The sequence below is a fragment of the Coregonus clupeaformis genome, unplaced genomic scaffold, assembly GCF_020615455.1.
Source record: "Coregonus clupeaformis isolate EN_2021a unplaced genomic scaffold, ASM2061545v1 scaf0228, whole genome shotgun sequence".
Classification (NCBI taxonomy): Eukaryota; Metazoa; Chordata; class Actinopteri; order Salmoniformes; family Salmonidae; genus Coregonus; species Coregonus clupeaformis.
In genome coordinates this window covers 26,199-129,619 of record NW_025533683.1, presented here as the reverse complement: position 1 = coordinate 129,619, position 103,421 = coordinate 26,199, and the positions used below count along the sequence as shown (strand labels likewise).

Here is a 103,421-nt window from a genome sequence, read left to right as displayed (position 1 = left end):
TGTTATTGTTTGTCTATGAGGGGTAAAAGAGAGGAAGTACAGCGGGACTGTTAACTTTCTGTTGTCTAGCTTGGAGAGAGCTGGGAGAGAGCTCCATCCACTCTGAAATCGTATTGGTGAATGTACTACGCATGCGCGTGATTTTATGACTCTAGAGTTACGTAGGGCTAAATATGCCACTCCCATACACTGTGCTGCGGGGAGACGCAGACAAAGAGAGAGAAGATTTAGAGACTAATAGTGTATTCTGGTTGTTAAATCGGCTGTTGTTTAACGATGAAATTATTTGATTGAGACCCATTGAATTGATAAACTAGAGATATGTTGACGGATTAAAAATAATTAAATTAAATAAAATGTTATTGAGCTATTTATACTATTCCTGAGTTAGGTTTGCTTATTTCTTAGAGCGAATGTGACTGGAGGAATATTGAATGGTTGAAATAACTCAGTGTGTGCATAAAATACTAAATTCTTGTCTGTCCTTTGTTATTCTGTCATATGAGACGATAAGAAGGAGGAGAGAGACAGAGAGAGAGAGAGAGGAATTGCTGACGTGTACATCACGCGACAGGGTGTGCTGCGACAGAGTCTGCTGCAACGGATCCAGTCAAACTAAGGCCAGTACTGTTCTATTTACAAAACTTACCTTCCCATACAGGATATTTTGTGTGCCTAGCATATTTGATGTTATGACAATTTGACAGGGACTTGGCAACAGACTGATCAATTGATGTAATTGCATATTGGAGTTTTTGTGCATGAGTGGGTTTGATTAGAGTTGTGTTGGGAATCGAGTACTGACATTATTCTGTAAAATTAAGGTCATTGGGTGCTTATTAAGCAAGGGATTTGTGAGTGCTGTAGTGTTGCTGGATTATAGGTCTTTCTTTTTTGGATTGCTCTGAAGTTGACTACTTTCATTTACTTTCCTGATTGGATGTGGTAAGATTGCCACTAATCAATAATTTGGTAAAATAAAATAAAATGAATAAATAAGTACATTTATGAATACATTAATTAATTAATTTAGGGAGAAAAATAAAAAAAAAGGGAGGGACCCATAAGCTATATAGTCTAAAATAATAAAATAATTCACAATAAAGGAATATAAAATAGTTGTTACAATGGGGAAAAAGGACATCAAAACTATGAAAGGAATTACTCCTGTTGATATAGTACAAAATAGTAATCCTCTAGTTAATGGTATTGCAAGGTTATCTGGAAAAGGGAATAAAAGTTGGCCTGACATTGAACAACCATGGCCAGTGGAAGGGACTCTTAACCCTGACGTCATCAACATAATGAAAGTGCTTCTGTCAATTCATAAAGCAGATCAAAAGAAAGGGAAAAAAAGGGACAACGTAAAGAAAAGAGACAAAGAGAGCTGGGTGTTCTTAAGCTGTTTGAAAATGAAGGACAAAAACTGATGAAAGATACCAACGATAAAAGAAACAAAGATATAGAGAAAATTGTAAAAGCAGTGAAGGTGACAGAAAAACTCATGACAGAAGTCAGTACACCTTTCTCACATACGGATTCAGCAAAAAGACCCCCGTTTAAGGACGTCTATCCTCAGCTTCCAGTGATCATTCAGGAGGGTGATTATTGCATCAGAGATGAAGATGAACGAATAATAGAGAGAGGACAAGCAGAAACGACCATAAAAATGAATCCAAACTCCAAAAGTAAGAAAAAAACGAGATGTCTGGAAACTAAGAGTGGAGTGAGGTTAAGGAGGATGGAACTTGAAGATGATGATGATGATGATGATCAGAGTGATTGAGAAGAGATCATGGGTGGATATGACCCTGTGATCAGACGGAGGTTGGCAAGAGCGGAAAGAAGGGGTGATGGATGTTTGAAGAAGAAGAATACAAGATATTCCAGTTCTGATGAAAGCGAAGATGAAGACAGCGATAAAGATTTGGAGATTAAAGGTGCTTTATGTTCAAGAGGATTTTATCCTACAATACTAGCACAGAAGAAATAGAAAGAGATATAGACCGATGTGTATTATGCCTGGATAAGGGGAATAATTTAGAAGAGACAAAGACAACTAGAAGAACAACTCAAGAAGATACACTGCTGAGAAAAGGATCCCAAGAATTGGAGGAGAAAAAGTATACATTGAGGCCAAGGAAAGAGGGCACCAGTAAGAAGATGATGCAAGGTGATCATTCGAGGACAAAACCTAGAATATAAGCCTTTGAAGAATACCGATATGTCAACAACTAGAAAGAACAGGACCAAGAAACTCTCAGAAAACTCAATCAAATACAACTGGGGGGAGAATAAGAAGGAGAAGAAAAGCTTTGGTTATGAAGAATCAGTGTGCACCAAATCAACAATCACTGCCACAGCTTCAACTGAACAAGGTCAAATGCAATTGTACCAGCCACAACTAGTGGTACAAGTTGTTTCATATCCATAGATAGTTTCTGGACTGAAAGAATTGGAGAGGAAGAGGACGAGAAGGCTTAGAAAGAGGAAGAGGAGGAAGATTTAAGCCATACTTCCAGCAATCTCCAGAAGTGTATTATGATTGTGGACAGGTTGGTGACTTTGCTGTGAGTGCAATGGGCCAGGAGGAAACATCAGGGGGAATTTCAGAGGAAGATACAGGAGCAAGTGAAGATCATCTGGAGGACAGGTGAACCCCTATAGGGGCAAGGAGCAAGGATTCTAGGGGTGCCTAGAAGATCCGAAAGGGGGGTGTCAGCTGGTAGCACCAGTTTAGGGAAAAAGATCCAACAATTGAGGTGAAAATAAACAACGGACCATGGGAAGTGATGATGGATAGCGGAAAGGCTTTTATCTGTGTTCAGCCTGAAGAGGTTACACATCTCACTATGTCAAATCAACTAATTAGGATAGGGATTCGAGGGAGTAAAACAGTTGATTACTCTTAAGGAACCAATTGAGCTCTGCTATAAAAATCAAAAAATTACAATACCCATACTGGTATCAGAACATATACCTATTGCATTGTTGGGAAGAGATGCATTGTGGAAATTGAATTGTACAATAAGATGTACAACAGACGGCTGTCTGGTAGAAGTGCCAAAGGAGAAGGTTTACCAATTGTTGATGATGACAGAGATGGATTTGTCTTTAGTATTCTGGATTGGAAATCTCAGTGAAGATTTTTTAAAGAAGGCTAAGGTTAGGAGACAGATCATAAAAGAGTATGGTTTTTGGGAATCATATTTGCTTGAAAAGGTTGACTATATCATAGGAAGGAGGACAATCTGTCTGAAAAATAATGTTTACAGGGGGTGACTGTTATTCTTGGTTACATTCCTACACCAAGAGGTGAATAAGATGTCAAACTAGGCTAAAAGATGCTCAATCGTTTGCCAAGTCTGTGTGTAGAGAAGTCATTAGCAGGTAGGGATTACCCGATCACATATCCTAAAATTAGTGGGAAAGGAATTTGTGGATAAATCAGTGAAATGGTTTTTGAAAAAGTTAGGAGAAAAGTCAGATAAAAAAGTTACGAAAACTAGGGTTGAAGGAACTCTAGGATAGTCAGCTAAGCTTCAATGTTAGTAGTAAGAGAGAGAGAACAGTGGTGAAGGGAAATTTAGAGTTTAGTGGGAAGATAGATATGGTAGGAGTTTAGATCTGTAAGGAGCAGATGCATTGAGAAAGTATGCGTTGTTGAATGATAAGAGAAGAATGAAGATTGAGGGTGATTGCAGTATCTATATTTACAATTCCCAGCAGGAAGATCAAGGTGATTATAAATGTATTTTTATAATCAACAGTTTGAAAGTGAGGGATTAGAGTTGGGACTGAGAGTTAATGTAGTGACACTAGTGGTGACAGATGGAAATACAAGTAAAGAGTTCAAAGCTTTAGGGAGAATGGATGAATCAACAACAATGACATCAACACTTCAGCTATTATAACAACAGTGAGAAGCAATTCAACTCTTTCAACATTAACAGTTATTAAAGCTATAAATATATCACATTTGATTACAAGGGAGCCAATCGCTCCAGCACCAATTTTAGAGGAAAAGACTGTCATTAGGGTTAGGATGGGTGGTACAGCTCATCTTCCTTGTAGATGTGAGAGAAGGAATGTGTAGAGGTGAGGTTCCTCCCACATGGAGAGATAATTATGGAGAATAAGTGTTGTTATGAAGACTAGAAGTAGAAGCTGTTTCACCTAGTCAAAGGAAGTATATTTTGTACAACGATATGAAGTGGAAGAGGGTTATGAGTGATTGCTCACTTATTTTGCGTAATGTTACATGGAAAGATCAGGGAGAATATATGTGTACTTATCTAGTGCAAGCATTAAAATTTGTTCCGGCTAAGAATTATTGGTTAAAAGGCTATGTAATTCGTAAAGTGACGCTTATGATGGAAGATTTGAGGTCTGTTGAAGCTTCCACAGTCACCAATGGAGTTCAGGAGAAGTATATTAAAGTAGCCACTCCAACAGTAAATAATACACAGAGGATATCTGTAACTTTTCCACTGGAAATAGTTAAGGGTGTTAATAAATCAACTAAAGAAACTATTTTAATAGTAACTTTGAAAGAGGTTAATGGTACGACGGCAATAACAAATGTAGGAAATATGACACAGAAACCAACAACAACTTTTCTGAAATTAAAGGATGTAGCAAGAGTGACTCAAGAGTTTATGATACGGATTGAGAGTGCTGTCAATGGTAGTAAGGATAGTGTTGAGATAGGAGAGCAGATGGTAGTAGAGAATGATGCAGATTCATCTGAAATAGTGCAGAATACTATCATGGAGGTACAGGATGAGTTTTTTTATTTTAATGGAAGACAAGAAGATATATCTGATCAATACAGCTCGTTAGGGAAGAGAGAAACTAAATGGAAGGCATATGGATTTGATTCTTCTGTTTGCAAATTAAAGATGGATGGGCAGGTAGGAATCTTTGGTTCCAGCAGTTAACTAATTCTGTAAGATCAGTGAGGAATCTTGAGGGTCCATGTCTGTTGAGAATTCCAGCACCAGGCACATGGGGGTCTATCTTAGAGACGATAGCGAAACCTCTATCAAGTATGTGTCAATCTAATGCTTTATCATGGCTGTTGTATCAGCAACAATCATTAACAGATACAATAATGTCGTTGTCGAAACATTTGTTTAGGCCTAGGTTTAAGTGTTATTGGTTAAATGAATTAACCTATGTGAATTTGTTAGATGGGAAGGAAAATCAGTTAACAGCGCTTCATGAAGCATTGGAGGTGAAACCAGTGAGGGCTAAAAGCTGTTTTTGTTCTAATAAAACATATGATGGAAAGAGGATGTTTAGGGGAATATCAGATTGTGATGATTATATGATGACTTTGGGGTAAGCAGGAACATAAGGTTAGTAATGAGAAATATAATGTAACTTTTGAGGTTTAATTTAGTAAAGAGAGGAATTTCATAGTCTGGGAAGCCTACCATTGGAGGATAAGTCTAGGAGAGTAGTGGGGACTTTTTCCATGGTATGGTGTAAAATTTTGAGAAGATCATATAGATAATATTACCTATAATTTGAAGGGTTTTGCAAATGAAACGATAAGAGGGTTTAACCTTCTGTCAAGACTCATAGGAGTATTGATAGATAGATATCAATTTTGATTATCCGATCGTTTTTCAAAGGGGTTTAAATATTATGGTGATAGTTAGTATTTTGTTATGAATCAAAGGGGGGAAATAGAATGTGATTCATTTTATATATAATTTTTATATTCTTAGTTGATATTTATGTTTTAATTTGAATGTGTTGTTTTGCAAAATATACTGTTTGGTCTTTTATTTTCTTCCAGAAGCATATGGGGGAATATGTAGAGGGGATTAAAATACTCAAACATGGACAATATGAAGGGACAATATGAAAGGAGAATATGAATGGACTGGAGGAAGTGGAAAAGGAAGGTGTGGAAACGTTCAGATTCCATCATCGAAGTTGCATTGGAAGTCGACACTGCTGAGGAGATGAAGTGTAGTGGACTACATTCCAGTGTCTGCAATGATATATAGACATATTTGCATGTGTAATACATAATTTGTGTCATATTCTTTCGGTATTAATTTTTGTAGAATGATATTTGCTGTTATTGGGTACATGTGGGGATCTCAGATGTTTTTGTTTATTTCGTGGATGCTTAGGGATATTGGGTCTAGGCAGGGATAGAGAGAATCCACAGGAGGGTCCGATGGGTCGACCAGCCTGAATGTGGACATTTTGGATTGTATTTTGTTTGCTGAGGCTTTCATGTGTATTCAAAGTGCATCATAGTTTAAAATGCATTGATAAAGATTTATGAATTGATCTGGAGTACTTAGGTGGTTGCCTGGGGCAGAGGGGCCGTGAGAGAATTTTACTGTCTTGATTGATTGATGGATATTTGGAAAGAAGGCTGCCAGACAGGTTTTTTCGCTCTCACACTCCATAGAGATTTGTTCATATTTCATAGAAATGTATTCACACTCCATAGAGATTTGTTCATATTTCATAGAAATGTATTTACACTCCCTAGAAAAATGTATTTTTGGTTTGTTAAAAAAATACTCAATAAGAGATTGTTATTTGTCATAATCCTATTCTTTTTGTTTTCGAGACTTAATTTGTCTTGAAGGGGGGAATATGTAGTATCTGAGGAATTTATGACTTTGTTAATGTTTGCAAATGGTAGCTTAGAGAATGTTGATTTGGATCAGGGAGATATCTGGAGAGCAGTTCTATAGGAGTACCCTAAAGCAGAGGAAGTCTGTTAGGTGACCTCCTGGGATTGGTCTGTAGGGGAAACACCCATATCAAATTACATAGGATATATACTATGGTTTGGGACAAAGGACGGTGAGAATAGCATATTTAGAATTTGGGTCGGCTGTTCTCCGGGTGTCTGCAGACATCCATAAATTGAAGCTGTAACCCTTTGATATAAATAAACCTTTATGATCAAAGTACAGCGTCAGCGGATTTCCTTGTGCTCACAGCATAATTAGCAACGTTTTCTCGACACAACAAGAGCATTACATATATAGGAAACTAAATATTTGCAATGAGTCACTAAACTTTGCTCAACCATGCCATCGACCTCTGACAACTGCAATTTGTTATGTTATGATAAGCAATGCCAGTGGAAGTCCATTTGTTTCAATAATGGGCTTACATTGAAAGGCACTCTGGAATATGGATGTCCCCAGGTACAAGTCTGAATTCAGATAGTATGTACTGAATACTTCAGAAAGTATTCACTTTTTCTACATTGTGTTACAGCCTGGATTTTAAATGGATTAAATTAGATTGTCGCTGATCTACACACACACACACACACACAATACCCCATGATGTTAGTGGAATTATGTTTTTAGAAAAGTTGACTAATTAATTAAAAATGGAAAGCTGAAATGTATGTATGTGCCTTTTATAAAAACGTAAGAATCGTTGGCTCCAGTCTATTCAGTGATCCAATCCTTTAGACTTATCTTATGATCAGCAATCAATAAATACAGTTCCTGAGCTAGAACATTCTCAGTCTTTTTGCTCACATGACTTCCCTGCATCTAGTCAGACAAGAGAGGAGTTTAGCTGCTTAGCCCTTGTGGCCTTCAGTAATTAAGAGGAGTTTAGCTGCTTTGCTCTTGTGGTCTTCAGTAATTATAATTGATGTTAATATTGATGATGGAAGTGTCTGAGGGAGGATCAACTCCAAGGCCGCATCCCAAATAGCACACTATTCCCGTTGTAGTGCACTATGTAGGGAAAAGGGTGCCATTTTGGATGCATTACATTTTAGTCATTTAGCAGACGCTCTCATCCAGAGCGACTTACAGTTAGTGAGTACATACATTATGCACTCAAGCAGCTAGAGAAAGCAGCAAAGCAGGTTCACTACTTCCAGTGATCCCATCAGTTCATGCCATAACTAACTCATTATCTGGAGAATTTGCATAGTAAAATCACATAAAAGTTTGTTTGATGGGGCAAGTCTGTCTATAGCTATACCCCAGACTGGTGTTGGTGATTGTATGTTATTTTACTATTTACTATCTGGATAGCAGAGTATTACATTGGCATCATATTCCCTTGTCTGTAACCGGAGTTGTAACACAATGCATCGGGAGTACATGTGTGAGTGAGGGCACAGCAGGTCACAGTGATCACAGATATGATCACAGCATGCTTTCATCCAGTCCCTTGGTCACCTAAATTGATCTCTCCATAAGAGAGATTGCTGTACAATTGCCAGAGTACAGGCAGGGACAATGGCTTGAAGTGGATTTATAGTTTTAAAAAGTTTAATTTTAAAGAGTGCCCACTTTGAGATAACTGCCTATCTGACAAGCTCTTCATGGTTTTCCACTATAAAACTGCTGATGCTTATCTTGAATCGACGGATGGTTGATTTGTTCATTTTACATTAAATGTGTTTATGAAAAATATGTCCCAGTGGTTCTGGGAAATATAGTTATCTTAGTTTTAAACACTAAGGGGACGAGGAGAAGTGCATTTTAAAACAGGCAGACAAGTCCTAGTAGTAAAACATGGTGTTTACATTAACTGTCTGCTCATCTTCCTCCATCAGCTCTTCCTATTACCAAGTCAAGTGTATTAAAATGCTGCATCTTTCAGGGTGAATAGTGCCTCTTCCAAACACTTAATCACAACAAAACTGCCTGAGACTCCTACGTACACTAACAGGTCGGCAGGTAGCCTAGTGGTTAAGAGCCTTGGGCCAGTAAACGAAAGGTTGCTGGTTCGAGTCCACGAGCAGACTAGGTGAAAAATCTGTCGATGTGCCCTTGAGCAATTCTTAATTGCTATGGATAAGAGCATCTGCTAAAATGTAACAGCCATTACTTGGGACATGTTCAAAGTTGACCATTTATGTAAAATAGCGACTTCTACCATAAAATACAAGCGATTCAAACAGCCACCCATTAGGCAAAAGGGCATCAAATTATAGTTAGGTTTTGTAAAGAACCACTCCCGATGGACACCCATAATTTCTCATGAATAATTTAGCTATCAATTTCAATGCAAGTCTACTCAAAGGATAGACCAAAAACTTTTCCTTCAGGACTGAAGACCTCTGGGTAAATCTCTCAAGCCCTAATGCAGAAAGGTAATTCTCAAACCAGTGACACCACTCTCACGGATCCTCCTCAATTTGATGAGCCATTAACTGTAATGGGAAACCATCCCCAGACAGGCAGAAGATTGGCATCAGTAGTGCCCTTTCATTGAAGCCTGATGTTCCACATCAGAACAACAAGGATTAAGGAAGTCATTAACACATAAGGATAAGCCCATATACAGCTGGCTCCATATGGAATGAGGCATTGAAGCAAACACCTTTTGTCTCCAGTAGTTTGGATTTGAAATCAAATTATAAGAATGAGTCAAAAGTACAAAATTAACATTGTGTTTTGACAGACAGAGAACAGACAAAAAAAAAGCCCAACTTCTTATGAAGATTTGTCCGAATTACTCTCAACTCAACGTTCTTGAAAATAGTGGCCACAAAAATCCAACCATAGCTTTTCAACTAGTGAAGGGTGAGAAAACATGTAATGATAACGATTTTCTCGGCGGAGCGTTTTCCAGGGGATTTTCAGAGATTTTACAGTAGATTGGTGCTGACAACGTCCCTATCAGGCAAGTCAGGAGACAGTCAGCAACAGAGTACAGAACTAGTGTTACAAAGTACATAGCAGCAAAAACTCAAACTAACTTCTTACAACTGAAAGCCTTGTGCTGGTGGTTGTTCCCTTTTGAGTTCTAAACGAGATCAGGTCCATACAGATTTTATTTACTGTAAAAAGTGATAACTGCAAGACAGACAGGGTACTCCAACATCACCTGATTACTGAATAGAACATTTCAAAAGGAAAAGAATACACAGCTAAACAGAATTAAACTGTGCTTTTACATTGACAGAACAACAGAACAAATAAAACATTGTAGTATTGAAGTAGTCTGGGTACCAGTCTGTTTAGCCATTGTTCCACTCCGGCATGCTAAACATCTTTGGCATATGTCACGGAGTGGAATGTTAGCTAAAACAGACATTACCCAGGCTAGTATTAAAGTAAAACTGTCAACCAAACTATCCCAGTATGTAGGTTACTCTACTAGCTCCTGGTTGCCTGGTTACTGGTCAGACAGGAAGTAGTCATCAGCCAGGGTCTCAGCAGCAGTCAGTCTTCCAACACACACCAGCAGCTTAGACAGCAGGGCCTGGAGTTTGGCCTCCTGGCAAAGAGGACAACATCATTTTAGCACTGTGTGATTGTCTTTCAATGGAAAGCGTGTTACAAATGACATGTATTATTCTCAATTACACATGGTAGACCTGCAGTTTGGGAGCAAAAATAAAATGCATTCTAAATGTATTAAAGCATGAAAAGGCTATCAGGGCTACTGACCAGTTTCACCCCGCTGATATCCAGGGCCAGTCTTCTTCCACTATCCAGATCACCGTTGAACCCTTGGGCATGCAACTGCAAACAGAGAGTTATTGATGCCACAAAATAATGGTATGGACCCAACTGCTTACTGAGTGCTTATTTTTAATAAGTCTATTGTTCACATCTTCTAGAGTTTCTCCCGATCAATATTCAACGTTATCAATTAACTTTTGAAAATGCTTTCTCCTGTATGACATGTCAAAAGCTTCTCCCGAAACCCCTTAAAAACACATACAACTGTATCCACTCTGTCCCAAAGCTGCTTGACGATGGGCTGTAGAACCCTCCATCTTATTTTACACAGAGACCTGGGCTGATCTACGGAGAGGGCAACATGAAGGTGTTCTACCCAGAACAGCAGGCAGCCGTAGGAGTACAAGTCACAGGCTGGAGTAGGAGGTGTGCCTTGGGCCTGGCGGAGCTCTGGGGCCACCAGGCTGATAGAGCCGGTCACCATCCCACTGTCCATTGCCCTCTGCACCTGGAATCAACATCAAACCATGAAACAACCATACATGGCAATCATTCAGACAGGTGTAAAATAAACCATGGTGCATGAGATACAGTGTATTTAAAATGGAGGGGGGAATAACTTTTTTTTGTTTGACGAGAGAGGTGTGTGGTATGTTAGGGTTGAGGACAGGGTACTCACAGGAGTCTTTGTGAAGTCGTAGTCTCCCACCATGCCTTGGTGTCGGTGGAGGACGAACACGTTGTTGGGGTTGAGGGAGGCATGGGTGATGCCTGCAGCATGGAGGGCCTGGAGCCCCCTGGCCACTCCTCTCATCACCTTCACACTCTCCTGATGGGAGAGACGGGACAGTAGGTCAATGTGCTATACTATCACAAAACAAGGGCACGTGAATAGGGTTCCAAAATTGCCAGATTTTCAAGAAAACTCGGTTAGAAGATTCCCGGAATCAGAAGGAAAGTCCAGGAATCCTCAAACCGGGATTTCTGGAAACCTGGGAAATTTTGGGAAAGTTAACAGAATTTTGTAACCCTAACCATAAAATATGGAGAAGGTAGCAGAGAAAACTCACTGTGGCAGTTAGGGGTTTGGCAGCCTGAACAGCCCAGAGACTTCCATTGGGGAAGTATGGCACCATCACATAGGCAAGAGGGTCTGACTGAAAGAGAAGGGTTCGTACTAAAACATACATCATGACAAATGGAGAACACAGACCTCTTTAAAAGGCTCTGCATGGTCAATCCGACATCTGAAGTGGCCATACAGCATTTACTGTGATGCAGCCTCCACAAGACATCAGGGCTTTCATGATTCTTGCGCTTAGCAGAGCTATTGTGAAGGAAGTTATCAAGGAAGTGAGTTTGTGTTTATACAGGACGTACCGCCCCCACCTACCGTCAACCAATCATGTCAATGCGGAGCTATAGTTCCACCCCCCCCCCCACCCTCAATCTATACAAAATACCCCATAATGACAAAGCAAAAACAGGTTTAGACATTTTTGCAAATGTATTAAAAATAAAGAACTGAAATATAACATTTACATAAGTATTTAGACCCTTTACTCAGTACTTTGTTGAATAACCTTTGGCAGTGATTACAGCCTTGAGTCTTCTAGGGTATGACGCTACAAGCTTGGCACACCTGTATTTGGGGAGTTTCTCCCATTCTTCTCTCAAGATCCTCTCAAGCTCTGTCAGGTTGGATGGGGAGCGTCGCTGCACAGCTATTTACAGGTCTCTCCAGAGATGTTCAATCGGGTTCAAGTCCGGGCTCTGGCTGGGCCACTCAAGGACATTCACAGACTTGTCCCGAAGCCATTCCTGCATTGTCTTGGCTGTGTGCTTAGGGTCGTTGTCCTGTTGGAAGGTGAACCTTCGCCCCAGTCTGACGTCCTTAGTGCTCTGGAGCAGGTTTTCATCAAGGATCTCTCTGTACTTTGCTCCGTTAATCTTTCCCGCGATCCTGACTAGTCTCCCAGTCCCTGCCGCTGAAAAACATCCCCACAGCATGCTGATGCCACCACCATGCTTCACCGTAGGGATGGTGCCAGGTTTCGTCCAGACGTGACGCTTGGCATTCAGGCCAAAAAGTTTAATCTTTGTTTCGTCACACACATACATATAGACACTCACTCTACACACATACATGGATGTTGTATTGTAAATATGTGATAGTGGAGTAGTGGCCTGAGGGAACACACTAAATGTATTGGGTAAAGTGTTATGAAATATAATGTCATGTAATATTTTAAATTGTATATAACTGCCTTAATGTTGCAGGACCCCAGGAAGAATGGGGATCCTTAATAAATACAAATACAAATCAGACCAGAGAATCTTGTTTCTCATGGTCTGAGAGTCCTTTAGGTGCCTTTTGGCAAACTCCAAGCGGGCTGTCACATGCCTTTTACTGAGGAGTGGCTTCCGTCTGGCCACTCTACCATAAAAGCCTGATTGGTGGAGTGCTGCAGAGATGGGTGTCCTTCTGGAAGGTTCTCCCATCTCCACAGAGGAACTCTAGAGCTCTGTCAGAAGACCATCGGGTTCTTGGTCACCTCCCTGACCAAGGCCCTTCTCCCCCGATTGCTCAGTTTGCACGGGCGGCCAGCTCTAGGAAGAGTCTTTGTTGTTCCAAACTTCTTCCATTTAAGAATGATGGAGGCCACTGAGTTCTTGGGGACCTTCACTGCTGCAGAAATTTGTTGGTACCCTTCCCCAGATCTGTGCCTCGACACAATCCTGTCTCGGAGCGCTACGGACAATTCCTTCGACCTCATGGCTTGGTTTTTGCTCTGACATGTCCTGTCAACAGGTGTGTGCCTTTCCAAATCATGTCCAATCAATTGAATTTACCACAGGTGGACTCCAATCAAGTTGTAGAAATGTCAAGGATGATCAATGGAAACAGGCTGAACCATAGCAAAGGTCTGAATGCTTATGTAACAACGTTTTCTTTTCTTTTTTTGCTTTGTCATTATGGGGAATTGTGTGTAAATTGCTGAGGATTTTTATTTATTTAATCAATTTTAGAATACGGCTGTAATGTAACAAAATGTGGAAAATGTAAAGGGGTCTGAATACTTTCCGAATGCACTGTATATGAAGCTTAGGTTACTGGGTCGAGACAGAGATGCTGAGTGAGCAGTACCTTGCCAAAGAACAGTGCCAGAAGAGGGAGTATTCCAGTGTCAGGCTGACTCTCCCTCTGCGTTCTGGTTCGGTGAAACTGGGTGGTTCTCTCCAGCACTCTGGCCTCTGCCTCCTCATTTACAGTGTAACCCTGAAAGGGAAACCAGACAAACCACCAATAAGGATAACAACTAAACCTCAGTCAAAAGAGCAGGGTCTCTTTCAGTTGGAACTAAATGTGATCAAACGTCTTTAAAAACAGGAGCAGTAATACAGGAACATGTTCAAAAAGAACATTCATTTGGTTTCAAAATGTTGGCTCACATTTGGGCCTGACAGAGAGTTTCACATATACACTATGTTTTTTTAACCTGTAAGGTTTCCTCCCAAATGGCACCATATTTCCTATATAGTGCACAACTTTTGACCAGAGCTCTATGGGCCTCTGGTCAAAAGTAGTGCACTATATAGACAATAGGGTGCTATTTGGGACGCAACCCTAAAAAGGTGTGTGAGAAAGGGGTTACCTTGAGTATGACCCTCTGTCCCTGGAACTCAGTACAGACCAGAGGCCTGCGTCCACTCAGCTCCCTCATGGGCTCAGCATCAAACATGTCCCTGTCCAGACTCTTAAACACCAGTCCTCCAGAGCTCTGCACACACACCCCTTTACTGTCACACACTAGTATAAATGGTTGTTGTCATCATACGCACGTCTGTGAAAGATGTAGGTGCCGGGCTAATAATAATACATGTGTGAAAATAACATAGTAATTAGGAACACACTGAAATAATAATACTGGACACCTTCACAGATTTACACTAGGGGATACTACTGCAGCACAATGGGACCATATGGTCTTCTACAGAGGTATAGTTGGAGCAGTCAGGACACCGGCTGTAGCTCACCATGTAGCTGTGGATGTCTGCCTCAGGGAAGAGCTGGGGGAGCTCAGGAAAGCAGCCTTCAGCCAGAGCACTGAGCTTCATCTACAAGACAAACATGACACAGCTATTAGGGAGGGGTTGAACTGATTTAATGAGAAGTGTGGAAGTGTTCCCAGACTTAGTTGGAACACATACAGTTGAAGTCGGAAGTTTACATACACTTAGGTTGTAGTCATTAAAACTTGTTTTTCAACCACTCCACACATTTCTTGTTAACAAACTATAGTTTTGGTAAGTCGGTTAGTACATGACAAGTAATTTTTCCAACAATTGTTTACACACAGATTATTTCACTTATAATTCACTGTATCACAATTCCAGTGGGTCAGAAGTTTACATACACTAAGTTGACTGTGCCTTTAAAAAGCTTGGAAAATTCCAGAAAATGACATCATTTTAGTCAGTTGGAGGTGTACCTGTGGATGTATTTCAAGGCCTACCTTCAAACTCAGTGCCTCTTTGCTTGACATCATGGGAAAATCAAAAGAAATCAGCCAAGACCTCAGAAAAGAAATTGTAGACCTCCACAAGTCTGGATCATCCTTGGGAGCAATTTCCAAACGCCTGAAGGTACCACATTCATCTGTACAAACAATAGTACGCAAGTATAAACACCATGGGACCACGCAGCCGTCATACCGCTCAGGAAGGAGACGCGTTCTGTCTCCTAGAGATGAATGTACTTTGGTGCGAAAAGTGCAAATAAATCCCAGAACAACAGCAAAGGACCTTGTGAAGATGCTGGAGGAAACAGGTATCTACAGTAAAACTAGTCCTATATTGACATAACCTGAAAGGCCGCTCAGCAAGGAAGAAGCCACTGCTCCAAAACCGCCATAAAAAAGCCAGACTAGTTTGCAACTGCACAAGGGGACAAACATCGTACTTTTTGGAGAAATGTCCTCTGGTCTGATGAAACAAAAATAGAACTGTTTGGCCATAATGATCATCGTTATGTTTGGAGGAAAAAGGAGGTTGCTTGCAAGCCGAAGAACACCATCCCAACCGTGAAGCACAGGGGTGGCAGCATCATGCTCTGGGGGTGCTTTGCTGCAGGAGGGACTGGTGCACTTCACACAATAGATGGCATCATGAGGAAGAAAAATTATGTGGATTTATTGAAGCAACATCTCAAGACATCAGTCAGGAATTTAAAGCTTAGTCGCAAATGGGTCTTCCAAATGGACAATGACCGCAAGCATACTTCCAAAGTTGTGGCAAAATGGCTTAAGGACAACAAAGTCAAGGTATTGGAGTGGCCATTACAAAGCCCTGACCTCAATCCTATAGAAAATCTGTGGGCAGAACTGAAAAAGCGTGTGCGAGCAAGGAGGACCACAACCCTGACTCAGTTACACCAGCTCTGTCAGGAGGAATGGGCCAAAATTCACCCAACTTATTGTGGGAAGCTTGTGGAAGGCTACCTGAATCGTTTGACCCAAGTTAAACAATTTAAAGGCAATGCTACCAAATACTAATTGACTATATGTAAACTTCTGACCCACTGGGAATGTGACGAAATAAATAAAAGATTCTCTCTACTATTATTCTGACATTTCACATTCTTAAAATAAAGTGGTGATCCTAACTGACCCAAGACAGGGAATATTTACTTGGATTAAATGTCAGAAATTGTGAAAAACTGAGTTTAAATGTATTTGGCTAAGGTGTACAGTGGGGAAAAAAAGTATTTAGTCAGCCACCAATTGTGCAAGTTCTCCCACTTAAAAAGATGAGAGAGGCCTGTAATTTTCATCATAGGTACACGTCAACTATGACAGACAAAATGAGAAAAGAAAATCAAGAAAATCACATTGTAGGATTTTTTATGAATTTATTTGCAAATTATGGTGGAAAATAAGTATTTGGTCAATAACAAAAGTTTCTCAATACTTTGTTATATACCCTTTGTTGGCAATGACACAGGTCAAACGATTTCTGTAAGTCTTCACAAGGTTTTCACACACTGTTGCTGGTATTTTGTCCCATTCCTCCATGCAGATCTCCTCTAGAGCAGTGATGTTTTGGGGCTGTCGCTGGGCAACACGGACTTTCAACTCCCTCCAAAGATTTTCTATGGGGTTGAGATCTGGAGACTGGCTAGGCCACTCCAGGACCTTGAAATGCTTCTTACGAAGCCACTCCTTCGTTGCCCGGGCGGTGTGTTTGGGATCATTGTCATGCTGAAAGACCCAGCCACGTTTCATCTTCAATGCCCTTGCTGGTGGAAGGAGGTTTTCACTCAAAATCTCACGATACATGGCCCCATTCATTCTTTCCTTTACACGGATCAGTCGTCCTAGTCCCTTTGCAGAAAAACAGCCCCAAAGCATGATGTTTCCACCCCCATGCTTCACAGTAGGTATGGTGTTCTTTGGATGCAACTCATCATTCTTTGTCCTCCAAACACGACAAGTTTAGTTTTTACCAAAAAGTTATATTTTGGTTTCATCTGACCATATGACATTCTCCCAATCCTCTTCTGGATCATCCAAATGCACTCTAGCAAACTTCAGACGGGCCTGGACATGTACTGGCTTAAGCAAGGGGACACGTCTGGCACTGCAGGATTTGAGTCCCTGGCGGCGTAGTGTGTTACTGATGGTAGGCTTTGTTACTTTGGTCCCAGCTCTCTGCAGGTCATTCACTAGTTCTTCCCCGTGAGGTTCTGGGATTTTTGCTCACCGTTCTTGTGATCATTTTGACCCCACGGGGTGAGATCTTGCGTGGAGCCCCAGATCGAGGGAGATTATCAGTGGTCTTGTATGTCTTCCATTTCCTAATAATTGCTCCCACAGTTGATTTCTTCAAACCAAGCTGCTTACCTATTGCAGATTCAGTCTTCCCAGCCTGGTGCAGGTCTACAATTTTGTTTCTGGTGTCCTTTGACAGCTCTTTGGTCTTGGCCATAGTGGAGTTTGGAGTGTGACTGTTTGAGGTTGTGGACAGGTGTCTTTTATACTGATAACAAGTTCAAACAGGTGCCATTAATACAGGTAACGAGTGGAGGACAGAGGAGGCTCTTAAAGAAGAAGTTACAGGTCTGTGAGAGCCAGAAATCTTGCTTGTTTGTAGGTGACCAAATACTTATTTTCCACCATAATTTGCAAATAAATTCATAAAAAATCCTACAATGTGATTTTCTGGATTTTTTTTCTTCTCATTTTGTCTGTCATAGTTAACGTGTACCTATGATGAAAATTACAGGCCTCTCTCATCTTTTTAAGTGGGAGAACTTGCACAGTTGGTGGCTGACTAAATACTTTTTTCCCCCACTGTATGTAAACTTCCTACTTCAACTGTAATTAAAATGACAGAACATATCAATGATAGAATTAGAATGATAGAACAATGTTGGAACATGTAACGTACATATTCTTTTCTTTCTTGACTGATTTCCTGGAAAAGAGTGTTTCTGGTCTCAGCGATCTCTTCCTTCTTCTTCAGAATCTCTGTTAGGTCAATATCTTCAGCCTGAGAGAGGAGAAACCATTAATAACCTCCATTTCCTATAATCCTTCTACTCTATTCACAGGAAATCATTCGGCCATTATAACTATACAAATTGAGCACATGAGCTGGGTATCCTCCGCAGACAAACCAGCGGTTCTGTGACTGTGTTCCAAATAGCATCCTATAGGCTTGGCTGGTATACCGTATACTGGGGTATTTGGAAATAGCCACGGAATGGTTTTTCAATACCGTTGAAACTATTTTTGGGGGAAGTTGAGTCCAGCTGTGTATTGACAGGGGTCGCGTTATATATATTGAGAGTCAGTGTTTTTTCGCTTCAATAGAGTGATCAGGGGCGTGCAACTATAGTTTTCCTTCACAGAAAATACATTAGTGCAACACATTCGGCAGAAAATGGCTTAATTTACAACAGAAGTGCAACACTATTTTGCTGGCAGCCACACAAGTAAATGAGCTTACAATTAAAAAGCAAAGCCTTTTTTGTTGTTGCAAAAAATGATGCATGGCCATCATATTTCTAATCTTTATCATAGAAAGAATGTAGCCAGATAAACGTCCTAATGTTTTGCTTGAAGTTAATCTTGCATTTTACTGGAGAAACGTGGTCTGGCTACACTGAGAAAAGTACCTGAGAAACGTAGCTAGACATCAGTCAGAGTGCTGTCTGCTGATACAATGCCCGTTGGTGAATTCTCATCCCAGTGGAGAAGTGCAACTGAAGAACGAAATTAGTTTGATGCTGAGCAGAAATTACATTAAAAAGGATTTTAGATCTGCGTTTACAAGATGCAGTAAGATATTTCTTGTTGTTTTTTTCCTGTGTGAAAAGCATAGAATTCTGCATTAGGGTGACCCCTTAGTTTTACTTGCTAGTTATCTAAGTAAATGGCTGAATTAATAAGGCAATGGGGCATCATATTGTGTTAGCTTTTTGCCGTGTTTGAGAAGTCAAAGCCCTTGCAGCTTGATTTCCTTGCGTTTTTTTCTCCTCCCCTATCTTCTCCAAGCAGAGCAGGCAGGCCTGTTGCCCTAGCAACCAAACTCCACACAGACAGTGTGTACACAGTACTGTTCTTCCTTCAGACAAGCATGCGTCAAAACTTTGTTCATTTGCACAATGTCTCTTGCTCACATTCACTTGGAAATGTACAAACTCACCAAAAATGACATTCGATAGCTTCTACCTATAAATGTATAACTTTATGAGCTGGATTGCCTGTCTTTGCAATTCGTTTATTTTCGTTTGCGCTCGTTAGCATATATAGCTAGCAGCCTCCATGGAAATTCGCTATTACTTGTGCTAATTTTGTTAGCATTCTGGTAATAGACGTCCAATTGGCTTTTTCTGCGTTTTTGGCACCCCCTTGTGTCCTAAATACCGTAAATCCCGGTGTTAGAGAAGGACGTTATGAAAATCTGGATACCTCCCAATCCTAGCACACTATTCCCAATCTAGTGCACTTAATTTTGACCAGAGCCACATTTTTTGTCATTTAGCAGACGCTCTTATCCAGAGCAACTTACAGTTAGTGAGTGCATACATTTTCATACTGGCCCCCCGTGGGAATCGAACCCACAACCCTGGCGTTGCAAACGCCATGCTCTACCAACTGAGCTACACGGGACCATCTCTGCCTCTCACCTCCTCCAGACTGGCCTCCTCCACCTGTCTCCACCTCAGCTGAGACCTCAGGCTGCGGATACGTTTCTTCACAGAGAACAGAGAGTCTGGAGTCGGGCTAGCATTCAGCCACTGTAGCATCTCACCCTTAAACTGAATACAACACAAACTGAATACAACATCCTTGATAAATGAGAAAACATGAGTTCGAACGTGATAAGAGCACAACTCCAGACTGCTAGTGTTCTGATACAGCAGCAAGAGTAGATATATGGTTAGGACAAAACAGCAAGATCCACTCAGATTAGGGTTGGGCAAAATTAAGGGAAACTTTCCCCAAATTCCTAGTTTTCCAGAAATCCTGGTTGGATGATTCTGGATTTCCTGCTTATTCCCTCTCAATTCTGAGAATCATCCAATATTGATTTCTGGAAAATCTGGGATTTAAACACTTTAAACACCTAAAACAATTCCCTCACCTTTGTGTTCAGCAGATACTTCTCCATAATGTCACTCAGCAGACTTTGCTCACTCTGGATGTGCTGCATGACTTTGTGGAAAGCATTGGTCTCATGGTTCTGCTCCTGTTGAGTAAACAACAGAGTAAACGACAACACGATGATGAGCTAGTAGTTTTGAACAGTCATCCAACTCGGAATTCCAAGTTGGAAACTAACAGCTTTCTAAAAGCTCCAACTTTCCAACCTGAAGATCACCGACGTCATGTTTTGACCTCGTCCAGTTGTCTTTGAAGCACCATAAGACTCACTGACATGTAGGGGTGGACAGATGAAATATGGTCACTTATCAAATGTAGTGCACTATAAAAAGGGAAAAGGGTGCCATTTGGGACGCGGCCAAACTCACCCCGACTGACAGGGAAGAGTCCATCTCCTTGGCCACGTTGATCTCTGCCTGCTTCAGCAGCTCATTCACTCCGTCCACTATGTCATTCACACTCACCACGGTCTTAGCAGACAGGCAGAAAAACTGAAGGGACATTGGAGGATTAGGATTTCCTGGACAAGCCCAATCCTTAACTATAAAGCACTTCAATGGAGAAACTCAATTGAACATGTTTCTTAGTCCACGACTAGGCTTAATCTGTGTAAAGTTGCATACCCAGGAAGAACAGGAAGACCGCTTGAGAAGTATTACATGTCAAATAATTTTCTGTGGGCATATCTTCAATCACTTTTGTAAAAATAAACAGTTTCCCATACCCACCCTTAAAAATACACACAAAAGCTTGGGAGAAATAAACCCAAACTCTGTTTTTTTAAGGTTCTTCATCCTGTTCACCCAAACCAAAGCGGTACCGGGTCATTCTGTACCTTGCCAACGTTCTCCGACCAGGTGCACAGGGCCTTGAGGGCCTTGTCCGTCCCATCTCTGACAGAGCTGGTGAGACGACTCCTCTGAGTCCTCCACTGGTAGTACTGCTCAAAGGCCTGCTCTCCAACATCCTCCTCCATAGAGACTGGACCAAACACTGCAGTCAGGGAAGAGCTCACCTCCTGTAACACAGACACGTGGGTAACAACAGCTTGATTATAGCATGAGTCCCAAATAATACCCTATATAGTGCACTACTTTTGACCAGAGCATGGTCAAAAATTGTGCACTGTAGGGAATAGGGTGCCATTTGGGGCACATTCTTAGATGTTAATGCAGCAGAGCATGTTCAGCTGATAGCCTTGATATAACCCCAATCCAAATATTTTGAATGTTGAATGAAAAAGTATTCAGATGACAGCATCAGAGTTTTCATCTTCAGTACCTCCAGTTTGTCCATGCGTTGTCTGACTGGCAAACACTTAGCCTCCTGAAGGAAGGACTCCACCGCGGCAGCCAGAACACCTCGCACCTTATTCCGGTTGTCTATCAGATCCCCAAGCTGCTCCTGCAAAATGGACGCCAAAACATGGTCATTTCACTGATGAGAAACTGTATTCTGATCTGAAGAGATGTGTCATTGGTTGTGTCCCAAATGGCACCCTATTCCAGATTTAGTGCACTACTTCCGACCAGACCACTATGGGCCCTGGTCAAAAGTAGTGCACTAAATAGGGAATAGGGTGCCATTTGGGACGGATCCTTTAACAGCAGGATGCAGACTGACCGTCTGACAGGCCTTGAGTTTCTCCTGAGCCAGGCTGTAGTCTCTCCATGCCGACTCGAGCTTCTCCATGGCAACCGGAGCAGAGATGCTGTTGTTTATGACAATGTTGATAGACTCCGTAAGGCTGTCACTATCCGTGTTACCTGGGTTTCTCTCTCTGTCCAGTAGAAATGAAACCACAATAATGAAATCAAAAGAAAGTAAGGGTAGCTCAATGTGAAAAGTTGAATTATAAAAAAAGAAAGTTAAATAAAACATTTAATTACTTCATTTTCGTTATTGTATCATCAAAACATTCCTATTCGAGAGGTGTGGCAAAAAGTCAGAAAATGGCATTGAATCATCCGGTTGCATCCCAAATGGCACCTCATTCCCATATAGTGCACTACTTTTGACCAGAGTGCACTATATAGGGCGCCATTTGCAACCATCGCAGTACCTTAATCCTCTCAGAGAATCGACTCTCTCAGCCAGTCGACAGAACTGTTCCGCCACCACTGAGTCCAGGAGCTTATCCACTTGATTCTCCTTCTTCTTTAACTCTCCCCTTATAGCCTAAAATACAGGGAGAAGCATACAAAACACCACAGTAGAACAAAGACACACACAGTAGCACAAATCAAATAGTATTTGTCCCATGCTTTGGAAACAACAGGTGTAGACTGACAGTGAAATGCTTACTTACGGATCCTTTTCCAACAATACAGAGTTAAAGAAACATTAATTTTAATTTTAAATAAAACATTGAAATGGTGACACGAGGAATAAATCCACAAGACACTGGATACATTGTTTATGCCGCTAATGAGGACACATTATCTACCTTCACATTCCTTCAGTCTTTCATAACATTCATGCTAGGGCCCGGCTTCCCCATAGCGATGGAACTTAGCCTTACAAGTGTTTACAAGTGTTTTAACGATGCATCTTTCCTGCAACGGCCGCAGACGTTACATGCGTTTCCCAAAACACCACGCAGAACGAGTGCGTTGGAGCATGTGTTGATACTGATAGGATCGAAAGAAAGGCTGCTCTCTGCCCAATGGTTGAATCAACATTGTTTCTACATCATTTCAACCCAAAGAAAAATCTATGTGAAGAAGTTGAATAAACATGGAAATTAGATTAGATTTCCAAAAAGTCATCAATGTAAGTCATCAATGTCTTTTTTTCAAACATTTAACCTAAATCCAATGACATGGTGACATTTGTTGTGGATTTCATGTTGAATTCACGGTTAGTTGACAACTCAACCAAATGTAAATCAAAACTAGACTTTGAACTGACGTCTCTGCCCAGTGGGTGATCAGCTATTCTCCATTCAAATCTTACCTTAACAGAATTATTCTACAATCCTGATGATAGATCAGCTCTTAGAGATATTATCACCTAATGGCTGCAAATATTGAGGTGGCTTATTCCATAACTCAATCGCAGATTCATTTGGCGCATCATTGCGCACGTTGTTACACATTAAATATATTGAGGCAAAAATGAAAGACCATGTAGCCTACAAACAGAACTCAATTGACTGAACATTACGTTTATTTCAATATATGATTGAAATTTATCAGCTTACTGCATTTATTTTAATGCAGTCATCTCGGTTTTCATTTTAAGCATATTTTTATCTTTCGCTTGTTCAATTGCAAAGACATTGGCAACTTTGTATTTGTAGTCAACTTCGTTCCCAAGTTATCAGCGGTCACAGAGAGACAGATAAACTGCTTGATTATGTGTTTAGTGGAGATCTTCTGTATATAAAGTGACGGGGAAGGGCAAAGAATAATCTAACCACGCAATTAGCTGGTCTGAGGCAGTCGAAAATAAAGTGAGTTTTCAAGTGCAACTTTACTAACAATGGTTTTGGGAAACAGCTCAGAGATTTAACAATGTTCCTAAGAAGGTTCTAACGATCAACTTAGCATTAAGATGCTTTTGGGAAACCGGGCCCATGTCTATCCCCTTAAAACCTCATTCCTGCATTACCATGTCCCTTCCACACTTACGACCCTGCCAACAACAAAAAACATAGTTGAGCACAAAGTCAAACATTTGCATTATATACTGAACAAAAATATAAACGCAACATGTAAAGTGTTGGTCCCATGTTTCATGAGTTGAAATAAAAAGATCCCAGAAATTTTCCATACACACAAAAAGCTTATTTCTCTCAGATTCTGTGCACAAATTTGTTTACGTCGCTGTTAGTGAGCATTTCTCGTTTGCCAAGATAATCCATCCACCTGACAGGTGTGGCATATCAAGAAGCGGATTAAACAGCATGATCATTATACAGGTGCACCTTGTGCTGGGGACAATAAAAGGCCACTCTAAAATGTGCAGTTTTGTCACACAACACAATGCCACAGATGTCTCAAGTATTGGGGGAGTGTGCAATTGGCATGCTGACTGCATGAAAGTCCACCAGAGCTGTTGCCAGAGAATGTAATGTTCATTTCTCTACCATAAGCCGCCTCCAACGTCGTTTTAGAGAATTTGGCAGTACGTCCAACCGGCCTCACAACCACAGACCTCGTGTAACCATGCCAGCCCAGGACCTCCACATCCGGCTTCCTCACCTGATGAAACTGTGGGTTTGCACAACCGAAGAATTTCTGCACTAACTGTCAGAAACAGTCTCAGGGAAGCTCATATGCGTGCTCGTCATCCTCACAAGGGTCTCGACCTGACCAGTTCGGTGTCGTAACCGACTTCAGTGGGCAAATGCTCACCTTCGATGGCCACTGGCATGCTGGAGAAGTGTGCTCTTCACGGATTAATCCAGGTTTCAACTGTACCGGGCACATGGTGTCGTGTGAGTGAGCGGTTTGCTGATATCAACATTGTGAACAGAGTGCCCATTGTGGCAGGCATAAGCTACGGACAACGAACACAATTGCATTTTATCTATGGCAATTTGAAGACACAGAGATACCGTGACGAGATCCTGAGGCCCATTGTCGTGCCATTCATCTGCCGCCATCACCTCATGTTTCAGCATGATAATGCACGGCCCCATGTTGCAAGGATCTGTACACAATTCCTGGAAGCTAAAAATGTCCCAGTTCTTCCATGGCCTCATACTTACCAGACATGTCACCCATTGAGCATGTGTGGGATGATCTGGATCAACGTGTACGACAGCGTGTTCTAGTTCCCGCCAATATCCAGCAACTTCGCACAGCCATTGAAGAGGAGTGGGACAACATTCCACAGGCCACAATCAACAGCCTGATCAACTCTATGCGAAGGAGCTGTGTCGTGCTGCATGAGGCAAATGGTGGTCACACCAGATACTGACTGGTTTTCTGATCCACCACACCCCTACCTTTTTTTAAAGGTATCTGTTACCAACAAATGCATATCTGTATTTCCAGTCATGTGAAATCCATAGATTAGGTGTGCTGAGGGTTGAACGTTGACTCGTTAATGTGCTGTGGTGAGGGTTGAACGTTGACTCAATGTACTGTGGTGAGGGTTGAACGTTGACTCGTTAATGTGCTGTGGTGAGGGTTGAACGTTGACTCGTTAATGTGCTGTGGTGAGGTTTGAATGTGAGCAGGTGCTCAGGGCCCATTGACTAGTAGACATCTGCTCCCTACGACACCAGTCTCACCTGCACTTCCTGTTTGGCATCTTGCAGGTGTTTCTCCAGCTGCTCTGATTGGTTCTGGAGTGTGTTCCTCTCTGCCTTCCATCTCTCTGCCTCTTTGGCATAATTCACGGTCTCCTCTTTCAACTTCTGAAATTACGACAACACAAGACGATACTCATACATAACCAATGTCCTGGAAAGCTTGCCGTGTGTATGTGTGTGTGAGTGTATGTCTCTCCAACCTGGAGCTCTGAGAGGCTGTCTCTCAGCTGGTCCTCCCTGCGCTGGTTGTTCTGTTGCTGGGCATCTCGTTCTGCCGTCAGCCTCTGGTTGTCCTCCACCAGCTCCTGGTCCTTCTTCTTCACTAGGTTGGCAGCATGCTGGGCTGTGGCCTTGCTCTTCTCCCTGAGCAGGAGGTAAAACACAAGGCTGCTCCACCCTGTTCCCTATATAAAGGACTACTTTTGCCCACATGGGCCCTGGTCAAAGGTAGTGCTCTATTTAGGGAATAGGATATAGGAAATGGGGTGCCATTTTGGACCCCATGTCCTATACTGTATATGGGTAATATGGCTCTGGTCAAAGGTAATGCAGTATATAGGTAATAGGATACCATTTGGGATGCAGACAGTCAGAGGATGAAAACCCCAGTTAGTGATCACTAATACAAACAACCCCAATAACTTGTTGCAACCCCTACATCTATAAATAGTCTTTATATAAACTTGCTGCAAAAGTAACAAGGTGGCTATGTAACTGTATTCATGTTTCTCCTCACACATTCTATTGTATCAGCTGGCTCACACAAACACACCATGTTGATTATATTGTATTGGCTACATTCTCAGTTTAAACTATCAACAGCCTAAACAGAAGAGTCAATCCCCACTCCAGCAGCTTATCATGTTAAACCCCCAAAGCTACTTCCCGCCACCAATACCATTCACACCACAGGATTACTCATTTAAAGTGAAAAGTCTGGAAGCACGGGCCCCTGCTAGCACACCTGATTCAACTACTCACGAAGCCCTTGGCCTTCATTAGTTGAATCAGCAGTGCTAGTGCTGGGATGGAACAAAACATTTCCAGTCCTGGGGATCCCAGAGGAACAGCTCGAAAACACAGTCCTAGACAGACCGGTGTCTTACATCATTATCCCAGGAGGAACAGACAGACAGGTGTCTTACATCATTATCCCAAGAAAAACAGACAGACAGGTGTCTTACATCATTATCCCAGGAGGAACAGACAGACAGGTGTCTTACATCATTATCCCAGGAGGAACAGACAGACAGGTGTCTTACTTCATTGACAGGGGCCTCTGGTCGGGGAAAGCAGGCCGTAGTCTGGGCATGCAGACTGGAGAGCCAGGCATGTCCCCGTCCCCCTGGGGGCCAGCCCAGTCCAACACCCGCTGAGGCCACAGGCAAGGGGACTCCTGCAGGGCCCGCACAGACATGGGGCTCTCACGGTTACTCCCCGGGAGGGTGAACTTGGCAAACTTCATCTTCAAAACCTAAAAGAGCATTTTATTGTCCGTTTTCAAAATGTGCCTTGAGTCATAAAAACTCCTTACAGGACATAAAAACAGACATCTAGAGGGTTGAGGACCTCTTCGCCGATGTCCAGGTTCCCCTGAAAAGCCTGGACCAGGATGGTCCCGTCGAAGCAGACAGACTTCTTCTGGATGCGCACCTTCTTCCCATAGATCAGATTCTGAAGGAAGGCCTTTCCCTAAAGAGCACAACACGACAATACACATTTTGTGAGCAGAAGGACTGTATTCAAAATACATCAGAATGTGTCAGCCCATTCACACATACGTGACACCAAATACTGAACACTAACCCTTGAGATAAGAAACCTACTTTGCGAGGGGGACCTGGCATATTTCCACATAGACATTAATGACAGTGCATGGAGAGGAACAGAGTAGGCCAAGTCTTACCTGCTGGAAATCTGCTGAGTCTTGGTCACTGGACACATAGAAGCCCCAGAACTTGTACTTCTTGGCCAGACAAGGTGCCTGTAGATCCTCTGGCAGCTCCACCAGAGCTGACCGACTGACAAACTCTGTGTTCCCATAGTCAATGTAGGACACGTGAAACTGGACACAAGACGGAGATCGGAATGTCATAGGTGGCGTCCCAAATGACATCCTATTCCATATATAGTCTACTACCTTGGACCAGGGCCCATAGGGATTTGGTCAAAAGTAGTGCCCTATAGGGAATAGGGTACCATTCGGAAACATGTTTCTTTTAAAGTTGCATACACAATCACACCAGTCAGCACCACAGCCTCCTCAAGTCAGTCAGCACCACAGCCTCCTCACGTCAGTCAGCACCACAGCCTCCTCACGTCAGTCAGCACCACAGCCTCCTCACGTCAGTCAGCACCACAGCCTCCTCACGTCAGTCAGCACCACAGCCTCCTCACGTCAGTCAGCACAACTGTCTCCTCACGTCAGTCAGCACCACAGCCTCCTCATGTCAGTCCGCACCACAGTCTTCTCACATCGGTCAGCACAACAGTCTCCTGACATCAGTCAGCACAACAGCCTGCAGTGCTAAGGCCTGGGGGGTTACACGCCAGCTGCAATTCCAAATCAGTCTAAATCTACTACCTGTCCAACCACTTAACTTCCAAACCAGGATCTCATCAGCACAGCCTCAGGTGGATACAGACAGATCATGTTTGATGTGTCAGAATGAAGGTATGAACCACAATGATACATTCTGATAAGCCCCCTCACATCATGTACTGTAGGCTTTTCCAGACAGCGAGAGGATCAGCACGTCCCAAATGACCCATAGGGCTCTGGTCAAAAGTAGTGTACTATATAGGGAATAAGGTGCCATGTGGGAAGCATCCAGACACTCATTGACTCACATCCTCAGTCTGCTGCAGGACCTTGCACCTGTACCAACAGCTATCCTCAGAGAAGACTGTCCCATAAATCTAGATGGAATCACAAGATAGATGCAATGTATAAATCCAATGCTAATGGTCTCACTCTTCTCCATCTCTCCATGTTTAGCGTCTACCTTCCTTTACCTTCTGAGGATTGGGACTTCCAAGTAACCTTTGGGCTGTTGGGCATTTGTCTGCCAAGGCATTGTTCATTTTTTCAATGGCTTGATATTCATTGACATTCTACAACACAAAACAAAGAGCTATGTGGGTATACTGTATATACATTTCTTGGCTGTTCGTGTAAATCAAATCAATCAATCAACAGGTGAAATGTTCAACCAAAGTTCTAATTACTTCAACAGTGAGATGTGCCACGTGTAGCTTAACTACCTGTGCCCAAAACGTGATGGCATCCAAAACGTGGGTAACACCAACAAGCTCCACTACAATTAAATGAAATCAGTATTAATACGGGATGGATATGTTTCATAATTAAGTGGATAGTTATAGAAATATGTAGAGGACAAAAATACTCACTATTCTCACGGTCCATCGTGCATTGCTCCATGTTTATAGGTTGATTGGCTGTGACGTACAAAACATAACATGATCATGCGCTAGCATGCATGGCTACGCTAGGCCAAACTGAAATCTATCGATTTATAAATTCATGTTTCTGGATAATTTTTTTCTTCTAAAAAACAGATGTTGTCCATGAAGTTACCGTGGAAACAGACAAAAATATAATTTAATTTACAGTAGGCCTACCGAATCATCTCACCTGTTTGGATCTTGATATTTGTCTTCAGAAAATGAAAAACGTACGCACGTTGAGGAAATTCATGTTGAGGTCAAGCGGTTTATGCAAAAACGGGCGCGCGCGTGAAGGGAAACTTTTTCTGTAATACTCTACAGTGGGTCTCTTAGCAGGTGTAAATAATGTGTACTACACATTTAAACAATAATGCACGAGGTGGTGTGGTATATGGCCAATATAACATGGCTATGGGCTGTTCTTAAACCCGACGCAACGCGGAGTGCCTGGCTACAGCCCTTAGCCGTGGTATATTAACCATTTTCCACAAATCCCAGAGGTGCCTTATTACTATTATAAACTTTATAATAGTTGAATATGGTACGGTACATAATGTATAAATAAAGGTATGTTTGTTGTTCAACATTAAAGTTTGTTGTAAAAAAAATAATAATAATACAAGGAGCTGCATGAGACAATATTTTGTTTAGCTTTATACACTGACTTTAGCTAACAACAATTGTTCTGTTGTTTATATATCAAGCTCTGCATCCGTTTACGTCACTGTTGCCATCTACTGAATGTAATAATGTGTGGCCAGCCAGGAGTCATCATGAACAATACAATGACTTATATTATTTAATACAATTCAGTCTTCGGATGAAATGCTCAAACAACCATTGCCACTGCATCCCCTCCCCCATTGCATCAATACATCTCAACACACACAAAAAAAACACCCTAAACCCCTAAAACCCATAGATACATTCCAGTGCCAACATTAACAACCATGATTGTAAGATACTTCTTTTGTGTCATCTAGTCTCCATAGCAGACTGGTTTATAATGGTAACAAAGATCAAATCTTGGAGGACAACTTCAACTTACAGGCTGAATTCAACCAGTAACAACAGCAGTTTTCAACATTTAGCATATGTCCCAAATGGTACATTGCTATTCCCTACATAGTGCACTACTTTTGACCAGGGCCCATAGGACTCTGTTCAAAAGTAGTGCACTATAAAAGGAAAATGGTGCCATTTAGGAAGCACCCTCAGTGTCGCTTCTTCTGAATAAATAACACTCCAGTCTCAACAGTTGTTTAATTGTTGAGTCACATGGTGACATTGACATTGGCTCCAAATATGTAGTCCTCTGGGAGCGTCTCAACAGGGATGGAGCTCAGCTGTTCATCAAGAGAACGTAGTGTCCACAGCTTCTCCAGTTCATACACCTCTCTGGTCTCTGGTAGCATGAAGTGGACCACCATGCTTCCTACTCAGAGGGAAGGAGAGACAGAGCGAGAGAGAGAGACACAGAGAGAGAAAGAGAGAGAGAGAGAGAGAGAGAGAGAGAGAGGAGTAGCAAGTAACAAATTGACATTTTCACATAAATGTAATAACCTTACCTTATTAACCACATATCCAGAGAAAATATATCAGTGTAATATTTGTAGAGACCATCAGTGTGATATTTCAGTAAATTATTCTAATCTACATGCACTATAATCCAGCACCAGGAGCAGATCATCCTACTGCACTATAATACACAGCCAGGAGCAGATCATCCTACAGCACTATAATCCAGCGCCAGGAGCAGATCATCCTACTGCACTATAATACACAGCCAGGAGCAGATCATCCTACAGCACTATAATACACAGCCAGGAGCAGATCATCCTACTGCACTATAATACACAGCCAGGAGCAGATCATCCTACAGCACTATAATCCACAGCCAGGAGCAGATCATTCTACTGCACTATAATCCACAGCCAGGAGCAGATCATCCTACTGCACTATAATCCACAGCCAGGAGCAGATCATCCTACTGCACTATAATCCACAGCCAGGAGCAGATCATTCTACTGCACTATAATACACAGCCAGGAGCAGATCATCCTACTGCACTATAATACACAGCCAGGAGCAGATCATCCTACTGCACTATAATACACAGCCAGGAGCAGATCATCCTACTGCACTATAATACACAGCCAGGAGCAGATCATACTACTGTACTATAATCCACAGCCAGGAGCAGATCATTCTACTGTACTATAATCCACAGCCAGGAGCAGATCATAAAACATACCGAAGTCAACGCACATCCAGTCGTCTGCATCCTTTCCCTCAATCTTCGCATGTGGGTCCCCATCTTTCTTCATATATTTGTACTGCCAAAATATGAAACATGTAGTATTACAACAACACAGTGGTGTCAATGTACATTACATTTGCTGCACAGCTTTGACCAGCAGCACCATTACCCAAATGGTCCAAATGGAGTTGCAAAATTCCAGGTTTCCTACTTATTCCCTTCTGATTCTGCTAATCTTCCTACCAGGATATCCGGAAAACCTGGGAATTTAGGGAAAGTTACCGGAATTTTGCAACCTTACAATTGATCCAATAAATGAATTACCACTTTAATGGCATAGAGCGCCATGGCACGGAGGTGCCTTGGGGAGGACCCGCTGACAACGATGAAGTAGTCTGTGTACTTGATGTCCTCAGGCACCTTGATGACACAGATGTCTGCTGCATTCTCCTGGCGGAGAAGGGACACCAACACGTCGATGTTAAAGTCCTCCTGAGGGTTTCCTGCAGCAAGGAGAGAGGGAGGATCATCACATTAAACAGTCATTCAGTGTGTTCATACGTCATACACTAGCCTGGGTGCCAGTCTGGTTGTGACATCATTCCAGCTCCCTGTCACTCAATGTCATACCAAGCATGTTCGAGTGACAAGGAGTTGGCATGATGGCACCAACAGACTGGCACCCAGGTTAGGCATACCCTATACTTAGCTGTAGTTTAAATCCCTGTAATATGGATATCTTCCATATGGGTGTATATATTGTGGAGGTGAGTAAACTCAGCCAGCTAACCCCTATATGAAGCTTTAGAATTGGTCTACAGAAAAGTGCCATGCACAGCCCTGCCCTTCCGAAAAGAAAAAATACATAATGAACTTTAACATGAAGAGGCAGGTACGGTGCTTAGCTAGATCAGATAGTATGCCTTTGTAATTGCATTAGGTGCCTTATATCTATGTAACGTTACTCACACTACTAGCTAACTAACTTAGTTGTCTGATTTATTCAATTTTAGCTCTACTTACTTTGACTTGAGTCACTCTCCATCTCATATGCATCTTGTTGTGCCAGAAGCCTGCCAGGGCTGTTCAACTTTGAAACATTCTCTTCACTATGTAAATCGGCGTAATATCTTTTAATACCGTTGTGAAATTCAGAGAGATGTGGATGCAATTGCTGAGAGGCAAGACAAGTGTAACGTGGATACAAAAACCCTGTGCTGCGCCGCGCTTTTGAAATTAAACACGTACCTCTAACGACACCGGTATACCCTCGAAGAACATTATGTGAAAGTATCTGAGAGAGAAATTGCCTAGAACAATTTAGTACACACATGATTTAGCGATCGTGTCATTGCATTCAACACGCATGTGTTTTTGGTTTGTTTTTCCAAGGACTGTCTAGAAACAGGAAATGTTTCTGATTCCAGGACTCTGATTGGTTCAGGTGGTTTCTTCGCTGTTTACGCCTCATTCCGTACAGTACCCCTCCTGGATGCGCTTTATCACCGCTTAGTGTACAGGAGTGAGACTTTGTGAAGTAGCAAATCAAAGACAGCCAAAGACTATTGCTCGTTTTAGCTATGAAAATGACATTTTTATATTTAATCGCTCTAAACCCATACAGTCAACTGCTTATAAGGGTTTCAGAATGTATCCATATTTATGAAATTATGTGTTACTGTTCTTGGTTTCATCATAGTATCACCACCCAGCAAATATTCTTCAAATATTTTAACCACCATTCTAGGCAGTAAGAGACAAACAGTTTGTGCATTTCAGTGAGATAATTTATTTTCCACTGTCATTATCATGAAATCAGAGTGAAAAAATATAAAATATTACTTTCAGTACCAACAATTTACCAAAAGTAAGATTGTGACTGTATAAAAATGAGTTATCAATGCCCCTGACCTGAAAAGGCCCACATGGATATATAACTCAGTGAGTCATGTTATTACTCAGCTTAGATTTGGTCTCTGTACACAGCATCAGCAAATCAATATTGGTTTTAATCCAGCAGCTACCAGACAATGGTACTGTCCAAAATTGTACCCTATTTCCCATTGGGCTCTGGTCAAAAGTAGTGCACTATATAGGGAATAGGGTGCCATTTGGGAAGCACATCCAATCTCTCTGACTGAGGATGCAGGCCAGCTCACCCCCACCATAACCCCTAGGCATTTTCATTGTAATTGTTGCTGTGAAAATGAACGGTCCAAAGTAAAGTTATTGTTGTACCCGTGTGGTGTGTGTGGTGCATAGTGGATGACTGCATCCCAAATGGCACCCATAGGGCTCTGGTCAAAAGTAGTGCACTATATAGGGAATAGGGTGCCATTTGGGATGAAGCACATGTCTTTCCCTTCTCCCCAAAGGATTTCAGGCTTGGGTTGTCACTCTTCGGACTGGGCATTGTCTGAGTCAAGGATCACGTTGAGCCTCAGGCCCACTGGAATGTGGTCGGTGAGGCCAGCAAGCTGGGTCACAAAGGTGAACTCCTCGATTTCCTACAGGGCAAAGAAAGACAGGAGAAAAGGTTGCAATCAAAACAGAATGAATAGGCACACATTTTGTTGTGATGACTGCAGCCAGACACATTTCCTAGAACACATCCTCGTGGTGTTCCAAGCTATCATTTCAATAATACAGGTGGAAGTCAAGAGTGGGGAGAGGAGAACATGAAGGAAGTGGACTCTTCTATACAGCTAAATGAGAATGCAGGTATCTGATAGCTAGCTCATGTTAGCTAACCTAGCTAGCTAACCAGAGAGGGGGAAATGTATGGAAACACGTACAGTTTGGCAGTGCTTGGAGATGGAGCTCTCTCTGTAGAGGATGTAGTCAATGCGGCGCCCCACCCAGGGCTGACCCAACTCAGGGTAGACCAGGGGACAGCCGTCCAGGGCCACAGGAGAGGAGATGTACTGCTTCCTCACCTCCTCTCTCTCCAGGGTCCTACAGAGACAGAGATGGGATCAGAGGAACTTAGCACATGTCCCAAATGACACCTTATTCACTATGTGGTGTAGTGCACTACCTTGTTTTGACCAGGGCCCATTGACTACATTCAGTAAATGCAGTCTGAGGGATAGCATACCTTTGAAGATTCTCTGGGGTCCTTACATCCTCATGATACAGAGTAGGCTGTTCCAGCAAAGTGCCTGAACAATATAACATAACAAAACATGTTATTGTCTGTTTCCACAGAAATGTGCCTTGGTTAAAAAAAAACTAAACTCCTTACAAGACATAAAACAACAGACAATATACTTCAACGTGGGCTGGGGATTGTACAGGGGACTGACTATACAAGTGGTTAAAAACATTATATTCATGTCACATAAATGAGCACATCAAGAAATAGTGCAACAGTCCAACTCACCAATGACCCAGGGCTTCTCCTGGCCAGGCCCGACCCGGCAGGGGTCTCTGTACTCCTCAAACAGACTGTGCTTCTGTTCTAGACTGTCATCTGGACAGTCCAAGGACAAAACACACAAAAACATGGAACAATGTTGAAACCTGTTTCATGACATCAAGCCCACACAGATACCCATCTATACAATTTTGACCAGGCACTTGTAAACATTGTTTCTCAAAACAAACTGCATGCAGAGCCAATGTACTCTACATGTAAACAGAAATGTGTCCAAAAACGACACCCTATTCCCTATATAGCGTACTACTTTTAACCAAGGCCCATAGGGCTCTCACTAAAGTTAGTGCACTGTGGAGAATAGGGTGTCATTTGGGATGCAGACGTACCAGGTGAGCAGTTGTCGAAGTTGAAATCCCCAGAAAGCATGTCAAACACGACCACCTCATCAGGCTTGCTATTGGTGGCCTGGAACTCCTGGATCCACTTGGTGATCATGTTGAGCTGCTCACAGCGGATCTCCCCTTCACCTGCTCAGCAAAATCATAGCACAGGACACACAGGGAACAGTTATCTCAACGTGTGATAAAACACTATTGACCCCATTACAATACAAGAAAAGAGAGACTGGTGCTGAACAGACAATGTCTGCCTCCCAAATCAAAATCAAATCAAATCAAAGTTTATTGGTCACGTACACAGTTTAGCAGATGTTATAGATGGTGCAGCGACATGCTTGTGTTACTAGCTCCTAACAGGGCAGTAAAATGTCAAACAAGTACTCAAATAATGGAAAACTAGAAACAAATCAACAATTTTAGAAGAAATCCAATTAACAACTGTCGGATTCTGTCTTGAAATATAATTATTCCTGTCATCATATTATACCTTATTGAGTAATTTACATGTACAGTGGGGAAAAAAAGTATTTAGTCAGCCACCAATTGTGCAAGTTCTGCCACTTAAAAAGATGAGAGAGGCCTGTAATTTTCATCATAGGTACACGTCAACTATGACAGACAAAATGAGAAAAAAATTCCAGAAATTCACATTGTAGGATTTTTAATGAATTTATTTGCAAATTATGGTGGAAAATAAGTATTTGGTCAATAACAAAAGTTTCTCAATACTTTGTTATATACCCTTTGTTGGCAATGACACAGGTCAAACGTTTTCTGTAAGTCTTCACAAGGTTTTCACACACTGTTGCTGGTATTTTGGCCCATTCCTCCATGCAGATCTCCTCTAGAGCAGTGATGTTTTGGGGCTGTCGCTGGGAAACACGGACTTTCAACTCCCTCCAAAGATTTTCTATGGGGTTGAGATCTGGAGACTGGCTAGGCCACTCCAGGACCTTGAAATGCTTCTTACGAAGCCACTCCTTTGTTGCCCGGGCGGTGTGTTTGAGATCATTGTCATGCTGAAAGACCCAGTCACGTTTCATCTTCAATGCCCTTGCTGATGGAAGGAGGTTTTCACTCAAAATCTCACGATACATGGCCCCATTCATTCTTTCCTTTACACGGATCAGTCGTCCTGGTCCCTTTGCAGAAAGACAGCCCCAAAGCATGATGTTTCCACCCCCATGCTTCACAGTAGGTATGGTGTTCTTTGGATGCAACTCAGCATTCTTTGTCCTCCAAACACGACGAGTTGAGTTTTTACCAAAAAGTTCTATTTTGGTTTAATCTGACCATATGACATTCTCCCAATCCTCTTCTGGATCATCCAAATGCACTCTAGCAAACTTCAGATGGGCCTGCACTGTACTGGCTTAAGCAGGGGGACACGTCTTGCACTGCAGGATTTGAGTCCCTGGCGGCGTAGTGTGTTACTGATGGTAGGCTTTGTTACTTTGGTCCCAGCTCTCTGCAGGTCATTCACTAGGTCCCCCCGTGTGGTTCTGGGATTTTTGCTCACCGTTCTTGTGATCATTTTGACCCCACGGGGTGAGATCTTGCGTGGAGCCCCAGATCAAGGGAGATTATCAGTGGTCTTGTATGTCTTCCATTTCCTAATAATTGCTCCCACAGTTGATTTCTTCAAACCAAGCTGCTTACCTATTGCAGATTCAGTCTTCCCAGCTTGGTGCAGGTCTACAATTTTGTTTCTGGTGCCCTTTGACAGCTCTTTGGTCTTGGCCACAGTGGAGTTTGGAGTGTGACTGTTTGAGGTTGTGGACAGGTGTCTTTTATACTGATAACAAGTTCAAACAGGTGCCATTTATACAGGTAACGAGTGGAGGACAGAGGAGCCTCTTAAAGAAGAAGTTACAGGTCTGTGAGAGCCAGAAATCTTGCTTGTTTGTAGGTGACCAAATACTTATTTTCCACCATAATTTGCAAATAAATTCATTAAAAGTCCTACAATGTGATTTTCTGGAAAAAAAAATCTCAATTTGTCTGTCATAGTTGACGTGTACCTATGATGAAAATTACAGGCCTCTCTCATCTTTTTAAGTGGGAGAACTTGCACAATTGGTGGCTGACTAAATACTTTTTTTCCCCACTGTATAAGAACTGTATATGTTAGGGGTCAATGAAGGGTGAATAGGAACTTTGTTAGTGGAAAGTTAAAGAATGAGACGATGGGAAGTGCAGAAAGCTTCTGTCTATTCAAACATGTTATTGCTGAATATTAATATTTCTAAGGAAGGAGGTACAGAGCAACAGTCTAGTCCCAGTTCCTGATAAGGTAGGCCAGTTGCTGTGGAACTAGGACCAGGAGGGATGTGGAACTCAACTCAATAAGGTCAACAGTTGAAGAGAGAAGAAACCTCTGGGAGGGGGGCCAGAGGGGCCCACCCCGAAGACTACCTAACTACAGTCCTATCTCACACACACTTCCACGCTCCAATGAAGGTTCTAGACTCATGCAGGGCCATGACAACACCAGTAAGAGGAACATACTTAGTTCCTGCCTAGCAACAGAGAAGGATTGTTTATCTTAGTTATACAAGGAGTTGCCTCCTAGTCAGAAGGTATAGATATGTGCTTGTATGTTGTGCTTGCAGCTGAGGCACCCAGTGGATTGAACAAACGTGGCTTGAGCTTTTTCTAGTCGTCCGTTTGAATTTTTACTCAGTTTTTACGTTCTCACAACCAAATAATTCTGAATCATGAAAACAAATGCAATCTGTGCGTATATACAGCAAAAATATATACTAAGAATGATATGCACATCAGTAGATATTATAGTTAGCTATGTCAAGAATCAAGTATATACAGTGCATTCGGAAAGTATTCAGACCCCTTGACTTTTTCCACGTTTTGTTAAGTTTCAGCCTTATTCTAAAATTGATTAAATTATTTATTTTACACACAATACCCCATAATCACAAAGCAAAAACAGGTTTAGACATTTTTGCAAATTCATTAAAAATAAAAAACAGAAATACCTTATTTACATAAGTATTCAGACCCTTTGCTATGAGACTCGAAATTGAGCTCAGGTGCATCCTGTTTCCATTGATCATCCTTGAGCTGTTTCTACAACTTGATTGGAGTCCACCTGTGGTAAATTAAATTGATTGGACATGATTTGGAAAGGCACACACCTGTCTATATAAAGGTCCCAGAGTTGACAGTGCATGTCAGAGCAAAAACCAAGCCATGAGGTCGAAGGAATTGTCCGTAGAGCTCGGAGACAGGATTGTGTCAAGGCACAGATCTGGGGAAGGGTACAAAAACATTTCTGCAGCATTGAAGGTCCCCAAGAACACAGTGGCCTCCATCATTCTTAAATGGAAGAAGTTTGGAACCGCCAAGACTCTTCCTAGGGCTGGCCGCCCGACCAAACTGAGCAATCGGGGGAGAAGGGCCTTGGTCAGGTAGGTGACCAAGAACCCGATGGTCACTCTGACAGAGCTACATAGTTCCTCTGTGGAGATGGGAGAACCTTCCAGAAGGACAACCATCTCTGCAGCACTCCACCAATCAGGCCTTTATGGTAGAGTGGCCAGACGGAAGCCACTCCTCAGTAAAAGGCACATGACAGCCCGCTTGGAGTTTGCCAAAAAGGCACCTAAAGGACTCTCAGACCATGTGAAACAAGGTTCTCTGGTCTGATGAAACCAAGACTTGTACTCTTTGGGCACAATGCCAAGTGTCATGTTTGGAGGAATCCTGGCACCATCCCTACGGTGAAGCATGGTGGTAGAGCATGCTGTAGGAATGTTTTTCAGCTGCAGGGAGACTAGTCAGGATCGAGGGAAAGATGAACGGAGCAAAGTGCTGAGAGATCCTTGATGAAAACCTGCTCCAGAGCGCTCAGGACCTCAGACTGGGGTGAAAGTTCACCTTCCAACAGGACAACGACCCTATGCACACAGCCAAGACAACGCAGGAGTGGCTTCGGGACAAGTCTCTGAATGTCCTTGAGTGGCCCAGCCAGAGCCCCGACTTGAACCCGATTGAACATCTTTGGAGAGACCTGAACATAGCTGTGAAGCAACGCTCCCCATCCAACCTGACAGAGCATGAGAGGATCTGCAGAGAAGAATGGGAGAAACTCCCCAAATACATTTATATTACATTTTAGTCATTTAGCAGACGCTCTTATCCAGAGCAATTTACAGTTAGTGAGTGCATACATTTTCATACTGGCCCGCGTGAGAAACGAACCCAGAACCCTGGCGTTGCAAGCACCATGCGCTACCAACTGAGCTACAGGGGACTACATTTTGCCAAGCTTGTAGCGTCATACCCAAGAAGACTCGAGGCTGTAATCGCTGTCAAAGGTGCTTCAACAAAGTACTTAGTAAAGGGTCTGAATAATTATGTAAATGTGATCTGTTTTTTTATTTGTAATACATTTGCAACTTTTTCTAAAAACCTGTTTTTGCTTTGTCATTATGGGGTATTGTGTGTAGATTGATGAGGGGAAAAAACAATTTAATCCATTTTTAGAATAAGGCTGTAACGTAACAAAATGTGGAAAAAGTCAAGGGGTCTGAATAATTTCTGAAAGCACTGAACTACAGCAGTAGATACCAATATATAAAGAATCCAGTATATAAATGTGGTGTGCATAAACAGTGTAACTACAATGTAGTAGCTACATTATAATGAGCTGTGAAAAGTAGTGCTGTAAATAGAGAATAAGGTGCCATTTTGAATGAAGTAAAAAATGAATGAAGATGACTTGCCTTCAGGTGCATGGAGGTGTGTGCAGTTAAAATATCCAACCAGCTTCTTCTCTTTCTGATTCTGGCCAACTAGCACCTGGGAACACCCACAAACCATTACTTCACCTACGACTAAAAGGGAGTGGCTATTATCAATACAATAACTGACAACAGTAACACAATACAGTAGGAGCGTTAATGGCAACAAGATATTACATTACATTTACATTTTAGTCATTTAACAGACGCTCTCCAGTCAGTGCATTCAACTAAGGTTAGCAGGAAAAAAACTAACACATATCACAGTTATTATAAGCAGAAAAAAAACACAAAGTGCAGGTGAGAAAGACAAGAGCTATAATGACAGTGAGTGGCATAGAATTACAAATTAGAACTGGATTTCTCCTTAATTTAATCAAAATGGCTGCCATTATCAGCCCATTCTAGAATTCTGAGGGTCTTTGACCTCATCCCCTCTAGTAATGTAATAGGATCTCTGTGATGAGTGGTACCTTGGCAGAGAGCAGGCCTTTAGCAGCCAGGGCATCCTCCCCCCGGCCATTAGGGAAACAGTGGTACTGGGCCTCCAGCACTGGGTAACGGCTGGCCAGGAACAGGCCGCTGTTGAAGAACTTGAAGGAGGAGCAGCTGCCGGGAGGCTGCCAGGCGTACACCCCTACATCATACAGTATGTGGTTGAACAGGGGCCCCAGGGTGTTGGTCAGCTTCAGAGCTGCCCTCTTATCAAACACCTCCTCCAGACACAGGATGTCCACGTTGGCCGGGAAGAGAGAGGACACCTCCCAGGGCACGTCGTCTTGCCCAGCCTGGCCGCGCTGGGCGACCCCCTGAGTGTGTAGAGCCCGCGGAGGGTTCCTGTGGCCCTTCCGGCCCTGCTGGTTGGAGTTCTGGTTGGTGTTGATGACAGGGGCAGGAGAAGGGGAAGGGTCCTCGGTGTCGTCACAGGGCACGTACACCACACAGTTTGAGTCACTGGGCTTGGGGGGCGTCGTTGTTGTTGGGACTGCTCCGTCAGCTTGGTCCTCGTCTGAATGGGCCTTCACAGTAGGAGGAGCCTGGGGTGGTGGCTGGAAGGCTGGGTCTGTAGCACCGTATGAGACAGGGCTGGTGGTGGAGGGGCCAGGGAGCAGGCTACTGGAGGGGCTGAGGGTGCCACAGCTGCTGGGGGAGTCCACGAAGATGCGGATGTGTGGCCGGTTCACACCCTGCACGATGCTCCGGCCGATGGCGGTGGCACGGCGCTGCGTGTGCCCCAGGTTGTTGAAGCGTGCAATGCCGTCTGGCAACAGACACAGGTTGGCAGTGGCAAAGCCAAAAGTGGCCTTGTTGGCCCCTGCCTCAAAGCCCAGGTTCCTCTCCCCCTCATCGGCTGGTGCTGGCCTTGACGGGGGCTCCTGGTGGTAGGAGAAGGGCCTGCGGGCGGCTTGGAGGGGAGCCCAGAGCAGGAACCCCAGGAAGGCCAGGGGAGCCGTGACCAGGAAGAGGGCGAGGAAGAGGATGAAGCCGAAGAAGACCTTGAGAGGGTGGAGATAACACTCCTGCTCGTGTCGCTGGGTGCGTTCCAGGCTGGTGGACATGCAGACGGCAATGAGGCGGTCCAGGAACCAGAAGCAGGGCAGGATGAGGCCCCAGCCCACTGCATGGAGGCCCTCCACAAAGCAGTTGGGGAATGGGGACTCCCGCAGAACCATGCCTCCCTCCTTCAGTCACCTCTGGACACAAATAGGGAGAGCAGGCATCAGGGCTCCCAGCTGCTCACCTCACTCTGGTTATTCACCATCTGACTGACACTCTGGAATCTACTGGAAGTAAACGCAGAACACAACACACAGACAGGACATGTAGAGGGTGTTTTCTGACCTTTCCTGGCTCGACTAGTGAGGTAAATCAATAGTGCTTGCCAGTGAGTGGTTTTCAGGGAAATGACTCCCGTTCAGGAAACCAGGATCAACCCAAGTGGGCTGGGCGACAGCTGGTGCGTCATGGTGCACGCGATCAATTGGAGTAGAAAGGCAGATTACATTGGTTTACTGAGCTGCGCGCACATGAAGGGCTGGGTTGGTGGATAGACAGACATACATTGTTGCAAAGGAGGGAAAGAGGAGAAGAATATACGGGTATTTTACCCAAACTACTGTTAATCCAGACGTCACCATTTGCACGAATTCACTAATCGCTATAGCGACAGATGTGTACTATTGATACTACTAGGGTCGGTCCAACGTTCAAAATTGTCCACAGGCTCCAGAAATCCCCACACCTTCCTACAATGACGCCACCCGTCCTGAGTGGACTCATTTCTGCTGACACTGTCATGCCAATCAACATTAGTCATTAATGATAATGTGATATCGATAGCTTCTCAAGTTTTTGTAGTGTGTGCTTGTTACTTTAAAATGATCGACTCGCTCCAAATGCTGTTCTCACAACTGACGCGACTTGGTTAGCTAGCTAGCCGGCTAACATGGAGTACTACCTGGCTAATTCAACCAGTTTGAAAGTGTTCACTAATTTGGGCTAGGTAGCAGGTGCTCACATGCACAATGTATCATTCACGAACAAGCCAATTTCGTATTACTCATTTATATAGCCACACGTTCGTGGACGAATGTTAGCTACTAGCTAGCTAAGATAGGTGATCTAGTTAGGCAGCTGTAGCTATCTGGTTAGCTAGCTAGCTAGGTTAGCTAACATGAGCTAGGCACCTGCATTCTTACCTGTCTGCATAGAAGAGTCCACTTCCTTCATAAAATGTGAATTTATCCGTCTAAATACATGTAACAGTAGCTACAGCTAAGTTGGCCTTGTCATGCCGTGGATATTTTTCATTCAATATTCTTGTATAAAATAGAATACAAGGATTTCCAGCGACCGGTGTACGACTTGTCCCGCGCGGGGAGTAGCCAACTCTAGTCTAGACAGTTTGCGTAATTGTTCCCTTGCTGGGCATGCACGCTGCTTATTTCCCACCGTTTGAGTTCTCGTCTGAAGTGACAAGTGAGGTGAACGTATTGAAAGGCAACTATACTGAACAAAAATATAACTGCAACAATTTCAAAGATTTTACTGAGTTACAGTTCATATAAGGAAATCAGTCAACTGAAATAAATTCATTAGACCCTCCCTAATCTACGGATTTCACAAGACTGGGCAGGGGCGCAGCTATGGATGGGCCTTGGACGGCATAGGCCCACCCAATTGGCAGCCAGGCCCACCCAATTGGCAGCCAGGCCCACCCACTGGGGAGCCAGGCCCAGCCAATCAGAATGAGTTTTTCCCCACAAAAGGGCTTTATTACAGACAGAAATACTCCTCAGCACCCCATCCCCACCCCCATGTCCACAATCCTGCAGGTGAAGAAACTGAATGTGGAGGTCCTGGGCTGGCGTGGTTACACATGGTCTGAGGTCGTGAGGCCGGTTGGATGTGCTGGCAAATTCTCTAAAATGACGTTGGTGGTAGTTTATGGTAGAGAAATTAACATTCAATTCTCTGGCAACAGCTCTGGTGGACATTCCTGCAGTCAGCATGCCAACTGCACGCTCCCTCAAAACTGGAGACATCTGTGGCATTGTTGTGTGACAAAACTGCTCATTTTAAAGTGGCCTTTTATTGTCCCCAGCACAAGGTGCACATGTGTAGGGCCTCCTGTAGCTCAGTTGGTAGAGCATGGTGCTTGCAACACCAGGGTTGTGGGTTTGATTCCCACGGGGGGCCAGTATGAAAAATGTATGCACTCACTAACTGTAAGTCGCTCTGGATAAGAGCATCTGCTAAATGACTAAAATGTAAAATGTAAATGTAATGTAATGATCATGCTGTTTAATCAGCTTCTTGAAATGCCACACCTGTCAGGTGGATGCATTATCTAGGCAAAGGATAAATGCTCACTAACAGGGATGTAAACAATTTTGTGCACAAAAGTTGAGAGAAATAAGCTTTTTGTGTGTATGGAAAATTTCGGGGATTTTTTATTTCAGCTCATGAGACCAACACTTTACATGTTGTGTTAACATTTTGTTCGGTGTATATGAAAATGAGCATACTTAAACATAGGCTGCTTTTTCTTTGTTGAAATGCTTCTTTTTTTTTGGCCCAATGAGCCCTGGAAGTATTTATTCTGTCCATGTTTCCCATGTCTGTCATTTCAATATGGAAATATAATGTCAGGTAACTCACAAAACCACCCTCAGTGCAACCAACCAACAAACCAAGTGAACGGAAAATATTAATTTAAAAAAATACTCCCCCTTTGTAGGCTAAACAAGGAAATGGTCCAATGCAGGAGATGCAGACCTGTCCTGTCTGAATGAGTCCCTGTGGAGGGTGTGTGAAGTTTGTATGAGAGAGCACTTGTCTCCAAAGCAATACAAGCGTAGACACTTTAAGAGTTGAGTTCGAGTCATTTGTTTATAGTGTAAAAGCTTGACTCTCCACAGACGACTGCTCTGCTGTGGAGGGAGGTGGTCTGTGTGGCGGTCCCAGTCTAGCTTTGGTCCTAAACGTTTATAAAAGGCTCAGCGTCAGCAAGCTGCACGTAACGCCCTGGACAAGAGCTAGTCCCAGCCCGTCTACCAGAGGAAGAGGGGCTTGCCGTCCTGCCTGGCCATGAAAGAGAGGCAGCTGAACAGCAGCAGGAGATCCTTCAGCAGCTTGGAGGGGGCTGCGTTGATCACTACTCTCCTCAGGAAGTCCGGGCTGTTTAGATTAGATTGTTGTTTATTGTCCTACAAGAGGAAAATCCTACCACAGCTCACACATTACATACATAAACCACACATTACATACATAAACCACACATTACATATATAAACCACACATTACATACATAAACCACACATTACATATATAAACCACACATTACATTCATAAACCACACATTACATACATAAACCACATTGTAACATGGCAGGAAACAAACAACAGTAAATAGTCCCATAAAGTCCTAGTACTTCACCCCGCCACACCTGCACATATAGGAGGAAGCTTCATAGAATTGTTAATGAATCATCATGGTGATATCCCCCCGCAGGGATGAAACTCCTCCCGAAGCATGCAGTACGGCATTTACAGTAATTGTCCGATACCTCCGACCTGATGGCAGGAAAGGTGTGCTGTGACACCACAGCCGAGCTTGTACCCTGAAGCTTCATCATCACCTGTTGTATCCCAGCTCCTGAGTGCTGTAGGAGTCAGGCCTCTGCCTCAGGATGCCATAGGTGTTGATGATGAACTCTGTGAAGGGGGGGTGGAGAGTCATACTATAGCCTAGATGGTTCAGCCTGGCCATCAGCTCAGAGTGACGCTGGGACAGCTGCAGCCGATAGCCCTCGTCCACCTTCCCTGTCAGAGGGTGTGTGGACACCTGAGGAAATGAGGGGGGAGGGGGTCAAGGCTTTGGTTTGAGTGAAACACAGAATGTGAGTCCCAAATGGCACCCTATTTCCTATATAGTGCACTACTTTTGACCAGGGCCCATATAGGGCTCATTTGGAATAGGGTGCCATTTGGGATGCAACCGCAGTCAAAAGTAGTGCACTATATAGGTTAGAGGATGCCATAAGGGACGCAGTCACAGTCTCATGGGAGTGGGATTAGCCTGTAGAGTTTCTAATTCAGTTATACTGTACATGCCATTATCCAACTCTCTTACACATTTGTTAAGAACAGATTTGCAATTAACTTCTTAGGAAATGGAAAACCATTTTGACGTGGGAAGAAACCAGTTTGGAGGCTTTGAATTCCATCTATGTGTGAATCACTGAAATGAATACATGGCACCCCACCACACCCTGTTGTTAAACTAGCCTATTATCCCTTAGCAGCCAGAAGGAAGGAATATGGTGTTAAACTAGCCTATTATCCCTTAGCAGACAGAAGGAAGGAATATGGTGTTAAACTAGCCTATTATCCCTTAGCAGCCAGAAGGAAGGAATATGGTGTTAAACTAGCCTATTATCCCTTAGCAGCCAGAAGGAAGGAATATGGTGTTAAACTAGCCTATTATCCCTTAGCAGACAGAAGGAAGGAATATGGTGTTAAACTAGCCTATTATCCCTTAGCAGACAGAAGGAAGGAATATGGTGTTAAACTAGCCTATTATCCCTTAGCAGTGTCATGGATTCTGCCGAGGCTGCCCCTCCTCCTTGCTTGGGCAGGCTTCGGCGTTCGTCGTCACCGGAATACTAGCTACTGCTGATCTATGTTCTATGTTTCTATGTTCTACCTGTTGTTGTCTGATTGTCACACACCTGTTTCCCATCGCGTAATTACTCCTTCCCTATTTAACCCGGTGGCTCCCATTGTGTTTTGTGCGTGTTTGTTATTTCGTTTCGTGTGTCGTTTGGTGAGCGGGTTTGCTCCTCCCTGTGTGGAGGTACTTTGTATTTGTTTCTTTACTTGTTAGTAAAGTACGTTTTCTTTGAGTTCTGAGTCCTGTGCCTGACTTCGACCCACCGCATTACACTGACACTCGTGACAAGCAGACAGAAGGAAGGAATATGGTGTTAAACGTTCTTATTATTCAAAAACTGGAATATCAGCCTTTTGTGTAAAGGACCACAGATGCAGATCCACACACACCGTTCCCACCTGAATGATCTTGTCTCGTATATTGAGCACAGTAAACCCATAGAGTCTGGTCTGGCCCTGGAACACATAGGACAGGATCCTTCGATCCAGCTGGAAGGCTATCTCCCCCACCAACCGTTCTGGATCTGAACAATAACATAAACACCATTACAACACCAACCTCTGAATCTGCATGGATTAGTTCCAATAGATCACATTACACCAACATAAACATGAATCCACAGGTAGTTTAACAAAATGTTCCTATTCTAAACAAAATATAACATCCCAAATGGCACCCTGTTTCCTATATAGTGCACTCCTTTTGACCAGAGCCCTATGGGCCCTAGTCAAAAGTTATGCACTATATAGGCTGCAATTTGGGACACAGCCAATAGGTTTGAATAAATATTTTTATATTCTGCTATTACAATATTGTCATAATCAGCTCAGTTGATACAAAATGGGGATTCCATTTCTGACTAACATATCTCTAAGGATCATGCCCAAAGTTGTGATAAGCAAACGACCATTTCACACACCTTTCACCTTCTGAGACATGACGTAAGAATAGCTTGCAGTCTCTTCATGTTCTCGTGGGTCTGTGCACATGCAGCGCTTGGTGTAAGACTCCAGGTTAATCGGGGAAGATGTTCTGTGAGGATGTTTGGACGATTGATGCAGCTCATGTTTGAATCTGTCCTCATCCACGGTGTCTTGCCACTGAATAGTTGTGTTCCTGCCTGGGGGTAGGAAATTCTAATCAGAATCAATTATAAATGCAAAAAGGGTGACAAATTGAGACAAAACGAGACCTGGCAAAAATAATAAGCAAATATATGTAGATGTTCTCCCCCTTTGACCACATCCTCCCTCCGCTCACCTCACTCAAGCCATGGGTTGCTTAGACGTCGCATGCATCAACCAATGGTTGCCTGCCACGTCATCGACTGCCAGATTGTTATAACATATGGTTAGCCGATAGGTAAAATACATATACAGGCGTTTTAAGATCTGGCAACGTCTAAGCAATTGAACGGGACCATTAACATTCTCAACCTTCAGTCTCTTGACAGTAGATCAACTAATGCACTTAACGTTGTTTTTAAATTGCTTGTTTTTTGTTGTTGCTTTACATCACTTTGAGATTTCTTTATGTAATGAATAGAGCTATATAATAAATTGAATAAATTATTTACATTTTAGTCATTTAGCAGACTTACAGGAGTAATTAGGGTTAAGTGCCTTGCTCAGGGGCACAGACAGATTTTTCACCTAGTCGGCTTAGGGATTCAAACCAGCATCCTTTCGGTTACTGGCCCTAAGCGCTTAACCACCAGGCTACCTGCCACCCCTATTATTATTATTATATGTCCAAGATCTTAGCTGGTGCTGTTGCTAGGACCTGCATGGCAGTACTGACTTGCAGAGTTGGGATTCATTCCATTTCAATTCACGATGTATACTGAAATTCCAAATCCAATTCTCCAATTCCAATTTTCTTCAATGCCTTTCTAACCCTGCCGATGAACGCGAACTGTACTGACGTGTCACGTGTCTTGGATGCCCTCTAGTGGCAAAGAGCGACACACTCACCACCATCACCCACACAGGAGATGGAGATTGCAATGCGTAAACGATACTTGAACAGTTACCTGTCGATTCCCTGACAGTGTCGCTGGTTAGAGTGGAGGTTTGAAGCTTAGACTTCAGATCAAAGTTTTCCTTCATCAGGCCAAGCATTATTTTCAGGTCGTCATTCTCGTGCCGCAGTTTCTCATTCTCCAAGCGCAATGACGCACCGCCCCCCTCGGTATTCATATCCATCCAGACACTTCTCCGTCTCCAAGCGCCTACTTCAGGCGTTCAGACAGTTGAGGCACAACCCGACAGTTTGCAGACCCTTTCCGTCTGTGCTATAAATCAAATCTTCAAATGAAATAGGTTGTTATCAATAGCATCACAATAGGGTGTCAGAACGTTCGATTTAACTTGACACCGTTATGTCATGTGTCATAATTACATGTAGAACATAGAATTATAGGATCTCCTTTATGATGTCATACAAAAATACAGATATAAAAAAATCATATGACAGAGTGCATAATCATGATTCATAAACTATTTGAAACAATTTAGCAGCATCCAGTAATCCCCAGCACTGATACAAAAAAAACAACGAGTTTACAATTCAGTTTTTAATTGAATAACTATCAACAAATACAGCTGCAAAGACTCACAAACATCAGAAATATCACAAAACAAATTGAATCAAAATATTAATTATTCACACTACACAATTTAAACCAGTCTGGATTGTGGTAAAACTGAGCACAATTAACATGAGGGGGTATTATCAATAAGAGTTACTTGCTATGACTGTGATATGTGGTTGTTTATTACCTAAATTGAAAGAACTGAATAAGTCAAATCAAATGTTATTTGTCACATGCGCCGAATACACAGGTGTAGACTTTACAGTGAAATGCTTACTTACAAGTCCTTTCCCAACAATGCAGAGTTAAAAAATAAGAAAATTAGCAAAGAAAAATAGAAACACAATAGAAAAATAGGTAGCATCTGCTAAATCAGGGTTTCTCAATCTCAGTCCTGCCATCCCCCGGACATTTCTGATAAGTTATAAATAGCTCTTTAAGGTCTGCAATAACTAACAAGACAAGAGGAACTGATGATGCACTACCCAATATCGAAATTGCACCTTGTGCATTCTACTAGTACAACTTTCAAGAGTACGTTTAAAGTCGGACAGTTCCCTAGGGGATGCGCCCCACAGTTTGGGAACCACTGCTCTAAAGCGCACAGGGAACCACATTTAGAACGACAGGCGACAGCAGAGTTCAAATTAGACATTGGCGCATAAAACAATGTGTAGCAGGTGTTGTCCTAGATATGGGAACAGATAAGTAACTCCTGTAAAAGACTCCTTCATCCTTCAATGGTTCCTTTAGAGGAAGCGCTCAGTTCCGTGATCTTCCAACAATAGACAGGATGTAGAGGAAGATGTTGATGATGTCAGTATACAGGGTGAGAGCAGCAAAAACATAGTCCTCTGGACTCAGGGCCTTCTCCTTGTTGCCAAGCAGCAGCTGAGTGTCCACAGCCAAGAACTGGAATCAATCACATTCAAAAGAATGATCATTCTATTATCACAATTAGAATTAGCATTCCACTCATTCTATTTAGCAAGATATGGTAGCAAGATATGTCTAGTAAGATATGGTCTTGATTTGGTCTGACAGATCAACACATTCAAAAGAATGACTAAGATTGTGTCCCAAATGGCATCCTGTTCACTATATAGTGCACTACTTTGACCAGGGCCCATCCATCAAAACACTTGCATGAATACTTAAATAGTTGTACTACTATCACCACCAGTATAGTTTCTACAGGAAAAGAGACACCACCTATGATAATCAAGATCATTGCCAAAGAGATTTTAGTATGCGTCCCTAATGGCACCATTCCCTAAATAGTGCACTACTATGGTCAAAAGTAGTGCACTATAAAGGAAATAGGTTGTCATTTGTGGCAAGGACTTACGCATGTGAAGAGTAGAGCGCCCAACGAGGCGTAGACCAATTCCAGGATCTTGTTGCGGATGAAGATGCAGAGGAAGCCGAAGAGAACTAGGACAATCAGAGAGACCAACAGCACACCGTGACAGGAAGTGAAGTCATACTTGGTCTGTATGGGGTCAGAGGTCGGGTCAGGATGAAGGCCAAAGGGACATATTAGTTATTAGCCAATGAGGCGACTCATTTCCTACCAATCAATAATAATATCACTAGCCTCACCTAGCAGAGTAGGGTCAGTACCATCACTGAACAGGGTAGGGTCAGTACCATCACTGAACAGAGTAGGGTCAGTACCATCACTGAACAGGGTAGGTCAGTACCATCACTGAACAGGGTAGGGTCAGTACCATCACTGAACAGGGTATGGTCTGTATCATCACTGAACAGAGTAGGGTCAGTACCATCACTGAACAGGGTAGGGTCAGTACCATCACTGAACAGGGTAGGGTCAGTATCATCACTAGCATCACTGAACAGAGTAGGGTCAGTATCATCACTGAACAGAGTAGGGTCAGTACCATCACTGAACAGGGTAGGGTCAGTACCATCACTGAACAGGGTAGGGTCAGTATCATCACTAGCATCACTGAACAGAGTAGGGTCAGTATCATCACTGAACAGAGTAGGGTCAGTACCATCACTGAACAGGGTAGGTCAGTACCATCACTGAACAGGGTAGGGTCAGTACCATGACTGAACAGAGTAGGGTCAGTACCATCACTGAACAGAGTAGGGTCAGTACCATCACTGAACAGGGTATGGTCTGTATCATCACTGAACAGAGTAGGGTCAGTACCATCACTGAACAGGGTAGGGTCAGTACCATCACTGAACAGGGTAGGGTCAGTATCATCACTAGCATCACTGAACAGAGTAGGGTCAGTATCATCACTGAACAGAGTAGGGTCAGTACCATCACTGAACAGGGTAGGGTCAGTACCATCACTGAACAGGGTAGGGTCAGTATCATCACTAGCATCACTGAACAGAGTAGGGTCAGTATCATCACTGAACAGGGTAGGGTCAGTACCATCACTGAACAGGGTAGGGTCAGTATCATCACTAGCATCACTGAACAGAGTAGGGTCAGTATCATCACTGAACAGAGTAGGGTCAGTACCATCACTGAACAGGGTAGGTCAGTACCATCACTGAACAGGGTAGGGTCAGTACCATCACTGAACAGAGTAGGGTCAGTACCATCACTGAACAGGGTAGGGTCAGTACCATCACTGAACAGGGTAGGGTCAGTATCATCACTAGCATCACTGAACAGAGTAGGGTCAGTATCATCACTGAACAGAGTAGGGTCAGTACCATCACTGAACAGGGTAGGGTCAGTACCATCACTGAACAGAGTAGGGTCAGTATCATCACGAAACAGGGTAGGGTCAGTATCTTCACTGATCAGGGTAGGGTCAGTACCATCACTGAACAGGGTAGGGTCAGTACCATCACTAGCCTCACTGAACAGGGTAGGGTCAGTACCATCACTGAACAGGGCAGGGTCAGTATCATCACTAGCCTCACTGAACAGGGTAGGGTCAGTACCATCACTGAACAGGGCAGGGTCAGTATCATCACTAGCCTCACTGAACAGGGTAGGGTCAGTATCATCACTGAACAGAGTAGGGTCAGTATCATCACGAAACAGGGTAGGGTCAGTATCTTCACTGATCAGGGTAGGGTCAGTACCATCACTGAACAGGGTAGGGTCAGTACCATCACTGAACAGGGTAGGGTCAGTATCATCACTAGCATCACTGAACAGAGTAGGGTCAGTATCATCACTGAACAGGGTAGTGTCAGTATCATCACTAGCATCACTGAACAGAGTAGGGTCAGTATCATCACTGAACAGGGTAGAGTCAGTATCATCACTGAACAGGGTAGGGTCAGTATCATCACTAGCATCACTGAACAGAGTACGGTCAGTATCATCACTAGCATCACTGAACAGAGTAGAGCCAGTATCATCACTAGCATCACTGAACAGGGTAGGGTCAGTATCATCACTGAACAGAGTAGGGTCAGTATCATCACTGAACAGGGTAGGGTCAGTATCATCACTAGCCTCACTGAACAGGGTAGAGCCATTATCATCACTAGCCTCACTGAACAGGGTAGAGCCATTATCATCACTAGCCTCACTGAACAGGGTAGAGCCAGTATCTATGATGGCAGGGTCAATTCCAGTTCAATTTGATTCCATAGCAATGCTGTTTAAAGGTAGACTCAGCGATATGATGTGAACCCATGCCAATGCACAGATACGGTGTGTGACTGTGTGGGAGCAAAGTCTTGCATCTCACTTGTGGCAACATCATTTCGCTGAGTCTACCTTTAATTGCAGCATTGACTGGAATATGATATGGAATACACCCCAACCCTGAAACCCTATGACATGTTGAACTGTGAGAAGAGAGAGAGAGACAGACAGACAGACAGACAGCGAGAGAGACAGAGCGAGAGAGACAGAGCGAGAGAGACAGAGCGACAGAGACAAGAGCGAGAGAGACAGAGACAGAGAGACAGAGAGAGAGAGACAGAGCGAGAGAGACAGAGCGAGACAGAGACAGAGCGAGACAGAAGGAGGGAGGGATGTCCAGATGGATACAGACCTGGAGAGAGAAGATGACCATGGTGAAGCAGACAACAGCAGTGATGCCCACGGCCATGATGACTGAGTCAGTGTCGTAGAAACTAGCTATCATCCCCACCATGTAGGACATAGCCAGGGTCAGGATGGACTGGAAACACGAGAGGCAAGGAGAGTGATACAACCGCTTTTAGAACTTCAACAATACTTATACAACTTTTTAGGTGGAAGTGCACATATCAACACAGGCTTATAGTGAATAAGACATGATTTTATTTTTCTTCAATTTGATAAATATACAGAACCGGCCCATAAAGTATAGCTACGGATACTATTGATCATTGAGCGTGCTTTTTAGTCCAGGTATAGGCTTAATCCGAGTTTGGAAAACGGGCCCATCAAGTATATCATTATATAATAGGAATAACGCCAATTTAAATGAGACAGGTCTTATTAACTTACTAGTGCAATCAGGTTCCATGGATGTTTGCGGCGAAACTCTCCGCAGCAGCTGATGGTGATGAGAGAGACGAAGAAGATGCCATAGGACACCCAGTACGTCCATGGGTTGGCCCCGACGAACACTTTGATTCCCTCCACAAAGGTGAAGAGAGCCACAAAGGAGAATGTTACCATCAGCTGGACGGTCAACACCATGAATACCTGTAGGTGGACAACGAGACAGACTATTAGATATAGGATCCATACAGTACTATAATAGACTTTGGGGATTGTTCTTTAAAAATGGTTTTAGGCCATTTTGTTTGATTATTATGATGACTATACAGATGCATGTACAACCATTTTATCTTAAGTTTATATTTTATCTTTAGTTCAAGTTTGCTTGAGGTCCTGATTTGGAGCCTCTTGGCATCCCTGTGGTCCCTTACTTTCCGGATAAAGGCTTGCCTTATGGTCTTGTCGTCCAGCCCAGAGCCAAGAGAGAAGGCACTGTTGTCACAAAAGGCAAGGGGTTGATCATCGCTGTAGTAATCAGTGTTTGGGTCTGGGAGAAAAGACAGATAGACTCAATGCAATGCACATCAGACCACACATACTTCAAATGCCCCTTTCTATCTATTAATGAATGATAAATCACATCGTTTTTGCTCCGTACTGAAAGTGCTCCACCTTGAAAATGTCACTGCTGTCACGCATAATTTTGTGGACAAATGAGCAAAATACTAAAAGATAGTTTGAGTGAACTATCCCTTTAAAAACTTGAAACTTGATTCCCATCACCACATTACTTCTGAATGATATTGAAGTACTCACCATGATTTGGGTTGTCAAAGCCCTGACCGTAGGCCCCAGGCATGGGAGCGTAAGGTGCAGTGCCATATCCTGGGTTCCCCTGACCCTGGAAGTACATGGGCTGATCAAATGCCCCAGGCGAGGGGAAGGGCATCCCCCCTGGAACAGGCCCTGCCCCCCAAATGGGTTAGGCATCCCCTGTGTGTTGGGTAAGGTCATCTCATATCCTGGGGGGCTTGGCTGCCCAATGACTACATTTGTGGGCTGGACGCCCCCCTCCAATGGAGAATAGATATTCCTGTCAGGTTGGGACATCACTAGGTCTGTTTATCTCACTAGGAGAGGGGTTCAAGAAGTGTTGATCTTGTCTGGACTTCAGAAACAGGGCACTAGAGACAGAGACACATGATGACGAATGACAAATGTTACATTTGACACTTTAGTCATTTAGCAGAAGCTCTCATCCAGAGCGATTTACAGGAGCAATTAGGGTTAAGTGCCTTGCTCAAGGGCACATGGACAGATGTTTCACCTAGTTGGCTAGGTAGTTAGGATCCTAGTAGGTATTCTACTAGGTTAGGATGGTAAAGGTCTTAGGAGTACATAATATAATCTAAAAATGGGTTTTAAAGGAGGTCAAAGTCCATCCTGGTATCCCTAGGGGATACCTACCCCAGTATCTGTGCATTAGAGATGTCGACAATGAGTATGATGGGTCTCCTCTCAACGCCCAGGAAGCTCAGATTCAAACTCCCATTAGACAGCTCTGCAAGCATTATGTCAAATACGTTCGTTACTCACCAAATATGGAGTGTCGCTGAGCAACTACCTTAATTTACTCCCCTTACGGCCGGTATGTACTTCCAAAAAAGGTCTAAATAAAAATGTACAAGCAAACAAAAAAAATGCATATTCGGCACTCATACTGCCACGCACATAAAGTCTACAACAGCTCAATACATTGGAGGTGCTCAAAAATATTTGTTTCGCTTGCTTGTATTTTTATTTAGACCTTTTTTGGAAGTACATACAGGCCGTAACGGGAGTAAATGAAGATAGCTGCTGAGCGAAGCTCCCTATTTGGTAAACTCCTTTGCAGAGCTGTCTAATGGGAGTTTGAATCTGAGTTCAGAGGCATCTCTAACGTACAGATACTGGGGCAGGGGATACCCTTACCACCCTGTGATAACTGTGCGTCACGAGGGAAGGAGAGAGCCATGATTCAGCAAACTATCTAGATTAGAACAATGATTATAAGCAAACAGCATTGTGTTATTCATTGCAATGGAAGAGCTCAAAATTATATAACCGAAAATAAAGTTACTGTTGATCAGTAACTAAAAATGAAGTATGGTTACGGGAAGCGAGCGGGGCAGTGGTACTACCTTTAAGTATCCCTCCCCGTCCCGCTCTTATCTAGACTGTTCCCAAGAATTCTCTAATAGTGTGTAATTGGGGCCCGCAATTCGGGGCGTTCCTGCATATAGGAATTTCTGCATCTGCAGGAACGCCTTCCATGCGAGCATTCCATTGGTTCCTGCATTAACGGCCCCCCTCGAGCACGCCATCTTCATGCTTGTGTGACACCTGATATTCTGGATTTCCCCCGATTGTCTATGCGATTAAAATGTGGGTCAAAAGGGAAATAAAAGTATTATCAGAATTTTTCGGGGGCGAAGGACACTATCTGCCAGTATCAAATATTGTGATAAGTAACCCAAGATAGACCAGAGCCTGTCGTTTCCAATGTGGGGAAATTAATCATAGTGGGCAGAGCCAAGAGCCCTGCCGGCCACTGGGCTTCCTCTCATCACCATATTTGGTAGTGAATGGAAACGCCAACCGGATGCTTCATATTTATACATCCGGTAAAATATCTGGCTTATTGTTCCATCCAGTGTTGCCATGTCCGAAATTTTCCTGCAAAATTGGGCTACATTGAAAACGATGTCGCAGGTGAAAATGTATTGGTTGCGCGTTTTTGAGATACTTCTAAATTGCTTCGCGACCGCCATGGCATTTCTCTTAAAAAATATATATATTTCACTGTGACCTGCTGCCGCAGACTATCAGGCAGTGAGCAGGCTGTTACTGTGTGAGTGAGTGGTGGAGAGGGAGGGGTTTGTGTGCGTTGAGAGCGCTGCAGCAGACGCACCGCGAGAGAGCAGCATGCGCGCACGTCCTGACAACTTTCTACAACAGTTGTAGGTAGGACATTTAGATTGGTCATTATGGAGGCACCCTTTTTCCATAAAACATTAACGTGCTATAACTGATAACGTCGACAAAGCATTGGAAAACGACTTTAGGCGCACTAGATAAATTCGCTCAGAGCTGGTTTAAAGTAAACTGCATTCTAATGTAGACTTTTCTTATGGATAACCATATCAAGCAAAGGGTTTTACTCATGCTCAGTTCTTGAAATAACAAGTAAATCTCGCAAATTTGCCATTTATAACGGTTTGTAGTCTTAACATCTGGCACCTAGTAACTGCACAATTGCCAGAAAATTGCCCAACATTCATTTTTTGAAGTTCGTCCAAGTGTTTCATGCACAGAGATTGAGATCCTCTGTCCAATATTCATCACTCAAACTCTTCTGTCGGATTTATCTATAATTAAACACCTGCACAAACGGGATTGATTTACAATCATAATAAACTGGGTGGTTTGAGCCCTGAATGCTGATTGGTTGAAAGCCATGGTATATCAGCCTTGTACCAGGGGAATTACAAAAACATACTTTTTACTGTTCTTACGTTGGTAACCAGTTTATAATAGCAATAAGGCACGTTTGGGGTATATGGCCAATATACCACGACTAAGGGCTATGTCCTAAGAACAGCCCTTAGCTGTGGTATATTGGCCATATACCACACCTCCTCGTGCCTTATTGCTTAATCATAGCAGTCAACACAAGTTAAATTGACATCCATTGATGGAAAATGATCTAGAGTTCAATAAGGGCAATTTATCTTTTCTCTCGCGACATATTCTTAAACTCGCAATAATTATTATTTTGAAGGAAAACCTAATTTTGCTTCTTAGCCTATGTCATTAAAAATGATGTCGATATTCCTTCTTAATTTGCTTAATAACTTTATGGGAAAAGGGTTTATTGGATAAATGTGGCAACTCCTCTCTTGCTGCAATTTTTTGGGGAGGGCTAGTTTTTAAGCCTTGTGGCCGGGTTTTCAGAAGTCATTGGGCTATACATTTGAACTAGACCTGGCAACCCTGGTTCCATCTGTGCGGGTATCCTAGCTAGCTAGCTACCAGTAGTGATGGGACATCGAGGCTTTCTGAAGACTTCGCCACTTTCACCAAATTGTGCAGGAAAATGGTTCATTACTGGGAGCTTCATTATCTGTTCACAATGCATATTTGTAACATCTGCTGTTAAGCAATAAATAGCGGTATGATTATCAGATACGTTTTTTTCTCCACTGTTTTCATCAAATTTCCGTGGCGCAGCACTAAATCGTTGGTTTAGTAGCCTATAATCCGTTGGAATACCAGGTTCACATCATGCTTCCCTTTTTGCCTTCAAAATTACTATTTTTCAAAAACGGAATCTATGGCATTATTTAGGATGCTTTAGACAGAAGCTTATATTATACTAAATAAAACAAATTATTTGAACTGTGCAGAAAGTGTGTTTTCACATATATATTTTTCTAAATAGTGTTCCTTCAACGGGTTTCGACCTCAGACCCTCACGTCCCTGAATGTTCCATACTCTACCTGCTGAACTACCAGTCAGGTGAACCTTTCTGTACAAAATCCTAACTATATTTGTAAGTACGGTGTCCAGTAGAGAGGTCGGTGTTTGAACGCAGTTTGGAATAGAAGAAAGCGCCGCAACAACGACGAATCAGTGGGATCTCGCTGTTTAGCGATTTCGACGCATGGCTCGGAGCTCCGGGATGATAAAGTATCATCACTAGCTACCGGTGTCGCCCCCGCCTGCTGTGTACCAGAGTCATAGCTATCGTTAGCTAGCTACCTACCTATCTCCGCCTGACGTGTACCAGAGTCATAGCTATCGTTAGCTAGCTAGCTACCTATCTCCGCCTGACGTGTACCGGAGTCATAGCTATCTAGCTAACTATCTCCGCCTGACGTGTACCAGAGTCATAGCTATCGTTAGCTACCTATCTCCGCCTGACGTGTACCGGAGTCATAGCTATCTAGCTACCTAGCTAGTGTTGGTGAAACCATACAGGAGAGGAAGTACAGAACCAACGACGCTAGACGGAGAGGAATATGTTTAAGCAAAAGGCAGTTTATTAAACACAGAGATAGCTGGTATCTGCTCAAGCTACATGCATGGACCCATTTCAGTTGCCTCTTATGGAGACAGTTGAAAAGGGATCAAAAACAGAGTTTTCAGCATTACTTTATACAATGCAACACAAAGGAAGGGGTCCTTCTTCTAGTCCCTTGATTGGTTCCCGAAGCGTAGGAGGCGGGTCTGCTCTGTCCAGAGTAGAAGCCCCATTTTGTGCACGGCAGAGTCCTCTGCCCTAGGCACCGACCAGTAGAAAGATGTGCAGTTTGTGTGTGTGCGTAACTCGTGAGGCATGAGGATGAGTGTGCGTATGCATGGAGATGTGTGTGTGAATGTGTGTATGTTCTCAAAGGAAAGTCTCGTGGGGAGCAACCAGATTGTGGCCTGTGGCGTGGGAGTTGTCCTTGAGAAGATATTGGCTCTGTCCATTGTTCTTGCATAGGAACAGCATTGACTGAAAACAAGCTCCTAACATTAAAATGGGTCATGCACAAGATTTTAGTCAGACCAAGCTATAACATTTTAATATTTACTACGACAAATCCCCCTCTTCACGTCTCCCCAGAGACGTGACCAAGTAACAGTAAAGAAGGAAAACTTGAGACGTGACACAAGCTAACAGTGTAATTGGCAAAATAGGGAAAACTTTATCAGAAGATAAAGTTTTACATTCCCCCCTCTTCACGTCTCACAAGAGACGTGACATAAAGCTTAAATGCTGCAATTGGCAAAATAGGGAAAACTTTATCAGAAGATAAAGTTTTACATTCCCCCTCTTCACGTCTCACAAGAGACGTGACAAAAAGCTTAGATGCTATTCATCATCCAGATATCCTTGGTCAGCATCGTCAATAGCAAGCAAAGGAAACATCTGACCGTTATCTGCAGGATTTGGATCAATAGCGGTGGTTATAATCCTGGTTGTCAGCGTCCGTATGCATGGAATGCAACAGCATCCACAAAGCACTAGAATTGCAGCAAAAACAGAGATGGATACAAGTATAGAAGAAACAAGCGTTTTATATTTACCAAACGCATCCATCCAAGAGTCCCACATTGAAGTATCCACCCCTGAGTGGCTCTTCATTTTACCATTAAGAGTCCTCAAACCTTCTAGAGCAATTGTCAAGCTTCCATCTGCAGCAGTATTATTAGGAATAAAAGTACAACATTGTTCCCCGAACATAGCACACACACCCCCTCTTTCAGCAAGTAACATATCAACAGCAATTCTATTCTGAAAAGCCATTAATGAAGTTGCAGCTAGTTGTCCATGAACAGCCTCAAAACCTTGTTGAGTCCAGTTTTCTAATTTCTGGACATTAATGTATGTAGTTAATTCTATCGACGTTTTTATTAATAGTACAACAGTCAGCACCCAAAAGACACCCCAAAAACTGTACTCCATGTACCCATGTTCAAGGACAGTTTCACAGACAACAAAGAGAGAGTGTTCTTATCAGCCTGTTATGTGAAACAATCCATATCAGTACAGTGCTCCTCATTAATGCATTCCTTCCAAGCTATTCATCACATACAGATCCAAAAAATAAAACCCAACAATTTTATGGTGTCACTCTAAACAGAGTATAATCACCCTTAAGAATAACAGGATATGGAAATTAAATCACAACATTTAATGTTAATAAAAAATAAAAATAATAATTTTAACCCTCTATTCCTCCCCCTACACCTAACATGTACTGAGTTGGCTACCAGCCACCCAGGAATCCTTTACCTTCACATCAGGAAGAATAAACAATCACAGTGGTTAGTAAAAACATAAGGTAATAAATGAGCAAGAACTGAAAATAAATGCGTGTATGTATTTTACTAGGCAAAACATGGATCATCCAGCTTGGTCTCAGAGTCAGTAGCAGAGTCACCTGCATCATCCTGGGCCGGTAACAACAGCATCATACCCGACGCCTGCACCACTCCTACCACTGACCTCCTGAGACAGGGGACGATGCAAGCAGCACAACACATTAACAGCAAAAACACAATCACTAGGGTCAGAAATCCAGTAACCACCATAGAAGAGTACTCACCAAACCAGTCACTCAGCCAGGAAATAAGGCAACATCCACAAAGAACAAGTATACCCATAACTTCACCCAGAATAGTCACAACAATAGTTTTCCATTTACCAAATATGTTATCAAACCAACCGTTTATGGAGCTATCAATACCAGAGTTCTCAACCAGTTCGTTCTCCAGCGTGGTGATGGTCACTCAAGCGCTTTGGTCACGGGCCCGTCCGGTGCTATATTGTTGGAGATGAAAGTACAACACATATATCCAAACAGAACACAAACCCCGTCCCGCTCAGCCAAAAGCATATCTAAAGCTATTCTATTCTGCCATGTCATTAAGCTAGTTGCCGCTGTCTGCTCAGCTAATCCCTTTATTGCATCACGAGTGTGGTTAATAAATCTTTTGCTGGTTATATTAAATATAATTTATCCAATTTACATTTTTATTAATTGTTTGACCACCAGAAAATACTTGATTCAAACCCAGCTGCGATCTGATTGTGGATCCCATCAATATATATCCTTTCATCAAAGGATCCCGGGAGGAGGTCCTACTTTCTATGTGACAACTCACCAGTCTCTGACACGTTTGATTGTTTGCTTATGTAGGTGAGTTCACAATCAGTTATCACCACACATCCATCAGATGTCAGCACGGGTCTGGTTTTTTGGCTCCTATAATCCTCTGGCTGCAACAAAGAGGAGAGATTAATCATGGTCTCTTTTAGTTGTGATATTCTCTGTGTGGGAGCAGGAGCTAAGATGCCCTACCCTGTATCCTATCCTTACTAGTCCTAGAAAAACAATTTAGAATCCCCTGTGACTTCAAACTGAGGCAACCCAGGTCGGGATGATTTTGTTATCGGGGGAAAACAGATAGTGCAAGTTACCATAAGACTCTTTCCCAGGTGGCTTGCATGGAGGAAAAACCTGACAGAGAGTTAAAGCCTGTCAAGGGGAACGGAGTAGTTGTTATCCCTGGTTTGGCTGTCCTACAGGCAAAACAGTCCTCTTTAGACATAGTTTTTTTTCCGTATACTGAATCCATTCCAACCACAGGTTAAGATTTCTATACCCCGTTTCCACCTGTACTACTTCCTCCAGGTCCATAGTTTTGCACTATCTTTATCACAGCCCCGGTCTCACTACCTCCCTCAGAGAGGTTTACTCTAGAATTTCCCCTTTCCCTACGTCTAGCTGTCTCCTATGCCTTTTCAACTTGTGTTAGGTTAACTACCACTTCTGGCTGAAACAGGAGGGTCCGTGTGTGTTAGGAATATGGCCCCCACAATCAGACAGCTACCTACCGTCGGGAGACCTGTGAATCCCCACCCTTGCCCTGAGAACATGTCAGATGCCAGAGGCCAACCCATTGCTTTACCTTCTACTCGAACTCACACAGGGATGATCAGACAGGGTAAGGGAATCTTCGTTAAGGAGGCAACCCCCGAACCATAGTGGTGATCGGATCTTTCTCCTAACTCTGTGTTTGTTCGTCAGGTGTAGCTGGTTTTGTACAGTGTGTGACATGCACCCAGATGGATCTCTCAGCTATTCTGCTGGCAAAGGCAGTACTTGGTAGGGCCCTTCCCGCCAGGCCTGATTCAGTCTCCTGGTTAGATAGAGTGGGTCACCTTCTCCTTTAGTTCACCTGTGGGGCACAAAACCTCTGACATACAGGTGTGGTTAATAAACTATCATACATGTTTGTTTTTTTAAAAGTATTTTGTCCTCTCCTTCGTATATATTTAATATTTAATCCAACCATCCCCCTCTTTGACACATGATTTGGCCATGTGTCAATATTACCACCTACCTAAACAATCACTTTAGTTAATATTGGTATTTCATTATCCAATTGCCATTCCTCCACTCTCTCTTCTGTTATTTATGGTTCAAATCAAATATATTATTACCAAATTATAATATTCTTCACAATTTTCACAGTACTATAAATTACCCTCAACTTAGTAAAATAAACTATCTTAAAGTCTTCCTCTCATGCCTTTAGAATGTACTAGTGTGGATGATTAATTAACACCAGAATGTTAAAACAGAGTTCAGAGGCCATTGAAATCATTTAACGAACTGTTTAATCCCATAGTATACTAAACAATTACCATTATTCTAAATATTTCATAAATGTTAGTTATCCCAAGTGTTCATTAAGTCCTCATGACATTCATTCTCATAAGAAATCATATATACCCCAAACTCAGCCAAAACCTAAAAAATCCATAAAATTCACTGTGTGCACCTTTAAGACCTATAACCCTTGACCTGCTGAAAACCCTCCAAAATTGAAACAACAAGGCTTTATAAACATCATACTAGGTGTGTTGTTTTCTATTTGAAAACCCCAATTAAAAAACAACAACCAAACAGCCAGGTCATGAGGACTCCTGATTTCTCTCTTCCCCCTTCTGCCTACAGTTTCTTAACTGGTGCCCTTTCCTTGCAGTAACTACACGGTTCCTCACATTCTCTAGCAAAATGTCCCGTTTTGTCACAATTGTAACACTTCCACTCACTCCTGTCTCCACTATTACTATTTCCTTCTTGTCTGTCTTTGCTACCGTAACCTCTCTTCTCTCCTAGGTATTGACTAATAGTCTCACTGTCTCTAATTCAACACAAAACCCCATCATCCAATTAATTTTCATACCCATTACTGTCAATGCCAAATTAGGTTTCTCTGTTCCTGTTGAAGTGCTAAGTCAATAGTAGCCAATTCAAACACCTCACAATTTGGATCAAAGGGTTCCTTAGTCTTCCCCCCACTAGAGTCTACTATTTCTCCCTCAAGGACTAGTCACGCCTTATCTTCCTCTTTCTCACACTCAAAGCTGGGGGATGGACTTCTCTCTCCTCTCTCCTGTCTGATGGATTGCATGTCTCTCTGAGGCTATTACACAATTCAGTTATTTTCCCAACATACTCTCCGTAATCGGCCCATGGCAAAAGTGTCCTATGGGCATCCCCTGAAACCCACTGCCCTCTAACGGCAGCCCAAACCTTACTATTCCTGTCATGGGGTGGGTCATTCTTTCTACCGCTCTGGCCACGTCCTCTGTGTTCATGGCCTGTCTGCTAAATGGCATATTATTATTATTACTGTATACATCTAAGGTTGCTGGGGCCCCTATCATTCCCCGCCAATAGATTAGGTAAGGCTATCAGTGGGTACTGGCCCCCTCCTACTCTCTCTCTCTCTCTCACTGCTTATTTCTCCTTTACACACCTTATGTATCTGTTTAAGCATGGATTCGAGTTTATCTGCGTCCAGACGTCCCTCAAAACCATACCTCTCCCTCCACCTCGTTATATAATGGAGATTTCTTCTATCTCTGGATTCCATTTTAATTACATCAAGCATTTCTCGTCCCCAGTAAATTCTGGGACCTCTTGTGAGGATTTCCCCCCCCATGGTTGGTACTGTTAAAAATCCCTTAGCCACCTCTTCTATATTACAAGTAAATTTAAAGTAATTCAAAATAGCTTCACACAACAACCCCTCATAAGGAGTGCCCAGCAGGAGTCCAATTCCTATCAGAAAACATACATACAAACATTCAGACACTCCCAATCTCTCCCAGGGGGAAAAAAGTTATTCTTCACCCTGAGTGAGATTGTTGTTCCCATTAGGGTTTCTTCATTGTGTTGTCAGGATTGGTTCTCGCTGCTCAAATCAGCTCTTACTTCAGACAATGGTCTGGAAGGAGTGGGGGCTGGAGTACAGTGTGTTAGATGGTGCCAGGGTGCGCCTGATTTACCTCTGACCTGGACTGAGTGTGAAGTAACCTCCTTCACTTCGTACGGTCCAGTCCACCTGGGTTCCAGCCACTTTCTCTTGTGGACTTTAACCCTTACCCAGTCTCCCACGTTTACCTTCAGCGGCAGCGTACTTCCCGACAGCTCCCCCTCTTGGGCCTTCTGCACCTGAGAAGAGAGTGCTGCAGAAAATTCCGTCAATTTCTACACATAATCAGTCATTTCTATCTGTTGTACATCAAGGGCGGGCATATGACCTCCCTCCCTTGGTGGACCTGGCATTACTCTCCCTGTCATTCGTTGTTCTAAGTATTCATTGAATTTGGGTATGGTTATGTTTGGTCCTGCCATCTTGCTTTCTCTATCTTGGATGTATTATCGGTATCAAATACAGACTTATCTCATGTACGACACCCTCGTATATAAAGAGGCTGATTGTTTTTATATTATGTGTAGTGCAATCATTATCATAAAAGTCAGAATTCCAGTCACATATACCAATGCAGTAATTTCTACACACAGCACACACCACACTTTAGTTATCTCACGCTTGTTCTAGAATCATTGCACAACTTCAATATCAGTCTCCCCAGTCCCTGGTTCCTGAAACCCTAGGTCAAATTCACTCAATTCCACAGATTGGTGTTCGGTCTCATAAGTCTCACTATAACTTCCCATCATCCATTACACGTTTAAGATATAACACAGACACGTTAAAATATAAAACACAGCAAATTCCACATAGATCTATACTATGATTCCACTATGCCTTCACATAGATTTAACTTCCACATAGATCTATACTATGATTCCACTATGCCTTCACATAGATTTAACTTCCACATAGATCTATACTATGATTCCACTATGCCTTCACATAGATTTAACTTCCACATAGATCTATACTATGATTCCACTATGCCTTCACATAGATTAATTAATATAAATCACAGTACGAGATATCTCATGTATGCCTTAATTCATTTAGGATGGAAATTATTTAACAAGTATTCATACTCACGCTCAGTACTTCTGATCAAAATTTGGTATTGGTCTATAATACAATATGCAAGATTTCGTTTTAACAGGCTCTGCATACCTTTTTAGAAGAGCGCGCTCTGATCAGGTTTCCTGAGCCAAGACGAATAGTTGATTTCTCCAGGATTTTCAGGTCACTCTTCCGTCTGTTTTTAGATCGATGATTTGCCTTTTCCTCTCGCACCAACTTTTAGATCGAATTAAAAACCATCCTCTGCTACCATTTTTGTTGGTGAAACCATACAGGAGAGGAAGTACAGAACCAACGACGCTAGACGGAGAGGAATATGTTTAAGCAAAAGGCAGTTTATTAAACACAGAGATAGCTGGTATCTGCTCAAGCTACATGCATGGACCCATTTCAGTTGCCTCTTATGGAGACAGTTGAAAAGGGATCAAAAACAGAGTTTTCAGCATTACTTTATACAATGCAACACAAAGGAAGGGGTCCTTCTTCTAGTCCCTTGATTGGTTCCCGAAGCGTAGGAGGCGGGTCTGCTCTGTCCAGAGTAGAAGCCCCATTTTGTGCACGGCAGAGTCCTCTGCCCTAGGCACCGACCAGTAGAAAGATGTGCAGTTTGTGTGTGTGCGTAACTCGTGAGGCATGAGGATGAGTGTGCGTATGCATGGAGATGTGTGTGTGAATGTGTGTATGTTCTCAAAGGAAAGTCTCGTGGGGAGCAACCAGATTGTGGCCTGTGGCGTGGGAGTTGTCCTTGAGAAGATATTGGCTCTGTCCATTGTTCTTGCATAGGAACAGCATTGACTGAAAACAAGCTCCTAACATTAAAATGGGTCATGCACAAGATTTTAGTCAGACCAAGCTATAACATTTTAATATTTACTACGACACTAGCACCCAGTGACATTCGGCTTCGCTAACGCGATGGAGATTAAATTAATGGATTCTGCTATTTCAGCCACCTGTTACTGACAGGTGTATAAAATCGAGCACACAGCAATGCAAAGGGGTGTCCACATACTCTTGTATATATAGCGTATAAAGAGAGAGTCCTGCAAATGCAAAATAAAAAATAAACTACTCAATATGTGGAAATCCCACTGCAACAGTTAGAACAAACAACTCAGACTCACATACCGGAATTGTCCGCGGGTGAAGTTAGCAAGTTTTCCGTAAGCGTTTACCAAGTCGCTCCCAGTTTGAAAGATAGTCACCTGAATAGCTTTAAAGGAAAGAAGAACATTTCGGCAGGCTATATTTGTTCCGCTAAGTCCTGTGTTACATATTTAATTTCCAAAAAGTCATGCGCCCCCCTTGAGGCATGTCATTTCTCGGATGAACTGTTGGCCCTGCTGTCGCCAGATGGCGCTATTACTCCTTCCGTGCCAATTACAAAACAGCGTCATCTGGTGGCAGCAGGGCTCACTGTTGAGTAAATAATATATCTTGATATCGAACGTTAAAGGTCCAATGCAGCCGTTTTTCAATATGAAATCATTTATGGGTAACAATTAAGCACCTTACTGTGATTGTTTTCAACTAAAATGGTCAAAAAGAAACGCAAATAGCTTCTTAGCAAAGAACAATTTCTCAAGCAAGAATTTTGCTAGGACTGTCTGGGAGTGGTCTGAGTGGGGAGGGGAAAATGAAATGAAAACTAGCTGTTTTTGGCAGAGAGGTTTGGAACTCTGTTTCTTATTGTTCTATTAACACATTTACCACCTGGTGATGTCACCAGGCAGGCCAAAATTCCATCCCAACACAACAGGCTGAAATTTCAGGCAGTCTTTTCAATCAGCTCTTACACTAAAAGAGTATTATCATTATTTTCACAATTTCACAGTATTATTCCAACACAGGTAAATCACGTTTTTGACTGCACTGGGCCTTTAACAACAAGTACTTTCGATAATACATTTTTTGTTTATTTATGAGGATTAATAAATTAGAGTGCCTTGTTAAGTATTATTATTATTTTTTAAGTAAAAGTGAGCCAAAAGTCCACTAGCAGGTCACATCTGAACATTTTTTTATTTTTATTTTTTATTTTTAGTCATTTAGCAGACGCTCTTATCCAGAGCGACTTACACACACAGACCTCAGCTCTCTCGCCTACAACTCTGTGTTCTTCAATCAATCCCAGTCTTGGCGTCAGGGTGCAGGCTTGATTGTTCTAGCCCAGTATTAACACACCTGATTCAATGAACTGACCACCAGCTTAGCATTTAGTCTAATTGAAGGACACTGACCTAGTCTAACTCTTTCTCACATTGATCAGAAGGGAGAAATGGAGACACTTTCAAGGGTCTTGTTTACGAAACACAAGAGGGCTTTTGTTGTTCCTCCTTCCCATAGAGAATGATAGAGGCCTTTAGTGGACAGAAGGCAGCGTTAGAATGGGCAGCACCATTGAGGGCTTCCACCATGCTTCCACCATTTTAAAGTAGTTAACTGGGTGGGGATTCCTATGGGTTGTAGCCTCAATGGTGCTGCCCATGCTGTCACAGACGCTATTATGGCACAGATATAAAGAGGAGTCCTCTGTCTATACTATGCTCCTTCCACTGAGGACGACCTGTAGGCCACCACCTGTCCCCACTGTGCCTGCACACACTCAGACACTGAGGCCTGTCAGGTGACATTCTGCAGCTGTCTGTCTGCCTAATAGGGTTCAGCTGTTGTAAAATGGGGACAAGCGTGACCAACTCTTGGCCTCACAAAATGTATTTCCATGAAAATGAACAATAATGTATGTATCGTATTGTAACTCTTAAATGCAGATAGAACACTACATACCATGTCCTTTATTCCACTGAAACTGTCAGATGAATGGTAAAGCTTACGTGGCCATAAGTGGTCTTAGCTAAGCTCTAACAACTGTATTCCCATATTGAAGTTCCTGTTTGCCTGGAATTCAAAAGGATTCCAAACAGGTGGAAACTGGGGAAAGAGAGTTCCCAGGATCCTCTCTGTCTGTCTGACTGGTCACATCGCAGGTTTTGCAGCCTCATCTGTTCCTGTGTGGTTGCTATCCACACAGACGTACACGTACACGTACACGTACACACACACACACACACACACACACACACACACACACACACACACACACACACACACACACACACACACACCACTAACCTTTGGCTGCTCTTCCTGACTGACCACAGCAGGGTATGTCATGTAGGAACTCCGCACAACCAATCAACTATCTCATAGGATTCAATACCATGAATGAAATCAAAGCCCCATTAAAAAGTGTTTCTGTATACAGTATAGTGTACTTCATTATGTAGATTTGTGTTAATAGAATTGAAGCTTGGATGTTTATCATCAGGATATGGTAATGATGATATGGTATGTATTTTACATTGGTGAACTGTAATGTTTTGATGAAATACTCAGTTGAGAGTTGTGGCTGTCAGAGAGACTTGTGGCTGCAAGTTGGCAGACCAAGGACTCTTCTAGGAAGGGTTGAGAAATCAGGCTTGCGTCCCAAATGGCACCCTTTTCCCTTTTCCATTTTAACCAGGGACCTATATAGGGAATACTGTAGGGTGCCACACACAGCAGGGGAGAGAGTTCACGTACTTAATATTCTAGGAACTTAGCAGGTTCATGTTTCAGAGGTGATCTACATTATTAACAAGAGAGGGGGATCATGTAATCAACCAGACTCAGAATCTCTCAAGTTTGAGAGCTAATGTTTAGACTAAATGACACCAACCAAGTTTTTTTCTTCTTCAGATTTTCCAGTGAAGTAATACTACAAGATGTCTAGTTCAGCTTCCTCTTCCTTGTTTTAGTTTGTTTTGATTGTCTGGCCAATCATATCTCACCTAAGCAGCAGTGTCATGAACAGCATGGTACTATAGCACCATGGACAGCAACCAAACTGGCAAACTAATACATTCGAATTCCACATAGAAATGAACTAGACACTGACTCACTTGAATTAATTTCAGTTACATTTAGAATTGAGTCTTAGAATAATCTTTGAAGAGAAACATTTTGGAAGAGACTACAGTTCACCATTGTTCAGACCTGACACACGTAGCCAGAGATGGTCTGATGGTTAAGAGCAGATTAGTATCTCCTACAGTTGGTACGTTCTTTGGAAGTGAAAGCATTTTCCCACCTGTCCCCATCTTCAGCTGTGTCCAAACTCTATAACATTGGGTGCTTCCCAAATGGCACCCTATATCCTATATAGTGCACTACTTTGGACCAGGGCCTGGTCGAAAGTAGTGCACTATATAGGGAATAGGGTGCCATTTGGGACGCATAATCTGACTGGATCAGTGCATAGCTGTTTCCCTCTAAAGAGTCTCTCACCCGACTGTGTCATTCACATGTCATTGGACTTCATCTATGTACATTGTATGGCCTACCTACCCTGCAACCCCAATATGTTACCCATGATAAGGCAAGGCAAGGTTTCTTCTAAATAAGAGATCATACTGATGAGGTGTTGATTGTGTTTGACAGAAAGATGTGCCCCAGCAGGTGAGACTTGGTTGATTTACAGTGAACTGCTTTCTGTCAGTTGTGTAATTATGTAAAAACTACAATACGAATATAAGTAGCTAAAAGGTTGTTTATTTAATCTAATTAAATGAATGATTGTATTTGCAGAACAACACATTTCAAAAGGCAAGATTAACAGAATATTGTACTGGAATCTCTGAGAGACTTGATAGTTTATGTCCAGTAAGTACTCTTATTAAAAATATATAGCGTGTGTTAACATATTCCTTTGTATGAAACAGTTCAAGTATAAAAAGTTCCCAACATTGTAAAAGAGTAAATTTCACAAAGTTAACAACCAAATCACAGCTATGAAGAAAAAAGAACTGCGTTATTTAGGATATCAAGTATTATAATGTATTGCTAATAGTTTATGCTGTAACATTTCTCTTTCATTGTCCAAACACATTAGAAAGAGAAAGATATCTACAAAATAACAAGAAAATAGTTATAGAAAAGGTATACTTCATGCCATTATATTTTGTTTTTATACAAATCCAAATGATCATTGTAGCTACAGTAAATACCTCACAATTACAATTTGAATAGCTCAGGTGAACATGAAACTAATATAACATGAACACACATTATTTATTCAATACAGTCCTACTCCCTGATACTAACTAAAGGGTGCAAAACTGTCTTTTATAATTAAAAGCTACCTAAATAAATATTTTCCAAATACCAATATTTTAAGGCACGTTGAGAAAAGCTGTCCCCCAACTTCAGCTTCAGGCCAGTAGCTGTTCTCTTCTCTCCTGCCCCCACTGGATCTGATCTGACCCCATAGTAACACAGGACAGACAGCTAACATCACTCCTCTAGGTCACTGTTTTGCATAGGTACAAACATTATTATAGTAACATTATATATATATATTTGTAGAAGACCTATTTGACTAAATATCTTTTAAAAGTTTAAATTGCATAGTTCAAAATACAGGTCCAAAAGTATTAAAGGTGAAAAGTGATCATTCCATACTATGTTTTTGGTTTGACCATCTGCGTTGTTAAGAAATTTGAGGGGAAAATACCTGATTAGACTTGAGTGCACTTGTGAAGGTTGTACAAAATCACACATTTAATTTACTACACATTAAATATGCTTAAAATGATTAACTTAAACTTAAAGGTTGGTTATGAGGTCATATCTTAAATAATAATTCTAGATATTTGTCCTGATTAATAAATATTAAATATTTCTGATATAATGATAACAAAAAAACAGTACTTTAGTGATGACAACACTAATGATATTTGAATAATAAAGTAACTATTATCTTCAGTTATGAGATGATTTTCTTCAGGCTCTTTTGGTAGCAGCGCTGCATGTTCTAAAGCCAAGGATTGACAACCACTCCCCCCCCCACCTCTCCCCTTATAGTGTCCTGGGGGTGAGTACGACCTCCCCCCTCCTCTCTATAGCCTCCCCCTCTTCTGTTAACCAGGCTCAGTAATAGTAGTTGTTGTGGTTGGTTACTGCATGCGGTCTGCCTGAAGCTGCTGGGGCTGGTACTGGGCGAAGGCTGCAGCTGCAGCGGCTGCTCCTGGGGTGGCTGCGGCTGCTAGGGGCTGCTGGACCGCATACCCATACCCTGCTGCAGCCATGTAGCCTGCAGGGGCCGGGGAGGCTGCGTACGGGTACTGCTCATAGGCAGCGGCGGCCGCGGCGCTGGCAGCTGCGGCTGAATACTGGGCGTAGGCTGCTCCGGTGTAGTCGAGGTACGGGGAGGAGGCGGCGGAGGCCGTGGCGGCGGGCGACTGCATGCTATGAGGGATGACCATGGTGCTTGGCTGCATAAAGGCCTGGGGGTAGACGTAGTGGGCTGGGATCCTGCAGGACACAGATGTCAGAGGTCAGATGACAGACAGACAGACAGAGCCACTCGGCAATCTGCTCTACGCAAACTTCGTCCCAAATGGCAACCTATTCCCTATTCAGTGCACTACTTTTGACCAGAGCCCTATGGACCCTGGTTAAAAGTAGTGCACTACATAGGGAATAGGGTGCCATTTGGGACACATTCTGAAACTGAGCTCAGGAACACAGGAAAGCAGGCATCACAAAAACAAAACAACGTCAACCCAGTCCTCATTTCATTAACACAGCAACACCACCCAATGGAACTCTGGGTAAGAAAGAGAAGGCTTCAAACCAAAAGGAAACCAGAGCAGCTCTGCCTGAAGCTCAGGAATCATCATCACTTAATTAGGCATTAGAGAAGACAGACCGGCCAGCCCTGAGCCAGCCCTCTGTGTCTGAACCAGGGTTCTCACAATGCCAGCTGATCGCACAGCACCACAACCAGAAAGCATCAAGAAATAACTGCAACTCAACTTATCCCACTCAACATACAATCAGTCCAACACCACACACCACATGCCCACATACGTTAAGTCCTCAAACGCAGATTAAAAAAAGTGAACTAAAATGAAAGAGAAGCCTCACAGAAGAAAATGAATATGTGGCAGCATGTGGCAGAGAGACAGACAGATTCTTTTTTGAAGGTTCACGCTTCAACATTTTCTATTTGTAAATTACATACTTTAGTTTTGTAATACAGTTTTTCTCGATTGCTAAGACACATTTCTTGAAAGCTGCTCTCCTTTTCTCTTAACTGTGAACACAAAACCCAATTTTCAAGCTACATTCACAAAACCTCAGACTCTTCTTGCAAAACCAAACTTTCACCTCAAAACAGTTCAATCTGTGCTCAAAACTGAACTATGTTGTCAAATCGTGCCCCGAGTCAATCAAAATAAAAAACACTACTGAACAGTCACTAAACACTACGTAGAAAAATAGAAAACACAATGCTCAGGACATGAAGCTGGGGAAATATATGTTTATTGTTCACTGTAGGCTAAATGCATGTTGCAAAACAAAAACAAACTGTGCATTTAGCACTTGTACAAAAAGACAAAACAGAAATATTGTGCATTTACATGTAGCACTTGTAAAAACAAACAGAAATCTTATGCGTTTGCCACTTGTGTACAGTAAGCCCATGTAAAAATAAAGTACAAAAATATACAAATAAGTGCATTACTCAGCCACAGCATCATGTCTCCGTACTGGGTCAGGCCACAGGACTTCATCCACATCACAGGCCACATTTTGTCTGGCCAGGCAAGGGGGAAAAAACCCCTGGCATGCCGTATCCAGGCTTGGCATGCCTCCACACCTATGTCACCACAGGCAAGTCCCATGGCTTGCAGGAGATTTACCCTGGTGTAAGGTTGGCGTTCATATACCTTCCACCGCCATGAGGAGAAGAATACCTCAATGGGGTTTAGGAAAGGGGAGTACGGTGGAAGGCAAAGATTGATAAAACCTTGGTTCATATTGTACCACTCTCTAACCTGGAGGGCTCTGTGAAAACTCACATTGTCCCAAACAACAACATAGATGAGATGCTCATCCTGCTGCCCTAACAAAGCATCTCGCATGTGATTGAGGAAAATGAGGAGCTGGTGAGTGTTGTAGGGCCCCCAGGTTGGCATGATGGTGGACAACCCCCATGATTGCTGATGGCAGCACATAATGTGACATTGCCACCACGCTGCCCAGGAACACCAACAATGGCCCGATGGCCAATCACATTACGGCCTCTCCTTCTCCTTTTGGTGAGATTAAACCCAGCTTCATCCATGTAGATGTATTGATGGGGTCTTTCCATTGCATCCAGTTGAAAAACCCTCTGTAGAAATAGATATAGTTTTGTAAGTGATACGGAAAAAGTGATTTAGGCCACTACAGTAAATCACTACTTAGAGTAATCAACATTGAATGTGTCTGGATATATGCCAACCTGTACATACTGGAATCTTTGCTCTTTGACTCTGTCTGAGTTGCGATCAAAGGGCACTCTGTATAGCTGTTTCATGCGCAGTCTGTTGCGCTTGAGGACACGATCAACAGTAGAGAGGCTGACACTGTTGATACCCTCAAAATGTAAATGGTCCTCAATGATCTTCTGCTGAATTTCGCTCAGTTTAATGGCATTTTTCTTACGGACCATATCAACAATTAGGGTCTCTTGGTGTGGGAGAACATACCTGTCCTCCCACCCCCCATGTGGCAGTCTTTCAATTCTACAAAAAGAGAACATGGAGTTACAAAAAAATATACATGGAATACTAGGCCTACAAACAGTTAGACCAACCCCTCCATTACAATACTACAGTACATTGGTACAGTGATGTACTGAAACATATATTCACTTACAGTATACTGTGGTACAGTATATAGTATGTCATACAGTAATTGCTGTCAACATTTACATACTGTACTATAATGTCAAAAAAAGGTAATTACCTGTTCTCTTCTCTAAATCTTCGGATTATGGTGGACACAGTGAATCTACTGATGTTTGGTTGTACCCTTTGTCCAGCCTCCCTCATGCTCATACCATGGACAAGAACATGGTCAATCACAGTAGCTCTGATTTCATCAGATATTACTGTTCTTTGTCTTCGCTGACCACCTCGACCACCTCGACCTCCTCTCACACGAACTCTTCCTCTCAGATTTCTATCCATTGTAGGGCCTCACAAACCAGTGCTCTCTGAACTGGCTTACTGTATATGTTCCCTCACATCATTAGCCACAAGTGTGATCAATTTTGAGTTGTTGTGTTCAAGTGGTGATACCTGTGCTCTAATTGTGTTTGACTTTTGTCACATGTGCTCACCATTATGCAGCACGGGTGCATCACAATGAAAATGTGTTGGCAAGTTGTGTCTAAACAGGTGAAAAGTGCTTATGGTTTTGCCAAAAGAGTGATTGATTCAATCAGTGGGTTCAGGCAACTGAGCATTTGGTTCAGACAATAGGGTTTAGTGTTTTAGCAATTGAGAAAAACTGTATTATGTTTATAAATATTTTTCAGAAATGGGTCATTACGTTATGTCCTGCTATGAGGACTACGGAATAGAGCTTCGATACATACTATTGTGTGAGTCCTGCGACCAGTAACGTTTTTGCCAATCCAACCAATATGAGTGAATACTGGTGTACATTCATTTATAATGAATCCAAGTGTTTTGTTTTACTCTAGACCCTCTGGTTGAGGGGAGAGAGAGAGAGAGAGAGAGAGAGAGAGAGAGAGAGAGAGAGAGAGAGAGAGAGAGAGAGAGAGAGAGAGAGAGAGAGAGAGAGAGAGAGAGAGAGAGAGAGAGAGAGAGAGAGAGAGAGAGAGAGAGAGAGAGAGAGAGAGAGAGAAGAGAGAGAGAGAGAGAGAGAGAGAGAGAGAGAGAGAGAGAGAGAGAGAGAGAGAGAGAGAGAGTTTATAAATGGGGCTATCCAAGCCTGTGTATCCGGGCAGATTTGGCCCTATATCCACCCTGAGCGTCAGTCACCTCCAGCAAACAGAGACCAGGTGTTAGTGTTAAAACTGTCCAAAGATGTGTCATGTCATGCACACACAGTCTTGACCAGCTAACCTTGTGGGGACACACAATTCAGTCCCATTCAAAATCCTATTTTCCCTAAACCTAACCCGTACTCCTACCCTAACCCTTAACCCAAAAACCTAACCCTAACCGTAAACCTAACCCTAACCCTTAACGTAATTCTAACCCTAACACTAATTCTAACCTTAACCCTAAACCCCCTAGAAATAGCATTTGACCTCGTGGGGACTAACAAAATGTCTTCTGGAATAGTTAAACATACACATGCACGCGCACACACACACGCGCACACACACGCGCGCACACACACACACACACACACACACACACACACACACACACACACACACACACACACACACACACACACACACACACACACACACACACACACACACACACACACACACACACACGTACGTCCAGGAGAGTGACAGGAGAGGCTGGAGGCTATTCTTATCCTCTTGTCATCCCTAAAGGACAAGCTGAGCTTCTCTCTCTTCCTTCTTTTCTCTCTCTCCTACAGCAGCACATGGCATGACCCCTGTCAACTCTGGAGGCTAACTATTCCATTCCTCTATCTCAGTGACCTCCATGACTTTCTATTCTCTTCTCTCTCTTCTCTCCCTTCTCTGTCTTCTCCATTATAGGCTACATGTCAGTTGCTAAATCAGCTGTTGAGTAGTGTGGAAAATGTCAGAGGTAGCCCAACACATCTCCCAATTTTAAATCCTCTTCATAAACTGTAGGGAGTTAATTACTTTCTAAAAGATGCACTGACATTTTGTAAACCTCACTAGAGGAGTAAATGTCAATCTATGACTGTAACAGAGTCAACCTGTCTGTCTCTCTATGACTGTAACAGAGTCAACCTGTCTGTCTCTCTATGACTGTAACAGAGTCAACCTGTCTGTCTCTCTATGACTGTAACAGAGTCCACCTGTCTGTCTCTCTATGACTGTAACAGAGTCAACCTGTCTGTCTCTCTATGACTGTAACAGAGTCCACCTGTCTGTCAAACAGAGTTGTAGAAGACACAGAGGACAGACAGAGCTCCTACTCCTATTACTGCTCTGCTGCTGCTGCTGAAACTGGTCCGGTCGACATGAACCTTTCCTCTGGTTGGAGGCCGGCAGGGCAGGCGGACATTTTGTGTTGCGCTGAAAGTTCAGGGCTAAATAAAGGTACTTTGTAAATCACTGAGACACATGGGTAATCCCCTAGAACAGAGGCACATGTCTCAGGCAGCCCACCTGTTGTCCGCCGGCGTGCGAGTGATCGAGCCAGCGAAGGCCCTGTCTACGCATCCATTATTTAGGGCACCGCCGAGTGACTCTCATTTTCCAGCTGAATTTGAGAAGCCGTGTAGAACACTGTGAACAGCTGCTGCCTGTCCAGTAGTCTACCACTCTGCAAACGACTTATCTGAGCTCAGTTTACACTCAATGTTTACTGGCTGTATGTATGCCTTTCAAATATGCTGTATGTTTTACATGGTAAAGGTTATAACTTTTGTAGCCTACTTGGATGTCTTGGTTAGTATTCATCTATGTTCCACGCTACAATCTACTTATAGGGTATTTCCTGTCAGTTAGAGCAGGGAGAACTAGTATCAGACCTCTGGTATTAAAACAAATGTGATATTGGGTCACCAATGAGCTACAACAGAGTGGATCAGGGTGTCCTTTTGAATGAGTGAGTTCCTTAACACAACCCCTTTTGGAACTCTGTGTCATCTCAATTCCCTGTATTGTTCGAGTAGAGTGGCCTCGCTCAATTACAAATCCATCCACACTATCATTTTACATATTTAGCAGATGCTCTTATCCAGATCGACTTACATGAGCAATTAGGGTTAAGTGCCTTGCTCAAGGGCACATCGACAGATTTTTCACCTAGTCGGCTCGGGGATTAGAACCAGCGACCTTTCGGTTACTGGCACAACGCTCTTAACCACTAAGCTACCTGCCGCCCTACTATATACATAGTGTCTGGCGTATACCACAGTTGTGACACCATTCTCCGATTCCATCCTCCCTCCATTTCTCTCTCTCACTAGTTCTCTTCTCTGTATGGACACAATTCTAGAGTGTTTTATGGGTTCAAAGTTCTAGCTAGGGTTGCAAAGCTACCGGTAATTTACCAAAGTTACTGGAATCTTCAGTAATTTTGGTAATGAACAGAAAATCTATGGCAATCTATCGTAACTTTAGTAATTTATACTTGAATAACTTTGAAAAAATTTATTAATATATGGTATTCATTTTTTGTCCATATTGTCCATGAGTTTCTAGTAGATAGACCATATGGTTAAAGAGAAAATAGCCTAATTAATGAAAAAAGCATCTAATCAACAATGGCATTATTTTCAATTACCTCTGCAACTCTTCCAACTACTGACTTTTATCACAACTGCCATCAGTTTGGGAGCAAAACATTTACAACAAATATATGTTGACATAGTAAAATAAATACAAGTGTGTAAAAAATCTAAAGGATATTTCATGCTGAAACCCTCATATTAAACACCAATGGTATTCACTAAGTTGATGGTTTATATTTAGGATAATGTTTTACAGCTTTGTCATTATATTTTCTGTTTTAAAATCATCTTATTAAAACACAGAGGGCCAGAGATAATTACAGACACCTGTGATAATCTGAAGTACCCAAAAGGGCCACTAGATATCATGTGACAGATTACATAAAATCCTTGAAAGATACCAAACTTCTGGAAGTTTACTGATAAACTTAGAAAGTTTACAGTAATACATACCCTACCTTTGCAACCCTAGTTCTAGCCATCAAATATCTTTCAATGAGCAGGAGAGAAATAGATAGAAGAAGATGGACTAATATCTAATGATGTGAGCTACAGAAGGAAGCAATGGGTTAATTTGAAAAAGAAAACAGAAACCACAACATCATGAGTATAGAAATCAAAAGGTAGGAAAGGATCTCCAACATGCAAGCCAAGAGTTGTTTTGTTGCGTGGGGGGTTCGGAAGGTCCAAGACAAGTCACACAGCAACACTGGTGATCAACCCCATCAACAACAAAACATATGAAAACGTTGTTAACTAAAAACGGGAAAATAAAAAAACACAGGCTACAGCACAATCAATCGTTGAAAATAAAAATACAAAAACAGATCAGAATCAACACCCTGTGACAAAGTTACATCTCCATATCCAAACTCCCACAGTCTGCAAAAATCTCCCTCCTCAACCCCTCATCAACCACTACTCAACTCCCCTCCCCACTGCTAGTAAAGAAAAGCACGCAGTTAGGCTCAAAACCACTTCATACTGAAACAAAGGCACACACACCAATCTATGGACTATGGAAAACCCGGAACAGAAAAATTAAAAGAAAAACAACTTCCATGCATCTAATCACCATTTCAGCTTGTTTGTATGTGTATACTGGTAAGACGTTAGTGATCTGCTCAATGCAGACTCAGCTATTCATCCTCAAACCATCATGTCCCTTCATCAGATACTGTATCTTAAACGTAAGCCAGCCTGTCAGATCAGAGAGAGATAGACAACATTGACAACTGGTGACATCACGTTTAGAATCAGAATCAGATTCACGCTTTAGAATCTAAGAATGGCACGCAGAGATGAACACCTCTACACTCAACAGAGAATGAATGGGCGGGGCTTACAGTTACACAACTCTGGAGAAGGAAAACGTTACATTTTACAATCCAAGCTATTTTTTAAAGATGAAAATCACTAGATACTGTGGGTAAGAATAGAAACGGGCACATAGATCATTCAAAATTAGCAGCTGTGAAGAAAACAGGTGCAGTGTTACAGTATGATATTCTAACACTAGTTTAGGGTTGCAACATTCTGGTAACTTTCCCAATTTCCCAATCTTCTAACCGGGATTTCTGGAAAATCTTGGGAAAGTTACCGTAATGTTGCAACCCTACACTAGTTGAACATTCTCTACCCTGTAAAAGATGTTAATATTTTATTTTTTAAATACATTTTATTGCCATATACGCTGGATAGGTGCAGTGAAATGTGTTGTTTTAATATGACACACTTCCAACAAGACAAGAAGTATCCCTATGCCATGACATACCCATAAGGCCTCTGGATGAATGCTGGATGGATTTGAGGAACACCAAATGAGAAACCTGGAATAAGAACAAGTTATTTTTTTAAACTCAACCGTTATTTGCTCAATCTAAGGCTTGAACCATACACATATTATAAATGCATTATAACTCCATTATAACAAATGTGATCAGTGCTTCCAATTTAACTGCTCAAGTACTTATAGAGAATGTAAATGGTAGGAATAAAAACAAATTCTAAACATTTGGTGTTTTTAAAAATGGTGGCACACTTTAATCATAACCAATCATCATTCACACTAGCTTCACTGTCTGTTCTGCTAGTTCCCCCACTACAGTCCACTCCGTCTAAATCTGATGTTACAGCTCTACCTTGCCACATACAATGTGCTAACATACTGTAAACAGTTGGTTAGTTTGCTAGTTTTAGCAGCTAGTCATTGTTTGTACGCCACCTTGGTCATCCAAGCTGTGAAATAAACGTGTGGCGTAGCCCTCCGCCAGCGCGTCCATCCCCTCACCTGGCTGCATGACCCTGGGCTTGGCCCCCAGGTAGGCCAGGTTTACATTGGCTTTCCTGCCGTCGATGATGGGGTTAGGGTCCTTACAGGCTCGGTCCGCAGACGCCCGGTCTGCCATCGTCACCTGAGGGATGGAGAGGGCAGAATTTTTAAAAAATGTTTAGGCTGTCTGAATTGATCTGATGTTCACTCAGTGGGGAGTCTGGCTAATTTTGTTCATTGAACTACAATTAATTTATAAGTATTGATCATGTCACAATAAGTGTGGGTATTAAAATCAGAATAAGGAAAAGTGTAGAGAAAAATGCCCCTGCATTAGTTGAAGGTAAGACATGGTGTATGAAGCACAAGTCAGCAATTCTAGGATGATTACATCACATCACTGTGGGCCCCTTGAGCCCAAGACACCACACCTGAGCTTTAGCTGAATACTTAGCAGAATAGAATGGTTATCCCATTTATTAACTGTTAATACAAGTTCATAAATGGGCTACAAAATGGTGTGAAATAATTAGTAACATCAGATGCATTATGGATAGGCTACTGATAGCCTTCTTCATCTAAGAATTGGTGCTGGAAACATTTTAGATGCTACCCATAATACCTGTATTTAACAATATGACATAAATTAATTACGCAATCGATCGATCAATCAATCACAATGTTATTCAAATTTACATCCATAATACTTACGAATCCATAACCTCTGGATTTGCCCGTCTGTCTGTCTGTTATAACAACAGCCTCGTCGATATCACCGAACACTTCGAAGTATTTCCTGAGACTGGAGTCCGTGGTGTGATATGGAAGACCCCCTACAAATATCTTTGTGTAGGTGGTGTCCTTCTGAGACGAGTGCATCATCATTTTTGCGGTAAGCGGCAGGCAACAATGTTTCTATAGAATGTTTTTGCAATCTCACAGAGATCAGTCAGCTCTGTGAAAGCACAGGTTATTTAGAACGATTAATTTAAGTTAGGTTTCGTTGGAACTGAACAGACACTTGTTTGATAGACGCGACTTTCCAATCGTTCCCAACTTCAGTTCAGTTTGACACTGCTTAACTTTGGAGATGGATACCGCTGTCTATGTTAGCTTCCCAGTTGTCACTTCAAGGGGGCTGGGCTGTGGACACGCTCTCTCCTGGGCCCTCCCACTGTCGCATATGGGGTCACACGCACCGACCAAAGATGAACAGACCTCTACCATAGGAGCGCGAAACATTAGCTCATTTCAATACAGAACCCAAAATAACAATACATGTCCGTCTGACATTGCTTTTGAATATTCCTATGTGTAAAACATTACTGTACTGTATTTAAAAAAACGTTACTTTCATTTATTGATATCACACTTGCCATTTACTGTAAATCTATGAAATAATCTCCTAAAATCTAAAACTCTATGAAAGTCATTTGAACTCTCTGTCCTCTGTTAGTGCAGTGTCAGATATCTGCATGTTGTTGATGTTGATCCACACACTGTAGATCTGCATGATGGTGAAGTAACAGATACCACTTGGCTTGACCCTGACACACAAAACACACCTGTTGCGTCACACCACGTTATGGGGTCAACAAGGACAGCTGACTGACTCCCACAAGGCACTGGTCTTTCACCAGCTCCACATCAACCCTACTCTCTACTCCCAACGCTCTACTCCCTAGCCCCTACGACCTAGTCTCCTGAGTGGCGCAGTGGTCTAAGGCACTGCATCGCAGTGCTAACTGTGCCACTAGAGATCCTGGTTCGAATCCAGGCTCTGTCGCAGCCGGCCGACGGCCGAGACTCATGGGCGCGCGCACAATTGGCCCAGCGTGCGTCAGGGTAGGGGAGGGGAATGGCTCGGCAGGGATGTAGCTCAGTTGATAGAGCATGGTGTTTGCAACGCCAGGGTTGTGGGTTTGATTCCCACAGGGGGCCAGTATAAAAAAAAAAAATGCACTCACTAACTGTAAGTCGCTCTGGATAAGAGCGTCTGCTAAATGACTAAAATGTAAATGTAAATGTAGTCCCTAGGCACTAGTCTCACACCAGCTCCAAATCAACCCTACTCTCTACTCCCTACGCCCTAGCCCCTAGCCCCTACTCCCTAGCCTCTACTCCATACTCTCTACTCCCTAGCCCCTACTCCCTAGCCCCTACGCCCTACTCCCTAGCCCCTACTCCCTAGCCCCTACTCTCTACTCCCTAGCCCCTACTCCCTAGCTCCTACTCCTTACTCCCTAGCCCCTATTCCCTAGCCCCTACTCTCTACTCCATACTCTCTACTCCCTAGTGCCTAGCCCCTACTCCCTAGCTCCTACTCCTTACTCCCTAGCCCCTATTCACTAGCCCCTACTCTCTACTCCCTAGCCCTTACTCTCTACTCCCTAGCCCCTACTCCCTAGTCCCTACTCCGTAGCCCCTACTCTCTACTCCCTAGCCCCTACTCTCTACTCCCTAGCCCCTACTCTCTACTCCCTAGCTCATACTCTCTACTCCCTAGCCTCTACTCCCTAGCCCCTACTCCCTAGCTCCTAATCCCTACTCCCTAGCCCCTAGCCCCTACTCCCTAGACCCTACTCCCTAGCCCCTACTCCCTACTCTCTACTCCCTACTCTCTACTCCCTAGCCTCTACTCCCTAGCCCCTACTCTCTACTCCCTAGCCCCTACTCTCTACTCCCTTGCCCCTACTCTCTACTCGCTAGCCCCATACTCTCTACTCCCTAGCCCCTACTCTCCACGCCCTAGCTCCTACTCCCTAGCCCATACTCTCTACTCCCTAGCCCCTACTCTCTACTCGCTAGCCCCTACTCCCTAGCTCCCCTACTCCCTAGCTCCTACTCCTTACTCCCTAGCCCCGACTCTCTACTCCCTAGCCCTTACTCTCTACTCCCTAGCCCCTACTATCTACTCCTATCCCTACTCTCTCCCTAGCCCCTACTCTCTACTCCTAGCCCCTACTCTCTACTCCCTACTCTCTACTCCCTGCTCTACTCCCTACTCCCCTAGCCCCCTACTCTCTACTCCCTAGCCCCTACTCTACTCTACTCCCTAGCCCCTACTCTCTCCTACTCCCTAGCCCCTACTCTCTACTCCCTAGCCCCTACTCTCTACTCCCTACTCACTACTCTCTACTCCCTAGCTCCTACTCCTTACTCCCCTAGCTGACTCCTCTACTCCCTAGCCTTTACTCTCTCTCCCTAGCCCCTACTATCTACTCCCTATCCTACTCTCTACTCCTAGCCCCTACTCTCTACTCCTAGCCCCTACTCTCTACTCCCTAGCCCCTACTCTCTACTCCCTACCCACTACCTACTCCCTATTCTCTCTCTCTACTCCCTAGCCCCTACTCTCTACTCCCTAGCCCCTACTCTCTACTCCCTAGCCCCCTACTCTCTACTCCCTAGCCACTACTCTCTACTCCCTAGCCCCTACTCTCTACTCCCTACTCCCTAGGCCCTACTCCCTAGCCCCCTACTCTCTAGCCCATACTCTCTACTCCCTAGCCCCTACTCTCTACTCCCTATTCCCTAGCCCCTACTCTCTACTCCCTAGCCCCCTACTCTCTACTCCCTAGCCTCAACTCTCTACTCCTAGCCCCTACTCTCTACTCCCTAGCCCCTACTCTCTACTCCCTACTCCCTAGCCCCCTACTCTCCTACTCCCTAGTCCCCCTCACTCTCTACTCCCTAACCTCAACTCTCTCTACTCCTTAGCCCCTACTATCTACTCCTAGCCTCTACTCCCTAGCCCCTACTCTCTCTCCCTAGTCCCTACTCTCTTCTCCCTAGCCCCTACGACCTAGTCTCCTGAGTGGCGCAGTGGTCTAAGGCACTGCATCGCAGTGCTAACTGTGCCACTAGAGATCCTGGTTCGAATCCAGGCTCTGTCGCAGCCGGCCGCGACCGGAGACTCTGGGCGGGCGCACAATTGTGCGTCGTCCCAGGGTAGGGGAGGGAATGGCCGGCAGGGATGTAGCTCGTTGATAGAGCATGGTGTTTGCAACGCCAGGGTTGTGGGTTTGATTCCCACAGGGGCCAGTATAAAAAAAATGCACTCACTAACTGTAAGTCGCTCTGGATAAGAGCGTCTGCTAAAACTAAAAAATGTAAATGTAAATGTAGTCCCTAGGCACTAGTCTCACACCGGCTCCAAATCAACCCTACTCTCTACTCCCTACGCCTAGCCCCTAGCCCCTACTCCCTGAGCCTCTACTCCATACTCTCTACTCCCTAGCTCCCCTACTCCCTAGCTCCTACTCCCTACTCCTAGCCCCTCGCCCTACTCCCTAGCCCTTCTCTCTAGCCCCTACTCTCTACTCCCTACCCCTACTCCCTAGCTCCTACTCCTTTACTCCTAGCCCCTATTCCCTATCCCCTACTCTCTACTCCATACTCTCTGCTCCTGTGCCTGGCCCTACTCCCTAGGCTCCTACTCCTAGCCCCCTACTCCTAGCTCCTACTCATACTCTAGCCCCTATTCACTGCTCTACTCTCTACTCCCTAGCCCTTACTCTCTACTCCTGCTGCTCCCTGGCCCCTCTCAGCCCTACTCTCTCTCTACTCCCTAGCCCCTGCTCTCCTGCTCCGCCCTACTCTCTACTCCTAGCTCATACTCTCTATCTCCCTAGCCTCTACTCCCTAGCCCCTACTCCCTAGCTCCTGATCCCTACTCCCTAGCCCCTAGCCCCTACTCCCTAGACCCTACTCCCTAGCCCCTACTCCCTACTCTCTACTCCCTACTCTCTACTCCCTAGCCTCTACTCCCTAGCCCCTACTCTCTACTCTCCTAGCCTCTCTCTACTCCCTTGCCCTTACTCTCTCCCTAGTCCAGTACTCTCTCACTCCCTGGCCCCTACTCCTCACGCCTAGCTCCTACTCCCTAGCCCATACTCTCTACTCCCTAGCCCCTACTCTCTACTCGCTAGCCCCTACTCTCTACTCCCTAGCCCCTACTCCCTAGCCCCTACTCCCTAGTCCCTACTCTCTACTCCTTAGCCCCTACTCTCTACTCCCTAGCCCCTACTCTCTACTCCCTAGCCCTCACTCTCTACTCCCCTGCCCTACTCTACTGCTCCCTACTCCTATCTTCTCTCTCTACTCCCTACCTCTCTCTACTCTCTGGCCCTCTCCTTGTCCCCTACTCTCTACTCCCTAGCCTCAACTCTCTTTGCTCCTAGTCTTTACTCTCTACTCCCTAGCCCCTACTCCTAGCCCCCTACTCTCTCTACTCCCTATCTCCTACTCTCTACTCCCTAGCCCCTACTCTCTCTGCTCCTACTCCTAGCCCCTACTCCCTACTCTCTCCTTATTCCCTACCTTCCCACTCTACTCTCTAGCCCTTACTCTCTACTCCCTAGCCCCTACTCTCTACTGCCTAGCCCCTACTCTCTACTCCATAGCCCCTACTCCCTAGCTCCTACTCCCTACTCCCTAGGCCCTACTCCGTAGCCCCTACTCCCTACTCTCTACTCCCTACTTCTACTCCCTAGCCCCTACTCTCAACTCCCTAGCCCCTACTCTCTACTCCCTAGCCCCCACTCTCTACTCTCTACTCCCTACTTCTACTCCCTAGCCCCTACTCCCTAGTCCATACTCTCTACTCCCTAGCCCCTACTCTCTGCTCCCTAGCCCTGACTCCCTCTACTCCCTAGCCCTCCTATCTCCTCCTAGCCCCTACTCTCTACTCCCTAGCTACCTACTCCTAGCCCTACTCTCTACTCCCTAGCTCCTACTCTGCTCTACCCCTCCTAGCCCCTACTCCCTGGCTCCAACTCCTAGCCCCCTACTCCATAGCTCCTACTCCCTAGCCCTACTTCTCCTCCCTGGCCCTATCCTTCCCTACTCCTAGCTCCTCTCATCTCCTAGCCCCTGCTCCCTACTTCTCTCTACTACCTAGCCCCTACTCCCTAGCCCCTACTCTCTACTCCCTAGCCCCTACTCTCTACTCCCTAGCCCCTACTCTCTACTCCCTAGCCTCTACTCTCTACTCCCTAGCCCCTACTCTCTACTCCCTAGCCCCTACTCCCTAGCTCCTAATCCCTACTCCTTAGCCCCTACTCCCTAGCCCCTACTCCCTAGCCCCTACTCTCTACTCCCTTGCCCCTACTCTCTACTCCCTAGCCCCCTACTCTCTACTCCCTAACCTCAACTCTCTACTCCTTAGCCCCTACTCTCTACTCCCTAGCCCCTACTCCCTAGCCCCTACTCTCTACTCCCTAGCCCCTACTCTCTCCCCTTTTCTTTTCTCCCCTACTCCTAGCCCCTACTCCTAGCTCCTGCTCCTTACTCCCTAGCCCGGACTCTCTACTCCTAGCCCTTACTCTCTACTCCCTGGCCCTACTATCTACTCCTATCCCCTACTCTCTCTCTATTTCCTCTGCTCCCTCTCTACTCTCCCCTCTCTCTACTCTCCCCTAGCCCCTACTCTCTACTCCCTGGCTCCCTACTACTCTACTCCAGCCTCCTCTCTACTCTGCCCCTACTCTCTACTCCCTAGCCCCTACTCTCTCTCTACTTTCTCTCTACTCCCTAGCCTCTCTACTCTATCTCCTCTACTCCCTACCTACTCCCATTCCTCTCTATACCTACTCTCTACTCCTAGCCCCTACTCTACTCTATTCCTAGCCCTACTCTCTACTCTATTTCTCTCTACTCCCTAGCCTCAACTCTCTACTCCTAGCCCCTACTCTCTACTCCTAGCCCCTACTCTCTCTCCCTCCTCTAGCCCCTACTCTACTCCCTAGCCCCTACTCTCTACTCCTAACCTCAACTCTCTACTCCTTAGCCCCTACTATCTACTCCCTAGCCTCCTACTCCCCTGGCCCCTACTCTCTACTCCCCTAGTCCCTACTCTCTTCTCCTAGCCCCTACTTTTCTCCCTGCTCCTCATGCCCCTACTCCTAGCTCCTCTCCTTCTCCCTAGCCCGACTCTCTACTCCCTAGCCCTTTCTCCTCTGCTCTAGCCCTACTATCTACTCCTAGCCTGCCTATCTCTACTCCCTAGCCCTGCTCTCTACTCCCAGCCCCTACTCCCTGGCTCAGCTCCTGGCCCCTACTCCATTGCTCCCTACTCCTAGTTTCTACTATCTACTCCCTAGTCCCCTTAATCCCTTCTCCCTGGCTCTCCTACTCCTAGCCCACTTGCTCCTGGCCCTCACTCCCTAGTCTATTTCTCTACTTTCTAGCTCTACCTCCCTAGCTCCTACTCTCTACTCTGCCCCTACTCTCTGCTCCTTTCTCTCTCTACTCTTTCTAGCCTCTACTCTTTACTCTCTAGCCTCTACTTTCTCTTCCCTAGCCCCTACTCCCTAGCTCCTAATCCCTCCTTATGCTCTCCTACCCCTGCTCCCTACCTCCTAGCTCTCTCACTCCTATTTACATACTCTCTACTCCTAGCCCCCTACCTTACTCCTACTCTAGCCCCTACTCTCTACTCCCTAGCCCCTCACTCTGCTCTCTCTTACTCTCTCCTCCTACTTCTCTCTCTCTAGCACTACTCTCTACTCCCTAGCCCCTACTCTCTACTCCCTACTGCGCCCTAACCCTAGCTCTATTCACTCTCTACTCTCTAGCCCATACTCTCTGCTCTTAGCCTCTGCTCTCTACTCCCTACTTCCTAGCCCCTACTCTCTACTCCCTAGCCCCTACTCTCTACTCCCTACCTCAACTCTCTACTCTAGCCCCTATTCTCTACTCCATAGTCCTACTCTCTACTCCCTAGCCCCTACTCTCTACTCCCTAGCCCCTTCTACTCTCTACTCTAGCCCCCTCTCTCTACTCCCCTAACCTCAACTCTCTACTCCTTCCCCTACTCTCTACTCCTGGCCCCTACTCCCTAGCTCTCTACTCCTCTACTCTAGCCCTACTCTCTTCTCCCTTAGCCCCTACTTTTTCTCCTACTCCTGCCCCTACTCCTAGGCTCCTACTCCTTCCCTCTACTGCCTCTCTACTCCTAGCCCTTACTCTCTACTCCCTAGCCTCTACTATCTACTCCCTAGCCCCCCTACTCTCTACTCCCTAGCCCCTACTCTCTACTCCTGCTCCCCCTACTCTCTACTCCTTTCTACTACTCCTAGCCCCTACTCCCTACTCCCTAGCCCCTACTCTCTACTCCTAGCTCTACTCTCTACTCCTATGCCCCCTTACTCTCTGCTTCCTGTCCCATACTCTCTACTCCCTAGCCCCTACTCCTAGCCCCCCTACTCTCTACTCCTAGCCCCTACTCCCTAGCCCCTACTCTCTACTCCTAGCCCCTCTCTCCTACTCCCCTAGTCTCTCTTCTACTCCCTAGCCCCACTCTCTACTCCCTAGTCTCTCGCTCTCTCTTGCTCCCTAGCCCTCACTCTCTACTCCCTAGTCCCTACTCTCTGCTCCTATTTCTCCCCATACTCTCTACTCCTAGCCTCTCTCTACTCCTTGCCCCCTACTCTGTCCCTACTCTCTACTCCTTAGCCCATACTCTCTACTCCCTAGCCCCTCACTCTCTACTCCCCTAGCCCCTACTCTCTTACTTCCCTACTCCTAGCCCCTTCTCTCTACTCCTAGCCCCTACTCTCTACTCCCTAGTTCCTACTCTCTACTCCCTAGCCCTACCCTCTCTACTCCCCTAGCCCCTACTCCTACTCCTCTAGCCCCTACTCCTCTCCTCCCTAGCCCCTACTCTACTCTCCTTGCTCTCTCTACTCCCTAGCCCCTAGTCTCTACTTCCCTACTCCTAGCCCCCTTCTCTCCTCCCTAGCTTATCTCCCTAGCCCTACTCTCTACTCCCCTAGCCCCTACTCTCTACTCCCTCTCCTAGCCCCTACTCCACTCCCCTGCTCCCCTACTCTCTACTCCCTAGTTCCTCTACTCTACTCCTAGCCCCTACTCTCTACTCCCCAGCCCCCTACTCCTAGCCCTACTCTCTACTCCCTAGCCCCTACTCTCTACTCCCTAGCCCCTACTCTCTACTCCCTACTCCCTAGCCCCTACTCTCTACTCCCTAGGCCCTTCTTCTCTCTACTCCTAGCCCCTACTCTCACTCCCTACTCACCTACCCCTACTCTACTCTCCTGCCCCTACTCTCTACTCCTAGTTCCCTACTCTCTACTCCCTAGCCCCATACTCTCTGCTCCCCCCTTTCTCTCTACTCCCTAGCCCCCTACTCTCTACTCCCTAACCTCAAACTCTCTACTCCTTAGCCCCTACTCTCTCACTCCTAGCCCCTACTCCCCTAGCCCCTACTCTCTACTCCCTAGCCCCTACTCTCTTCTCCCCTAGCCCCTACTTTTTCTCCCTACTCCCTAGCCCCTACTCCCTAGCTCCTCTCACTTACTCCTAGCCTCCAACTCCTCTACTCCCCTGGCCCTACTCTCTACTCCTAGCCCTACTATGCTCTTCCTATCTCTCCCTCCCCTACTTCTCTCCCTAGCCCTACTCTCTCTCTCTACCCTCTACTCTCTGCTCCTAGCCCCCTACTCTCTACTCTAGCCCTCTCTCTACTCCCTAGCCCCTACTCTCTACTCCCTAGCTACTCTCTACTCCTATTTCTCTCCTGCTCCTATTTCTCTCTCTACTCCCTGCCCTACTCTCTACTCCTAGCCCCTACTCCTAGCCCCCTACTCTCTACTCCCTAGCCTCAACTCTCTACTCCTAGTCCCTCTCTCTACTAGCCCTATTTCTCCCCCTTTCTCTCTACTCCCTAGCCTCTACTCTCCTCCCTGGCCCCTGCTCTCTGCTCCCCTACTCTAGCCCCTACTCCTAGCTCCTACTCCTTATTCCCTAGCTCGATCTCTACTCTCTGCTTACTCTCTACTCCTAGCCCCTACTCTCTCTGCCTAGCCTACTCTCTCTACTCCATAGCCCCCTCCTCCCTAGCTCCTACTCCCTACTCCCTAGGCCCTACTCCGTAGCCCCTACTCCCTACTCTCTACTCCCTACTTCTACTCCCTAGCCCCTACTCTCAACTCCCTAGCCCCTACTCTCTACTCCTATATGCCCCACTCTCTACTCTCTACTCCCTACTTCTACTCCTAGCCCCTACTCCCCCTAGTCCATAGCTCTCTACTCTCTAGCCCCTAGCTCTCTGCTCCCTAGCCCCTATCTCCTAGCCCCTACTCTAGCTCCTACTCCTAGCCCCTACTCTAGCCCTATCTCTCTACTACCTAGCACCCTACTCCTAGCCCCTCCTCTCTACTCCTGGCCCCTACTCTCTCTCTCTTTCACTCCTCCTCTCTCTCCTCCTTTATTGCTCCCTGCTCCCTGCCCTATATCTCTCCTGGCCCCTAATCCCTGCCCCTGCTCTTGGCTCCCTGCTCCTGTCTCCCTCTCCTGCCCTTCCTCCCTATCCCTCTCTACTGCATACCTGCCCCTATCTCCCTAGCCCTACTCTCTCCTCCTAGCCCCCTCTCTCTACTCCTACCCTATCTCTTCCCTAGCCTCTCTCTCTCTGCTCATCCCTTCTTCTCTCTGCTCCCTAGCCCCTACTCCCTGCTCTAATCCTCTCCTTACCCTACTCCTAGTCCTCCTAATTCCTTCTTCTACTCTCTGCTCCCTATTTCTCTCTCTCCTCCTAACTCAGCTCTCTACTCCTTTCCCCTTCTCTCTCTCCTCCTCTCCCCCTACTCTCTCTCCTTCCTCTCTCTTCTCCTCCCTCTTTTTTCCTCCCTGCTCCCTACCCCTCTCCTACTCCTCTCACTTACTCCTATCTCCACTCTCTGCTCCCTACCCCTTCTCTCTCCTCCTAGCCCTACTCTCTCTCCCTCCCTACTCTCTCTCCTACCCCCTACTCCTACTCCTTTCCTACTCTCCTCTCCTGGCCTACTCTCTGCTCCTTTTCCCTACTCTCCCATTTCTCTCACTCTCTATTTCCTCTCCCTCCCCTTCTCTCTACTCCCCTCTCCCTCCTACTCTAACTCTTGCCTCCTCTCTCCTAGCCTACTCTCTCTATTCTCCTCTCTCTCCTTTTCTCTCCTCCTCCTCAGCTCTCTACTCCTACCCCTCTCTCTCCTCCCCTATCTCTCTACTCCCCTACTCCCTACCTATCTCTCTCCCTATTTTCTCTCTGCTCCCCTAACCTCAACTCTCTACTCCTTGCCCCTTATCTACTCCTAGCCTCCTGCTCCCTATTTCTCTCTATCCTTCCTACTCTCTTCTCCCTAGCCCCTATCTCTCTCCTACTCCTATTTCTCCTGGCTCTACTCCCTTGCTCCTATTCAGCTCTGCTCCTGCCCTACTCTCTTCCTAGTTCTATCTACCTCCCTATCCCCTTCTCTCTGCTCCCTGGCCCCTGCTGCCTCTCTGCTCCCTGGCCCCTGCTCCCTGGCTCCAGCTCCCTAGCCCCTCTCCATTGCTCCCTGCTCCCTGGCCCCTGCTATCTCTCTGTCCTAATCCCTCTCCTCTCCCTGCTCCCTGCTCCCTATCCCCCTACTCCTGCCCTTGCTCCTGCCCCTCTCTCTACTACCTCCCCTGCTCCTAGCCCCTGCTCTCTCTCTCCCGCTCCTCTCTACTCCTGACCCCTACTCTCTACTCCCTGGCCTCTCTCTTTGCTCTCTTTCTCTCTCTCTCCTCCCCTGCTCCCTGCTCCTGATCCCTGCTCCTTGGCCCCTGCTCCCTCTCCCTCCCTTTCTCTCTGTCTATGCTCTCTGCTCCATTCCCTCTCCTGCTCCCTAGCCCCCTGCTCTCTGCTCCCTATCTTCTCTCTGCTCCTACTCCCCTACTCTCTCTTCTCTCTACTCCTACCTCTCTCTCCCTGTTCCCTACTCTCTGCTCCCTACTCCTATTTCTTCTCCTGTCTCTCCTCTCTCTCGCTCCATCCTTTCTCCTGCTCCCTGCTCCTGTTTCTCTCTACTCCTACCCCCTACTCTCTATCCCTACCTCAACTCTCTACTCCTAGCCCCTATTCTCTCACTCCCACTGTCCCTACTCTCTCTCCCTACCTCTCTCTACTCCCTGGCCCCTACTCTCTTCCTGCCCCCTTCTCTCTACTCCTACCTCAGCTCTCTGCTCCTTCCTCTCTCTACTCCTCCCTGCTCCCTCCTTCTCTCTACTCCCCCTACTACTCTTCTTCTCCCTATCCCCTCTTTTTACTCCCCTCCTACTCCCTAGCTACTCCCTAGCTCCTCTCCTACTCCTTTCCCCTTCCCTCCCTTACTTCTACTCCCTAGCCCCTACCTATCTTCCTACCCCTTCTCTCTACTCTCTCTAGCCCCTACTCTCTGCTCCCTACCCCTACTCTCTACTCCTACTCCCTGCTCCCTAGCCCCTACTCCCTACTCCCTAGCCCCTACTCTCTGCTCCTATCCCTACTCTCCTCCTGCCCCTACTCTCTCTGCTTCCCTAGCCCATACTCTCTACTCCCTGGCCCCTCTCCTCCCCTGCTCTCTACTCCTACCCCTTCTCCTAGTCCCTCTCTCTACTCCCCTAGCCCCTACTCTCTACTCCTACCCCTTCTCTCTCTACTCCCTATCCCCCTCTCTCCTCCTAGTCTCCTCTCTCTGCTCCCTGGCCCCCACTCTCTGCTCCTAGCTCCTGCTCTCTGCTCCTATCTTCTCCTTAGCCCTGCTCTCTGCTCCCTAGCCCCTACTCTCTCTCCTACTACCCCTATCCTACTCTCTCTCCTTCGCATGCTCTCTCTCCTAGCCCCTGCTCTCTACTCCCTAGCCCCCTACTCTCTCTCCTACTCCCTGGCCCCTACTCTCTGCTCCCTAGCCCCTACTCTCTACTCCTAGTTCCTACTCTCTACTCCTCTACTCTCTACTCCTACCCCTCCTCTCCCTCCTGCTACTCCTCCTACCCACTACTCTCACTCCTACCCTCCTCTCTGCTCCCTGCCCTAGTCTCTTTCCTACTCCTATTTCTCTCTCTGCCCCCTAGCCCCTACTCCCTACTCTCTGCTCCCTTTTGCCTTCTCTCTGCTCCCTAGTCCTACTCTCTGCTCCCCTCCCCTACTCCTACTCCCCTCCCTACTCTCTACTCTATGCCCCTACTCTCTACTCCTAGTTCCTACCTCTCTTTCTCCCTATTCCCTACTCTCTCTCCTAGCCCCTACTCCCTAGCCCCTACTCTCCTACTCCCTACCCCTACTCTCTACTCTCCCCTAGCCCCTACTCTCTACTCCCTACTCCCTAGCCTTCTCTCTGCTCTACCCTACTCCTCTACTCCTAGCCCCTACTCTCTGCTCCCTACTCCCTAGCCCTTCTCTCTGCTCCCTACCCCTACTCTCTATCCCTAGTTCCTACTCTCTACTCCCTACCCCTACTCTCTACTCCCTTCTCCTCTCTCACTCCCTTCCCCCTACTCTCTACTCCTAACCTCAACTCTCTACTCCTTAGCCCCTACTCTCTCTACTCCTAGCCCCTACTCCTATCCCCTACTCTCTCTCCTACCCTACTCTCTTCTCCCTATCCTACTTTTCTCCCTCTCCCTACCCCTCTCCCTGCTCCTCTCTTACTCCTATCCCCACTCTCTACTCCCTAGCCCTTACTCTCTGCTCCCTACCCCTACTATCTACTCTATCCCTACTCTCTGCTCCCTAGCCCCTACTCTCTCTCCCTAACCCCTACTCTCTACTCCTAACCCCTACTCTCTACTCCTTCCTACTCCTCTCCTGCCCCCTACTCTCTGCTCCCTAGCCCCTCACTCTCTCCTCCTCCCCTACTCTCTCTGCTCCTATCCCCTTCTCTCTACTCCTAGCCACTCTCTCTGCTCCTTGCCCCTACTCTCACTCCCTACTCCCTAGCCTATCAACCCCTGCTCTCTAACCCATACTCTCTCTGCTCCTTCCCTTCTTCTCCTCCTATTCCCCTGCCCCTACTCTCTACTCCCTATTTCTCTCTACTCCCTATGCCTCAGCTCTACTCTACTACTCTCTACTCTACTCTCTCCCTTCTCCTAGCCCCTACTCTCTCTCCGCTCCTAGCCCCTCTCTCTTCCTTCTCTACTCTCTTTACTCCCTAACCTCAGCTCTCTGCTCCTTGGCCCCTACTATCTCTCTAGCCTCCTGCTCCTATTTCTCTCTCTGCTCCCTAGTCCCTACTCTCTTCTCCTACCCTACTTTTCTCCCTACTCCTTCCCCTTCTCCCCTAGCTCCTCTCCTACTCCTAGCCCACTCTCTATCCTCCTTACTCTCTACTCCCTACCCTCTATCTTCCATTGCCCTACTCCTTTTTCTCTCCTCCCTAGCCCCAACTCCTAGCCCCTACTCCTAGCTCCAGCTCCCTACCCCTACTCCATTGCTCCTACTCCCTAGCCCTTACTATCTGCTCCTGCCCTCAATCCCTGGCTCCCTGCTCCTGGCTCCTGCTCCTAGCCCCTACTCCTATTCTCCTCCCTTCTCTCTACTGCCTACCCTCTCTATCTCTCTCTCTCCCTAGCCTATCTCTCTCCTCTCTCTACTCCAATTCCCCTTCTCTCTCCCTCCTACTCTCCCTCTGCTCCTGCCCTACTCCTCTCCTAATCCCTGCTCCTGGCCCCTACTCCCTAGCCCCCTTCCCTGTCCCCCACTCTCTCCTGCCACCTGCTCTCTACTCCCTACCTTCCTTCTATTTTCTCTTCCTTTTTACTCTTTCACCCCTATCCACCTACTCTCTACTCCCTATTCCCCTCTCCTACCCTACTCTCCCTTCTCTCTGCTCTCTACCATACTCTCTTCCCCCTACTCTCTCTCCTACTCCCTAGCCTACTCTCTACTCCTAGCTTCCCCTACTCTCTGCTCCCTCCTCAACTCTCTGCTCTACCCCTATTCTCTCCTCAATATCTCTTCTACTCCTATACTCTCTACTCCCTACCCTACTCTCTCCTACCCTACTATCTGCTCCCTAGTCCTAATCTCTCCTCTCCCTGCTCCTTCCTACCCTCTGCTCCCCTAGCCCTTGCTCCTCCCCTATCACCTAGGCCCTACTCCCTAGCCCCTACTCTCTACTCCCTATCCCCTACTCTCTACTCCCTAGTTCCTACTCTCTCCTCCCTAGCCTCTACTCTTTGCTCCCCTGGCCCCTACTCTCTACTCCCTAGCCCTACTCTAAGCTCCTAATCCCTGCTCCTTGGCCCCTACTCTCTAGCCCTTCTCCTGCCCCTACTCTCTACTCCCTAGCCCCTACTCTCTACTCCCTAGCCTCTCTACTGCCTTCCTAGCCCCCTACTCTCTACTTCCTAGCCCCTACTCTCTACTCCCTAGCCCCTACTCTCTTAGCCCCTACTCTCTACTCCTAGCCCTACTCTCTACTCCCTAGCCCCTACTCTCTACTCCCTACTCCTAAGCCCTACTCACCTGATTTCTCTCTACTCTGTGCCCTACTCTCTACTCCCTAGCCCTACTCTCTACTCTACTCCCTAGCTCCTTTCTCTCTGCTCTATTTCCTCTCTGCTCCTATTTCTCTCTCTGCTTCCATGGCCCATCTCTCTTCCCTTTTACTATTTCTCTCTGCTCTCTGGCCCCTACTCCTCTAGCCCTACTCTCTCTCCTTTTCTCTCTACTCTATCCCTCTCTCTGCTCCCTGCCCCCACTCTCTGCTCCCTTCCCCCTACTCTCTACTCCCTAAGCCCCCACTCTCTCACTCCCTAGCCCCTACTCTCTACTCCCTCCCCTACTCCTGCCCATACTCTCTACTCCTAGCCCCTACTCTCACTCTAGCCCCTACTCCTAGTCCCTACTCTCTCTCCTTAGCCCATACTCTCTACTCCTAGCCCCTACTCTCTACTCTAGCCCCTACTCTCTCTCTACTCCCTAGCCCCCTGCTCTCCTACTCCCTAGCCCCTACTCTCTACTCCTAGTTCCTCTCTCTACTCCCTAGCCCTACTCTCTACTCCTGCTCCCTACTCCCTACCCTACTCTCTCCTCCCTAGCCCCTACTCTCTACTCCCCTAGCCCCTACTCTCTACTCCCCTAGCCCCTAGTCTCTACTTCTCTCCCTCTTCTCTCTACTCCCCTAGCCCTCTCCTAGCCTCTACTCTCTACTCCCCTAGCCTACTCTCTCTCCCTGCCCCTACTCTCTACTCCCTAGCCCCTACTCTCTGCTCCCTACTCTAGCCCCTACTCCTCTACTCCTAGCCCCTACTCTCTACTCCCTGTTCCTACTCTCTACTCCCTAGCCCCTACTCTCTACTCCTAGCCCCCTACTCCTAGCCCTACTCTCTACTCCCTAGCCCCCTCTCTCTACTCCCTAGCCCCTACTCTCTACTCCCTACTCCTAGCCCCTACTCTCTACTCCTAGCCCCTACTCTCTACTCCCTAGCCCCTACTCTCTACTCCCCTACTCCCTACCCCCTACTCTCTAGCTCCTACTCTCTACTCCCTACTCTCTCTCTCCCTAGCCCCTACTCTCTACTCCTTTCCTCTACTCTCTACTCCCTAGCCCCTACTCTCTACCTCCCTAACCTCAACTCTCTACTCCTTAGCCCCTCTCTCTACTCCTAGCCCACTCCCTAGCCCCTACTCTCTGCTCCTACCCTTTTACTCTCTTCTCCCTAGCTCCTACTTTTATCCCCTCTCTCCCTACTCTAGCTCCTCTCTTCCCCTAGCCCCGACTCTCTACTCCCTAGCCCTTACTCTCTACTCCTAGCCCCTACTATCTACTCCTATCCCTACTCTCTACTCCCTAGCCCCTACTCTCTACTCCCTAACCCCTACTCTCTACTCCTAGCCCCTACTCTCTACTCCCTAGTCCTACTACCTACTCCTAGCCCCCTACTCTCTACTCCCTAGCCCCTTTCTCTACTCCCTAGCCCTCTCTCTACTCCCTGCCCCTACTCTCTACTCCTAGCTCACTACTCTCTACTCCCTAGCCCCTACTCTCTACTCCTACTCCCTAGGCCCTACTTCCTAGCCCCCTACTCTCTAGCCCATACTCTCTGCTCCTAGCCCCTACTCTCTACTCCCTATTCCTAGCCCCTACTCTCTACTCCCTGCCCTCTACTCTCTACTCCCTAGCCTCAACTCTACTCTCTAGCCCCTACTCTCTACTCCCTAGCCCTACTCTCTACTCCCTACTCCCCTCTCTACTCCCTAGCCCCTACTCTCTACTCCCTAACCTCAACTCTCTACTCCTTAGGCCCCACTATCTACTCCCTAGCCTCTACTCCCTAGCCCCCTACTCTCTACTCCCTAGTCCTACTCTCTTCTCCCTAGCCCTACTTTTTTACTCCCTACTCCTACCCTACTCCCTAGCTCCTACTCCTTACTCCTAGCCGACTCTCTACTCCTAGCCCTTACTCTCTACTCCCTAGCCCCTACTATCTACTCCTAGCTCTCTCTACTCCCTAGCCTTCTCTCTACTCCCTAGCCCCAACTCCTAGCCCCCTCTCCTAGCTCCAGTCCCTGGCCCTGCTCATTTCTCCTACTCCTAGCTCCCTACTATCTACTCCTGGCCCTAATCCCTAGCTCTCTCTCCTAGCTCCTACTCCTAGCCTACTCCTAGCCCTTACTCCCTAGCCCCTACTCTCTACTACCTAGCCCTACTCTAGCTCCTCTCTCTCTCCCTGGCCCCTACTCTCTACTCCTGGCCCCTACTCTCTGTCCCTAGCCTCCTACTCTCTACTCTAGCCCTACTCTCTACTCCTAGCCCCTTCTCCCTAGCTCCTAATCCTACTCCTTGGCCCCCTGCTCCTGTCCCTTCTCCCTAGCCCCTTCACTCTACTCCTAGCCATCTCTCTGCTCCTAGCCCCTACTACCTCTCCCTAGCCCCTTACTCTCTGCTCCTATTCTACTCTCTGCTCTCTCCTACTCTCTGCTCTCTACCCCCTTCTCTCTCCACTCCTAGCCACTACTCTCTACTCCCTAGCTCCTGCTCTCTACTCCCTACTCCTAAGCCCTACTCCTATCCCCTCTCTACTCTCTAGCCCATACTCTCTACTCCCTAGCCCCTACTCTCTTCCCTACTCCCTAGCTCCCTACTCTCTACTCCTAGCCCCTACTCTCTGCTCCCTAGCCTCAACTCTCTCTCTCCTAGCCCTATTCTCTACTCCATAGTCCCTACTCTCTGCTCCTAGCCCCTACTCTCTACTCCCTAGCCCTCTCTCTACTCCTAGCCCCTACTATCTACTCCTAGTCCTAATCCTGCTCTACTCTGGCTCTACTCTATTCCTCTCCCTAGCCCTTGCTCTACGCCCCTTTCTCTCTACTACCTAGCCCTACTCCCCTAGCCCCTACTCTCTACTCCCCTAGCCCCTACTCTCTCTCCCTAGCCCCTACTCTCTACTCCCTAGCCTCTACTCTTTACTCCCTAGCCCTACTCTCTACTCCTAGCCCCTACTCCTTACTCCTAATCCCTACTCCTTGTCCCCTACTCCCTAGCCCTACTCCTAGCCCCTACTCTCTCCCTAGCCATACTCTCTCTACTCCCTATTACTACCTCTCCCTAGCCCCCTACTCTCTACCTCTAGCCCCTACTCTCTACTCCCTAGCCCCTACTCTCTACCCCCTACTCTCCTACTCTAGCCACTACTCTCTACTCCCTAGCCCCTACTCTCTACTCCCTACTCCTAAGCCCTACTCCCTAGTCCCCCTACTCTCTACTCTCTAGCCCATACTCTCTACTCCCTAGCCCCTACTCTCTACTCCTACTCCCTAGCCCCCTACTCTCTACTCCCTAGCCCCCTACTCTCTACTCCCTAGCCTCAACTCTCTACTCCTAGCCCCTATTCTCTACTCCATAGTCCCTACTCTCTACTCCCTAGCCCCTACTCTCTACTCCCTAGCCCCTACTCTCTACTCCCTAGCCCCCTACTCTCTACTCCCTAACCTCAACTCTCTACTCCTTAGAACCCTACTCTCTAGCTCCCTACCCTACTCTAGCCCCTACTCTCTACTCCTAGCCCCTACTCTCTTCTCCCTAGCCCCTACTTTTACTCCTACTCCCTAGCCCTACTCCCTAGCTCCTACTCCTACTCCCTAGCTCCGGACTCTCTACTCCCTAGCCCTTACTCTCTACTCCCCTAGCCCTACTATCTGCTCCTAGCCCCTACTCTACTGCCCCTAGCCCCTACTCTCTACTCCTACTCCCTACTCCCTCCCTAGCTCCCTACTCCCTACTCCCTAGCCCTCTACTCTCTACTCCCTAGCCCCTATCTCTACTCCCTAGCTCCCCTTACTCTCTACTTCCTAGCCTCATACTCTACTCCTAGTCCCTACTCCCTAGCCCCCCTACTCTCTACTCCCTAGCCCCTACTCCCTGGCCCCTACTCTCTACTCCTAGCTCCTACTCTCTACTCCCTAGCCCCCTACTCTCTACTCCTAGCCCCCACTCTCTCCTACTCCGCTCCCTAGCCCCACTCTACTCCTACTTCTCTCACTCCCTAGCCCCTACTCCCCTAGCCCATACTTCTACTGCTCCTAGCCCTACTCTCTACTCCTAGCCCCTACTCCTAGTCCCTACTCTCTCTCTACTCCTTAGCCCATACTCTCTACTCCCTAGCTCCCTACTCTCTACTCCTAGCCCCTACTCTCTACTCCCTACTCCCTAGCCCCTACTCTCTACTCCCTAGCCCCTACTCTCTACTCCCTAGTTCCTACTCTCTACTCCCTAGCCCCTACTCTCTACTCCCTAGCCCCTTACTCCCTACTCCCTAGCCCCTACTCTCTCCTCCCTAGCCCCTACTCTCTACTCCCTAGCCCCTACTCTCTACTCCCTAGCCCCTAGTCTCTACTTCCTACTCCCTAGCCCTCTACTCTCTACCCCCCTAGCCCCTACTCCCTAGCCCCTACTCTCTCACTCCCCTAGCCCCTACTCTCTACTCCCTAGCCCCTACTCTCTACTCCCTAGCCCCTACTCTCTACTCCCTTTACTCCTAGTTCCCTACTCTCTACTCCCTAGCCCCTACTCTCTACTCCCTAGTTCCTACTCTCTACTCCCTAGCCCCTACTCTCTACTCCCTAGCCCCTACTCCCTAGCCCCTACTCTCTACTCCCTAGCCCCTACTCTCTACTCCCTAGCCCCTACTCTCTACTCCCTACTCCCTAGCCCCTACTCTCTACTCCCTAGCCCCTACTCTCTACTCCCTAGCCCCTACTCTCTACTCCCTACTCCCTAGCCCCTACTCTCTACTCCCTAGCCCCTACTCTCTACTCCCTAGTTCCTACTCTCTACTCCCTAGCCCCTACTCTCTACTCCCTTGCCCCTACTCTCTACTCCCTAGCCCCCTACTCTCTACTCCCTAACCTCAACTCTCTACTCCTTAGCCCCTACTCTCTACTCCCTAGCCCCTACTCCCTAGCCCCTACTCTCTACTCCCTAGCCCCTACTCTCTTCTCCCTAGCCCCTACTTTTTACTCCCTACTCCCTAGCCCCTACTCCCTAGCTCCTACTCCTTACTCCCTAGCCCCGACTCTCTACTCCCTAGCCCTTACTCTCTACTCCCTAGCCCCTACTATCTACTCCCTATCCCCTACTCTCTACTCCCTAGCCCCTACTCTCTACTCCCTAACCCCTACTCTCTACTCCCTAGCCCCTACTCTCTACTCCCTAGTCCCCTACTACCTACTCCCTAGCCCCCTACTCTCTACTCCCTAGCCCCTACTCTCTACTCCCTAGCCCCTACTTCTACTCCCTAGCTTTCTCTCTACTTCCTAGCCACTACTCTCTACTCCTAGCTCCCTACTCTCTACTCCTTACTCCTAGGCTCCTACTTCTAGCCTCCCTCTCTCTAGCCCTATACTCTCTACTCCCTAGCCCCTACTCTCTACTCCCTATTCCCTAGCTCTACTCTCTCTACTCCCTAGCCCCCTACTCTCTACTCCCTAGCCTCAACTCTCTACTCCTAGCCCCTACTCTCTACTCCCTAGCCCCTACTCTCTACTCCCTACTCCCTAGCCCCTACTCTCTACTCCCTAGCCCCCTACTCTCTACTCCCTAACCTCAACTCTCTACTCCTTAGCCCCTACTATCTACTCCCTAGCCTCTACTCCCTAGCCCCCTACTCTCTACTCCCTAGTCCCTACTCTCTTCTCCCTAGCCCCTACTTTTACTCCCTACTCCCTAGCCCCTACTCCCTAGCTCCTACTCCTTACTCCCTAGCCCGACTCTCTACTCCCTAGCCCTTACTCTCTACTCCCTAGCCCCTACTATCTACTCCCTAGCCCCTACTCTCTACTCCCTAGCCCCTACTCTCTACTCCCTAGCCCCAACTCCCTAGCCCCTACTCCCTAGCTCCAACTCCCTAGCCCCTACTCCATTGCTCCTACTCCCTAGCCCCTACTATCTACTCCCTAGCCCCTAATCCCTAGCTCCTACTCCCTAGCTCCTACTCCCTAGCCCCTACTCCCTAGCCCTTACTCCCTAGCCCCTACTCTCTACTACCTAGCCCCTACTCCCTAGCCCCTACTCTCTACTCCCTAGCCCCTACTCTCTACTCCCTAGCCCCTACTCTCTACTCCCTAGCCTCTACTCTCTACTCCCTAGCCCCTACTCTCTACTCCCTAGCCCCTACTCCCTAGCTCCTAATCCCTACTCCTTAGCCCCTACTCCCTAGCCCCTACTCCCTAGCCCCTACTCTCTACTCCCTAGCCCATACTCTCTACTCCCTAGCCCCCTACTACCTACTCCCTAGCCCCCTACTCTCTACTCCCTAGCCCCTACTCTCTACTCCCTAGCCCCTACTCTCTACTCTCTAGCCCCCTACTCTCTACTCCCTAGCCACTACTCTCTACTCCCTAGCCCCTACTCTCTACTCCCTACTCCCTAAGCCCTACTCCCTAGCCCCCTACTCTCTACTCTCTAGCCCATACTCTCTACTCCCTAGCCCCTACTCTCTACTCCCTACTCCCTAGCCCCTACTCTCTACTCCCTAGCCCCCTACTCTCTACTCCCTAGCCTCAACTCTCTACTCCTAGCCCCTATTCTCTACTCCATAGTCCCTACTCTCTACTCCCTAGCCCCTACTCTCTACTCCCTAGCCCCTACTCTCTACTCCCTAGCCCCCTACTCTCTACTCCCTAACCTCAACTCTCTACTCCTTAGCCCCTACTATCTACTCCCTAGCCTCTACTCCCTAGCCCCCTACTCTCTACTCCCTAGTCCCTACTCTCTTCTCCCTAGCCCCTACTTTTTACTCCCTACTCCCTAGCCCCTACTCCCTAGCTCCTACTCCTTACTCCCTAGCCCGACTCTCTACTCCCTAGCCCTTACTCTCTACTCCCTAGCCCCTACTATCTACTCCCTAGCCCCTACTCTCTACTCCCTAGCCCCTACTCTCTACTCCCTAGCCCCAACTCCCTAGCCCCTACTCCCTAGCTCCAACTCCCTAGCCCCTACTCCATTGCTCCTACTCCCTAGCCCCTACTATCTACTCCCTAGCCCCTAATCCCTAGCTCCTACTCCCTAGCTCCTACTCCTAGTCCCCTACTCCCTAGCCCTTACTCCTAGTTCCTACTCTCTACTACCCTAGCCCCTACTCCCTAGCCCTACTCCCTACTCCCTAGCCCCCTACTCTCTACTCCCTAGCCCCTACTCTCTACTCCCTAGCCCCTACTCCCTAGCCCCCTACTCTCTACTCCCTAGCCTCAACTCTCTACTCCCTAGCCCCTATTCTCTACTCCATAGTCCCTACTCTCTACTCCCTAGCCCCTACTCTCTACTCCCTAGCCCCTACTCTCTACTCCCTAGCCCCCTACTCTCTACTCCCTAACCTCAACTCTCTACTCCTTAGCCCCTACTCTCTACTCCCTAGCCCCTACTCCCTAGCCCCTACTCTCACTCCTCTAGCCCTACTCTCTTCTCCCTAGCCCCTACTTTTTACTCCCTACTCCCTAGCCCCTACTCCCTAGCTCCTACTCCTTACTCCCTAGCCCCGACTCTCTACTCCCTAGCCCTTACTCTCTACTCCCTAGCCCCTACTATCTACTCCCTAGCCCCTACTCTCTACTCCCTAGCCCCTACTCTCTACTCCCTAGCCCCTACTCTCTACTCCCTACTCCCTACTCCCTAGCCCCTACTCTCTACTCCCTAGCCCCTACTCTCTACTCCCTAGCCCCTACTCTCTACTTCCTAGCCCATACTCTCTACTCCCTAGCCCCTACTCCCTAGCCCCCCTACTCTCTACTCCCTAGCCCCTACTCTCTACTCCCTAGCCCCTACTCTCTACTCCCTAGCCCCTACTCTCTACTCCCTAGCCCCCACTCTCTACTCCCTAGCCCCCTACTCTCTACTCCCTAGCCCCACTCTCTACTCCCCTAGCCCCTACTCCCTTAGCCCATACTCTCTACTCCCTAGCCCATACTCTCTACTCCCTAGCCCCTACTCCCTACTCTCTACTCCTTAGCCCCATACTCTCTTCTCCCTAGCTCCCTACTCTCTACTCCCTAGCTCCTACTCTCTACTCCCTAGCCCCTACTCTCTACTCCCTAGCCCCTACTCTCTCTACTTCTTCTGCCTCTACTTCTCTCTACTCCCTAGCCCCTACTCCCTAGCCCCCTACTCTCTACTCCCTAGCCCCTACTCTCTACTCCCTAGCCCCTACTCTCTACTCCCTAGCCCCTACTCTCTACTCCCTAGTTCCTACTCTCTACTCCCTAGCCCCTACTCTCTACTCCCTAGCCCCTACTCCCTACTCCCTAGCCCCTACTCTCTCCTCCCTAGCCCCTACTCTCTACTCCCTAGCCCCTACTCTCTACTCCCTAGCCCCTAGTCTCTACTTCCTACTCCCTAGCCCCTACTCTCTACCCCCTAGCCCCTACTCCCTAGCCCCTACTCTCTACTCCCTAGCCCCTACTCTCTACTCCCTAGCCCCTACTCTCTACTCCCTAGTTCCTACTCTCTACTCCCTAGCCCTACTCTCTACCTCCCTACTCCCTAGCCCCTACGCTCTACTCCCTAGCCCCTACTCCTACTCCCTAGCCCCTACTCTCTACTCCCTAGCCCCCTACTCTCTACTCCCTAGCCTCTACTCTCTACTCCCTAGCCCCTACTCCCTAGCCCTCCTCTCTACTCCCTAGTCCCTACTCCCTAGCCCCTACTCTCTACTCCCTAGCCCCTACTCTCTACTCCCTAGCCCCTACTCTCTACTCCCTAGCCCCCACTCTCTACTCCCTAGCCCCTACTCTCTACTCCCTAGCCCCTACTCCCTAGCCCATACTCTCTACTCCCTAGCCCCTACTCTCTACTCCCTAGCCCCTACTCCCTAGTCCCTACTCTCTACTCCTTAGCCCATACTCTCTACTCCCTAGCCCCTACTCTCT

General features: G+C 45.4%; 5 protein-coding genes and 1 pseudogene across 9 annotated transcripts; all 6 read right to left on the bottom strand.

Moving 5' to 3' along the window:
* Positions 1-9,778: 9,778 nt before the first annotated feature.
* Positions 9,779-29,129, bottom strand: LOC121558175 (serine/threonine-protein kinase 31). Its single transcript, XM_041871667.2, has 26 exons — positions 29,020-29,129; positions 28,776-28,823; positions 28,629-28,681; positions 28,380-28,478; positions 28,215-28,283; positions 27,271-27,429; positions 26,934-27,056; positions 26,627-26,838; positions 25,565-25,727; positions 25,344-25,469; positions 22,164-22,279; positions 21,725-21,881; positions 21,383-21,505; positions 20,937-21,119; positions 20,470-20,592; positions 20,082-20,186; positions 19,624-19,755; positions 17,880-17,981; positions 14,469-14,549; positions 14,087-14,212; positions 13,579-13,710; positions 11,501-11,587; positions 11,110-11,259; positions 10,807-10,938; positions 10,416-10,490; positions 9,779-10,242 (listed from the first exon to the last, which is right to left on the bottom strand). Exons 2-26 carry the CDS (start codon positions 28,804-28,806, stop codon positions 10,141-10,143), a joined length of 2,961 nt encoding a protein of 986 aa, XP_041727601.1. The 5' UTR covers positions 28,807-28,823; positions 29,020-29,129; the 3' UTR covers positions 9,779-10,140.
* Positions 29,130-29,459: 330 nt separating this feature from the next.
* On the bottom strand, positions 29,460-32,510 carry LOC121558169 (mitochondrial assembly of ribosomal large subunit protein 1). The gene is made up of 4 exons (XM_041871651.2): positions 32,116-32,510; positions 31,417-31,595; positions 31,087-31,168; positions 29,460-30,267 (listed from the first exon to the last, which is right to left on the bottom strand). The coding sequence occupies exons 1-4, from the start codon at positions 32,423-32,425 to the stop codon at positions 30,107-30,109; spliced, it is 732 nt and encodes a 243-aa protein (XP_041727585.1). The 5' UTR covers positions 32,426-32,510; the 3' UTR covers positions 29,460-30,106.
* A 195-nt stretch (positions 32,511-32,705) lies between these two features.
* On the bottom strand, positions 32,706-42,671 carry LOC121558168 (sphingomyelin phosphodiesterase 5). Of its 4 annotated transcripts, none has more exons than XM_041871647.2 (8): positions 42,332-42,671; positions 40,106-41,416; positions 39,615-39,690; positions 34,858-34,998; positions 34,475-34,564; positions 34,190-34,253; positions 33,888-34,047; positions 32,706-33,599 (listed from the first exon to the last, which is right to left on the bottom strand). In XM_041871647.2, exons 2-8 carry the CDS (start codon positions 41,303-41,305, stop codon positions 33,486-33,488), a joined length of 1,845 nt encoding a protein of 614 aa, XP_041727581.1. In that variant the 5' UTR covers positions 41,306-41,416; positions 42,332-42,671; the 3' UTR covers positions 32,706-33,485. The 4 variants fall into 4 exon arrangements, with proteins under 4 accessions (XP_041727581.1, XP_041727580.1, XP_041727583.1 ...); XM_041871646.2 differs by having other exon boundaries at positions 40,106-41,413; XM_041871649.2 differs by having other exon boundaries at positions 40,106-41,326.
* Positions 42,672-44,005: 1,334 nt separating this feature from the next.
* On the bottom strand, positions 44,006-48,081 carry LOC121558179 (speriolin-like protein). Its single transcript, XM_041871669.1, has 5 exons — positions 47,840-48,081; positions 46,727-46,927; positions 46,206-46,330; positions 44,774-44,979; positions 44,006-44,312 (listed from the first exon to the last, which is right to left on the bottom strand). Exons 1-5 carry the CDS (start codon positions 48,009-48,011, stop codon positions 44,186-44,188), a joined length of 831 nt encoding a protein of 276 aa, XP_041727603.1. The 5' UTR covers positions 48,012-48,081; the 3' UTR covers positions 44,006-44,185.
* A 622-nt stretch (positions 48,082-48,703) lies between these two features.
* LOC121558180 lies at positions 48,704-66,055 on the bottom strand (annotated as a pseudogene).
* A 3,262-nt stretch (positions 66,056-69,317) lies between these two features.
* Positions 69,318-80,403, bottom strand: LOC121558172 (RNA-binding protein 24). Of its 2 annotated transcripts, none has more exons than XM_041871662.2 (4): positions 79,982-80,403; positions 79,223-79,412; positions 78,773-78,827; positions 69,318-71,094 (listed from the first exon to the last, which is right to left on the bottom strand). In XM_041871662.2, the coding sequence occupies exons 1-4, from the start codon at positions 80,153-80,155 to the stop codon at positions 70,737-70,739; spliced, it is 777 nt and encodes a 258-aa protein (XP_041727596.1). In that variant the 5' UTR covers positions 80,156-80,403; the 3' UTR covers positions 69,318-70,736. The 2 variants fall into 2 exon arrangements, with proteins under 2 accessions (XP_041727596.1, XP_041727598.1); XM_041871664.2 differs by having other exon boundaries at positions 79,289-79,412; positions 79,982-80,402.
* Between the last annotated feature and the right edge of the window lie 23,018 nt (positions 80,404-103,421).

Coding starts and splice junctions, on each gene's coding strand:
- LOC121558175 (XM_041871667.2), bottom strand. CDS start 28,806: ATGGAGCAATGCACGATGGACCGTGAGAATA. Junction 22,280..25,343: donor ATGCCAAACAGGAAGTGCAG/GTGAGACTGGTG, acceptor CCTGTATTTTAG/GCTATAAGGGGAGAGTTAAA. Junction 14,550..17,879: donor GTCAAGAAAGAAAAGAATAT/GTACGTTACATG, acceptor TTTGTCTTGTAG/ATGAAGCTCAGTGCTCTGGC.
- LOC121558169 (XM_041871651.2), bottom strand. CDS start 32,425: ATGTGTGTACTAAATTGTTCTAGGCAATTTCTCTCTCAGATACTTTCA. Junction 31,596..32,115: donor GGAGAGTGACTCAAGTCAAA/GTAAGTAGAGCT, acceptor TCCTTGCTGCAG/GAAACCCTCAGGAGGACTTT. Junction 30,268..31,086: donor CTGGATGTGCGTTGACTTCG/GTATGTTTTATG, acceptor CCCTCTGAGTAG/GAAGCATGGTGGTCCACTTC.
- LOC121558168 (XM_041871647.2), bottom strand. CDS start 41,305: ATGGTTCTGCGGGAGTCCCCATTCCCCAACTGCTTTGTGGAGGGCCTC. Junction 39,691..40,105: donor AAGGCCTGCTCTCTGCCAAG/GTACCACTCATC, acceptor GGGTGTTCCCAG/GTGCTAGTTGGCCAGAATCA. Junction 34,565..34,857: donor CTTCGACAACTGCTCACCTG/GTACGTCTGCAT, acceptor TGGACTGTCCAG/ATGACAGTCTAGAACAGAAG.
- LOC121558179 (XM_041871669.1), bottom strand. CDS start 48,011: ATGGATATGAATACCGAGGGGGGCGGTGCGTCATTGCGCTTGGAGAAT. Junction 46,928..47,839: donor CACTGTCAGGGAATCGACAG/GTAACTGTTCAA, acceptor TCCTACCCCCAG/GCAGGAACACAACTATTCAG. Junction 44,980..46,205: donor TACGAGACAAGATCATTCAG/GTGGGAACGGTG, acceptor TCATTTCCTCAG/GTGTCCACACACCCTCTGAC.
- LOC121558172 (XM_041871662.2), bottom strand. CDS start 80,155: ATGATGATGCACTCGTCTCAGAAGGACACCACCTACACAAAGATATTT. Junction 79,413..79,981: donor AATCCAGAGGTTATGGATTC/GTAAGTATTATG, acceptor TCCATCCCTCAG/GTGACGATGGCAGACCGGGC. Junction 71,095..78,772: donor TTCATCCAGAGGCCTTATGG/GTATGTCATGGC, acceptor TGTGTCCTGCAG/GATCCCAGCCCACTACGTCT.